Genomic DNA, 119,155 nt, shown 5'->3' with positions numbered 1-119,155 from the left:
TCACGCAGAAGAGACTTAATTTAGACACAAAACATGAGAGAACGGCAATAACACGACAACACTACACAAACATGGCATAGAATAATTCACACAGTACAACTACATAAATTGATGAAGGGGGACTTAAACCAAGTAATGCACATAATCAAGTACACAATTAATCAACACATGCATAGACATCACATTAACAGATAACGATACCGGAGTCGCAGAGACTCATGGGAAGTAGCGCCGTTGTCACGTAGGGCAACGCCCCCTCTCGTGGCTGCCACTCTGGGTTCCCTCGTGTCTGTGTTCCGTGCCTGTTTACCCTGCCCCGCTCGTTGTCTCTGAGATTCCCTGATTGTCCGCCACGCCCCTGTCATAATCGTCCCCACCTGTTCCTAGTTTAGTTCAGTGTCCTGTATTTCCCCAGTCTGGTTGTCGGTTGTTTTGGATGTCTGACCGTTTATGTGTTTCTCAGTTTCGTGTTGCCCTGCTGTCGTTTGTTGCTTTCCGTGTCGTTATGCCCCTGTACCTGTCCAACCTTGATGGCTCTCCTGTTATGACCCCTGCCTGCCACTACGATGACGATTGTGGAATGCCCTGCAATAAATCTCGCTCTTCTCAGCGATTGTGTCCGTCTCCTCGCTCCGTGGCGCGAGCCACGTTACAGCCGTCCCCCATTGGACCGACGCTTCAATATAAAAATATATATAACATTAATAGTTAAAATGAGCCATAAACTCCGAACCGTCAGAACACACATTTCAACGCTACGGTTATAGTTAAACTATGATCGGACAGGAATGCCAGACACATGTTCTAGCACTATATGAACCGATAAGAATATATTACGCGTTAACTAAATAAGTTACATGCACTGAAAGCTGACGTTGCAAATACTCATTTGAAGAAACACTGATTTCAAAACTCATGCATTTGGGCTGCAGCGGGGTGATAACGAAAGGTTCTTCAAACAATATGCACAACCAGAACAACTCTTCATGCACACTGTGCAGTGGTCCGATTCAAACAGGCCCCACCCCTACCAATCATAAACTTAACATATTCAGTTATCTTTACTTAACATGATCATTGCAATGCCTATTTCAGCTCAATAATGATAACAACTAGTTTTATTTAGTAATGGCAATATTTTTTATGAAACATGAAATAATAATTAATGATTACTAAAATAATTTATTAAAACCTAATCCGGGTTTACAGTGTAGATACAGTGATACAGATACAGTGCATATTTAATAGTGGATTGAAAATGAGATGGATCTGGAACGCCTTAACTCTTTATGTATGTTATAAATATAAAAATAAATCACAGTCAAGAACATTTTACTTTTTACTCACTTTTATAACATGAAAATCACATATTTAACATGTCAAAACTTAAATTAAAACATGCATCAATGTTGTCTTGTAATATTTCCTTGAAATTAATTCCAGAAGATTCTATTACTTTGTCTCATTAAGATTAATCAATATTACTTTCTTTTTACAGTTTGTTTAGTTAAAATTATTATCTAAGAATTGTTAAAAAACAGATTTATAATGTATTTAATTTATACAGATTTTTCTTGTTAAATCACATGACATTTTTAAATAAACAGTTTGTTCTGGTAATTGTAATACACTTTCCCTGTCATTTTAAAATACAGGAAAAAACTGTAAAATTTATTGGGAAAAACCTGTAAAAAAACTGTTTTTTTTACAGTGTTGCTTAAAAGGTGTCCCTCGAGAAGTGAAACGAAGAGTTGGAATGATGCCAAGAGATCGCAATTAAGTTCGAATTTATCTAACTTCTAGGAGATCTTCGTTATAAATTACTTCTCGAGAAAGTGTTTTATTTAGTCTGTGTCTTCGTCAAACTTACTTTGTTTTCATTGTTTTAAAGTCAAGCTCATCTTCCTTTCTTAGTTAAATTCGAGTTATTTCTATTTGGCCGATAGAAATTAACTTTAGTTCAACTTCGAAGTCCATCTCATCAAGTGAACTGCTACCCTTCAGCCACGACTGTGACGTCATCGCCATGTCTTAGCGATTCGAGCCGTCTTGAAAGACAGACTCAGCTGACCCAGCCACTTCAGGAGTGAACGAACATTGAACGCGCGTCGGTCGACACGCCTTCCTTCCCCCGGACACACGCACGGACGTGCCGGGCTACGTCACAGTAAGACCCAGAGTTCACGTGCTGTTTTGGGGTTGCCAGTTCGTCTGTTAGCGAACAATTATATCTCTACCTCCCAGAGTCCGATTTAGCAATAGTTGTTACTATAGTAATCTATGCCCGGATCTTCTCTTCATACTATCCTACTTTCTATTCTTTGGTGTTTACCATTAGGTATCTGGTTTGATTAGTAGATTCACGTATAGGTTTAGTTTCACTTTGAGCCATATCATCCCACATGTTATCCTTTATATCAATTGTCATATTAACCATTTAATAAATTTTGATATTTGTTCATTAATCTGGTCATGGTGGTAAATACATATTTTGATTGATGGTATTAGGTCACTGCGCGGAATCAGAACTTAACCCTTTGTTAATGAGACTGAGTAAACCATATTCCACCTATCTCCGTTATCACAATACTGGTTCCTGAGCAATCAGGATGGTGCCCCGTTCATAATCCATAAACTAACATATGTATCCGCTACATACATTGGTGCTGCCCGTGTGAGGGTTTCGTTGTCATATCTAGCTATTGGTCAGAAATGTACTGCTACCGTTATTAATTATTGCCATAATCCCGTGTCTTTACTGGTTGAATTTGAGCAAATGACTTGTGTTTTATGTTAAATGTTCCACGTCGTGTTTATGTCAGTGAAGCTTCCTGTAAATTAGCTGCAGCGCACTTGCCCTGGTGCAAATTTTGTACGTACGCGAGGCAGGGAGTTCCAGTCGCGGTTACCGATTGTAAATTCTTGTCTCGGCCATAAGCTGAGTTTACGCGAGTTCCGTAAATTCTGTCTGAAGTGGCCAAGCTCGATATTTCGGGGACAAGGTTCGGCCCTAGCCTGACAACGGACGAACCCTGGAAATACGAGTTAAAGGCGAGAGATTCTTCTTCGCGTTTATCCGAAGTTAATATCTTGTCTTGTCGGACAACTTGAGAGAGCTGCGAATTCCAGCATCTTAAGCCAAAGCCCGAGAGCCACAAATTGCAATTTAATCCTTTCAGGTGGCGCTTAGGCGCACGGTAAATTGTGTATTTGTGAATGCCACAGCGCGGTCGTTGCTCAACGATGAACCCATGGCAAATTAAATATTTATGAGTCTTAATTAACCTTTGAACAAGTAGTTGATATTGTGATAAAATTTTTAACATTGATTGTAATTGTGGAAACGCAGCGGTGCTCTTGCTGTTTTTCTCCTAAGTGCTGAACTAACGAAAAGATTGAACTAAACTATAGCATCTCTAGACGTGGTCGTCTGAGATCAGTGTACATCCTTCTGAGGTTAAGTTAAACTGAACGCAAACTGAAGCAGCGCCGAGACCCGTTTGAGTAGGCGGTGCTAAAATACGTCACCTCCGACGTAACTTGTTCCCTAGCGGAAAGGGGAACCTGTTAGCTGAACTAGCTAGCTGGCCTGCTAAGGCTAGCCTACTGTGTTGCGAAAGTAAACACTTTGTCTCCCTCGCGTGGAAAGCCACACATTGTTGCTAAGTATAATTGTTTAGCGCTCCCCAGTAGGAAGGAAACAATAGCTAAACTGGTTAGCTTTGGAAAGCTAGTCCTTGCCTTTTGAAACGTAGCGTTGTGTCTCCATCGTGCGGCTGCACATGGAATGTCAATGCAAGTGTTGAAACAGAAATTGCTTTAAAGATTTAAATGCCACATGCTGTTTATGTACCTAGTTAAAGCATTATAGTGTATTATACTGTACCATAAAGCCATTGTATAGAAGTGATTAATATTGAGTTATTAATGTTATTGTTGCTTAGATCCACTTGTACCAATTAGTAATAAATTGACTAAAGTTAATCAACCCCACAATCCTAGACTAAAGACAGCTCAACAGTTCTTGTTTTATAGTATTAATTAAGTGAAATTTTAATTTTAATTTTAATTGGAACTTACATTAAATCCCATATAACCAAATACTTCCCACTTATCTAGTCTTTTAAATAATTTTCTTTTTGTATACACATTATGTCTTATTTGTTGTTTTGATTCTTTTACTTTTCTAAGTAATTACTGAAACAATCATTTAAATCACATTTAACCATACCTTTATAATTCCCTATTTAGCCTTATATACATATATACCTACACATATAATCTATCAATTTATTCTTATTACTTCTATTTACTCAACGTTCCCTATTCTAGTCATACGTGTTGATTTAAAAGGTGTATATACCACATATGTTGATTGAGGGAAACAGGCAGAATACAGATTAGCGACTAGATCATTAGCCGCATCACTACAAACCTGTAACCCAAACAATAAATACCATCACATAATTCAAATAGGGAATAACCACCAGCCTAGCACATATCTTTCACTGTGGAGGTTCACAGTGGTTGCCACTGAGCCCCACACGTAGGTGTGGTTCTTGGGTGATCGTAGCCCTTGGTTGGCAGACAACAGTCCTGATACTATAGGGGATCCCACTGTAGAGAAGCTCACCTGTGAGAGCCACTGCACCTGGAACTTGTCAATTCTGAGTGTGACCCAAGAGCCCTGAACATCACGTTCAGCCGGCCTGGCTCTGACACCCAGTAGTTGATACAGTAAACGTGGGTCCTTGGTAATCCAGTGTGAGTCCTCTGACTGTGGGGGTGAACACCCTGGAGTGATATCCAGCCAGAGTTATTGCACCTGCCGCTAATCCAGACTGAATAGGGCAATCACTGTGAGCAGTGAACCCCCCTGAAACTCAGTTTGACACTATAGCGTGGGTCTTTAATTGAGGTGTGAGTATTTCCTCCTGAAGTTCCACAGTGAACCTCTGGATTTACTCCAAACCCGTGTTATCGCACCCATTGCTAGTCAGATCTGAGTGAGGCGTATACTTGCACAAGTAACCCCTCCTTCAGGTATTCAGCTCTGACGCAGTAGCGTGATCTTTAACTGTGGTAACGGGTCCTCCGCCTGGGGTTCCACCAACCTAGAGTTACTCATTGCTGGAGTTTTGCCGAACAGGAGACCGTTCACTGAAGTTCACGGCGGCGTGACGGTGTTCGGAGCAACCGCTCTAGCGCTCACTACAGTGAAAGAACTTAATACACAAACACATAAACTGCCATTAACACATACACATATCTGTTTTCTTTTATTTGTTTTGTTATTTACATACGGGTCAGACCACTACCCACATACGCTAGAAAATCTTGCAATAACTACCTTCAAACACCATCAGATCTAGCTGACCCAAGTCAAAACTCTAGCAGATAAAACCTAACTCACACACCATGAGTAAGTCAGGTCAGGCAAGCGCCCCAAAGAGAGACGACACCATGAGAGATGTAGAAGTCACCTTGCAGGAACTAACCAAAGACATAGTCCCTGGCTACTTAGAGGAAGCTCAACAAGCTGAACCCACTAGACTAACTGACCTCATGACTGACTGCATAGCATCACACATAACTAAACAACTCAAGGGTCGAGAGCTCACCGAGGTCATAAGCAAGATAGCCCTCTTGACCATCACACAGTTGAAAGCCGCTTATGATGAAAGAGACCAATGGCAGAAGAAGTTCAGTAATGCCATCCAAGTAAGCCGCCAAATAGAAGAAGAAAACACCCAATTAAGAAGAGAGATTGTTGAAGCCACCGAACTAAGAAACCAGATTCGAGAAGAAACTAATCTTGAAAGACAAGAACTCATGTCTGAATTGTCAAAGGCAAAGTATGACCTAGTAGTATCGCAACAAAATCAGCGCAAGTTAGAGGTCGAGTTCGCAGAGGCCAAAACTGAAACATGGAGTCCATCCTCACGAAGGGAACCCCCAGAGAGGAATCCTAATGCTCACAGACAAGATAAGCATCATATCCTGAACCCTGAACAGAACAGAAGGCCCGGGGGGGAGAATCCTTACTCGGAAAGACAGGGGCCCATGTCCAGCCACCAAGGTAGCCCAACAGGACACGCTGGCCTACCAGCCATGCATACTTTCATCCCAGGGCACCCATCACTTCCGCCAAGCAGATCCGCCCACTCAGGCCTAGCGAGCCATAGGTCTTCTTTAGAAGGACAGTCACCGGGAGGCTACCCACCTCTAGGACCCTCAGATAGGGATCTAGACAAAATAGCACGTAACATCACACGTTTCGAACCAAGGCCCAACTGTGTTAATGATGTCAGCATGTACTTAAAAGACATTGAGTACTATCTGAGAAAATTTCCACGCGCCACTGTAGACGACAAGGTGTACCTCATAAAAGTGACATCCAGCAGGGAGGTCAGTAGTTTCATTGAACGCCAGCCCCTCCAGATAAGGGCCGACTACAACCTGCTCTGGCGGGCACTAGAAGACGAATTCTCTAACCACCTACATCAGACGGGACTAACAGCCGCCATTGCAGTGAAACAGCAAAGGCAGGAGTCACCCCAAGAATATTACTCCCGCCTCCGTCAAGCCTATTTCGGGTCTCGCAATGAACCTGGAATGGAGGAAGACATGAACTTCAAAACATTGTTCGTCCAAAACCTCCACCCCAACACTAGCCACGTGCTAGGAGTAACGGCCTGCCCTCAAACGCTATCTAGCCGACAGCTCCGTGATCTAGCTGTAAAGGGTTTCGCCAAACACGCCCAAATGTCCAATCGGCGGTCCGAACCTCCGAATGTCTGGAGCCTGGAATCCCAGCCCCCACCGTTAGAGCTCGAAGGGGCCCCAGGACGGGCACTCTCAGGTTCGACCCCTGCTCCTGAGGCTAGGGGACGCCCTCGATCACGAACACCCGATGAAGGACGCAGACACTCTCAATCCCGATGGAGGGAACGAAACAGAGACCGGTCCAACTCAGCCACCAGACGAAGTTCCTCCAGAGAGCGTCAGGTCACGTTCTCAGACCCTCCGAACGGAGAGCAGACTCACCGCAATTACAGAGGGAACAATACACTCCCACACATGAAGTCGTACTCCTACAACAGGCCGCCATACGATAGTCAACAAGACGAATCCGAAGAAAGACATCGTAAGTCGTATTATAAAAGAGAACCCCAGCCTAGAGAAAAGGCCACTGACAATGCCAACCCCCTTGGAAACATGAGCCAAGAAGATCTAGAGTTCATCAAACGAATAGTGGGAACCCTTCAAGCCACTAAAGCCCCGAAAGTTGACCTCCTCTCAGTCACATCTCTGAATGAAGGAAATCCCCGACTACAAGCTCCCGAACAACACCAGAGCACAGAACAGGAACTCTCCAGAACGTTCAGTGAACCCGAGATCGTGCCCTATCGTCCACCAACTCCGTATAGGGGGGGGAAAGACACCGATACAAGCCCCCAAGGAGAGTTGAACTGCACCCCTCATAGTGCAGTATTAGTAGTGCAAGTAGACCCAAGAGAAAGACTGAACCAGGAGGACCCCTCCATCATTCGAGGTGAACCTCCATTCCAACAGTTCCTAGGACACCTCAGTGAGAAAGGAGTCGCACGCAAATTCTACCTGTCAACTAGGCTGGAAAATAGATTGATTCAAGAAGCCCTCCTAGACACTGCGTCTGACATCACCTTAATGTCAACCGCCCTGTTCCATCAGATTAGAGCCATCGCCAGGAAGGCTAACAAAGAAATACAACTTCACAGATACCCCTTAAACGTCCAACCCTACTCACACACAAGCATAGCGTTGGATAAAATGGCCTTAATCCACCTGGCCATTGGCCCAATGAACCTGGTTCACCCAGTTCACATTTCTCCCCTAGAGGCCATTCCCTTTCTCATCGGCAAAGATCTCCTTAACCGATTCGAACCACTAATTGACTTCAAACAGTTAAAGATCTGGGCACAAGTCCGGGAACCATTACCGGCCTCCTTAACCGGTCCCCCATCAACGTGCCACACGTTTGAAATTCAAGCCACCCTACCTGATCACATGTGGAGGCCACAAAGTCTGACAGACATAGAAGTTACCATACCGAGTCCTGACATGCCACTACCTGCCTGGCCCCCCAGCAAGTGCCTCGAGGATCGAGACACCTTCCTGTGCGCCATAAATCCGACCACAGGAAAGGAAGAACACTCCCCACAGATTGTCAATGGGGTAGAATTAGAGGGGTCCGCTGTCAGCAATGCTGTCCTAGCTCTATGGGCTGACAAGTCAGCCATTAGCCAAGACCTTTTAGACAAGTTAAGACAAGGCAATCCAAACCTACGAGTGGTCGAGAGATCGGGACGCTTCCCCCTTGATCCCACACCCACTGGGACCATCGCCTCCCTGGGCATCTGTGCTCTCAAATTGCGTTGGAACCAGAGAGAGCTAACACACTTCTTCTTAGTCATTCCCAACTTGCCCCACTCAGTCTACATTGGGGGCGACATCCTGGTTCGACTAGACGTGCATGTAGACACACTCAATGATATCCTCTGGTCTCTAACTAAAGCTCAGAGTGATTGGAGCTGTCCAGAAGACGACCGCCTGAGATCAGGACAAACCATTCCAGAAGCATGCCAAGTATCTAACGACACCACGGTCACCGTACCAGCCCTAACAACCAATGTGCCCCTAGGACTAGTCATAAGGCCAGGCCAACACCTAGACCACACCTATGCGCTCTTCCAACCTTCTCCACGGTTCTTTGAACTAGGCCTTACGGTTGAAGCTACCCCATTGGTAGAACTGAGAGCTAGAACGGCCTACCTGTTTATTCAAAACAATGGCACTCAGGACATAACAATCCCAGGGTCAAGCCCACTAGGTTGGCTAATCAGCACAAAATTTCATGACTTTGAACTAAGAATTCCAGTAATAGGCCCACTTCCTCCACCACTACTATCCACGTATCCAGGAGAGGAAGTCATCTACACCAAACCCTCAAAAGCCATCGCTTTGTTCTCTGCCCTGAATCTCGGCAATGAAGCCCTCTGCCGAATGGACCTGGAAAAAGACAATCAAATCACCCTGCACACCGTCCATTCCCTCTCTGCCAATCCTGCCACTAAACCAGAACCAGAGACATCATCGGCAGGAGATGCAGGGGGGTCTCTCGAACATCCGCTTACTCTGAAGCAAGAACCAGATGCAGAGTTCTCAGCCCAAATAGAACAAATCCTAGCAGAAGCAGAGGCCTTGCAAACTGCAGAAGAAAAAGGACAGCTGAGAGACCTCTTGTTTAAATACCAAGCTTCCTTCGCAAAGGACTCCTTGGACTGTGGCCTAACCACCATTCACTCAATACGCATACCAACCACTCCAGGTGCGCCCCCAACCTTCGTACGGCAATACAAAATCCCACTAGCATCCTACGAACCAGTACAAGAAATCATAGACAGTTTGTTAGACAAGGGAATCATCAGACCATGCAACAGCACTTATTCTGCCCCCCTTTGGCCTGTCATGAAACCAAATGGCAAATGGCGGCTCACAATCGACTACAGGAAACTCAACCAGCAGGTCCCACTGTCCAGATGGCCGATGACTCAACTCGAACAAGAACTTCCCAAAGTCAGAGACGCCAAATATTTCTCCACCATCGATGTAGCCTCCGGATTTTGGACCATACCAGTGCAGGCAGAAGACCAACACAAGCTGGCTTTCACGTTCTCAGGTAAACAATATACCTTCACGCGATGCCCCTTTGGCTACGCCAACTCCCCAGCTGAGTTTAACATCTTCCTGAACAAGGCATGCCCTGACGCACGTGAACGTGGAACTCTCATTTATGTAGACGACATCTTGATGAGGAATCACACCTTGGAAGCCCATCTGGAAGAGATCGACCACATCCTAGGACAACTTACGGCCGCCGGAGCCAAAATCTCGCTCTCTAAGTGCCAGTGGGGCAAAACCAAGGTCAATTACGTCGGCCTCCTCGTCGGTACGGATGGTGTAGAACCCCAGGTTGGCCGTACACAAGGAGTGGCCAACATCAAAGCTCCTACCAACGTCTCTGAGCTCCGCAGCTTCCTGGGGGTGTGCAACTATTCGCGTCAGTTCATTGAACACTACGCAGACCTGGCTAGACCATTGTATGACCTACTAAAAAAGGACACACCATTCATTTGGGACAACTCCCAAGAACAGGCCATGCAGGCCCTGAAGACCAAACTATGTACCGCCCCTTGTCTCGCATACCCTGACACCACACGAGAGTTTCATTTAGAAATAGGATTCTCTGACCACTGTCTGAGCGCTGGCCTGTACCAACTACACGACCAAGACCGACGGGTAGTAGCTTATGCGAGCAAAACCCTGTCAGCCCCAGAGCTCAAGTACACTGACTGCGAAAAAGCACTACTAGCTACAGTGTGGGCAGTGAAACACTTCGCGAACTACCTAGGTGGACAGAAGGTGATCATCGAGACTCAACACCAACCGGTAGTCTTCCTCAACAGCCAGCGAATCAGAGAGGGCGTGGTCACAAACGCTCGAGTTGCAGCCTGGCTGATGGCGTTACAAAGTTTCGACCTGGAAGTCAGATATGCCCAGAACAAAAAGACACCTTTGGGCATGGAACTGGCCAACTGCCGAAGATGTGAGACAGACAACCCAGCCTATGACACCCCAATCCAAGACCAAACATCCATGACACCTGCCAATCACCGATTCTTCGATACCAACATCTGCAATGGCCTGACAACTGCCTATGTAGATGGCTGCTCGTTCCACCATGAAAAAACCCAGCTACACGCAGGGGTGGGAATAGTATGGGTCAACAACAAACCACTGGAACCACAAAAATTCCAACTAGGCGCTCAGTCGTCGCAATACGCTGAAATAGCCAGCATCCTCATCACATTGCAACAAGCAATAGAACACGGGATCGACACGTTGGTCATCTGCACAGACTCCAACTATGCCCGACTTAGCTTCACATGCCACTTCACAACATGGAAAGCCAATGGTTTTATAACCTCCAACAAAAAACCAATCAAACACCAGGATCTCTTTGTGGCCTGTGCAAACTTAGTGGAGGCACATGACATGATAGTCTACTGGAAAAAGGTGAAAGGCCATTCAAGAATCCCTGGGGAGGACAAGACCCTTAATGACCAGGCCGACAGGCTGGCCAAACAGGGAGCACTAAATGGCACTCCATGGACATTCGATGCCACCGACTTCCCTCCCTCACCCAACCCATCGGTGATGGTACTTACAAGATCACAAACCAACGGAGACCCAAGAAACACCCCGACACAAGCCGTGTCTGCATCAGTTCAACCTGAGCTTTCTGATGCGGATCTCCTCACCTTACAGGCCCAGGATCCAGCCATCCACAAGATGGCTCTGTACCTGTCCGACCCCCTTAAAAACGACATCTCCGATTCAGACTGCAAAACTGTCCCTGACCTTAAAAACCTGTTCAATGCTCAAACTTCTCTCCGCCTAATCAAGGGTCTGCTAGTGTATGTCTCCAAGGATCTCACTTCACCTGCGTTCGTGGTTCCTCGGAGCCACAGGGGGGTGATGCTGACCCATGTCCATGACTCTCCAAGTGCAGGCCATAAAGGAGTTAAGGCCACACATAAAGCATTGCAACAGGTCGCTTACTGGCCCGGCATGATAAAAGATGTGAAAAACTACATCAAAGGCTGCCTAGTGTGCTGCCAGTTCCAGCCCTCAGGTCTGACCCACAGAGCCCCACTGCAAAAACGAGGAATAACCTTTCCTTGGTCAGACCTCCAAATTGATTGGGTGGGACCGCTCACTAAATCCACTCGAGGAAATAAGTATTTCCTCACAGTCACCTGCGCATTCACCAAGTGGGTGGAATGCCTACCTGCCCCAAATGACACGGCTCTCACCACGGCGTACCTACTGATGAATCACGTTATCTCAAGATTCGGACTACCTAGCCGAGTCAACTCTGATCGAGGTACACACTTCACCGCCGAGGTGATGCAACAGTTGTGGGAACTGCTAGGTGTGAAGGCAAACTTCCACATCAGCTATCATCCCCAAGCGTCTGGTCAGGTAGAGAGGGCCAATCGAACAGTGGTCAACATGCTGAAGAAATACGTGTCTTCCAACCACCGGGACTGGGACATCAAACTGCCCCTGGTGCTCATGGCTATACGAGCAACCCCTAGTGACTCAACAGGAGTTTCACCATTTGAGCTAATGACTGGTAGGCAGATGACCCTTCCCCTACATTTATTGTACCAACCAGGAGAGGCTAGCATAGCTACTGCCTACACCACTGATCAATACATGACTGACCTTCACAAACATCTCAAGACAACATTCGCTTTTGCACAACAACACCTAGGGAAGAGCGCAAAAGGACGTAAAGCTTACTATGACATAAAAGCGTCCCGCCATGAGTTCCAAGTGGGGGACAAGGTGTGGTACTACGTTTTCGTCCCACCTACAGGCAGGGCCCGACAGAGCACAGGGAAACTAGCTCGAAAGTTCTGTTCACGTTGGACAGGGCCCTACATTATCACTGACAAGCTCTCCCCAGTGGTCTACCAAATCAAGGTACCTCAGAGAAGTGAGAGTCCAACCTTTAAGTGGGTTCACCGCAACCAAATCAAAGCCTATGAGTCCATTACCAGAGAGCAGGCAAACCCGAAAGAGTAGTCCGGGCCCGCTAGATTAGAGTAGAGCTATCTACACTTTTTCACCCACACTCTACTCTGCTCATTTCTTCTTCTCCTTTTTCTTCCACCCATAATGTGTGTTAACCAAAACCATCTTGGTACCCTAGACACCTAGTGGGGGTGATGTCCCTGGCAGTGGCCAGGGGAAAGACAAGTTAGATAAGGATCTAGTTGTCATAGAATTACCCTTGTAGTGCATGATGAAGATAATGTCATCTGAGTTATCCAAACCTTTCAACTATAGGATTTCCTTAACTTTCTCTTCCCTTCGCAAGGCAACCCCAATGAAGCATGTGAATGTTGGTGTCATGTTATGCTCTACATCCTTCAGCTCTCTCCATCTTGTGGTCTGATGTCCCTTTGTCATCGACACCATACCAAGTGGGGGATATGTAACGGAGACAGCCAAAGACATTGCAAAATCACAAAGTGGATTATTTTCACCTTGGAAGGCAAGAGACTAACCCAGCCACAGCTCTTTAAGTGTATGTAAACATAAACACTGGTCCTTCGCTCGGTAACAATCACCAAGGAATCCCTACTCCTAATGGCTCTCCTCTCCAAAAAGCTTAGGAAGACTTAACTTATCTGATCGTCTGAGAGTAAAACAAAGACCTTTAATATGCTCTGGCCAGGATCAACCCTTCTCAGGAGAGCACAGAGCACAAAGAGCAGGAAAGGTCTACACTCATAAACTTAAATCACAGGCCTATCTGATTCTCCAAGGTTTGACCCCATTTTATAACACCTTGAATTCTTGTGTTAAGACCCAGAACTAAAGGTGCAATATTTTAGAAATCCTTGTAACTCCAAATCTGAACTGTACACGGAATTGGAATTCAGCTTACAGGAACCAGCTCAGCGGATGCAGTCTAGAGACACCAAACATGACTATCTTTCACCCAAGGGAAGGACAATTATGCATGGAACCAATATCCAGCTTCCCAGCCTTCAGGCACCAGGACAGAGTACCTCTGAATTGAACATTATGTGATCTGTGGTTGATATAAAGAAACCAATCGTGATCTTTCATGTATTAAGCATTACGTAATGTTATCAGAATCTCTGTGGTTATATAATCACACCACATTGATGCATATCCATGTATTACTATAATTTCAGTAGTTAGATACACCTATCTTTGTAGCTTTGAATTGTATCGTGAAAGCATGTATGCGTATACATATTCTTGTGTGTTCTGCTGTTTAGATATGCATGCTCATTAAGTTTTGTGTGTTAAGGTCATAGAGACCTACATATTCTCATATCCATGTGCTACATTGTTTGAGATCTCTCAATACACTTGTAGTCCAGTGTAATGTCTAATTGAGATTTATATATCTATCTGAGTATCAAAATGTAATGTGTTATAGTAAGCATATACATATACATATATTAAGTTGTGTCACTTACCAAATGTAACCATGTTCATATGTGCTTTTGTGACCTCATATTTATACCTGTCTGTGCATTATGTGTCATTCAGTGTCCAGAAGTGGAAATTAAGAATGGCTCAAGGTATAGGCTGGTAGAGTCAAATTAATACTTATTTAGGCAAAGCATACAAATCAATTTATTTGGGAATCAGAGAATTCCAATTGTCTTGAAATTGTAATAGTCTGCTTTTGTCTACCATTAACTAAATCTCTGAGAGACGGGCAGGGTCACAAACCCCCCTTCTCTCCCTTCTCCCCTTTCTCTCCTTTCTCGGATTACCTCCTGTCCGGGCAGAGATTATGCATATTCAGGAATCAGAGTCCAATGATCACCAGAATAGCAACTCATGGGGAACTACAGTCACGCCCCTAAATGTTGCTTAAAAGGTGTCCCTCGAGAAGTGAAACGAAGAGTTGGAATGATGCCAAGAGATCGCAATTAAGTTCGAATTTATCTAACTTCTAGGAGATCTTCGTTATAAATTACTTCTCGAGAAAGTGTTTTATTTAGTCTGTGTCTTCGTCAAACTTACTTTGTTTTCATTGTTTTAAAGTCAAGCTCATCTTCCTTTCTTAGTTAAATTCGAGTTATTTCTATTTGGCCGATAGAAATTAACTTTAGTTCAACTTCGAAGTCCATCTCATCAAGTGAACTGCTACCCTTCAGCCACGACTGTGACGTCATCGCCATGTCTTAGCGATTCGAGCCGTCTTGAAAGACAGACTCAGCTGACCCAGCCACTTCAGGAGTGAACGAACATTGAACGCGCGTCGGTCGACACGCCTTCCTTCCCCCGGACACACGCACGGACGTGCCGGGCTACGTCACAGTAAGACCCAGAGTTCACGTGCTGTTTTGGGGTTGCCAGTTCGTCTGTTAGCGAACAATTATATCTCTACCTCCCAGAGTCCGATTTAGCAATAGTTGTTACTATAGTAATCTATGCCCGGATCTTCTCTTCATACTATCCTACTTTCTATTCTTTGGTGTTTACCATTAGGTATCTGGTTTGATAAGTAGATTCACGTATAGGTTTAGTTTCACTTTGAGCCATATCATCCCACATGTTATCCTTTATATCAATTGTCATATTAACCATTTAATAAATTTTGATATTTGTTCATTAATCTGGTCATGGTGGTAAATACATATTTTGATTGATGGTATTAGGTCACTGCGCGGAATCAGAACTTAACCCTTTGTTAATGAGACTGAGTAAACCATATTCCACCTATCTCCGTTATCACAATACTGGTTCCTGAGCAATCAGGATGGTGCCCCGTTCATAATCCATAAACTAACATATGTATCCGCTACAGGGTTATAGTAAAAGAATGTAGATTCAATGCTGCATTATGTATCTTGTCTCTCGCAGCCCTAGACCCAACTATTATCAATTCTGTTTTATCGGCATTTAGTGCTAGAAAGTTACATGCCATCCAATGTTTTATCTCTTCTACACATTTCTCAATCTTACTGTTTGCGCCTAAATCATCGGGTTTTGCCGATAAATATAGCTGAGTGTCGTCTGCGTAGGAATGGACGCTCGCGCTCGCGGCGTATTTGAACCTTCTGGTCCATGATGGCGATGCCACACTGAAGAACAATTCAAAGTACACCTTACATTTTGAATAAGATCTTTCAGAAGACAAAAAATATGTACCACCACATATACTTATCAACGTACCTTCATGTAGTTGTAGCTAACACTTGCTACACAGCCAGGGTGTATTCGCCAGGTGTACTCGCCGCATGCAACACATGCGTTGATGCTGTGGAGAACAATTCAAAGTACATCTTACATTTTGAATAAGATCTTTCAGAAGACAAAAAATATGTACCATCACATATACTTATCAACGTACCTTCATGTAGTTGTAGCTAACACTTGCTACACCGCCAGGGACCCTCGTTCTTACATTTGCGGCAGGTGTACTTGCCGCATTCAACACACACGTTGATGCTGTGGTTGCGGTTGCAGTGTGACTGCACCTGACACGTGGTCGTCTTTCCAGGTGAAGGCGAAGGACGTGGCGTTTTCTTCAACTCCTTTTCCTGTAGATGACGATGACGAAGTTCCCCAGCAAGAGCATATAGAAAAACTCTCCTACTCTCTGTGGACCCCGTGCATGCCGTGTACAAAACATGCGCGTTCATCGCTGCCAGGTCAAGTATGTTATAAAACACTGCAACGGGCCACCGGCGTGTTCCTGCGCGCACTGTGTATGAACGCACCTTCTGATCCATGATGTCAACGGCACACTGCAAAGAACAATTACAAAGAAGTACATGTTATATTTTGAACGAATTCATTCATGTATAAATTAATTCTGCAATGCCAACACATATGCATACCTTCATCTGGTTGTAGTCCGTCACGGTGTTTGGCTTCTTTTTTCTGTCGTCGGCAATCCTCACGTGCGTGTGCATAGTGCTGAGAACGCAGACGACTTTATTAGCCTTGGGGGCATACACCGTCAGCAGCGCATCATGTGATCTGTACACCTCTGTTGAAAACTTGTCACGTCCCTTGGTGTTTTTGGCTTCCGTGGGAATTTCCCGTTGAATCTTATTTATTGTCCCAAGCAGAGTTGTGTTGGCCTCCAGTAACTTTTCAGCCAGTGAAAGAGATGTGAAGAAATTGTCCGTGGCTACAGTTCTTCCCTTGCCCAGGTATGGCTTCATGAGTTTCATAACCACATTCTTGGACACTCTTTCACCCTTGGGACGATCGGGGTCCTTTCCCAGATATGGAATGGCGTTGCACATGAACTTGGTCTTCAAGTCAGAAGCAACCCAAAACTTAATTCCAAATTTGTCCGGCTTTGATGCAATGTACTGTGTGAACGGACAGCGAACCTTGGTAGGAAACAGCTGCTCGTCGACTGTAAGATCTTGACCGGGGGTGTAAGACAGGTTGCAATTCTTCACAAATCGCTGCCAGATGTCTGAGATGGCAGCAAACTTGTCGCTCTTCGCACGCTCCGCACGGGTGTCCTTGTTATCAAACCGCAGGTAGCGCATAATTTCCTGGTACCGGTCCCGCGGCATTGTCTCCTTGATCGAAGGCACAGTGAACATTGCTGACCAACACTCCGTCATGGCTCCAACAGGAGAGAGGACTGCTCGTAGAAAAAGGATGGCTACGAACGCCAGCAATTCACTGACCGAAAAACTCCAGGTGCGGTCTGTTCTGCGGGCTTCATGGACTGTGCAATCGGTGATGAGTCGCAGCATCTCCATGTCGAGCAAACACAGAAAACTCTGCAGCCTATTTGTGATCCTACGCTGTAAAAAAATAAAATAACGCAAGGTTAATTACACGTACGAAATATCAAACACAAGCATAAACACTGCAAAGAATATTACGTTACTACGCTGTATGAGTAAAAATAAATAAATGACGCAAGGTTAATTACACGTACGAAATATCAGTCAAACACAAGCATAAACACTGCAAAAATATTTTACGTTACTACGCTGTATGAGTAAAAATAAATAAATGACGCAAGGTTAATTACATGTACGAAATATCAGTCAAACACAAGCATAAACACTGCAAAAATATTTTACGTTACTATACCTTTGCATGTTCTGTAGGCCCAGCCGGCTCAACGAATGATGAATTGGGCAAACGGCTGACATGAGAGCGTGTGATGTCAACCTTCTCCCACACAGTACCGTCTTTTGCCCGTACGGCCTGTGTAGAAGCGCTTGGTCCAGGTGTGGTGTCGGCCTGTGTAGCGCTTGGTCCAGGTGTGGTGTCAGCCTGTGTACGATTCCTCTTTCTTGGAGGGCTCTTCTTTACCTCATCCGATGAAAAGTTTGTGTCTTCATCCGATGAATCGCTGGTAAAACTACAGCAAGAAAGTTCCTCTCCCCCATCGGACTCGCAGCAGTCCACGTTTGTAAGGATGGTCGCAAGTTCTTTAGCAGTGTACCTCCTCTGGTGTGCCATAGTGTTTTCCGTCGTCTCCACACAGAATAGTAAGGAAAATGTAAGTCACCAGCATTTGTGTTTCTGCTTTTATCATGACTCTGAAGAACACACCCACAGCAGCTCACACAAATGTAAAGCTGGGACGCTTCATACATGACGCCGATACCACGCTAATGACATACATACATGGGACCCGTGATAATGGTTCAAATATGTAAATGTGTTGCGCTATTGAATTGTGGCACTATTCCTGCTTCTATCATGACTGAAGAACACACCCACAGACAGCAGCTCATACTAACTGAACATACCCCTAACTGAAAAGAAAAATCTATCTATCTATCTATCTATCTATCTATCTATCTATCTATCTACGTATATATCTATCTATCTATCTATCTATCTATCTACGTATATCTATCTATCGAAGTGCATACACAAGAAATTTTGGGACGCTTCATAACGACAATACCACGCTAATGATAATGTGTTTCACGGGAACAATATGGACCCGTGATAATGGTTCAGCGATGTAAATGTGTGGCGCTATTGAAGTGCATACACAAGAAAATCTGGGACGCTTCATAGCGACAATACTACGCTAATGATAATGTTTTTCATGGGAACAAAATGGACCCGTGATAATGGTTCAGCGATGTAAATGTGTGGCGCTATTGAAGTGCATACACAAGAAAATCTGGGACGCTTCATAACGACAATACCATGCTAATGATAATGTGTTTCACGGGAACAATATGGACTCGTGATAATGGTTCAGCGATATAAATGTGTGACGCTATTGAAGTGCATACACAAGAAAATCTGGGACGCTTCATAACGACAATACCACGCTAATGATAATGTGTTTCACGGGAACAATATGGACCCGTGATAATGGTTCATAATAATGACTGAAGAACACACCCACAGACAGCAGCTCATACTAACTGAGCATACCCCTAACTGAAAAGAAAAATCTATCTACCTATCTATATATATATATATATATATATATATATATATATCTAATTCAAGCGCACGCAGCAGCAGACGTAGAGTAGAGACGACTGTTACTCTAACAACAGCTTGAGGCTAATGTTATATTGGAAATCCCATGGCATTGCTAGCGGAAATTAGCATTATGATTGCGGTGCTATCTAATTCTAGACAGAATATACCCAATAAAGACAGTGAGAGGATCAAACAAATACATGTGCTATACTTTATTGACAGATATACAACAAATTTAGCAGTATATAATATATTTACAGAGGATATTAGTAGCAGTAGTAGACTGCAGTAGTAGACTTGCTCTGTGAATTAACATAATAAAGGGCAAGGCCGGAGTGGGTCACTTTTTCAGCCCGGGAGATTCATGTCCAAATTCGGCCCAAAATTATTTTTCCCTCCCAATCGGCCCAAACTACAGACTGACATGAGTCGGCCCATCGGGAATCCTCCCGAATCTCCCGATTAGCCACTCCGGCTCTGATAAAGGGTGATGTTTGTTCTTGCTAATTGCTGGTAAGACAGAGGGGAAGGAGGGGTGATGTCCTGACAGTCTTGAATTTTCAGGAGCTCTAGTGTTAATTAAGTTTTTTTTTTTTAAGCAGTTTTCACAGTCAGTTGAAATGAGTAGATCAGAAAGTTGTTTAACTTTTGATATTTATTGCACATCCACAGACCAGTGCAGGATAAAATCCTTTAAAATCCCAAATCTTTGAGAAAAAAAAAAGCAAAAGTAAACAGTTACACTATATAAAGTGTATTTACATCCATCAAATTAAATGAAATTCTCTCAACCTGAGACAACTGATTTGTTCACAACAGAAGTAAACTTAACAATAAAACCTCTATTCTTAATTAAATAAATCAAATACCCAGTCTGGTAGACATTCAGGAACTTCAAGTATTTTCTTAAATAATGTTTATATTGCCTTGAATTTGCTAAACTTTCTTCGGCTTGCACCTGACGCCATTTCGGCCTCTTCTCCGTTTGTGTCGTGTCACTCGCGTGCTTCGGCGCGCGTGTAAAAACACTGGCTCTGATTGGCTATCATAACGTTGCGTTAGCCAATCGCTTATAGGTGTTACACCGAGAACTGTGACCTATCGAGATCTGTTACTCCTCACTAGCCTGGGCAGCGGTCCGCTCGCATTAGTATATCAATATATAGTAACGCACCACTTTTAATGACCAGTAACGTAAACGCCGTTGTAACGACAGGAAAAGTAACTAATTATATTATCCCATTACTGACAAAATGACGACGTTACCTAACGCCGTTATTTTTAACGGCGTTATTCGCAACACTGCTGATTAATAATCTGTAATAAATCTTTATTGTTTATGTTGTGACGTGGGAGTGAAGTGTAGAAGAGGACACACTTGCTGAGAAGAGCATTTTATATAAGGGGTTTCACATTTAACATTAACTTAACTACGTTAATATAATAGAAGACACACGGAGAGCACGATCATGAGGCATGACTGTACTAAACTAGACGACACCAGAAACCACTACAGCGACACAACACGGATGACTAAAGCGAACATACCAGAGAACGAGTACAGATAAACACGAAAACACTCAAACTCACCCATACACACACCACATACTCTCACACAGAACGCATACTCTTTAACGATAATGTCGAGTTTAGATTAGTGGTAGACAATGAGTGGCAGGAGCTGCTCGGTGGTTGATGGCTGATGCTGCAAAGTGTTACGTGAACTGTGGATTTTGGGGAGGTTGTTTTCTCTTTCGGTTAATTTTGGTTTAACAGGTGGATTGCCTCGTTACGGGTGGATTCTGTCGGCCAATCGAAGATCGTGATTTGGATGAAGGGACGGATATTCGGCTTCATAATCTGCATGACGGAGTTGCTGGAAGTTGCCGGGAGGCGACGCGAGCATTTCCCAGTCAACATGTCCATGCGGGCCCCACATGGGTTTGAAATGGGCTGGCACATGGGCCCTTTTTGGGCAACCCAGCTGGGGCCCACAAAGATTTGTCCATCGGCTCCACATGGGCCCCATGTGTGTTAGCCCATGTGGGCCAATATTGGGGTCAATGTGGGCCTCAGGTGGGCCCCGTATGAGCATTGATTCACTGGCCCTACATGGGCCCCATGTGTGTTAGCCCATGTGGGCCAATATTGGGGTCAATGTGGGCCTCAGGTGGGCCCCGTATGAGCAATGATTCGCTGGCCCTACATGGGCCCCTTGTTTGTGTGGGATTTGCCCATTAGGGGCCCATGGGCAAATCTTTATAGGCCCCATATGGGTTATGCAAAGGGGGCCCAAATATCAGCCCATCACTCACTAGAATGTCAGCTTGCATCACACATTTGGAGCACAATTACTATAATGCTAACTTGTGTCATCCAATGTGCCAACTTGTGTCATCCAATCAACATGCAATTTATTTGTTTGTGTGCCAGAGAAATATCCAGTTCTACCATCATTTGCTTGAGCTGAGGTATAAAATCGTGTACTATGTAAAAATGTCTGTTTTGTAAATGGTATTTAAAAGTCCGTTTTTAAAATATTAGGCTGTTTTAAAAATCAGGCCCACGTGGGTCCCAACTATAACCCAACTGGGGCCGGGATTTATAACCCCAATGGGGCCCACAAATGTAACTCAACTGGGGCCCGAATAGAACCCTTAAAAAAGCCCACTCTAAGCCCATGCCCAGATAAAACCCATACTGCCCAGTTAAATCCCATGTGGGGCCCATGTGGACATGTTGGCTGGGTTACTGCCTTTACAGTTGTGTGTGTGACTTTTGAGAAACTGTAGCTTATGATTCTCATGTGAGAGGTGAGGGTTTGTGCGATGGCTTTTGTCATGAATTGTCATGAATAGCGTTGTGAAAATCGCCACCATGGAGTAAGAACGTAGTAGCATGTGCACACTTATATAGACACCAATGCAGGTACGCTTTATAAGAAACACCAGTATAGAGGCGGGCACCGTGTATGTATATTCGTTTGAGATTAGAGTTGTAGATGCATTTTCTTTATTTATGTTAGTAAGGTGTGAGTCTTGCTTTGTTAACTTAGTGTAGTATATTTTGTTTGTTTCTTTTCTTTGGTGCCGTCTACTGCTCCTTTCCTTGGTTGGTTTATGGTTAATCGTGTATTTTTGTACGTACGTGTCTGTTCAGTGTTTTGCTGCGTAGAAAAGGCTCTTCTACCCATTACCACTCTGCAGTAAAGAGTTTTCTTACGTATCCGTCTGGTTTTCGCATTCTTCTTTAATTGTATCTTGTCCACTACGCACATGCTACTACCCCACACCCCAGACCTAGACCCATGACATAGTGGGGTCGTAACAGCGGCTGACAATCTAGACTAACAATAGAAACCAATACAAAGCGAAATATACTACAAATTGCACAAATACTAAATGCGATGCCACTCGCTCGCAGAGGTTTAAATGACGCTGATGGCGTGTAGGAACATTCACTGATAACCATACATCTATAATAATAAACCCTTTAAATTTACAATGCTGTCGTTAACGGTCTACCACTGTAGATTCGCGTACCCTCCTATAATCTTAATTCGACGTTATTGCTAAACAGTATTCTGAACTAGTAATATAGAGCTGTCTAGCTGGATGTCGGCTAGTATTTCACTCAACATAATTTTCAAACAAAAGTTATGAACCATCTTCATTCCAACAAATGGTGATTCGGAACTCGTCGGGATGATTTTAAGCGAGTGGCTGATACGCAGAGTCTTTAGATGTCTGTCAGCAGAGGTATGGAGTCAAAATAGGGTCTTTAATGGTGACGAAAAAAAAATAATATCGCAAATATAAGATTAGCATTTTGCATTTTACGTTCCTAATTTGTTTCTGCAATACTTTCCCTCTTTTGCGTTTCTTTCTTTTCTTTGCACTTCACATTTTATGTTGCTGCTTTTTTTTGCAATACTTTCTCCCTTTTGCGTTTCTTTCTTTTGTTTGCGCGTCACTGCTTTTCTTTGCGTCTCGCATTTTACGTTCATAATTTTTTTTTGCGCTTCTCTCTTTTCTTTGCTTCGATTTTACCCTCTGTGTTGGGGCGGGGAAAGAGGCGTGGCCAAGAGCGAAAGGCGTGCTGTGAACGTTCCGCGTCATCAGTTGAACCGTCACACAGCGCGGGAATTGAGAAGGGTAATGCTGCAGGCCGGAGCCCCGGTGGGCGTGGGTAAAGGGCGTATCATGTGTCAATCATTTTCGAATGCAGCCAATCAGATACTAGACTTTCGTTGTCAATCAATTTTTATTAAGCCAATTATCAGCCAGAGTTAGCTGTCAATCATTTTTTAATGCAGCCAATCATCTTAACAGATCTGCCAAAAGAAGGCGGAACCTGCACGGAGAAGCTCTTTAAACAGAAGTATATGCCGCTCTTACACAAAAGTAGCTGAATAAAAACATTAGAAGAGCCATGACTTTAGACATTTTTAAATCAAAGTTTAAAATACTTCTCACTTATTTTTCTGGAACGGCACTTTAATGTTTTTTCCTTTATTGCACGTATTGCATCATTTGTACATCATATATATGTGGCGAGTGTAAATTGGTAGCGGAGGGGAGGTGTAAATGGACACAAATTATGTATTATATCGCGATCGATCGCCATGTATAAGCGCCTCCGCCGAGCAGAGCGTTGAGGAGCGATTTCGATTGGAGGATCGTGCTCTATTTTTTATATTAATTTTTTTGCCGATGCTGGTCCAGCGTGTCGCGTGCCACTGATTATGCCTCGGCGTGCCAACGGTGGCCCGCGTGCCATAGGTTGCCGACCCCTGCTGTAGAGCCTTTGAATATTATAACCATTGTCGAAATTAAGCTCAGCAAGTAAAGTAAAAGAAGGACGCGATCACACAGTCTCATTGAAAATGTAGGAGTTAATGAATAAAGTGCACCAACGCAAAACCCGTGACATAATCCAAATAAAGTTTGAAGACTAGTATTGTTTTGATATAATCAAATGACGATGGAGTGTTGGAGTTATCGGACAGAGTTGATCAAATCAGAGTTAATCCAACTCAATGACTCCCGCAAAGATGTAATTAAACTCTGCCCACGAATTTCTCTTGGCGAAAGATGTACACGGTGAGCATACAATAGCTAGCTCTCCATAATTGAGGATTAAAAGCAATGCCTGATTATATCAAAACAATACTAGTCTTCAAACTTTATTTGGATTATGTCACGGGTTTTGCGTTGGTGCACTTTATTCATTAACTCCTACATTTTCAATGAGACTGTGTGATCGTGTTCTTCTTTTACTTGCGCTACATTACTGGTCACATCTGAGCTTAATTTCGACAATGGTTTTAATATTCAAAGGATCTACAGCAGGGGTCGGCAACCTATGGCACGCGGGCCACCGTTGGCACGCCGAGGCATAATCAGTGGCACGCGACACGCTGGACCAGCATCAGTTAAAAATTAATAATAAAAAATAGAGCACGATCCTCCAATCGAAATCGCTCCTCAACACTCTGCTCGGCGGAGGCGTTTATACTTTACGATCGATCGCGATATAATACTTAATTTGTGTCCATTTACACCTCCCCTCCGCTAACAATTTACACTCCACATATATGTATGATGTAAATGATGCAATACGTGCAATAAAGGGAAAAAAACATTAAAGTGCCGTTCCAGAATAACAAGTGAGAAGTATTTTAAACTTTGATTTAAAAATGTCTAAAGTCATGGCTCTTCTAATGTTTTTATTCAGCTACTTTTGTGTAAGAGCGGCATATACTTCTGTTTAAAGAGCTTCTCCGTGCAGTTTCCGCCTTCTTTTGGCAGATCTGTTAAGATGATTGGCTGCATTAAAAAATGATTGACAGCTAACTCTGGCTGATAATTGGCTTAATAAAAATTGATTGACAACGAAAGTCTAGTATCTGATTGGCTGCATTCGAAAATGATTGACACATGATACGCCCTTTACCCACGCCCACCGGGGCTCCGGGCTGCAGCATTACATATATGCGGGAATTTGGTTACTGACATCATGGCAGACGGTCGCCCAGCTGGACCACAGGTATATGCACTTTATAGATTGATGGTAATAATAGACTTTTATAGACATATTATCTAATTCGGTAGCTAGATTTGTTTTCATTTACTAAATTGTGCAGTGTGATCAGGGCTGTGAGAATAGTAGGCTAGCTAGCTAACATGGAAAACATGGATACCAGTTGCACTATATAGCCAAATGGTTCCCACAGCGTTCACCGCTGTATCCCAAACCGTATTTCTTTAAACATATTATCTTGGTAAACGGTAAAGTAAGCTAATGAACTCCAGTAAGTTAATTACAAGCTAACTTCAGTTAGTTTGAGCAATGGACTGGTCTGGTGGTAACTGCTTTTACGTCTTCAAGAAATGTTAAATGAAGACTTTTAATTTATGAACCATAATTTAGGCTGTGCATGTGGAGGTAGTTCATTGTTAGTCATGGAGCTACTTGGGTTAACCTTCCTTTGTATAATACACTCTTAACGGCCACTTTATATTTAGCAGAAAGAGTGTCCTGATGCCACTACGGCCACTCAGACTCTTATAAATTTTCTGACCCAAAGCCTAAGTCAACATGGAGGTCAGGTCCAGCAACCAAGACAGCCCCTCCCACCCCCTCCTCCTTCTCCTCCTCCTCCTCCTCAACCATGCCTAGCACAGGATATGGCCAGGTTAACAATTACTTTTGCTGATTTAATTGTATGCTTATACTTATGAACAGTTTCTTGTATATCTGTAACATTGTTTGTTGCTTGCAGGTCATTTCCTGGTTTCTTTAAAGGGGCAGCACAAAAAAGGAAATTTGGTAGACCACTTGTCCAAGCTAAGCCACAAAAAAAAATTGGAAGCCATTTGTTGTTAATGTATTCCTCCTTAACAAGAGCACTGACACTTCACCCTCACCTGCTGAGGAATTGGAGTTACTCCAAGTTGGTTTGGGAAAGCACACAATTTCAATTTCTGCAGAGTTGACACATTCTGAAGTAAGTTAAGACTTGTTAAATCTGTTTTTTTAATATTGTTTGTGTATGTGTGTGTCATTTAACGTCTGACATAAAAAGCTGCAGTATATACTTTCCTAGCTGTTAGTACTGTCCTCATAAACATGAAACACTGCTGTATACGAGTTTTCACCAGTTATCTTTTCTCTTACATTAGGCAGTTTAGATTACGTTATTAAGTTTCAGGTCCCCTAAAATGCTCAGACCATTTAAATTCCCTGTAACTCTTTGTTCTTCTCTTTACTTTCTGTAGTTATGCAGCTTTCTTGAGGCAGAATTTCCCAAAATGAAGTCACTAACTGGAGGGTGGCTACTGTATAAGGCACCAGGTGCAGTGTCATGCTGAGCTAGACAGGCAAAAATCATGTCAAAGCATAGACATGTGCAGTCACTTTAATATATATATATATATATATATATATATATATATATATATATATATATATATATATTAGAGAGAGAGAGAGAGAGCTTCTTTTTTTGAGCTACAACCAGGAAACTTTACAGTATGGTAGAACCTATAGCCGAGGAGTGTGCTTGTGTGCACACTACACCATAGACACATTGCACCCTCCACACACACTGCACACTTCACAATATTTACACACCACACTTCACACCACACACCAAACCTCCACACTTTACTACACCACACACTACACAAATACTGCACACACCATGCCACTCACGCCAGTCATCAATGCATACCTACCACACGTACTTTGACAAGTCTACTTAGTTTGTTTGCAAACTTTCCCTTTTTAGTTTTGTTTTATTATTTTGATGTGATCTTGCTTTTATTTAACATGTGTTTTTGAATGTGGCAATTATTTGTTCCAACTATTGCTGTACTTTATTATTGTATTGTCAGGAGGCAATGGAAGACGAAAACTTGCTGTTGTACCACCAGATTCTGAGGGCTACACTGCAAGCCTTATCAAGACGGTGACTTCAACTGGAAAAACGGCAGTCTACATAGTTCCTCTGCAAGATGAACTTTCTCTTGATCCACTGCCATTCTCTGCAGAAGAATTTGAAAAGATGCCTAAGGCTGAGTGTCATCAGTGCATATCCACTATGCCACTACAGGTGCTGTATTTGCATGTCAAATCCTGTGGTGGTGCAATCTCAACAGAAGATGAAGAGGTATGTAATTTCATGGTAGAACGTTTCATTTAAAGAGAAGTTTTCATTGTAAAAACATTGTTTTATGCAGAATATATGCACTCACTCCTTTATATTAGGTTCACCTACCTGTGGTCTGCTTTCATAGTCTTTTAGCAGGTGTGTCTATCATAGGTGCACTTTGTAGTCTTACAGTTGCATTATCTATTACCTAGTTCATTAATCATCAGGACATAGAAGAACAGTTTTGCTTCTTTCTCTAAAGACCATGTAAGGGTCCTGACCATTGAGGAACAGGGTAAGAAAGTATGCAGAAAAACTGATTGAATACAGTCTGTAATTGTAGAACTACAACGTTGACCTAAATGGTACGTTAGACAGTGAGTGTAGATACAAGGTAGGTTGTCAGTAATTCTGGCCAGTGATTGTGTATGTCCTGTTGTCTTTAAAATGTTCTGTTACCTTATTACTGTAGGTATTGTACTTTGTAACATTTTTTTTAAAGATGTCTGTGACTGACAATGATGATGATGGTGATATCACCAAAGAAACCAACGCTTCATCTTCCTCTAAACACTGTGAGGTGATGTAGACATTTGCTTCCAGTTTGGTCAACTACATTATTTTTATTTATGACATCTAAATGTTAAATATTGTTTGTCAAGAGTTGCCTGTCAGTAAGAAGTGCAAGATCAATCATTCATTCAATTTCTTAACTGCTTCATCCTAGTCAGGGAGTGCAAGATCAACCAAATCTAATGTGCCATGATTGCAAGCAGTGTTATTTCATCATATTTTGTTTCGATAGCTTGTTTTCTTTTGCTGTTTACAGGATGAGGCACAGTGTCCTATTTGTTTGAACGTATATCCACAGAAGGACCTGCTTGTGCATGCAAGTTTATGTGGAGACAAGTATGTGGTGTTAACATTTGTTAATGTATAACTTGTCAAAGCATCACAATCAACAATTTTTTACAAGCCATTCAGGCTGACCATGAATTTCACAGAGTTTAAATAGCTGTCAGTTGTGATGGGCTAAGGCGTACAGGGCAGGGGGTCTCAAATCTATAGCTGAGAACCTCTGGCTTAATCAGTGTCATTATGAATTGTTCATACATGTAACGACGGTGGTAGGGACGCACACACACCGCGTTAGAGAGAGCGAGGGAGAGGTGGAACCAAGTGCCACAAAAACAAAACAGAACTAAAAGGAGTGCCTGAATAACCGCGGACTACTCAACGCGTAAAAGAAACAAAGCGAAAACAAGGACGTCAGGGGAAGTAGCTGACAAATAGCAAAAAGGCTATATAAACAAAAAACCCTTCCCAAACAAACGGCAATGGGATAGGAATGTAACAGGTTGAGGAAAACTTGAGGGAGGTCAGTAGCGACGCAGGAGAGAACTCGAAAAAGACAGAGAATATAGATACGAGAGAGAGATGACGAGATACCTAAAGAGGCACACGCTGTAACAGAGAAAGAGAGAGGCTGAGAGCGTAACGGCATAACCAAAACGAATCAGCAATGATCTGTCTCCAAACGCTTCCTTATGAAGCCATGGCAACAGATCATTGCTGATTGCGCTGCCGGAGTCTAGGACTGGCTCGGGTGCCCCTAGCGGACGTAGATGGCACGGCATCCGAGCCAGCCCTGACAGAGCCCCCCCCTCTAGGCCCGAGACCCCGCGGGCCCAGAGCGACAGCCCTGTCACGACGGAAGTCACGAATGAGAGAGCGGTCGACAACCCGAGAGGCGGGGACCCAGGACCGTTCCTCGGGCCCGTAACCCGCCCAGTCAACTAGGTACTGGTCCCGACCACGGACACGACGGTGATCCAACAACCGAGAAACGGTGTACACCGGACCGCCGTCAACCATGCGGGGAGGCGGCGGGGCCGGAGCACGGGGCATATGACACAAAACTGGGCGGAGACGCGAGACGTGGAACACCGGATGAACTCTCATGGAAGGAGGGAGCAGCAGCCGGTAAGAGACGGGATTGATCCGCCTGTCCACCTTGAACGGACCCAAGAACCGAGGGGCCAGCTTCCTGGTTCCGCCACGGACCGGCAGGTCCTTGGCGGAAAGCCAGACCCGCTGCCCGGGGCGGAAAGACAAAGCCGGAAGACGGTGCTTGTCAGCATTGCGACGGTAACCGGCCGAGGCCGACAGAAGGGCCCTACGGGCCTTACTCCACGCCAACCGGCACCGCCGCACCAAGGCACGAGCACCCGGAACCGCCACCTCGTCCTCCTGGTCAGCAAACATAGGAGGGGCGTAGCCGTAAAGACACTCAAAAGGTGACATCCCGAGGGCGGAGTGCCATAGGGTGTTGTGGGCGTATTCGGCCCATAGGAGCTGGTCAGACCAGGAGGAGGGGTTGGAGGACGCCAGGCACCTGAGAGTCTGCTCCAGGTCCTGATTGGTCCTCTCGGTCTGACCGTTGGTCTGAGGATGGAAACCCGAGGACAGACTGGCCTTGGCGTTAAGCAGACCCAGAAAAGCCCCCCAAAACCGGCTGGTGAACTGCGGCCCACGATCGGAAACCACGTCGACGGGGAACCCAAAATGCCTGACAATGTGATGCAGGAAGAGCGATGCGGTCTCTTTGGCAGACGGGAGCTTGGGTAGGGCTACGAACTTAGCCACCTTGGAGAACCTGTCCACGATGACTAATATGGTAGTATTGCCACGTGAGGGTGGCAACCCCGTAACGAAGTCCAAAGAGGCGTGAGTCCAGGGCCTGGATGGAATAGGCAGGGGGCGAAGAAGACCCGAGGGCTTGGAGTGGGTCGTTTTATTCTGAACGCACGTGACACAGGTCGACACGAAGTCGCTAACGTCCTTATCGATCCCCGGCCACCAAAACCGTCTACGGATAAGTTCCGCCGTACGACGAGACCCAGGGTGCGCAGCAAAGGGCGAGTTGTGACCCCAGTCCATGACCTTCTTTCGCAGGTTAGGGTGGACAAAGAGACGACCCGATGGCTCACCACCTGGGCCAGGGTCGGCCGCTAACGCCCGTTTAACGGCGGTCTCGACCTCCCATTGAATGGGCGCAACAATTTTGGAAATGGGAATGACCGTACCGGGCTCGGTGGAGTCGGGGGGTGTCTCCCATTGACGAGAGAGAGCATCGGGCTTAACGTTTTTAGTCCCTGGGCGATAGGAGAGGGTGAACTCGAAGCGCCCAAAGAAAAGTGACCACCTGGCCTGACGGGGATTGAGCCTTTTGGCTTGCTGGAGGTAGGCCAAGTTCTTGTGGTCGGTCCATACAAGAAACGGGTGTTTGGCCCCCTCCAGCCAATGCCGCCATTCTTCCAGGGCTAGCTTAACGGCCAAGAGTTCCTTATCACCCACATCGTAGTTACGCTCGGCAGGAGACATACGATGTGAGTAATAAGCACAAGGGTGGAGCTTAAGCGGCGTACCTGTTCTCTGGGACAGGACGGCCCCAACCCCGTAGTCAGACGCATCGACTTCCACCACAAACGGTAGGTCGGGGTTAGGCATGCACAGCACAGGTGCCGAGGTAAACCGCTCCTTGAGTTTATCAAAAGCCTCCTGGGCCGCAGGAGACCAGACAAAGGGACCTGGGGTTTTTTTAGTAAGCGCAATGAGGGGACCAGCCAGAGTGCTGTAGTTCTTTATAAAGCGACGGTAGAAATTAGCGAACCCCAAGAACCGTTGGACCAAACGAAGTGACGTGGGAGTGGGCCATTCAGCGACCGCTCGGACTTTAGCAGGGTCCATGGCAAGAGTGTTTTGGGCTATTCTGTAGCCCAGAAAGGCTACTTCCTGGACGTGGAAAAGGGATTTTTCCAATTTAACGAACAGGTGGTTCTCCAACAGAAGTTGGAGAACCCTCCTGACGTGTTTGACGTGCTCCGACCGCGAACGGCTATAAATGAGGATGTCGTCAAGGTACACGAAGGCGTACCGGTCGAGAGCCTCACGCAAAACCTCATTGATAAGTCTCTGGAAGACAGCCGGAGCGTTCATCAGACCAAACGGCATCACAAGGTACTCGTAGTGACCCGATGGTGTGATGAAGGCCGTCTTCCACTCATCCCCCTCTCTGACCCTTACAAGATTGTAGGCACTCCGAAGGTCTAGTTTAGAGAAGATGGTGGCTTGTTGGAGTGCCTCAAAGGCCGTTGACATAAGCGGCAGGGGGTGACGGTCTTTGACTGTGATCTTATTGAGACCCCTGTAATCAATGCACGGCCTCAACCCACCATCTTTCTTGCCGACAAAGAAAAAACCAGCACCGGCTGGAGACGTGGAGGGCCGTATGAACCCAGCGGCTAACGCCTCCTGGATGTACGTCTCCATGGCTCTTCGCTCGGGGGCGGCCAAAGAGAAGAGACGACCCCTAGGAGGACTAGACCCGGGAAGTAGGTCAATGGCGATGTCGTAAGACCTGTGAGGCGGAAGAAAACTGGCCTTCTTTTTGCTGAACACCGCCTGGAGGTCGTAGTAATCAGCAGGTACGGAGGACAGGTCAACGGTCTCGGCCGACTTTTCAGCAGACGAAGCACGGAGGCTCTTACGACATGTGTGTTTGCACATAGCACCCCAAGACCCGATACTGCGCGAGAGCCAGTCTATGTCAGGGTTGTGTCGTTGGAGCCATGGAAACCCTAGTATGAGCGGCATGTGTGGGGCGCTGATGACGTATAGGGTGATTAACTCAAAGTGCTCCCCGACGTGCATCTCCAGCGGTATAGTTTGGTGGTCGATACCGCCGGAGGTGAGGGCGCGGCCGTCCACCGCGGCGACAGCGAGGGGTTTGTCAAGGCGAACCAGAGGGATTTGTAGTTCCTGAGCTAAAGAGCTGTCGATAAAACTAGCCGCGGCACCAGAATCAACAAAAGCCATAAGGCGCTTTTCCTGTGATTTATGCCACGATAACGAAACGTGGATGGACAGACCGGTAGTGGGAGGACTTGTATTACGACCCGCCAGAGCCTTCCCGTCTACTGGTGGGTCGTGTCTTTTCCCTGCAGCTCGGGGCATTTGGTACGTTGGTGTCCCCCGCCCCCGCAGTACAGACACCGCCCCTCCTGTAAACGCGCCTGTCTTTCCTGCCGTGACAGGCGTGTATGACCGAGCTGCATGGGTTGCGGCTCACTACTGGGATTAAAGGTTTCATCGGGCTGCACGACGTCAGGCATACGGGGTGTTTCGCGATGGTAATGCTTCTTGGTGTTTTTGCGCTCGCGTTGGCGGTTATCGAGCCGTACCGTCAGGCTGATCAGTGTTTCTAGATCAGACGGAGGGTCACGGAGAGCTAGTTCGTCCTTCAACTCCTCCGTTAGCCCTTCCTGAAACACGGACATGAGGGAGCCCGAACCCCAACCGCTTTCAGCCGCCAACGTGCGAAACTCTATGGAGTACTCTGCTACGGACCGCTTTCCCTGCTTGAGACGCAGAAGCCGCTGACCGACAACCCCGCCCGACGAGGGATGGTAGAAGGCTCCTTTCATGGCACGGGAGAAGCTATCGTAAGTAGCACATACTTCGCTCTGTTTTTCCCATACGGGGGTTGCCCAAGCCAGGGCTTTATCAGTGAGTAGGGCTATTACGTATGCTATCTTCGCGCGCTCGGTAGGGAAGCATAGTGGTTGTTGTTCGAACACAAGCGAACACTGTAGTAAAAAACCCCTACACCCTTCGGGATCTCCTGAATAGCGAGCCGGGGCGGGGAGAGCAGGCTCGAGGTGCCGTGGAGCTGCTGCGGGTTCGGCTGGGCTTGCGGGAGGCGGATCCCGATGAGCGGGAGACGGGTTACTTAAAGCCCGTAGGGCAGTGGTCACGTTGTTGAGCTGATCCATGATCTGGCGGAGGACCTGGTCATGGCTGCCTAACAACTGACCCTGCTGGGAGAGGGCTGCCCTTAGTTCTGCTGCTTCGTTAGGAGCGGCTGGTTCCATGTTAATGGCTGATTCGTTCTGTAACGACGGTGGTAGGGACGCACACACACCGCGTTAGAGAGAGCGAGGGAGAGGTGGAACCAAGTGCCACAAAAACAAAACAGAACTAAAAGGAGTGCCTGAATAACTGCGGACTACTCAACGCGTAAAAGAAACAAAGCGAAAACAAGGACGTCAGGGGAAGTAGCTGACAAATAGCAAAAAGGCTATATAAACAAAAAACCCTTCCCAAACAAACGGCAATGGGATAGGAATGTAACAGGTTGAGGAAAACTTGAGGGAGGTCAGTAGCGACGCAGGAGAGAACTCGAAAAAGACAGAGAATATAGATACGAGAGAGAGATGACGAGATACCTAAAGAGGCACACGCTGTAACAGAGAAAGAGAGAGGCTGAGAGCGTAACGGCATAACCAAAACGAATCAGCAATGATCTGTCTCCAAACGCTTCCTTATGAAGCCATGGCAACAGATCATTGCTGATTGCGCTGCCGGAGTCTAGGACTGGCTCGGGTGCCCCTAGCGGACGTAGATGGCACGGCATCCGAGCCAGCCCTGACAATACACGGGTTAATAAAAGTTATTCCAAAATGGAACTGGAATGTTTGAAGAACGCTTAGACACCGAAACCCTGGTTTGATTAAAATCGGTTTTTACTGTTCTAAATGGCAAGGTTGTCATGTTTTCATCTGAATGTTTACATGAAATAAAAATGTTTTGGTAAAATTGTCAAAACTGGTACTCTCTAAAATCTCCAGATACTTCAATGTTAACTAGGTAATTTTCATTTTTATATAGTTGCAAATCTGATGGCATGTTTGTATAAAAAAATGGGGAATTATTAACTTTATCCTTCCTACTAGAAATAAACTTTAAAAAATGCCTAAGCATTTACAGACTGATTAGGCAAGTTGCATAGTTTTACTGTTTTTTGTGTCAAATTTAACTGTACATAAAAACAAAATTTAGTACTGCCAAGTAAATGTCTCGCCCATACTGCTGAGAAGGTGTAGTTGGCTGTATGGCTGTTTCAAGATCAGCCATTCGCTCTTCTGTAAGTGGACATTCAACTGGTGGAACGATAATTCCCTCTGGGAATGTGTTGTAGTCAGCATCAAGGCCCTGCATATTCTTAAGGTGGGGGAGATGGAGAGTTTTGTCATAAAAAAACAATACATTTGTTATTCAAAGAATTAGTTATTCAAAGAACTATAAACTTGACTAATACCTCCATGTTTTCTGGAGGAGTCACAGGACTGCTAAGGAGTCCCAGCTCCCACATCTGGTTTGGGGACAAATTCCCCTCTGTGCGGACCGGATGGTTATTCCAACCATTCGTAAAGGCATCAAGGCTGGCTTGGAGTCGTGGCAGGAAAACATACTGAGCACAGAACAAGTGCAAGCTGTTGGATGGATCCAGTAAGCCTTCCTCTTCTAGGCTGTGTAAAACATCATAGAAGATGTTTGTGACTGCCATCCAGATATCACGCCACAGACGTTCTATTCTAGAAAACAGGAAGAAAATTGGAGACATAACACTTATTTAACACATTTCAAATGGACTAATATTTTATTAAAAATATTTGCGCAAGACCAACTTATCAAATTTTGGACTAATATTAAACTAATGATTTAAATGTAAAATTGCTCCTTTACCTCCCAACATACAGAGCACACTGAAAGAGGTTCACTGAGAACATTTTGGTGCTTACCTTTGGTTATGCACGCTTTTGCCAGACATGTAACTTCCCCTACCACAGCCACGGATGGAGAACATGCACCTGGCAATCTCCACATTTTCTACACCTTGGTCCCCTCTGACCCTAAATGTAAGAAATAAAAACACAAAACAGAATTGGGCAGAGTAAAGTTGGTATAGTCAATGCTGTTATATTTGAACAAATATGTTTTTAAATAGAGGAATGAAAGTTCTGTTATTGCATTGTCCTTAAAAAATAAAGTCTCATTATTTTTATTTGTGAATAAAACTTGCCTTAATGGAAAGCCATTTCTCTCTACTGACTGCAGGAAGAAACCAAGAGCAGTGGATGCCTTGTTGTTTGTTGCAGCACCTAGGTACATGACCTGAAATACATTTAGAATACACGTTAGTAGGTCTGGCACTATTATTACATAACAGAATGATATACATTTTGTTAACTAACTACAAGTTCACCTTTCTTGAGTAGCCATCAATGCCACCAAAGATCACAAAGCCATACCTAAAAAACAGCAAGCATTTAACTATTACTGAACATATGTATTTCAGCAGCTACTAATAATGGGTAAATTGTGTGGTCTAGTTTTTAACCCCAGTCCTGCAGACATACTGTCCTCTGGTTTCACCTGCCCAAACACACCTGATCCAGCTCATCAGGTAATTATCAAGCTATTCATGAGCTGAATCACGTGTGCTGGGCAGTCCTAGGGACGTGGTTTACTAATCGATCCTCAGGGATCAACTGGGGGGCCCTGAGGACCTTCCCAAACCCGATCCTAGAGTACCCACCTTGCCCTCCTACTAGCCAATGTGGGTATCTTAAAGCAGGAAAACACTAAAATGTTAATGTTAAGGTACTCCAGGACCAGAACCGGGTGTATGTGGTTATTTCCCAACCACCACTTTGCACATTTTAGCGTTTCCCTCTTTGACACTCCGTAAGGTGTTGTTCATGAGCTGAGCCCAGTTTCCAAATAGCATCTTATTGTTACCATTATCTAAAACGAGCTTCTCGGACACCCATCCCAGATTAGTGAACCAGGAGTGTAGGAAGCAAGGAAAACAATAACATTTGCAGAGCAGGTGGTCAAGATTAAGAACACTTAACTAGGTAATAAACTAAAAATAATTCATACCTGATAAGCTTGTGATTTGTGTCGACATGGACGAGATGGAGAGGGCCACGGACGGAGTATGTCCTTCTTACAATGCACCTCAACTGGGTCATTCTTAACAGAACTCCAGTTGGGTCCACATGCAGGGAATCCCACACCCTTGTCCACTGCACACGATGGCCCAGTGCTTGCAGTCTTCCCTTCATCATTCTGTAACCTAAATTTGGACTTTCAAGTTTCACTGATCTGACAAGGTTGTCCAACTCATCATCGGAAATCTTGCTGTACGTAAGTCTTACAGAAATTCTGTAGTCATGGAGTTTGCGTTTCACTGTCTTTGTTGAGACACAGAGAAGCTGGGCAATGCAAGGTATTGACAGATGCATATTTACTAATCTCTGAAGATGATCTCTGGAGATGATAAACTTTGGGCGTCCCTTTTCTCCATATTCCATGCCAACAGAAATTGATGGAGTACTACTTTCTGCAACATGCATCTCCACAATATCTTTCAAAGTTATGAGTGCACAAAGAACTTCTTCAGGTAGCAAAATCTGGTCAGACGCAGAGGTGATAAAGAGAAGTTCATGGTTGCACACAAACTGTAAATAGTCTAAATCTAGTGGTTGTCGATCTACCAAGCCTTTGCATAAGAATTCTTCCCAGTATGACTGGATCAGAAGCATTAGGCACAGAGACCTAAAGAGAGAGAGTGGCCATTAGTTGTCCAGTTATCTATTTATATTGTGTAGCTACATAAGACTAAGATTGACTATTTTAGATCACTATTCATCCATTTAGAATTTGCATTTACTTCAGACATATCGAAAACCATATTGGTGAACAACACAGTCACAGCACAATACAGTAATATGACTTATTCAACAAACTGAATTAGAATTAAAATTAAGTTAGAATGTGGTATGTGTATGTGTTTTCAACTCCAGTCCTTTGGACCTACAAGCTTGCAGTTTTAACTATTCCCTGCCACAACACACCTGATCCAGCTCATAAAAGGTTAGATAATTACCTCATCAGCTGGATCAGGTATCTTGGGACACTAAATAGCTGTAACTGTGCAGGGCAGTAGGTCATCAGGATTGGAGCTGAAAACTACTGGTCTACTGAATCAGGCCAGTGGTTCCCAATCATGGTCCTGGAGTACTCCCGTCTTGCACGTTGGTGTTTTGTCAGCACCCGAACTAATTAGATGGTCGTGAAGCCTTTACTGTGTTCAAGTGCGTGTGTGTGTGTGATGCAGAAGGAGACACCAGAACGTACAGATTTACCACAGGACCAGTGGTAGGGCATTTCCACTTTCTACCTAGACATGGTTCGACACAGAAGGCTTACAACTTGTCCTCAGTAGTTCCCTCAGCTTCCATAATTATGTGTACTCAAAACCATCTGGATGGGAGATCTTAATAATAATAATAATCATATGGGCGGGAACCATTGGCTATATAGTGCAACTGGTATCCATGTTTTCCATGTTAGCTAGCTAGCCTACTATTCTCACAGCCCTGATCACACTGCACAATTTAGTAAATGAAAACAAATCTAGCTACCGAATTAGATAATATGTCTATAAAAGTCTATTATTACCATCAATCTATAAAGTGCATATACCTGTGGTCCAGCTGGGCGACCGTCTGCCATGATGTCAGTAACCAAATTTCCGCGCTGTGTGACGGTTCAACTGATGACGCGGAACGTTCACAGCACGCCTTTCGCTCTTGGCCACGCCTCTTTCCCCGCCCCAACACAGAGGGTAAAACCGAAGCAAAGAAAAGAGAGAAGCGCAAAAAAAAATTATGAACGTAAAATGCGAGACGCAAAGAAAAGCAGTGACGCGCAAACAAAAGAAAGAAACGCAAAAGAAAGAAAGTATTGCAAAAAAAAAGCAGCAACATAAAATGTGAAGCGCAAAGAAAAGAAAGAAACGCAAAAGAGGGAAAGTATTGCAGAAACAAATTAGGAACGTAAAATGCAAAATGCTAATCTTATATTTGCGATATTATTTTTTTTTTGTCACCATTAAAGACCCTATTTTGACTCCATACAGAGGCAGGCGGCATTTCTGGACAACGGAGACCACAGTCACGCAGCACTGGCCACACTAAGTGCCACGATTATGTGGCAGCTGCCACAAGGTGCCATTTCTGGGTGGCACAGTGGTCACTTTCGTGCTGCTTACATGCTACTTACACGCCAAACAGGGACCGCACTCTTACAGGAACTTTAGCAGAAAGACGCGCCTCCCAATGACCTCTGATATGTTTTGTGATTGGCCAGATGCAGTTCGATTAGCTCCGAGTTTGTTTGCTCATCCTAAGTATCCCGGATGCATTCCCGAACCGCTTTTCAACCCGAACCTGAATTTCGACCTGAACCTGAATTTTGACCCGAACCTGAATTTCGACCCGAACCTGAATTGCGACCCGAACCTGAATTTCGACCTGAACCTGAATTTTAACTAGAATTTTTGCATACCTGAAAGGATTTTACATACTGTTTTTTCAAGTTATAATGATTTCAGGTTCAGGTTCTGGTGACACTAAAAAAAGTTCCATACAAATCCCACTCCAAGCGATCTTCAAAAGTTGGCAACCCTGCCAACATGTATTTCCATGTGAATGTAAACATTAAGGTGAACGGTAATGTTAGTTAATGTTAACATTCCTGTTAATCATCCTGAATGATCCTGGGTCAGTTTCACTTTCTGCACATTCTGATGATTTGCCTCTTCAGTAGAAGCAAATAACCTACAGGAACCACTAGAGGGCGCCAAAAACATTACACACAAGTATGGCAACTCAAAAGCCCAATACCGCTGAAGTATCTCCCACCATTTTTATTTTCCCCTTCTGGAAAATGTCCCCTTTGTTTTTATGTACAGATCAAATGATAACAATTCTGTTTAATACAGTGCAATAGTGATAACAATGATTGGGGTTAGAAGATAGAATATAGAAAAGAGGGGAAAAGAAAAGAGGGGGAGAGAAAATAAAAAGGGAAAACACAGAAGGGCGGGGAAAAAAACAACCACCTTAAATGACCACTGCAAAGGAGAGCAAAATGTGTACCCAAGACATATAGCAAAAATGACTGTGATGTATGTGTGTGTGTGAGTTTATGTAAGTGCAACATAGGATAAATGTACAGAATGTACTTACCAGCAAGGGTAAAAAGCTGCGACAACATTCCCCCAGAGGACAGAAGTAGGCAGAGAAAGACCCGAGAATCCCACCCGCCCTCGGCCCCTCCAGGAGCAGTGGAGTTCCAGGGTCGCACTTCCCAGTGACCCCTGCATGCTGGGAAGCATTTGCAGGTGGGGGAGACCCCGGACAACCCCCCAACCAAGGTGCGCAGGCCCAGGGGAACCAGAGGAAACAGAGCCCCCCCCCCCAGGATCCCCCCCACCATGAGCCAGTAGCAAGGCGCCAGCGCCACATGCCCCGAGAGCCACCCATCACCCGGTAGGGCCACCCACCCGCCGAGGAGCCCCGAGCCGCCCCGGAGTACAACTGCCCAGGGGAGCGGGCCAACCGCCACGCCGGAGCCCTGGAGGGGAGAAGTAACCACAGGGGAGCAGCTGGGAGAGGATCGGGCATGACTAGCCCCCGACCCAGAACCAGCTGTCCTCACACATACACTCAAACTCATATATACATTCACCCCCATATATACACCCCTACATACATACACACACCCCCTTATATATATGTATACACCTACACACATCCATATACACATACATACACGCACACACACACACACACATCCTCATATAGACCCTTACACACACATACACCTACACACACATGTGCATCCACACAAACATACACTCCCACACACATTCACCCACACCCATATACGGACATATATACACTCACAAATGTAATTACACACACACCCATATATACACCCCCCACCCAACACGTACTCATTCACCCACATATACAAACAGAGACAAGGACAAAAACACACATTCATCCAAACTAACACACTCTCTGTGGCGGGGGCAAATGGCTGGTCTATTCAGGTTTGGCAGCAGCCCCAGGACGCCCCCAGCCCAGCCCCGCGCTAGCGACCCAGCCCCGCCCCAGCAGGGAGCAGTAAACGGGTGAAGGAAGGCCTTCCCACCCCTCCATCCCCAGTGCTGTGTAGGTGTTGGTGTATATGCATGTGTGGTAGTGTGTGATACTATGGTGCAGTTAAAATTGAGGGGACAGGTGTTGGGACCAACGTGGACAAAGCCCCGGACCACTGGTCAGTGTTTGTCCACACCTCAAAAGCCCTCAATATATAAAGTGCAGTAAAAACTGAGGGACAGACGGGTGCGGGTGAGTACGGGTGTATGAGTACTGTGTGTGTGTTTGTATGTGTGGGGGGTGAAGGGGGGTGGGGGTGGGTGTTTATGCATAGGTCCAGAGGAAATGGTCCTCAGAGAGTAGCCGGTTTGGACATCCACATTCACCTAAACACATATTCACCCACACACATGTATACACCCACACACATATACACCCACACACATTCATCCCATATGCACAACACAGTCATGTACGCACCCACAACCATACCAATCACACAATAATCAAACGACAACAGACATCAACAGTATTGAAGATAAGCTGGTCTGAGTCTGAAACCCAGCGCCCCCAGCCCACCACCCAGGCACTCCAGAGCCCCAGGGCCCAGACCCAATACCCAGACGCAAGGAAGAACGACCCACCCCACCTAGCAGCGTGCCCGCAGCGGCACAGGTCACCCCCGCACGGGCAGGGCCCCAGGCACCCCGGGGCCCGATCCCAGGCACCAATCATGATCAAGTGCAGAATGTTCATTTAGAAAATAGCTATAAATAGTTAGAAAATTTAAACCAGGTAAAAACCTTTAAATCAGTATGTGAACTAAACGACTGCAGTGAACTGAAGAGACAGCGCCCTCTACAGTTGAGAGTGGGAATCACGTGGTACTGATACATTGGATGAAAATATGTTAAAAAGTGACTTTATAGGAGTAGAAAATATAACAGAACATTTATGAGTGTATATGGGTTATCTTGCAAATATGTTGGCAATTATAATTAGATAAAAAATATTTAGTCTATAAGTTTAGTCTAAGTTTTTTTTGTCACACTAAAATCCTGTGTTCATGACATAAGTGATTAAAAAATCAATAACAGAGTAGCAGAAAAGGGTTTAATGAGTTGAAGCTGTAAACACTGTAAACAAGAATGATAGAGAGAATGATAAAATGATAAAGAGAAGGATAGAGAATGTGGAAAGAGAGACTGTGAAAGAGATTTGGACAGAGAGAAGGGGACAGATACTTGGATAGAGAACTTAGAAAATGTCCAACTTTGTTTGAAACATTTAATGAGTCATATTTATTCTCTTTAGAGAGTCTTAGAAAACTGTAAGTAACTTGGTACACATCACATTACTTTCTTTGAAAACACACAGGGTATGGATCTTTAGTTCCAGGACTGACTGTGGCAAAATATTATTGATTATTTGTATTATTCATTGTGAAAGTGTATAGATGAGTCTCTTTGTCTACATTATAGAAGGACAGAGTGTGATCGTTGAGGTCTAAGAGCAGTCCAAGAGTGGGACAGTGTTCTTGATTAGGTATCAGAGTGTTACGGTCAGTGTTGGCATAAATGCCGTAACGTTCCTCATAACAGAGAGCTCTGAGCACGTCTTCTGAGGTCGGCTTTTGAGTCACGCCCACACACCATGATCTTTTACAGTTTCCTTGTTGGTCCAGTACTACTTCCCAGTACTGCAGTCTTGAGGAGAGCTCTTCCTTACTGAGAACATGAAGAAAAGGTTTAGATAGCGACTCTACGGTCAGATGTCCAGAGTAAATGGCCGTCCTGTCATATGCAGATGATACTGAACACCGTCTGGATCGAAAGTGAGATTCACTGTGAAAAGAAGATGCATCAATATCCTGAAAAGACTGTAATGAGATATGAGGTATTTGAAAGCTTAGAGTGAGATTGTTTACCTGTAGATTTTTTATACATTTCCCACTTGGGTTTTTTTTCTTCATCAGACGCTGGCGGTGCAGATGACTGTGAACTCTGACCTGTATGTTTAGGACCTTATCAGACACGGTTCTCTTTCAGACATGCCAGCTGTAATGGAGCAAGGTTTCTATCCTGGTTTTAAGACTAATAATAAAAACCTGTCGCACTAGCCCTGAACAATAAAGAGACCAGATTACCAAAGACCAGCGTTCTCTCTGTGGTCGTCTCTGGAGTCGTCTCTGGAACAAAGACAATGTTAGACCAATGAAAGTGTTCTCTTGTTCTCTTAGACGTGTGAACTGAAGTGAGAATTCACAGTGACTTCATTACCTTTACCACAATCCACAGAGTCCAGATCTCCCTGTGACTTACTGGTCATGTCTCTCACAAAATACAAGCACTTCCTGCATTATCCACAAGGAAGTGACTGGTGTGATTTACTGTTCTGACCATGTTATTGTGTGCTTGTTTTACTGTAGTGTAGACCACACACAAACATCTACATTATCATGAAGGCAACTAACATACAGTAAATCACTCGTAGATAGGTTCTTCTTAGTGCTGTCCTGTAATTTTGAAATGCTGCAAGTGAAAGGTTACCTGTAAGGGGGAGTGTTTCTTCTGGGATGGAGTCATTGGAAATTGCTGTATAATAAATAATATATATAATTTATATATATTATATATATATATATATATATATATATATATATATATATATATATATATATATATATATATATATATATATATATTATAATAGTATAATAATAATAAATTGCTGTATATATATATATATATATATATATATATATATATGTAGCGCCCCCTAGTTAATAAGTGCCAAACTACGCCACCCCTTAATTAGTGCTTTTTTACTTAGAGTAAGGGGAACTCTAAAGAAAGTAGACAAACGTCGGTGATGCAAAAATACAGTCTTTATTGAAGACAATAGACTCTGTCAGTTTAATTTAAATAAAACAAAAACAATCTAAGAGGTGTTGACGCTACCTGTTTGTGGTTTGGAGACTGAGTAAAGACAGCCAATTGACAATACCACTCGTGAATAATCTCTAAAATTCAGCCACACACTGCAAATGTTTTCCAAATCACACTCTAAAGTGAACACAGCCAAAAAACCATATGAAACCTCTGGTTTAGGCATACTAAAACATTTTCAGGTGTTTATAAAGCTTTAGAGAATGCACGGTGGCTAATTGTACCTGGTAACCGATCATTCGTAAGTCAGTAGAAGACAGAATGGATGTGGCGTGTCACCAACAGACTAAAATAAACAAAGGAGCTTTACTCCGTATGTCTGAAAGGGTGCGACTAAAGCTCGAGCATGATTACCAAACTCGCATACCTCGTACTCTGTACACACACCGGCTCTATGACCTGCGGCCACTCCACCTGAACACGCCTATCCTCGCGTCCCCACACTAATTAAAACCAAACCATGTTTAGTTGCTTCATCAGTCATCTTGTGCAAAAGTATAATATGCAACTTAATCCTACCTTCGGACTCGCTGTTACAGACACGCTTCTTCTAGACGCCGCCACCTGCATGCGCTTTAGCCACCACGCTATCCTCTAGGACCCCACAGGTGTACCTATATATGCCTACCTGTAAATGGCTCACCCAATGCAGGTGCTACTCTACTCTAGGACGTCATCCTTCATGTGCGCACCAAAACAAAGAAAGCGTCGCCTTGGCTATGCTGGCTACATATATATATATATATATATATATATATATATATATATATATATATTAGGCCTGTGTTGAAAAAATCGATTTTCCGATTCAGAATCGATTCGCATATGATGATCTGATTATCGATTCGTACGTCCAAAGATCGATTTTTTAGTGAACTTTTACCCCCGCCTCGTCACTGAATTCACGCTGGCATGCTCGGTCTAACTAACTGCAAAACAACATGGCGACGGACAGTGACGGTAACGACGATAGTCAAATCGGCAATCTAAAAACAGAAGGACAGTTTATCCAGTGTCAGTGACTATTTACATTTAGTCCATGTCACTGACAGTTTACCCAGTGTTTTTACAGTTTAAAAAAAGTTTAAAAAGTTAAAGTTAAACATGCTCTTGTAACGTTGGGCGCAAGGCGATGGACGAGACAGAATCCTTTGTACTTTCCAAATCGTTACGTTTATTACATTTACCGAAGCGCAGACAGCGCACATAAAACACGTTTACATAGAACATGTGTGACTCAAACAACGACGAGCACAGGACGCTGCGCGAACACACATTAAATGGACAAACCACACAAACCCCACGTGATGACGAGACGAGCCACAGGTGAGGATTATCACAAGACGCACCCGCACCCACGGAGATACACAGACGAGTAGACGCAGACAACGTTAACACACGCCCAACAGGGAGGGGTCGGGGACCGTAACGTGACAGTTCTGTTATTATATTCTCACTTTAAAGAAAAATACACGTTTACATTTTATACTTTCAGTTTATTAAGTGTGAGCACTTTAAAAATAAAAATGCATTTGGTAGCAACAGCTTTTGGGTGACTTCTTAATTATTTCAATCATAATAATAATGCACTGGTTAGTGTCCCAGTAGGAGTCCACTGTTGCAGATATAGACACCTCAAAGATGTCCTCTGTTTATTGTCCTGGATTACCTTTCTTGAAGGTAGATTTATGATTACCCTTTTCACCAGTCTTCCAGCCATCAGTAACTACCAACTACCAGTAACTATTTGCTGATTAATATTGATATAATACTAGTTTTAACATGTTGCTTCTGTACATAGTCAGGAAACAGCTCAAATAAATACATTTTTAATAACACTAAACCCCGAATTGGATCGAATCGGATCGAATCGATTAAATCGGATTAAATCGAAATAAATCGATTCTTAATGTTCAGAATCGGAATCGGATCGATTATTGGAATTTGAATCGATACCCAGCCCTAATATATATATATATATATATATATATATATATATATATATATATATATATATATATATATATATATATATTTACCTGCCATTTTAGCGTTTTTCCGAGAAGAGCAGTGTGGTAGTAAATCTGTTTAAAGAAAAATTTTATTGATATTGTCATTGTTGCCATGGTGCGTTGAAGCCTGTGTCCAATACTTACTCCTACAATATGAAGGAGTGATTCTCTGTGGTTTTTAGTACCTTGAATTACTAAAACCAGAAGAACCACCAGTGTAATGATGACAATTAATGAAAGAGTCAGAGATGAGATGAAGGCCTTCCTCCAGAACCCTACACACACATCAGCACAGATCACATGGGATCTGTCTAGTACGCTTCAAAACGTACTAGAATAAACAGCAAAACATTTACATCTGTAATCTTAATACATTTTGCTTTAAGCAAGCAGCATAGATCAGATTTAGAGATAAACACAGAAGCCAAAGCACAAAATCAGAGTTTGGTTCGCAAACATCTTAAGTGTCACGTTACAGCCCTGGACCACTCCCCTTGGGGTGTGTTTAAGTAGTCCGTGTCCATGTATGTATAAGTGGGGGTGTGGCTGGTGTGTGTTCACTCGTGTAATTAGTCTAATGTGTTTCACGCGGTGCTTGTTAGCTAGTGTATAAAGCGTGTGTGTAATGTCTTGTGCTCGTCTTTGTCAGAGTCATACACTTATACAGTATGTGTCTATGTTCCATGTGTGCAGAGCCACTGCCATGGGGTGCTGAGGTTCCCCTTGTCGCACCTCGGAGAGAAGAGAGTGAGTGGTGGCAGGCATACCCGGAGGCGCGCCCCCCGGTGACGCCCAGAGAGACTACTCGCATGCCCACCGAGAGGACTGCAGGGGCATCAGTGAGTAGCTCGCCAAGTAGCGCCGCACATGGTGGAGGGTCTGCAGCAAGGGCAGGAGGAAGACCGCCCACTGCAGCGCCTACAGCCCAGGGAGGGTTTTCTCCCCTGGCAGCCCTCCTGCAAGCACAAAGCCTGTTTCCAAGTTTACCTGTGCCTGTGTTTGTGTCTGTCCCAGTGTTTCTCCCTAATCCCCTTTTCCCTTTTGTGCCCATGTTAATAAATGTGCCCGTCTATATTTTGGTATATTATTTGTCTCCGGACCCATCCATTGGTGTGGGTCCAGGGACATTATAGCTTTGTTGACACCCCGGGATGGGTAGTGCCCTTGGTGGGGGGGCTCTGTCACATTACAGCCCCGGACCGCTCCCCTTGAGGGTGTGTTTACATAGTCCGTGTCCATGTATGTACATGTGGGGGTGTGGTTGTGTGTGTGTTCACCCATCTCATTAGTCTAACGTGTTTCACGCGGTGCTTGTTAGCTAGTGTATAAAGCGTGTGTGTGTGTAACATCTTGTGCTCGTCTTTGTCAGTCAAATCAAATCAAATCAAATAAATTTGTATAGCGCTTTTCACAACATATGTTGTCACAAAGCACTTTACCAAATCCCTAATGAGCAAGCCAAAGGCGACAGTGGCAAGGAAAAACTCCCTAGATGGTGGGAAATAGGAAGAAACCTTGGGAGGACCAAGACTCAAAAGGGAACCCATCCTCCATTGGGCGGCCCGTTAACACACAAATTACACAAAAACAAATTATACAGACTAATACACAAGTTACAAATAAATCACACAATCAGGCTAAGTATAAGGTAACTAGAATGAAAGTTCTGGGTGTTGATATTGTCAATGTAAATGTCTTATGATGAACGCCAGGTTTTCATTCCGTGTCGGAGCAATGATACTGGAATTGTAGGCTCCAACTGGAGTGTTACTCCCCAAGTGAACCTCGGAGAAGAAAGATATGTGATGTGGTAAATATGTAACAGATTATTCAAAGGCCAAACTAAACAGATAAGTCTTTAGTTGAGTTCTAAACATTGAGACTGTGTCTGAGTCCCGAATAAAGGCAGGAAGATTATTCCACAGTTGTGGAGCTTTAAAAGAAAAGGCTCTTCCACCTGCTGTGATCTTTTTGATCCTGAGAACAGTTAATAAGCCTGCATCCTGTGAACGTGCTGGATTGTAATGATCAATAAGTTCACTAAGATACTCTGGAGCAGGGGCGATTTTAGGATCTGGTCTTTAGGGGTGCCCAGCCCCCAGTGCTCACAGAGGCACATTTTTTCTCACCAATTGAGGCGAACTAGTACATTTATACATTTTGGAGCCGTATTAGTTTTGCTTTGATTTGTGTTTTCCCCTACAACATTCAATCTTAAATCAAGTACAAATCATTGTGTTTTTAGCATGTAAACTGAAAAATTTTATTAACTTGAACGGTTAGTTTTTTTGTGCTTGTTTTGAGTTCAAATGACTTAAAATAGGGTAAAATTCTAGATAAGACTGATTAAGTTCATTATACTTAAAATAAGCAAAATAATCCTAAAACTTGCAATGCCTAGTAAGTCAAAAATTCTTATCAGAGAAAAAAAGATTTATTGCCTTAAAATGACTTAATTAAAAGCCCGGTGCTTTTGCGATTATGGCTCATGCTTCCACATCATCTATTTGCTCTGAGTGTATCAAACTATCTCAGAGGGTTGCAGAACTTCAGGAAAGAATCCATACCTTACACTCTATAAGGGAAGAGGAAGAATATCTGGACTCGCGGACAAAACCATCCCTGTGACTGGCAAAGAAAGAGATGTTTCTCTCCATTGTCGCTGGGATGTGCTGGGGGCAAAGCCTGCTCATCTTGGCCTCAACTCCTAATCCCGTTAACAACAACAATGATAAGGGCTGGACTCTTGTTCGGGGGAAGGAACGTAACAGAAACCAGCACAGCAGCGGTGGCAAGCAGCAATCTTCAGAACAGAACATTCTTCTCGATAACAGATATGAAGCTCTTGCCTCAACAGAAGTAGCAGAAACTGAGCAGTCTCATCACAACATACTGCCTCCCTCTCCAGGACATCAAGGACATCAAGCACACCCCAATCAGCATCAGAGATCCGACTCCAGTCGGGCTGCTAAGCATGCAAATAACTCTGGCCATCTGCCGACCAACCACCAGGCTGCAAACTGTGTTAGCCAGCAGCATGCTAACAAGCATGCTAAGAGTCGTCCCAACCACCAGCTTGCAATTCGTGCCAATCGACAGCTATCTAATAAGCATGCTAATAGGGTTAGCCATCGGGATGCTAACCATGTTGGCCATCGGGGTGGTAACCATGTTGGCCATCGGGGTGGTAACCATGCTGGCCATTGGGTGGTAACCATGCTGGCCATCGGGGTGGTAACCATGCTGGCCATCGGGATGCTAACCATGTTAGCCGCCGAGGCATTAATGGTGAAAGAAGACGAGGAACACCGCCACAGCCCAATACGCTGCTAATTGGGGACTCAGTCATCAGAGATGTATGGAGCAACAGTATTTCGTCTAGTGGTTTTTCCAGCTTAGAGTACCTTGTGTTCAGGACTATCTATTCTACCTTGGAGATTCCAAGCAACTACATAGCACTTTTGTAAATCGCTCTGGATAAGAGCGTCTGCTAAATGCCATAAATGTAAATGTAAATGTATTAAGGCCTTTTGCTTTCCTCGTGTTACTGTCTGTGAAGTGATACCCATGATTCCACACATATTGCATGACCATCCAGCTACGGAAAGACTGATTGTACATGTCGGCTCTAGCGATGTTTACAAACAACAGTCTGAGATTCTGAAACAGGATTTTAACCATCTGCTTGACATTCTGGAGTTTTCCCGGTGTGAAGTGTTCATTTCTGGACCGATACCAACTGCACGTCGAGGCAGTGGTCACTTTACCAGACTGCTGGCTCTAAACAGCTGGCTCACTACAGCCTGTGCTCATTGGAAGATAAACTTCATTGACAATTTCAACATCTTTTGGAGGCGTTCTGAGCTTTTTAAACCTGATCAGCTTCACCCTAACAGGGCTGGGACTCAAATGCTTGTGGATAATCTAATGTATGGAATCACTCAAATGCGGAATCTGCACCCAACCGCCAGCAGTAACGTCAGTAATGTCAGTAAAAGGAGCCCACCATCTCCTGTCAGAGAATCTGTCCACAGTCTCAGAGGTAAACTCCAGGATATTGAAGAGGTTCTGCAACACTACAGTCTGCAGTCTTGTAGGAACTCACCTACTTCTCCTGCACACTCAGTGATTTCTCAGGTCTGACACACTGGAACCCATGCTCCTAGTCAGTGCTACATTCCAGTTATTTTAAATAGCCGGTGGCATGGCTCACAGAATCGAAATAAAAATGTAGTCAGAAGAAAACATAAGGGCACAAAACATTGTGCAACAAACAAACAAAATTTGATCCCAGTGAAATGCACAAGTGATGTAGGCGATGCTGATCAAACACACCAAGTCTTCAAAGTCTCCTTACTAAATGTCCGCTCACTCACAAACAAGTCTTTTGTAATACTTCACAACGTACAAAAGTTAAATATGGGGTCCCGCAAGGCTCCATTCTAGGACCACTATTATTTACATTATATATGCTACCATTGGGCACAGTTATAAACAAACATGGTGTCAATTTTCACTGCTATGCAGATGACACTCAACTTTACATATCAGCCAAACCTGATGACAAACTCAGTTTAAGAAAAAGGCCTGTGTAAAAGATATTAAATGCTGGATGTCTCTAAACTTCCTCCAACTTAATGAGGACAAAACAGAAGTTCTGCTTCTGGGCCCTAAGGCCTCAAAACAGAAAATTCCAGATCTAATGCTTAATCTCGCAGGCTACCCCATTACACCTGGCACAGTAGCCAAAAACCTAGGCGTCATACTCGACTCTGACCTATCATTTGATAAATACATAGATAATACTACTAGGATAGCTTTTCTACATCTCCGTAACATTGCTAAATTAAGAAATGCATTATCACAGGATGATGCGGAAAAATTGGTGCACGCCTTTGTTAGCTCTAGATTAGACTACTGCAATGCACTACTGTCAGGATGTTCAAATAGGAATCTAAATAAACTTCAAATAATTCAAAATGCCACAGCCAGGGTTCTGACCAGAACTAGAAAATTTCAGCATATCAGTCCAGTCCTATCAGCCCTGCATTGGCTCCCAGTTAAATTCCGTATTGACTTTAAAATTCTTTTATTAACTTATAAAGCATTGCACGGGCTTGCTCCTGAGTACCTTCAGGAACTTATTTCCTATTACGAACCCCCACGCCCACTAAGATCACAGGGTGCTGGTCTTTTATTAGTTCCAAAAATTAATAAGGTAACAGCAGGGGGAAGAGCCTTTTCTTGTAAGGCCCCCCAGCTTTGGAATAATCTTCCTAAATGCGTCCGGGACTCCGACACAGTCACAATCTTTAAGTCTAGGTTGAAAACCCACTTATTTAGCGTTTGATAATTAATATCCCCCCTTAGATAAAAGTACAGATCCAGGGGTTCATAGATGAAGGGTTTTATGGTAGACTGGGGCGCTGGTGCTGTCGTCCTGTCACTGCTCGTGGTCACTCAAGTTTGTTGACAGTGCAGTGGACGGATGCCATTGTCTCAGAATGCCCCCAAGCCTATGTTACCTTCTGGTTCTGCCTTTTTAGCTAGGCTGTAATAATTTAACTAAATGCCGGAGTTGCTGCCACACTCCGGAAATGTTTATAATTTTACCTGTCCTGTATATGTCCTCATACAGAGCTAATTTTCCCTGTTTCATTTCTCCACATGGCTGCCCGCCTGCTTGAGGAATAATGAGATGAGGAGACCAGCGATCCATCCTGAGCCAGCCACCTCCTGCCTAACCGGATGCATACATCATGATTGACATTATTACATATTTTTCCTTTTCTTTCTCTTCTTTCTGTCTAAATTGTTGTTGTTGTTGTCATGGTGACCGGTGTCGGCCAGAGGAGGATGGGTTCCCCCCCTGAGTCTTGGTTCCTCTCAAGGTTTCTTCCTCATGCAAAAAAAAACTAGGGAGTTTTTCCTTGCCACTGTCGCCTTTGGCTTGCTCACTGGGGGCTAGGACTCGGACACTCGTAAAGGTGCTTTGTGACAACAACTGTTGTAAAAAGCGCTATATAAATAAAATTTGATTGATTGATTGATTGATTTGATAATAGCTAAATTAATTGAAGATTACTGTCTGGACTTTCTTTTTCTAACAGAGACTTGGCTTGATAGCAATGGAGCAATAGTGCTAAATGAGGCTTTGCCTCCCGACTTTAACTATTTGAATGTCTCCAGGGTAAATAAGAGAGGTGGTGGTGTTGCATGTTTTTACCATAAAGCATTCCGCTGTAAGCAGATCTCATTGGGGGAACATCCTACGTTTGAATATCTGGCAGTACAACTCAACAGTACTTATTCAGTTCTTTTGGTTGTTGTCTATCATCCTCCCAGACTACATGCAGATTTTCTTGAGGATTTTGAGGAAATGCTTTCAAGGATTTTGGTTGATTTTGATTATGTTTTAATTGCTGGGGATTTTAATATTCACATGGATATATCCACAAATCCAATCACTTCAGAATTCATGAGGATGCTTAACTCTTTCGATCTCATACAGCATGTATCAGGCCCAACTCATAAGCATGGCCACATTTTGATCATTTCTAAACGTATAGAGGTTAATAATACTGAAATTACTGATGTTGCAATCTCTGACCATTTTGGTGTATTTTTCAATATGTCATTATCTACTAGAACACTCAGTGAAAAGCGTACAATAACCAAGCGTTATCTCAGTGCTGGCAGTGCCGTGGCCTTCACAGACATGATACAGTCCCTCCCTCCCCTCTCAGAAAATGGGAATGAGCTAGTTGAATCATTCGCACACAGAGTTAGGAACTGTATTGATGCTGTGGCACCAAAGGTAACTAAAATAATCTCTGGTAAAATTAAGATGCCCTGGAGAAACATTCCATCTATTGTAAAATTTAGGCAAGATTGTAGGCAGGTTGAGAGACGTTGGCGAAAGTCAAAATTGCAAGTACATTTTGATATTTATAAAACAACATTGAAGAATTACAACAGTGAAGTGAAATCAGCAAGGAAAAACTATTTCTCTACCTTAATAAATTCATCCAATAATAACTCAGCTGTCTTGTTCAGAAGCATAGATCTGCTAGTAAACCCCACCTCCTGTAGCTTCCCTGAGACTGTTTCAGTTGAAAAATGTGAGGAGTTTGCTATATTTTTTAGGGACAAGATTACTAGTATAAGGCAGAACATAGCAACAAGCACTAATAGACCATCAACCCTTACATCAGTTACTCAGCCTAACCTAATATGTCTTATTTCCAAGAAGTTGACATGGTAACACTACTTGATGTGATCTCATCACTAAAATCCTCTACTTGTGAACTGGACCCTTTACCAACAAGCTTTTTCAAGCAGGTTCTGAGCTCATTAGCAAATGAAGTTCTAATGATTGTTAATCAGTCTCTGCAATTGGGTGAATTCCCTAAAATTTTTAAAACTGCAATGGTTAAACCACTATTAAAGAACAGAAATCTTGATCCCACAATTCTTAATAATTATCGACCTATATCTAACCTTTCCTTTCTTAGCAAAATAATTGAAAAAGTAGTGTCAATCCAGTTGAATGACTATGTCAAAGTAAATCAAATAAATGACACTTTTCAATCTGGTTTCAGAGCTCTCCACAGCACTGAAACAGCCCTAGTTAAGGTAGTAAATGACTTGAGATTGAATAAGGATGCAGGCAAACTCTCAGTCCTTTTTCTGCTAGATTTAAGCGCCGCTTTTGACACCGTTGATCATGAAATACTTCTTGATCGACTACAGAGCTGGGTAGGCCTTAGTGGCTTAGTCTTAGACTGGTTTAGATCATAACTAACTGGGCGTGATTACTATGTAGCATTAGGTACCTCTTCCTGCACACGTCAAAAAATTACTTGTGGCGTCCCCCAAGAATCAATTCTTGGGCCGTTACTATTCAACCTATATATGCTTCCGGTACCACACATCATTAAAAAACATGGTATTAGTTATCATCAATATGCAGATGACACTCAACTGTATATCTCGCTAGTACCTAAAGCCCTAAAATCAATTTGCTTACTGTTTGACTGCATAGATGATATACAGACATGGATGTCTGACAATTTTCTACAGTTAAATAAATAGAAGTCAGAGGTTCTTGTTCTTGGCAGTGATTCACAGAGGAATGATGTCCACACTTATTTAATCATATGAATCTGAATGCCAGACAATGTGTTAAGAACCTGGGCGTCACCTTTGATAATGAGCTCAACTTCAAATCACACATCATGACTACATGCAAGACAGCTTACTTTCACCTTCGAAACATCACTAAGGTACGAGATATGCTCTCTCCTGCTGACAGTGAAAAACTTGTCCATGCATTTATCACATCAAGGCTAGATTATTGTAATGCTGTTCTATCTGCTCTTCCAAAGAGCTCTATTTCGCACCTACAGCGAGTTCAGAACGCGGTTGCAAGGGTTCTAACCCGCAGGAGAAAGAGAGATCATATTACACCTGCACTCCACTGGTTACCTGTCAGCTTTAGAATATATTTTAAGGTTCTAGTGATGGTTTTTAAATGTCTTCATGGTCTTGCCCCTCTTTACCTCAGTGAAATGATGGTTAGATATGTTCCAGTCAGGTCTCTCAGGTCTTCAAACAGTAATCTACTGGTGATTCCTAAAAGCCGACTAAAGATTGGCGAGGGTGCTTTTAGCCACTATGGCCCAAAGCTCTGGAATTCTCTTCCTGAAGAGCTCAGAGGCATTTCATCCCTGCATAGTTTTAAGAACAGTCTCAAAACATTCCTGTTTAGATCCGCTTTTAGTTAAGAAATTCTCAATCTTATTTACTTTATTACATTATGTTGTCTATTATTTTCTAAATCCAATTATCTTAATAGTTTTATCTTATTTACTTTACTTCTTATTATCTTATTTACTTTACCTTTTTTACTTTTTATGTTATTTTAATATTTTTATCTTTAATTTCTTTTAACATTTTCCTTTTGTCTTTTTGTCTTATCTCCTTTTAATGTTTATTTTATTTATACTGTAAAGCACTTTGAGTTGCATGTATGTATGAAAGGTGCTATACAAATAAAGATTATTATTATTATTATTATTATTATTATTTTACTTGTTAAGATATATATTTTTTTGCAGTGAAGAAACATACCTTCTCACCCCAGCTCAGGTGCTGGCTGCCTTGCAGATCCAGAAATGTAGAATGTGAACAGCTAGCTTACGACCAGAACAAAATGCCAAGCTGTAGACAATTCTAGCAGCAAGTAGTCGCGTGAATGTGCCATATCAGAAGAGATATAGTTGATAAGTGAACTGGTCACAAGCCTCGTTTTGAAGCAGGGTTGCCAGATTGGCCAGTCGAACCAAAGTATTGCGCAGGTGCAGAGCAAGTTTTTTGCATAATATAATATTTAAAAAATGTGTTGAGCCAGGGGGTGCTGAGCAACCTCACGGTGGTGCTCTAGCACCACCAAAATACCCTAGCCTCGCCCCTGCTCTGGAGCTAAGCCATGCAGTGTTTTATATGTTAATAAAAGTATTTTATAGTCAATATGGAATCTAACTGGCAGCCAATGTAGTGACGATAGTACGGGACTAATGTGATCAAATTTTTTAGTTTTCGTTAAAACTCGCGCTGCTGCGTTCTGAACAAGCTGGAGTTTGTTTATCGATTTACCAGAACATCCAGCTAGAAGACTATTGCAATAATCTAGGCGAAAGGATATGAATGCATGGATTAGCTTTTTCGCATCACTTGTCTTTAATATATTTCTAATTTTAGCAATGTTGCGTAAGTGAAAGAACGCTACCCTAGTTATATTATTAATTTGTGTATCGAACGAGAGATCTGGGTCTATTGTGACACCTAAGTTCTTTACCTCTGCGCTGGGGGTTATAGTAAAAGAATGTAGATTCAATGCTACATTACATAGCATTGTCTCTCGCTGCTCTAGACCCAACTATTATTAGCTCTGTTTTATCTGGATTTAGTGCTAGAAAGTTACATGCCATCCAATGTTTTATCTCTTCTACACACTTTTCGATTTTACTGTTTACACCTAAATCATCGGGTTTAGCCGATAAATATAGTTGGTGTCGTCTGCGTAGGAGTGGAAACTGATGTTGTGCTTATGCATAATCTCGCCTAAGGGTAACATGTAAAGTGTAAATAGAAGTGGTCCTAAGACTGTCCCTTGTGGGACACCATATCTAACCTGAACAGATTTAGATGTTTTATTATTAACACTTACACATTGGAAGCGATCGTTCAGATATGATCTAAACCAGGAGAGTGCAACTCCTTTAATACCTACTGTGTTTTCTAGTCGATCCAGCAAAATGTTGTGGTCTACAGTATCAAAAGCTGCGCTAAGATCTAACAGTATAAGGAACGAGATGAGCCCATTATCTGACGATATCAGTAAATCATTCACTACCCTGAGTAAAGCTGTTTCAGTGCTGTGGTTCGGTCTAAATCCTGATTGGAACTTTTCATGAATACTATTTGATTGGAGATAATGGTTTAAGAGGTTATTGTTTCCCATACTGATTTTGTGAATGTAGAAAAAAATATTAAAATATAATGAAAGCATTCCTTTTTGTAAAATGGTTTCTATTTCAAGTCGTTACAATTGTATGCAATTTGTACATGATTATTGAATTCGTCAGCATTTCTAACGTAAGGAAACATGTTCTTAGATTTGAAAACTAAAAACACAGAAATGCTGTTCTAGAACACAAATGAATCGGAAGAAGAAATACCAGCACACAACATGACATATTGAGCAGTGGGCATATAGGTGAACGGATTTAAAGGGGCAGTTTCAGAGGCTTATTGAAGGCCTTATTGATGGTGGACCAGAGAAATAACAAATGAATCATAAAGAACAGGTCGCTCCCTAAGAGAGAAACCTGATTTTAGCCTGACCCTACATAATTTTATACCTCAAATCTAAGTTACTTAGTAACGCGTTACTCTAATCGTACCACTTTTTTCGATAACGAGTAATATAACGCGCTACTATTTCCAGTCCAGTAATCAGATTAAAGTTACTTATCCAAATAACTGCGTTACTATTTTTATTTTCCCTAGTAAAAATATATATTTTTGCTTTCTTCTTGGCTCAGTTCTACTTTTGTGTCTGACCGTAACGCTCGACTCCGCACGCTGCGCGCAACCCTGTGAGAGCGCGAGCACGTTTTACCAGTCATTTTTTTTGCGGCCAGGTTACATGATTCAGGAGGTGAAATTGAGAGGAATAGAATACCTTCTTGGCTCAGTTCTACTTTTGCGTCTGACCGTAGCGCTCGACTCCGCATGCTGCGCGCCACCCTGTGAGAGCGCGAGCACGTTTTACCAGTCATTTTTTTGCAGTGTCCTCCCGTAACGATATGTGGTAGTATAAAGAAACACCCCTCAAAAACAGGGGAAGGGACATTTACCTGATGAATTTTACTGTTGCTTTGTGTTCCACGTTTGAAAAGTGCTGGAATTTTGACTAACGTCGCCTACTTTAAAATACTTGAAATTGTAATGGTATTTCGTTTCACAAGCCGTCTGACTGAACAGTTCGCTTGTATTACGTTTACAAATAAATTTACAAATAATACCGCGCAGCTACACAAACGTAATGTCAGGAGATACAGTAGCGACTACTACTCCTCACGGCGAGTCTTAGCCCTTTAAGTGACACTGGGGGGGCGGAGCCTGCGCGTGCCAGGGGTGCGTTATCAATAAAGTTTTCCTCCTCTGGATTTTTGGATTAAGCAGTTTCTGCCTCGGTTACCGAACCTGCTTCAATACATTGTTACTGTTAAAAATGCACTTCCAATAAAGTGAGTATTGGAAAAATAGATTTTGCTGCTGAATGTAACTACTAAAGTAACTTGTAATCTAATGTAGTTACTTTTAAAATCAAGTAATCAGTAACGTAACTAAGTTACTTTTAAAAGGAGTAATCAGTAATCGGATTACTTTTTCAAGGTAACTTAGCCGGAGATAGGTGGAATATGGTTTAATCAGTCTCATTAACAAAGGGTTAAGTTCTGATTCCGCGCAGTGACCTAATACCATCAATCAAAATATGTATTTACCACCGTGACCAGATTAATGAACAAATATCAAAATTTATTAAATGGTTAATATGACAATTGAAATAAAGGATAACATGTGGGATGATTTGGCTCAAAGTGAAACTAAACCTATACATGAATCTACTAATCAAACCAGATACATAATGGTAAACACCAAAGAATAGAAAGTAGGATAGTATGAAGAGAAGATCCGGGCATAGATTACTATAGTAACAACTATTGCTAAATCGGACTCTGGGAGGTAGAGATATAATTGTTCGCTAACAGACGAACTGGCAACCCCAAACAGCACGTGAACTCTGGGTCTTACTGTGACGCCGGCACGTCCGTGCGTGAGTCCGGGAGAGGAAGGCGTGTCGACCGACGCGCGTTCAATGTTCGTTCACTCCTGAGGTGGCTGGGTCAGCTGAGTCTGTCTTTCAAGACGGCTCCAATCGCTAAGACCTGGCGATGATGTCACAGTCGTGGCTGGAGGGTAGCAGTTCACTTGATGAGATGGACTTCGAAGTTAAACTAAAGTTAATTTCTATCGGCCAAACAGAAATAACTCTAATTTAACTAAGAAAGGAAGATGAGCTTGACTTTAAAACAATGAAAACAAAAGTAAGTTTGACGGACACAGACTAAATAAAACACTTTCTCGAGAAATAAATTATAACGAAGATCTCCTAGAAGTTGGATAAAGTTCTAACTTAATTGCGGTCTCTTGGCATCACTCCAACTCTTCTTTTCACTTCTCGAGGGAGACCTTTTAAGCAACATTTAGGGGCGTGACTGTAGTTCCCCATGAGCTGCTATTCTGGTGATCATTGGACTCTGATTCCTGAATATGCATAATCTCTGCCCGGACAGGAGGTAATCCGAGAAAGGAGAGAGAGGGGAGAAGGGAGAGAAGGGGGGTTTGTGACCCTGCCCGTCTCTCAGAGATTTAGTTAATGGGAGACAAAAGCAGACTATTACAATTTCAAGACAATTGGAATTCTCTTATTCCTAAATAAATTGATTTGTATGCTCTGCCTAAATAAGTATTAATTTGACTCTACCAGCCTATACCTTGAGCCATTCTTAATTTCCACTTCTGGACACTGAATGACACATAATGCACAGACAGGTATAAATATGAGGTCACAAAAGCAAATATGAACATGGTTACATTTGGTAAGTGACAACTTAATACATGTATATGTACACTGTAAAAAAAATTCCTAATTTTATGGAAAATAACTGTAAATATTTAATGTATTTTAACATATTTTCCAATTGTATGCAAAACTTATTACAAAAAAATTACAGACATTATTTGTAATTTGACAAAATGTCTTTTATTTTAAGTATAATGACAATAATTACAAGTTACATGCTTTTCTCGTTTTTTATGGAAATAATACAGTATTATTTATACGGTATTTTTCTGCTTTCTTAAATTATATACAGATTCATGTATAATTACAGCAATTATCTGCAATTAAACATTCGGTTGATTATATAAAGGTTTATGTCTGTAAGAACTAAAAAGTTTTTTTCTCTGTCATTTTAATCAAAATCTTATGTCTTTTGGCACTGCTGGTTTAAACATGATTTTCAATGTCAGAAATGAATGTGGTTTCCATAGTATTAGCTTACATGTATCAATACTCGTATTTTGATTGTTAGGCATCCTCGTAATTTAGATGATACATTGATGTTCAGGAGAAAAATGTACACAGAACAAAATATATAGGTTTGGACATATTAATTTGCCACATAACGTGATGGTAATTGATTTGACGAAAAAGAAAATAATTTCTGCAATTGAAAATGCTCATTTTTATGATGCCTTCAGAATGAAGAGTGACTTCCTAATAGGGGTGGGCGGATCGATATTTATATCGATAGTATCGATACAAAGGTGAGGATCGGTATCGGATCGATACCACGGCGAAAATATAGATTCTTTTGCTGCAGTTTAGAGGTCTGCGCGGGACTGCTTTTTTAATCCCGCTCCCGCTTGTTTTAATCCCACTCCCGCCAAAAAATCGCTTGTTTTAATCCCGCTCCCGCCGGCACCGGCTTGTTTTAGTCCCGCTCCCGCCCGCACCGGCCAAAAAATCGCTTGTTTTAATCCCGCACCCGCCCGCCACATACACATTTCTGTCGCCCCCGCCCGCAATCCTAATATGAATTGAATTAATTAGATTTAATACTTGAAATATTCTTATATATTTATTAAAACAGCAATATAGCGATGGATCGCGCTGTCCCATTTCTTACCACAGTCCAAACACATGCCATCAGGTGACGTACACCAACACTTTCTGATATCAATCACAACAAGCCGATTTCCCTCTCCATTAATTACAATGGAATATGACTTCCATACATCAGACTTTCCTGTAGTTGGCTTAATTGTGGTGTATTCGCCTGTTTTAATTGAATTTTCCACAGCTGAAACTGGTTGACCGTCTACAGCAGGGGTCGGCAATCTATGGCACGCGTGCCACCATTGGCACGAGGCATAATCACTGGCACGCGACACGCTGGACCAGCATCAGCAAAAATATATATAATTTAATATAAATTATTATATTAATGGATTATAATTTCAAGTAAAAAGTATCGCCCCCCCAAACAGTTTGGAAGTATCGGTATCGGTATCGGCGATACTGACAAGTATCGTATCGATACCAAAATTCCGAGTATCGCCCACCCCTACTTCCTAATGTCAGTTCAGACATTAGATTTTTACATTGGCATATCTAAAGTATGTAACTGTAGTAATGGCTGTAGGAGATTTCTGTTGATTGTTCCATCCTGTAACACACTGAGAGACAGATGAACTGATATACTGGTAGACGTACATTGTAATGGAACAGGCTTTTAAACTTAAAAATGTGTGTGCCTATAATTACACACTGGAATAAAAACACAAGTTGAACAACCACTTACAGTTGTGATCAAATTTATTCAACCCCCACTGAAATAAAGTGTTTTGGCCAGTTTGACATTGATTTTGATAATTTCAGTCATCTTATTTACAATTATATCAAAGAGGCACTTATAAATTAGACAAACATAACATAATATTTATGATGGAATAACCACAAATGTCTTTACTGTGCTCACATCATTATCAGTTTTATTCAACCCCCTAGTGACATTATTTTTTAGTACTTAGTACAACATCCTTTTCCAGTTATGACAGCTTTCAAGCGTGAAGCATAGCTTGACACAAGTGTCTTGCAGCGACCTATGGGTATCTTAGCCCATTCTTCATGGGCAAAAGCCTCCAGTTCAGTCACATTCTTAGGCTTGCGCACTGCAACTGCCTTCTTTAGGTCCCACCAGAGGTTCTCAATTGGATTTAAGTCTGGTGATTGCGATGGCCACTCTAGAATGTTCCAGCCTTTCATGTTCAACCATGCTCTAGTGGACTTGGATGTGTGCTTCGGATCATTGTCCTGTTGGAAGGTCCAACGTCTCCCAAGCCGCAGGTTTGTGACTGACTCCATCACATTTTCCTCCAAGATCTCCTGGTACTGAAGGGAATTCATGGTACCCTGCACACGTTGAAGCTTTCCTGTACCATTAGAAGCAAAACAGCCCCAAAGCATAATTGACCCCCCGCCATGCTTCACAGTAGGCAAGGTGTTCTTTTGTTCATAAGCCTGGTTCTTCCTTCTCCAAACATAGCGCTGGTCCATTGTCCCAAACAGTTCTAATTTAGTTTCATCTGACCACAGTACACTGTTCCAAAACCTTTGTGGCTTGTCCACATGACTTTTGGCATACTGCAGTCGACTTTTCTTGTTCTTTGGAGTCAGCAAGGGGGTGCGTCTGGGCGTTCTGGCATGGAGGTCTTCGTTATGCAGTGCGCGCCTTATTGTCTGAGCTGAAACTTCAGTGCCCACATCTGACAGGTCTTTTTTCAGTTCCTTAGCAGTCACGCGGGGATTTTTCTCCACATTACGCTTCAGGTAGCGCACAGCAGTCGCGGTCAGGATCTTCTTTCTGCCACGACCAGGTAACGTTTCCACTGTGCCCTTTAACTTGAACTTGCGAATGATACTTCCGATAGTGTCTCTTGGAATATTTAACAACTTCGCAATCTTTTTATATCCATTGCCATTCTTGTGAAGAGCAATAACCTCTTCTCTTGTCTTCTGGGACCATTCTCTTGTCTTCACCATGCTTGGAAACACACCAGTAGATGTCTAGAAGGAGCTGAGTATCACAGTCCTTTTAAATCTGCCTAATTGGTGCTTATCATGCTTGATTGCTGCTCGTTGACATCCACAGATGTTTTCAATACCTGATGGAAAACACTGGAATGAACCTCTGTTCTTAGGAGTGGTAGTCGTAAAGGGGTTGAATAATTGTGTCAATGAAGAAATCACAAAAAGGCCATTTAATACTTTATGACAAAAAAATTTGATGCTATCTTAGTTGCATTTAGTTCTTTAACAAGTCCTTGTAAGATTTCATTATGAACACAATTACAAATGTGCACTGAATTCCATAAAACCCTTCGCAGCATTGGGGGTTGAATAAATTTGATCACAACTGTAAATATAAATGTTATCTCTAGGCTAGGGGCATAAATGTGATTTGAGCTCAACATATTGCTTTTAACCATAATTGGTTAATCTGACTGTCATTCAGGAAACTGGCCAATGACAACTGTTCGCGCCTCTCAGGTCATGTTTGAAAATTTCAGCGAGTGTGCTGATGGTGGATATTACGGTCGGTCAGCCTACGAGCTGTGGTAGCTAGCTAGCTACCTGGATTATTTTACATCTGCCTGCCAAATTATTATTTTGAGCGGATTATCGTTGGATGATTCTACAAAATAAGATGGAAACGGGGCACAGAGGAAGAAAATTTAAGTGAAGCATTATTGGTGACATCAGGTAAGAAAAGGTCCTTACTTTATGTAAGCCAACGTTAGCTAGTTAACTAGCTAGTTAGCCCAGTTTAAAAACACATTTCACTTGAATGTTTCATTTGATAAAGATGAAAACAATAAAATATTAATATCTAATATTTTCCGATGCTTTAAAATACTTTAATTCGGTCACTGTTAAATACATAATGGGTTAAATAATGCTCTATGCGGTAATCAAGTCTTTGTTATAAGGTTCATTGAACATAACTAAATCTAGCGACAGCTAGTTACTCAAATTCGGTCTCGGTCTCATTTTGAATTGGTTTTAATGTGAGGTGAACCTTGAAATAGTTGAGCATTTTTCTGAGGTAACGTTAAGTCTAATTTGCTAGGAACGTCGCCGACTATTCTATCGCTAACGATTAATATTTACATTAAATGATGTACAAATCAATGTGCTTAACAGTTCAGCTTTCTCCATATGCCACTGATGTCGCATGTTGTAGTTGACGTAATTTCTACATTTTTAGCACTCTGGATCTAGATTTTGAGCGGCAGACATTAATGGGGTTTAAAAAATCCGCCTCCATCACGTTCTGCGAGGCTGAATATTGTACCGTCCGCCAATGGGCAGCATCGAGGGGTGGAGTCTTCAGGCCTCCCAGCAGGCCCCGCGGTGAGTTCCCCCTGTTTCCCTGGATGTGTGTTGTATGTGTGTTAGTGTTCCCCCTCCCTTTCCCCCTTAGAATCCGTGTATTTGGCACTTGTTTATGCTTTTAGGGTGTTGCTTATAAAATAACAGTTTGCTAACATTGGTGTCATGACTCATTCTGGTCCTTCTGACTCGACACCGTTACAATATGTAATGAATATGAATAGACTTAAAACTGCAGCATTTTTTTGTTGAAACCTTTCCAGATTAATGGAGAAAATCCTATGCAATTAAAATTCTTGTTGCTGCTGGACCACTTCTCAGTTAAGCTAATGCAGATCTGCACTGAAGAAAGAAAGGGTGAAGGAGACCAGGTATGGTTTGTGTAAAAAATTAAAACACCATTATTGGGATCATTGTGAAGATTTTGTCCATTGCATTTTAACCCTTAGGGAATAAATATGCTTTCTCATATGTTAAATATGTAAAGCAAAAAAATAATATGCACCAAGTTTGGCCTACATTTTGTTTACTGTACAGAGCTAGAGCGCAACACAGCCCAGAGCAGGAGCGCTACACAGCCCAGAGCTAGAGCGCATCACAGCCCAGAGCAGGAGCGCCACACAGCCCAGAGCAGGAGCGCAACACAGCCCAGAGCAGGAGCGCAACACAGCCCAGAGCAGGAGCGCCACAGCCCAGATCAGGAGCACTAGCTCACAGTACAAATCAATCTGGCCATTATGTTGAGGTGAGTGACTCTCCCTGCTGCACCACTACACTGGATCTTCAGGATCTGCCACCTCCTGAATCCCTCTTCACTGTTTATGTGTTTTCCAAGATTAAGTGCTATCATTGTCATGATTCAACATAACAGAAGTCTGATCCCTTTTTTAAATGGCTTTGCAGTTTTCATTCTTGCATGAAAACTGATGTCCAGATGTATAAGCTTAACAAAGCTCTGTAGGTTTTCAAAGGGACTCTGATAAGGTGAACGTATCACATTTTTGTCTCTTTGAAATAGAGCTTTGTTAACCTGCACACTTGTACCCCTAGACATCAATGGTTTTCCAAGGATGAACTTGAGTAGTAATTTCAATATCAATAAATTTTCTACCTGCAAAGATTCAGAATCTAACCAAGTAAATGATGATTTAAAGACTTATCATTTATACCAAATCATGGTATAAATGGTTTCAGCTCATAAGAACTATAATATTTGTAATGTTATTGGCACAAAATTAACAGCAGCTAACTTTGGATTTTGTCTGCAACTTTTTAACAGGCAGACTTCAGCTTTTCACTTCTGAGAGGCCAATGACCAGATCCTGCAGATTTCTTCTCTGCAACATATGGAGAATACAACCCTTTCTTTCACAGGAAGCTACCCAGGTGCTTGTACAGTCTCTCATCATCTCAAAGCTGGACTACTGCAACTGCTTACTTATGGATCTTTCTCTATGGGTCATCAGACCTCTACAACTGATCCAGAATGCAGCAGCACAACTGGTCTTCAATCTCCCCAAGTTCACGTGTCACTCCAGTGCTGCATTCTCTTTACTGCCTTCCAGTAGCTGCATACATCAGATCTAAAACCTCGATGCTTGCCTGCAAAGCCAAAAATGGACCAACCCCTCCCTACATGATGGCCATGGTCAAAGCCCCATCCAAACCTTGAGTACTTTGAACCTCAAGTACGGCTTGGCTTAAAACGCCATGCTTAAAGTCTCACGGAAAACAAACTTCAAGACCTGTCCTGGCGCCGAGATAGTGGAATGAGCTTCCATTGACTGTCCAGACTGCAGAGTCCTTAGCAGTCTTCAAATGACTGAAGACTCGTCTGTAGAACAGACAAAATCTCTAGCACTTTTCATAGTTGTTTCCGTTGTATGATATAGTACCTATGTGAGTTTGCATTTCTTGTAGGTATCCATTTTAATTTCTGTAGTTTAGCAATATTCAGCCTATGTTTTTGTGTACTTCTAGGTATTTGCATTGATTTCTGTAGTTTAGTAGTATTCTGGTTCGAGGGTATCTTGAATTCTGACCTATCTATGTACTATTTAGAATTCTGTGAACAGATGGCAAAGCACTTTGTAAGGCGCTCTGGATAAGAGCGTCTGCTAAATGCCCTACATGTAAATGAGAAGGAGTGTATCTTTCATGTCACATCAGTGTTATGTGTTTGTAGTTGTGTTCAGGCTACTGATATTCAGGCATGAAAATCTGTCACCTTTCGGCGAAATTCGCCGTTTTGAAGTCGAAAAGGGTGACCTATGTGAATCGTGTAGATCCGAGGAGTTTTTTTTTTGGGGGGGGTCGGGGGTCAGGAGATTATATGTATATATTTTAATTATCATACTGACTTAATAAGCAAACAGAGCACTTCCGAAATCGGCAATTCCAGCAGTTTCCGCCCAGAACCTTCATGGAGGCCAAATAGCGTTCAATCATACGAACGTTCTTCATTCATGTTATTCATTTACTGCTAAGCAGGACGAGAAGCAGGACCTAGTGCTACACCGCGGACAAGTCAGAAGAGCGTACATTTACCACTACATTTACCAGATCGTACATTTACCACTACATTTACCAGATCGTACATTTCCCAGTGGATTTAATTGGGTTATTAATGGTTTCAATCGTTTTCATATTTTGCGGTAAAACAAAGTTACTGCCGTTAGCTACAGCGTTGCACACTGTCAGAAATAGCCACAAGCTCTTGTGATAAATAGGTAGATGGGCATACTAAGTTCGCGTCAACCCCGTGTAGTTAACGGCGACATAAAATGAGAAACAAGATTTTTTTTCTAGTGTGTCTGTAGTTGTAACTGGTGAATCCAGGGACGTGTGAGGATAACATTCGCGCCAGGGCTGAAAAGGTTGAAGATGAAGTTGTAAACGCTTGTCGTTTGAGTCTACCCTGTGCTTTAGCCCATGTTAGAAAATAAAAACACGTGAACCGTGGTATTTTTACACTCATTTTCGCCGCTAATGTATTTATTGGTTCATTAAGACGTAATGGTTTTGACTGAGTCATCTGGAATGGCGAAAGCGGACTCTCGCATTTACGGATCGGGCTCGTACATTGAATCCATTGACAAGACAGTCAAAAATTTTTTTTAATGGATTTTACTATATTTTACGGAGCCCGTAAGGTGACATCATGTAAAAAATAATAACGCGTGGCCACGACTTATTAACGCGTGGGAACGAGATACTAATTTCGCCTTTCACACGCAGCAACAAAGTTTATTTTTCCCAGGGATGTTCGCGAACTGACTGCCCAATGAAAGTAAACCTGGCTTTATATAAAGTAATACTTAATTATCTTGTTCGCACGCGTTAATTATCTCGTTTGCACGCATTAGTAAGTCGTGGCCACGCGTTATTATATTTTTTACATGATGTCACCTTACGGGCTCCGTAATATTTGGCATCACCTGTCGCTGTATCCCCGTACACCAGCAGCCACCCCCCCCCCCCACCCCCCCGTCGCCGTATCCCCATGACGTCACATGCCCCGCCCCCCGGTCTTCTCACCTTTTTAACCCCTGTCCCATTTTCATGCCTGGATATTGGTGATAGAGAAAGACACTGAGTACAGTCCTGGGGATTTAAATGATTAAAAGTGATGATAGAGGACATTGAGGTGCTCAACATTGGTATAATATACTTTTTCATTTGTATAAAATAACTTTGCAGTTTGCATTCCACATTTGAGTTTGTCCTGGAAGTCACGATGAATATGGACAGGAAAAATCTGTAAAATTACGGTACTTCTCTGCAGAACTTTTTGTGCTGTCACTTTATTGAAAGTGCTTAATTGTACTAATTCAGGGAAAAGTTGTAAAATAAAGGTATTTCTCTGCAAAACTATTAGTGCTGTCACTTTATTGAAAGTGCTTAATTGTAATAATTCAGGGAAAAGTTGTAAAATAAAGGTATTTTTCTACAAAACTTTTAGTACTGTCACTTTATTGAAAGTGCTTAATTGTAATAATTCAGGGAAAAGTTGTAAAATAATGATATTTCTCTGCAAAAATATTAGTGCTGTCACTTTATTAAAAGTGCTAAATCATAATAATCCAGGAAAAATCTGTAAAATAACAGCATTTCTCTGCAGAATGTTTAATGAATTTTTCTGTAAATTTATTGTTTTTCCACTTAATTTAAATCAGGGTTTTTAACTTTAAAATTAAAGTTTTTGTTTGGCAGCCGCTGCTGCCAGTCGTTTACCATTTTTTTACGATTTTTTTTTTACAGTGTATATGCTTACTATAGCACATTACATTTTGATACTCAGATAGATATATAAATCTTAATTAGACATTACACTGGACTACAAGTGTATTGATAGATCTCAAACAATGTAGCACATGGATATGAGAATATGTAGGTCTCTATTCAATTCAATTCAATTCAATTCAATTTATTTATAAAGCACATTTAAAACCGCAGCGGACCAAAGTGCTGTACAGCAGATTAGCAGATAAAATACAAGCAAAATACAATACAGATTAAACAAGTTAAAAGAGATTGAATAGTAAAAAGAATAGAAAAATAAAACATTATTAGGTTAGTTAACATTATAGGCCAAAGAAAAAAGGTAGGTTTTAAGGTGGGCTTTGAATTTGCTTATTCCTGTTATACTCCTAATATCCAGGGGTAACAAATTCCACAGTCTGGGAGCAGCAACAGAAAAGGCCCGGTCCCCTTTCTGTCTCAGACGAGACTGTGGAACATTCAAAAAGGTTTACCAGTAGACCGAAGTGACCTTTGGGGCTGGTAAGGGAGCAACGCGTCGCTTAAATACACCGGTGCCATGCCATGGAGGGCTTTAAAAACAAAGAGCAAAACTTTAAAATGTACCCTATATTTAATGGGAAGCCAATGTAGCGAGGCCAGGACAGGTGTAATATGTTCCCGTTTTTTTGTACCTGTGAGTAATCTGGCAGCAGCATTTTGGACAAGCTGCAAACGGGCCAAAGAAGACTGACAGACTCCCATATATAGAGTTACAATAATCGAGGCGTGAAGTGATGAAAGCATGTATGACTATCTCAAGGTCCTTAAATGATAAAATAGATTTCAGCTTTGCGATGTGTCTTAACTGATAAAAGCTGCTCTTTACAACTGAGTTTATTTGTTTATCAAATTTTAGAGCATGGTCAAAGATAAAACCTAAATTTTTCGCATCATACGATGTGTTGGGAAAAAGATGCTTCAAATCTTCACTAATAGTTTGGGAGCTTGAAATCGGACCAAATATGACCGCCTCGGACTTTCCTTCATTAAGCTGAAGGAAGTTATTAGTAAACCACTGCCTGACTTCCTTCATGCATTCAGATAGCCTATACAAAGAATGATTATCCCCTGGTTTAAGGGGAAGATAAAGCTGTGTATCATCTGCATAGCAATGGTACGAAATTCCAAATTTCTGAAAAATTTTTCCTAGGGGTGCCAGATATAGTGAAAAAAGTACAGGACCCAGGATTGAGCCCTGTGGAAGACCGTAAGTGACAGTAGCATGTGATGAAGACCATTTACCCAGCTGTACCGTGTAAGATCTGTCTTTCAGATAAGAGGAAAACCAATCTAGAGCTTTCCCCTGTATCCCAGCGAAGGTGTTAAGACGCTTTAAAAGAATGTGATGATCAACTGTATCAAATGCAGCAGTGAGGTCCAGCATTACTAAGATGACACAGTGATTATTATCAAGAGTAATAAATCATTTGTTAGTTTAAGCAATGCTGACTCTGTACTGTGATAGGCCCTAAAGCCCGACTGGAATTTGTCCAACATATTATTTTCAGCTAAATGTGATGACAGCTGGAGGTAGACTACCTTCTCTAAAACTTTAGATAAAAATGACAATTTGGAAATGGGTCTGTAGTTAGAGAGGGTGGTTGGATCTAAGTTTGACTTCTTGATGAGAGCGTGAACTATGGCATGTTTAAAACACAAGGGGACATGCCCATTTATGAGACTGCAGTTGATAATGGAGAGAACACTGGGGCCAACAGTGTCCCAAACACTCTTAAGAAGGCGTGATGGAATAATATCCAATGAGCAATTTGTAGGCTTCATATGAGTTATAGTATCCGTTAGAGAGGACAGAGACACAGAATCAAACTGAGTCAGAAAAGTAGAACAGGCCATGAGCTCAGCAGACTCAAAACCTACTGTGCAGATGGATGATCTGATGGACTCAATTTTATCAACAAAAAAGCGGAGAAATTTTTCACACAATTCAGGAGAATCTTCGATATGGCTATTCTCATTTGGACATAAAATTGTATTGATTGTATTAAAAAGGACTTTAGGGTTATGAGAGTGACTAGAGATCAAATCTGAAAAGTATTTGGCTCTAGACATTTTTACAGAGAGCTGAAACTTTACCAGTGAAGCTTTTAATATTTCATAAGAGATCTGGAGTTTATCTTTCTTCCACTTTCGCTCAGCTTTCCTGCACTCCTGCCTAAGAGAGCGTGTTTCAGAATTAAGCCAAGGTTGGGTTTTAGCATTGGGTCTTTTAACTCTAAATGGAGCAATAGAGTTCAAGATGTCAGTGCAAGTGGAATTAAAGAGATTTAATAGATCTTCCAGATTTGTGCTTTGTAGGGAGAGGTCAGTAATATTGCAAAAGGGAGATTCCATGTAAGCGTCTGAGAACAGTTGAGCAGTAGCAGCATTCATAGTGCGGGTATAAGAGCTGCTTAAATGTTGTGTAGATGGTGTAGACAATAATACTGACTCAAACAAGACAGGTCTATGATCTGAGAGACAGATATCCTGAATCTCCACATTATAAACTGAAAAACCAGAGGACAACACCAGGTCGAGAACATGGCCCTGTTGATGAGTGGGATTTTTAACTGACTGAATGAGATTAAAAGAGTCTATTATATTTTGAAATTCTGTAGCCATTGGTTTTGAAGGGCAGCAAAGATGAATATTAAAATCACCAAGAATTAAAAGAGAGTCAGCACTAGGAACAATAAAAGATAGAAAATCTGAAAATTCTTGTATAAAATGAGTGTTATGTTTAGGAGGTCGGTAGACAAGAGCACAGAGCAGTGGTGTTGGTAAAACCAGTTTAAACAACTGAACCTCAAAACTAGTAAACTTTTCTACTGTCATTAACCGGCAATTAAAATGACTTTTAAAAAAGCACGCCAGACCCCCACCTCTTCGACCCTCCCGAGGGGTATTAAAGAATGAAAAATCGGTAGGGGTCAGTTCAGAAAGGGGGGCAGAGTCCCCAGGTGTGAGCCAAGTTTCAGTTACAAACAAGAAGTCCAAATTTCGTGACGTTATAAAGTCATTTAGAATGAAAGTCTTGTTTGTGAGCGATCGGGCATTAATAAGAGCCATCTTAGCTGAGATGAGTTTTCCACTTTGTACCTGGGGCTGAAACTTCAGTGGACGTAGGTTTTGAGGATTGATTCCGCCATTGCGGACATGCACTCTCGCTGGAAGCCGACGAGGAGTGGGCGTACCGGCAGGAACAAGCTGAAGGAGGTCGGTGTATCTAAACTCCGGGGATCGCCGCAAGATGAAACGGCCACCTTCGGAATTCATGTCCAGGAGCGTGCTGTTGATGTTGACCGCAGCGAAATTCCTGGAAGATCTCCTAGTCCTCACCTGGACTCCTCCTCGCTTGCCGCGTTTCCTACGACGCCTCCTTCCATTGTTATTGCAGCGGCAAATCCCGGCAGGTAGAGGCAGATAACACCACAGGTTAAGAGGAAGGTTTCTACTGGATTTTAGATTGTCCACCTCCATAACAGTGGACCGTATTTTTAGAAGCGACTCCCGGTCATAAGAGATGGTGGAAAGGGAAAAATGTAAAATAGATACAATAAATAGAATAAAATATAAAGTAAAAATACGGGTGCGACGAGCAGCCGAGAAACACACTGGCGCCATCTTGGTACACCACCACCTATTGTTGGGAATTTTCTTCTCCGACCCAGACGGGCCTCAACACCGCCCAGATGAACCGACTGGTTTTTGACTGAGTGGTCCAAGCAAAGTCTTGACAACAAAAGTTCTTTTAAAATGATTTATATAGAATATTAATGAATGCAATATAATAGAAGTATACGTGGTACAAACTCTTCAGTGCACTGGTGCTAGTTGCCTAGGAATCTACCTAACCCAAGTGGATCTCAGCAGTGTCCAAGCGAAAAGCCTCTCGTGCTGGGCGATGTCCTTTCTTTCATACTCTCTGTCCATAAGTTTCGATTTGTTAAGTTTCGATAACTCCCCAATCCTGGCTGCTCTCCATGGAAAATCACCTGCTCCTCTTCTCCCAGTCTGTGTGCCTGGTTATCTAAAAACTGCTTGCTACACATCCTGCACTGAATAGGCCCCTTCTGTTCTCCTCAAGGCCACTGAGGCCTCCTTACTACTGCTTTCCCACAGTCTTCCTGAAAAACACTAAATTGACACATCAAGTTATTAGCCTTTAATTTTCTTTTTTCCAACATTCCCCCTTTTAGACCAAAACATTGGTCTAACTCTAGTCTAATACTAAAATCTATCTAGCCCAGTGCACTTATTAAAAGAAAGACAATCATAAAAATCCCTAAATGTGTATACATTCATAGTGTGACTATGTCAGTTAGTACAACGTCTATGTGTTCTTTTATGTGATTGGTGGGTTCTGGATCACTCCCCAGTCGTGGGCCGAGACCTTTCAGACTATTTGGAGATGCCCCCCTTCATCTCCCACGGTCTCGTGACTTGACGTTGTCCACGAGACCCAGGTCCCGCCTGGTGGGAGATCACCTCGACCCGTTCTATTAATGTGCCCATGTGTCATGCATATTACTTTTAAGCTAGTGAATCAGCTTTCATGTGCTGTTGGTTGTGCTCTAATGTGTGGTGCGTCTTCATTCTTCATCAGTCGCTGACGCTGCCAATACCTACAAAGCAAGCATAATTAATCAAAAACAACAAGTTTTTCACACAGAATCGTCTTCTTCAGATGATATGTCATCATCATCCTCCGCCATCAGTGGCATAGTGTATGGTGGTGGGTTCTTTGCGTCCCCCTTCTCAATCGCGGCTGTGATCAACCTTTGGGTGAGAGATCTGATACATGGTATACAACAACATCCACAAATAACAACAATTGCAATGAACACTGCTACTGACATAAACAAGGACATAATTAGTGCCTTCCATTTCCCAAATACCTTCGTGAACCACTCCTCCATGGGGTTACTGATACCTGAGGCCTCCTGCATCTCCTTAGATAAAGCCTTCAGTCCGTCCAGAGCTCTGGTCACCGATCCGTCCGGTGCGGTGTTATTGGGAATGAAGGTACAACAGTTGTCGCCAAACATAAAACATACACCCCCTTTTTCCGCCAGGAGCATATCTAGAGCCATTCTGTTTTGTACGGCCATCAGTGAGGTAGCTCTCAGTTGTTCGCTCAGCCCCTCTATTGCGTCTCTCGTTAGGTTGGTTAATCTCAGTACATTGTAATGGACAAAGTTGATCCTATCTACATTCTTGTTCGGTGTTACTGGAAACAAGGCTGATATAATTGGAATGTTCTCAAAGCCTGTAGCTATTTGATCAACTAGCTTGTATTCATTGGGAACCCCCCCGAGGCACTGCTATGGAGTCAATGTATGTTGGTGACCCTATGGACAAATCAAAGGCATTACGCTTCTTTCTCCCTTGGGCTTTAGCAGGCTGCGGTGTGATTTCCCTCAGCCCTATCATTGTTATTGGTGTGATTAGTCTAACCATAGCACAGATTCCTTTAGCTTTTCCTGGTATTAATGCCAACAGAGTGTGTCCTCCGCAGTACCACCAGATCCCTGCCCGGGCTACTCTCCCTATCCCCGGGACCTTCGTTGTGGCGTTACACCAATCTGGTTCAATTTCTCCCACACTCATGAGTGCGTCTTTCTCGGTCAAGTTAAAACATTGGTATTGCCCTGTAAGTTTCACTGGCACGAAAGGAGCGTTACCTCCTTCCAAATTTTTGACATACGGAAAAATACTGTCCAGGCTGGAACAATTTGGGGTCGTAATACTTCTCACCTTAGTTAAATTCAACATACACTGATATCCTACTGGATCTGTTTCAGGATTCAGTGGGGCTGGTGAGGTCATTAACGCGGGTCGGGCCGCTGCACAGGCCACACAACCTTCTAACCCATTTTCTCTACTGTTTTGTTCTAGCCATGACAACCACAAATTCGAGCCGCTGTAACCGGTTGCTAATTCTATTAACACTAGAAGCGCCGCGCCTCATTTACATACTTATACCTAGAAGCGCGGAGGGCCGGTCATCTGACCGATTTCACCACCTCCTACTAGCGCCGTGTTGTTTTCACCTACTTAAAGCGCGCCTCGGGCGGTCAAAAGACCGCTGAGTCTTTACACAGGGGAGCTGGTACTGACACATAATTAACGCTAGATGGCGTTTTGCACAAAAGGAAGAATGAGCCGCCCAAACAAAATATTCGTAATGGTGACATTTGCACGTAACGTCAATATGTTAACAAATTAATGTGACTAAACCTTTTAGAATCAGTGCCATGTGACCTTGTTCTCAGTAGCTTTCCCATTGTCAGTTTTGTTTAGTTTCATATTGCATTTCCTGGTTTGTGCGAAAACGTAAATGCAAAATATAGTTTCAGTTTTGTTTCTTGGTTAGTGTAATAGTTTGCTTGGTTAGTGTAATAGTTTGCTTATTTGTCTGTGTGTTATTCTGTTGGCATATATGTCACTATATTATTATGTTCGTTCGCCACACCACTAACCCACTGGCCCGCACCCCCACTGTGAAGCGTTCACGTCTTTTGTCTTGCTAATGAAACAGACTGCGCTGCAGCCTTCCACCCCCACATCCACAAAAAGCTTGTTCGATACTCAGAGTAGCAAAGTGAAGCCCGTAGACCGAGCTAAAGCAAGTTTGTTTGTATACTCAATGTTACGCCATTTCAAGTTTTAATGTCTAAAAGTTGTGTATGTTAGTGAATTGTAGGCTATGGTGAACATAACAAATCTACAAATAAATGTCTATAATGTTTTGTGTTAGACAAAGAACAAAAAGCATAAATAGGCAAAATAATTACAAAAATATCATTATAAAAGGTAGGCTATGTACCTTTGCGTAACAAAACGCAAAATTATTAAAATGATACGGATGGCTTCACGAATATAGTTGCCTCTGTCCTCTCTAATGTTCACTTTTTTATCTTGCCGTATTGTGTTGCCGTTTCAAATGAGGTGTTTGATCGGTGAATAGCCGATGTGTGATCCCACGTCCTAACGACCGTGTTATCACCGAGCGTTATCACCATTCGGTGATTTACATGTATCGTATATTGCATAAGTTTCGTTCCCCACCTCAAATTAAGTTCCATTTATGTAGTGAATTGTGAACTTGAGAATAAACCTCCGCCGCTGTGGTTAATGTTCATGCACTGTTTGAACAATATTTATTAATTACAGCCAGGTTTTGGAGGTTGTAGAACACAGCTACAGGCCAACAACGGGTGCATCCCGTCTCTCTTTAGCGTATATTGCATAAGTTTCGTTCACCACCTCAAATTAAGTTCCATTTATGTAGTGAATTGTGAACTTGAGAATAAACCTCCACCGCTGTGGTTAATGTTCATGCACTGTTTGAACAATATTTATTAATTACGCTGTTCAAACGCCCAAACCGAGGAGTCACGCAAACTATGTTGCTGTTCAAACGCCAAAACCGAGCTTTCAAGCAAACTGTGTTGCTGTTCGATCGCCCAAGCAGAGTTTTCACTCAAACTGTGTAGCCGCGTCCCGACGAATTTATAGCTCACGTTGCCTCATGAATGCTATTGTGAATAAAGTGTTCATAACAGCACCGCCCATGCCATCATCTCAGTTTCGCTCGCAAAGGTATGCATTTACATACGTAACTTGCATTCTGCTTAATTCTTTTGTAATGCCAGTGTGTCAAAAGCAGCCATACATAATGTATGTATCTAACAGCTAGCCCTGGCGAAGAGGGATTATACCCGAGAGATCATTTCTTTGAGATATTGACTTGATAAGTAGGCTAATTACCATTCGCAGAATTCCTGCAAACTACTAAAGCATTTATTAGGCAAAGCAAGACGCTCTCACGGTTTGAAAACCATTGATGTAAACTTATATATAGTATATATTAAATAATATTAATAAATAAAGTATATATTTTAAGACTTTGGAAAGTGAAACACTTTCACTTTCGTTCAACGGACGAATTCCGTTTTGTCTTTACACAATAATCAGTTTGAACTTTGAATAATTTAGTTTTGAAAACTATTGATCTTTATTTAGTTATACTAAATATTAAATGACATACGAATCTTTGTGACACCCGCTGGCAGAAAAGAGAATCACAGTCTTGAAGTGTAGGCGACGACGACAATATTACAGAGATACGAGCGAAATCGATTGAAACTAGCATGTGCAGGGTTTCTTTTAACAATGTAAAAATACTAGTTTATTAAAAGGACAATTCTGGGAAAAGTCATGAAAGGAGGGTTCTGAAATTGGATCCAGTGCAAAGATATTATTATTTTTTGTGCTGCTGCGGTCAAGTGACCGGTGCTCGGCGCTTCTAGGTATAATTAGGTCGACCAGAGGCGGCGCTTCTAGTAGACGTCACAGCGGTCAAATGACCGGAGCTTTGGCGCTTCTAGTGTTAACTGCTGGGACGATAATTTAGTGAAATCTGTGGTTAGAGTGAACTTGTCTGCTGAATCCTCCACCTCTGTATTTCTGCCTCAGGTTTCGCTGGGCTGAGTGGCTTGGGTTTGGCTAAATAGCTGAGTTTAATTATTCCCCATATGTCACGTCCTGATTGCTCCACCCCCAGGGTGAAGTACAACGGTCTGTTATTACCCCATATCTGCCCATTCCATTTGACAGAAAAAGTTACTGGATTTTGGGACACGTGATAGTCTCGCTGAAATGACACATCGACCCACCATTTGCTCAAAGAGGTTGTGGACGGGTTACCTTTCTTATCTCCTAATGTCGGTTTCCATCTCACCGAGTACTTTATCACTGACCCCCAACCAGGACACCAGTCTGCACTATTGAAACTCCCCCTTCCTTGACAGCCCGCATTAACTTGTTTGGTCCAACATATGTACAAATCACATCCTCTGTATGAGGCATTGGCTCCCCCGCAGTCCACTACCTCACATAAGTCAAAAGTCCAGCTCGAGGCTGTACCATCTCTATAACTCAATTCCACACCTCCGTATGTCCGTACACACCGGTCCTTGGACTGTCCTACTGGCCTGGTTCCAGCTTCTCTTTGTTTTCTTACTTTAAAGTCTATTTTCTCTGGTTTGGTCGCGTTTACTAGCGGGTTAGGGCTGTGGATCTCATCGGGCCTCACCTCTTTGCAGACAGTGTGATTGTCGTCCCACTGACACAAAGTTACGTTCACGTTATTGCGTTGTTTCTGATTTCCTACACTAAATATTACCACCGCTCCTATTATCACCGCGGCTAGAAATGTTCCCCCCCATAGCCAAGTCCATGTTCTCAAAGTTAATCTCCCTACTCTAACGTATTATTGGTACTGAGCCTCATCTGGACGTCCCACACGTCCCGACAACATGTCTCTTATTTCCCACAGTTCCATCCTAGGATGGAAGATGGTGCACCACCACCTTGGTACCGGTTGGTTTAAGTAAAGTTTTAATGATTGGTTTCACAGTCCTCCAGTCTAATCTGTCTAGTCCACAACCCAGCTTCGGTATGGCTAGAGTGTTAATGTTCAATGATATTAACAATGTGGCCAGGTGTTGTATGCTTGAAATCAGATCTCCTAATTCTGGCTTCTCCCTGTAATATCTTTTGGTCACTAAATGGAATATGATGTGTGTCTGTGTGGTTTGTGTGGCACACTTGCCTATGGGCACCTTGGCTATACCTGTAGTGCCAAACGCTTGTCTGATCTGCAGAGCCACTCCAGCTCCCAGGTTTAGGTCCGCGCTCACACAGTGTGCTATAGCCTCACAGTCAGTCTCCAACAGGTCTCCTTCACCTTCCTCCCACCAGTCCTCGGCTGTGATGTATTCTCTGTAAAAAGCTACACTGGGGTCGGTACTTACCACCAACTCCTTCCCTGGGGCTTCTCCTGTCTCCTCCAGGTGTGTCTTGATCTCTCCTGTGGTTCTTGTTGGTTCTTTTGCTGCAACACAGTGTGAAATGTGGTACCAAGTCTTACCTTAGTCTTTCCTCACTTTCACTGAGTGCTCGTTGGCACCTTTGACCTTCCACGGGCCTGTCCACCGTGGCTCGTTCCACTTCCTCTTGTGCACCTTGATCCTTACCCAATCCCCTGGCTTCACCTTCACCTTCGGTGATTCCAGGTCTTCTTCTCCTTTTTCCTGTTGAACAGACTTATTGATTTCACAAAGCAATTTGGTTAATTCTCTCATGTACTCTGACATCTCCTGTTCCTGGATTTCTAAAGCTGGTCCCTCAATCCTCGGTCGAGGGCACCCTGGCATGGGTCGTGCTGTCATGAGCTGGTGTGGTGAGAGATTGTATTCTCCCGTAGGGGTCGCTCTCATGGACATCAACACTAGTGGCAGCGCCTGAACCCAGTCCATGTCTCCTGCTGCGCACACTTTGGCCAGTTTAGTCTTAATGGTCTGGTTGGCTCTTTCCACCAACCCCTGTGACTGTGGGTGGTAGACAGTGCCAAACTTGTGGGTTAGGCCCAGCTTTTGTTCTACTTCTGCCAAGTGTTTGTTATCAAAGTGGGACCCATTGTCACTCCTAATCACTTTTGGTAGGCCGTACCTGGGAATCAACTCATTTTGCAACCATTTTATGACTGATTTTGAATCTTCCTTTTTGGTGGGTATAGCTTCTACCCACTTGGTGAATCTGTCTACCATGACCAACAGGTACCTGTACCCCCTTACCCTGTTGTCCTCTTACCTTTATCACTGCCACTTCTTTGGGTAACATGATAGCTTCACTCAACTCATGTACTGCTCTCAAATGTTTGATTGGCTGTCCTGTGGCATTAGTGTACCCATTATCCATCCACCTGACTAGTTCATGGTGGATGACCCCGTGCATGTATGCTGAATCTGTGTAAATGTTCACAATCTGACCTGACGCGTGTTCCAGTGCTCTAGTGAGTGCGACCATTTCTGCCAGCTGAGCTGAAGCTGGTTGTGGAACCACTCCTGATTCCACCTCCTCCCACTCTTCCCCACATGCTTGTACCACAGCGTAAGAGGCCTTCAGTTCGTTACCTTGTCTCCAACAACTCCCATCTGAACAGAGTTCCCATGCTCCTGGTTTAGTAATTCTGACCTTGTGCAGTTCTGGTCTGAGCTGAATGTATCTCTCTGTGGCGTCAGCGCAGTCATGTGGTGTCGCATCTTTGGCTACTTCAATGTTATCAGTCAGATTCACAAGTTTTGATGCAGTGTTGTACGTAATGTGTGGCTGTGTGAGTATGGCTTTTATCTTGTTCTGTTGTGCTCTTGACAAAGAAAAGGCTTGTGAGTTTATGAACGCCATTACTCCGTGATTGGTGCTGACTATTAGTGGGTGACACATTACCAAGTGTGCTGTCTTCTCTATCGCTGTGGTGAGTCCTGCCATGTATGTTGTGCATGGTCCTGTTCCTATCACTGGTTGATCTAATTTGGAACTGTGAAAAAATAAAATGTTCCTTCCTTCACTCTCCCCCTTCTGAAAGAGACAAGCATGAACATGATTGTCTCTTACAGAAACATTTAAATGAAAAGGTTGTGTGTAATCTGGTGCTGCTAATTCAGTAGCGCTAGCAAGTGCTTGTTTCAGAGTTATAAAATCCCTCTCTGCCTCAACCGTCCAGTCAAGTTCCACCTTCCCGTTACTCAGACCTTTTGACACTGCGAGTTTTCTGAGGCTGTGAGCTAAATCACTGTAGTTAGGTATGTAGTTGCGGCAGTAGCCTGTCAGGCCTAAAAATGACATCATTTGGGACACTGTAGTGGGCTTTGGAAATGACAGTATTGACTGTCTCTGATTTGGAGTCAGGGTGTGACCTTTGTGTGAGATGTTTCTCCCCAGAAAGGTGACCATCGGCCTGGCCACCTGGAGTTTTGACTTGTTCACTTTGTAACCTAATTCAGCTAACAATGTTAGAATGGTTATGGTGTCTCTAAGGCACTTATCAGGTGAAGTACTAGCTATTAACAAATCGTCCACGAACTGTATTAGTACGGTGTTAGAGTCAATCAAATCATTGTCAGTTAATCTAGACAGATCTTTCAACAGACATTGATTGAAGATGCCTGGTGAGTCTTTGTAGCCTTGAGGTAGCCTGTTGTATGTGTACTGTTGACCTTTAAAGGTAAACGCAAAAATGTCTTTCACATTCTCATCAATTGGTATAGAAAAGAAAGCATTAGCTAAATCTATGCATGAAAAGCTGCAGTGTTCAGTCGTCAGGTTCTGCAAAGATCGATAGGGGTCAGGTACTGGTATGTTCTCAGTTACAGTGACATCATTAATGCGCCTCAAATCATGCACCATACGATACTCATCTTTTCCAGGTTTTTTAACAGGTAGTATGGGCGTGTTCCACGGTGACGTCGTGGGTTTCAGAACTCCAACTTTGATTAAATCTGCAATGGTGTCTGTAATACCTGCCATGGCTTCTGGCTTGATTCGGTACTGTGGCTGATGAACGACTGTTTCTCCTGGCTTTAACCTAATAGGAGCCATGTGGTGTGATGCACATCCTACATCTACCTTTGTCGTGGTCCACAAGTTGGCTGGGACCGTCTCTAGTTGTTCTTTGGCCTGGGCATGATCCAACAGTGCTCTGCCGTGTGTGGCTGTCAGGGGCTGGTTACAGAAGTACGCCAAGTCACTGGTGTCACATGCGACTCTCCAGTACTTACCATCCGACGTACCCTCTACCCCTGGCAGACAGGTTGGGCGAAACTGTTCCTTCATGGCAGTGGCCAGCATGGGGCCCAGCTCACGAGGTTCATGTCCAGCCGAGACCAACAGCGAGACATGTGGTAGTGAATCCTGCTGGTCCGGGTTTCTCCAGTACGTCATCTGTTCTCCTGTTAACACAACTAGTGCAGCCACACCTTCAGGTCCAAAAATCATTGATTCACAAATTATATTTTGTAATTGACCTTCAATGTTATTCCACAGCTGCCGTAAACCCCATCCTCCCCTCTGATGTAATTAAAAGTGCAGTGTGTGCTGTCTATTGGTGGGGTCATACTCTGAAGTGACAGGAACCATGGTTTCCATAAATTAAACGTGTAAAGCAAATTTTTAGCAGTTGCTTGTTCCTCAGGATGTTGTAATGTGGCCCAGTAAATGTGAGCTGGGCCGTCTGCTGCTTGTTGATTAAGTATTCTGAGGCGCTCATCATGGTTGGTGACAGAGACAGCTAATTTACCTTCACTCGGTGTGCATTCAATAATAGCTGAAAATTGACACAACAAATCTCTACCTAACAAATTAATTGGGCACTTCTGAAAATAAAAATGTGTGCTCGACCTGTGGGCCTGAGCCCACTGACACCTTTAAGGGCACAGTCAGTGGCTGCAGTGTAGTTTTTCCCAGAAATCCAGTAGTGGATAGTGACATCTTCGACAAGTAGCTTTTCCACTTCCTGTCTGTTAAGACTGACGTGGTGGCTCCCGTGTCGACTAAAAACTCTTTGCACCTATCTAAGTACGACATCGGGTCTTCATCTTCTTTAGGTTTAACTCCTGATAAGGCTGCCGTGTCAAACGTGTCCTGATTCTGCAATCTCAGCTGTCCCCACAAATCACTTCTTATTCTACCGAACGGAGCCTCATCGGCCAGATGCTCTGTTCCAGCCGCCTTCTCGGCTGTAGACAACATACTCAAAACTCCCATGGCTTTAAACAATGTTCTTATGTCTCCCAAACACAACATGTCCCCAGCCGTGTACTGTTCAAATTTAGACAAGAAATACTGAACGCCCTTTTTAGGATTGGGTAATTTATCTATCATGGTGTGCAAATCTCTGTGTGTCCACGGCGCATATGTGTGTGCGAAACTGCTCCCTGGTACCGCCATTATCGGATAATGACCACCAGGGGTCGACGTGTTCTTGGCTTTTGATCGCGTGACCACACCGTGCCTGTCATAGTAGGCGGGCACTCTCACCCATTCCTCGGATTCAGTCAGGTTACATTCATCTCCCACCTCGCTCTCCTCTGAAGAGGGAGTTTTCACTCGTCTGTTCGCCCCACCCTCGTCATTCTCCGCTTCCCATTCTAAATTTTCACCAGTCACAATCAATGTATCTCTACAGTCAGGTGCGCCTCTATTTCTCCTTTTATCATCCGCAGCGCATTTCTTTTGCTGTCTCGCACGCTCTTTTTCCAACTTAGCCTCTTCCTGCCTGATGGCTTTCTCCACGTCACAGACCACTTTCTCTGCTCTGTTCAACGTCTGTTCAAACCGGGTGGGGGCACTCAGACTCAAACTCTCAGCCATTCGCTGTTCAATTCTTTGCAATGCATCACTTATCTCTGTTTCTCCAGTTTTCTCACGCGCAGTCTTCGAACCTCGCTAGTCTACTCTCTATTTTGTCCATAGCCACATCACTGACAACCTCCATTACCACTTGTCTCCCCTCATCACATTCACGCTCTCTCACTGATTTTAGACGTGCAGAAGCCCCGTCCACATCAACGTCACTCATTTCACTCACAGACACAGGCGCCATCAGCGCTGCACGCGGACATTGAGGAGCACTGGGTTCACACGCTTTTTCTGCATAGGGAGGGTGCACAGGGAGTTCTGTCTTTTTGGTTTCAACTCGTTCTTTATCATTAATCTTCTGACAAATTTTCCGAAATGTTCTCACATACGACAAATAAGTTTCAGTTTCTTCCAGCTGGATTTTACGCTTTTGCTTAGTTAGGGCTCCGCTAGCCTCTAATCTTTTTTTCTCTTTATTAACCTGTGTGACCCAATGCTTCTCGATCTGCTCCCAATCAACCTGAGACACACCACGGTCGTCCGGGTCTGGCCACAACCCTTCGGATCGCATCTTTTCAAAAAATTTTTTCACATACATCACCGTGTCAGACCTCATTCTCGGCACAGCACGTTTCTCCATAGTATCAACCAAATAATCCTCCAAACCCTTAATATTATCCATGATATAACTCCGGTTTTTAAACTACTTCCAAATTACTTTTGCTTCGATTCGATTCAGTAAATTTTAAAACTTTTTCGTTGTACTCACTAACACTTTAATACCCCCAAATTAATTCAGTAAACTTTATCACTTTATCGTCGTGTTCGCAAGCGCTTTAATTCGCCAGCGCGCACCCCAAGGGCAGACAGACACAAGTTAATATCTCCACACTCCAAACAACTCCAGCTCAACACAGCTCGCGCGAGTTTCACTTCCAGCACTTAAATCGTACGTTTACGGAGCGTCATAAACCAAATTATAATTTCATGCATGAAAATATATAATAATTTTTGTTTTACACTTTAACCTCTTATGAAATGTTTCTCTTGTGCTTGTGTACACAATGATGAACGTCTTTCTTGGGGGCTCATGCAATTTACTCAGGGTTTCAAATGTCCTCTCATAAGAGGCTCATGGATTTATGGGCGTGGGTTTGTAAGTCCCCCAATGAAAGGCTCTCAAGTTTTATTATAGCACGTATGCTCAAACAATTTATACAGGTCTTTATTCAACATAAAACCACACGGTACATGAAAACCAACCCAACACTGCAATTTTGCAAACACGCATACACAGATACAGCTGTAGTTTCACCAATCACGCACGCAATTTCAACAAAACACACGGGGGCCCCCCAAAACCGGCTGAGCGCGTCCTCCGGAATTTCTTTGAATAATCTATTATTCTTGGAATCCCAGGCTACCTACTCATTCATTTAACCGTGACCGAGCGCATTCTCCACCGTTCTTTTTTTTTTTTTTTTTTTTTAGAACAATAGTTCCCTTTTTTTTTTTTTGAACGTGGGCTACCTACTCGTCACCTGAGCGTGTCCTCCACCATTCTTTTTTTAGAACCAAAGTTCTTTTTAAGAACGTGGGCTACCTGCTCTTTCTCTGGGCACGTCCTCCACCGTTCTCTTTTAGAACCAAGGTTCTTTTTAGAACGTGGGCTGCCTACTTTCTCTGAGCGCGTCCTCCACCGTTCTCTTTTAGAACCGATGGGCTACCTGCTCTTTAACCGTTTACTGCAGTTACAAGGTGTCCTCCTCACGACTTTATGAGTCGTAGGGCAATCCTCCTGTCTATATATCGAGTTTGTAACACGTATACAATTTCAATACTAAATTTACAGAGTATTTCGCCTCGACCATTTAGTGACTGAACTTTAATTTAGCCTATGACGTAGTAACATCAGTCAATAGGAGAGAATGGCTCCTTACCTTTTTTCAGACCGCGCGGTTTAGTTCAGTCACCTCACGGACGGATTGACCTCCTCTCTTGTCCTAATTGCAGAATTCGACTCCAGCCAAAAACCATCCTCTGCTACCAATTTGTTGGGAATTTTCTTCTCCGACCCAGACGGGCCCCAACACCGCCCCGATGAACCGACTGGTTTTTGACTGAGTGGTCCAAGCAAAGTCTTGACAACAAAAGTTCTTTTAAAATGATTTATATAGAATATAATTAATGCAATATAATAGAAGTATACGTGGTACAAACTCTTCAGTGCACTGGTGCTAGTTGCCTAGGAATCTACCTAACCCAAGTGGATCTCAGCAGTGTCCAAGCGAAAAGCCTCTCGTGCTGGGCGATGTCCTTTCTTTCATACTCTCTGTCCATAAGTTTCGATTTGTTAAGTTTCGATAACTCCCCAATCCTGGCTGCTCTCCATGGAAATTCACCTGCTCCTCTTCTCCCAGCCTGTGTGCCTGGTTATCTAAAAACTGCTTGCTACACATCCTGCACTGAATAGGCCCCTTCTGTTCTCCTCAAGGCCACTGAGGCCTCCTTACTCCTGCTTTCCCACAGTCTTCCTGAAAAACACTAGATTGACACATCAAGTTATTAGCCTTTAATTTTCTTTTTTCCAACACTATGACCTTAACACACAGAACTTAATGAGCATGCATATCTAAACAGCAGAACACACAAGAATATGTATATGCATGCATGCTTTCACGATACAATTCAAAGCTACAAAGATAGGTGTATCTAACTACTGAAATTATAGTAATACATGGATATGCATCAATGTGGTGTGATTATATAACCACAGAGATTCTGATAACATTACTTAATGCTTAATACATGAAAGATCACGATTGGTTTCTTTATATCAACCACAGATCACATAATGTTCAATTCAGAGGTACTCTGTCCTGGTGCCTGAAGGCTGGGAAGCTGGATATTGGTTCCATGCATAATTGTCCTTCCCTTGGGTGAAAGATAGTCATGTTTGGTGTCTCTAGACTGCATCCGCCGAGCTGGTTCCTGTAAGCTGAATTCCAATTCTGTGTACAGTTCAGATTTGGAGTTACAAGGATTTCTAAAATATTGCACCTTTAGTTCTGGGTCTTAACACAAGAATTCAAGGTGTTATAAAATGAGGTCAAACCTTGGAGAATCAGATAGGCCTGTGATTTAAGTTTATGAGTGTAGACCTTTACTGCTCTCTGCCCTCCTGAGAAGGGTTGATCCTGGCTAGAGCATATTAAAGGTCTTTGTTTTACTCTCAGACAATCAGATTCCTAAGTTAAGATTCCTAAGCTTTTTGGAGAGGAGAGCCATTAGGAGTAGGGATTCCTTGGTGATTGTTACCGAGCGAAGGACCAGTGTTTATGTTTACATACACTTAAAGAGCTGTGGATGGGTTAGTCTCTTGCCTTCCAAGGTGAAAGTAATCCACTTTGTGATTTTGCAATGTCTTTGGCTGTCTCCGTTACAACTGCGTCGAGTTCGTCATCTGTGAGAAATCAGCCACCCTTGAGACAGAAAGAAGCAAAATACTAAAAATTCTTCTCATTCGGAAAATTGTGATTTTAATACAAGATAATGTAGACATAACGTGGTTATATTTCATAAACGTACCGCACGTCATTTTCCTCCATTGTTCGCACTGACACACCGAATATTTTTGCAATTGCTGTTACAGTTAATCCAAGGCTGAGATAGCGGATTATACCGCTGAGTGGGACAGGTATTTTCAAACGTCCTCTTCCTGGTTGGACTGCTGGAGCACGGAGTTGTTCGAGAATGTTTCTCAGTGCATTTTTCGAAATTTCGGAAAAGTCTTCGCCGCTTAGTGTGTGAACATGGCCCATGTTCTCTAAAATCCACTCCACTCTGAAAAGCACGTAGTCTTCTGTAACTGTACCAGCCTCAATTTGTCCAATTAGAGTGTTTATTTCTTCTTTTATTCTGTCGTGAAAAGACATTTCTGCTGCTTTCAAATCCAGCTACGAGCGATTGCTTCTGACTGGAGTCTAAGCCCCGCCCTAGATTCAGGCGAGCGTTCCTATTGGACAGTGATTAGATTTCATTCTGGCACAAATACAGCTTCGCAGAGACACACAGTGGAATACAATGACGTTCAGTCGATTGCATTTCAAGGTGGCTTCTGGCAAGACTTCAGCATTGGAGCATTGGAGCACACTGGAGCTTTTACTTTTCATTGTGGCATGTTTTCATCACATCAGTGTTTAAATCAATCTCGTGATCATTACATTTAAAGGAAACATTTATGTCTGAAATACCGTACAGTGAAAAGCAATACCTCGGTGCCGTGATTACATTTCGAGCTGTATTATATTCAATTCTGGCACAATTTTTTGGTTTTGAATGGCAATTCTTGTGTATTGTTTTTCAATAAAGAGATAAAGTGCATTGAAACGTAATGTAATAGTGCTTTTGCATTTCATTGTGGCACATATTCTGCATGTTTGTATGGAAAAGCAATGCATTTTGTAGATTGCATTTCCATTTTTGCCTAGTAGCGATTACATTTCGAATTGGCACGGAATCTTTTCCATACTGGTGAAGTTGAAAACGAAAAAGAAAAGTGGAAAATGAAAATGAAAAGTGGAAAATGAAAAAGAAAACTACCAGCAGGTAGCGCCAATCCTCCTTTTTTATTTTAATTTTATTTTTGTCACATATGACCCGTGCTCGAGTGAAACAATAAATTGCAAATTAAGTGATTTCATTTTATTTTTAATTTTGTCATAATATTTTCACACATGTATGGAAAAAGAAATGGCAAAACGGTATTTTCATTTTAGTGTTTTCACTTCAGTTTTAATATTGGCAGGATCTACCTCCCATAGATTGGCAGGATCTACCTCCCACGGGGCTGATGTACATAACTGTATCCAGGAGGAGCTGCTTCATTAAAACGTACATATTCGTTTACTCTAGCCCATGTCTCTGTTAAACAGAGTGCATTTAGTCTGTTATCTGAGATTATTTCGCTTGCTTTTGATGCAAGCGATCTAATGTTTAGAAGTCCTAGCCTTAGCTTAATATTGCTGCTCACTTCATGTTGATTATTTAATTTAATTTTAATTAGATTTTTAAAACATATCGCCCTGTTATTCCTATACCTATTATTCCTATTCACGCTATTTTCCATGACAACGCTGGGCAGGGCCATTTTGGTTGACTTTGTGTTGGAACTTCCGGTGCTACGGATACGCTGATACCCAGCCCCGTCGACAGGGGGGGACAACCGGGTCTGTTGTCCCGGGCCCCAGGGCCAGGGGGGCCCATCAAAGAGCCCAGCAATTTATTTTTTATTTAAAGTCTATAATTTTTAAATAATCTTGAAATCTTTCATTAATATAAAATAATTCTGTACTCAAAATAAACTCAATGGCTAAAATATATATGTTTTTTAAACTATCTGCATATTTTCCATTAAGTGCATACACCCCCACATCCCACTGGAAAATGGTTTGATCCAGCACCGACCGTAACCGGCTGGTACCCCCACAACAGCGGGAAATACAGTGGTGGATAGTTAAAGTAAATACAGAAATCTGGAGCGCAGAAAAGAAAGGAAAACATTTACCTGACGAATTTTAATGTTGCATTGTGTTCCAGGTTTGAAAAGTGCTGGAATTTAGGCTAAAGTACTTGAAAATGCTTGAAAGTAACTACTTCGTTTCACAACAAATAGCTGTCTGACTGAACAGTTCTCGTGAAGACGTTAAGATTGGGCGTTTTGAAAATAAACAATCATTAAATAATGTGATAAAAAGCGAATTATTTCGAGTATATGTATAAATATTTAACTTAATTAAGTTTAACGTGCTGGAAAATATTGAAATGGACCTTTAAAGTGAAGTACAAGTGCTTTAATTCCACATTATAAAGGTGTATGAACCCTGCGAACATGACTGTTCATTGCGCTGAAGCGCGTAGCGCGCGAAGTTACAAAAGTCAAGAGGTGCAAGAAGAATTGTCAAATGACGAAATTCAAATGGGGGGGGGGGGGCACATTAAACTTTCTTGTCCCGGGCCCTAGCAAGACTGTCAACGGGCCTGCTGATACCGATTACAAGCAAAACGACAAAAACACAAAATGACTAGCATAATATGTTCAGTTAGAGCAGAGGTGGCCAACCCGTCAGAGACCAAGAGCCACAAGAGGGGGCATGGCGAGTGTAAATTATTAGCGGGGGGATGTAAAATGGACACAAATTAAGTATTAAGTAAAAAAACAAGCACAAACTTCGATATAAACATAAGTCGTGATATGCTTCAGGACTTTGTCACGTTTGGAGCACACTACGAGCTCTGTTATGTACACAACAGTTGTTTTCTAGGTAAAAAGTGGATAAACTCCGTTATCAACACTCGTTACAATGCCACTGACCTGCGCTCACTTTTAGGAAGAAAATAACAGACAGTGTCAGTAGTTTTTAAACCTCCCTCAGTCGTGTGCGGTGCCTTTGCTGAACCTCGTATGTGGTTTATTCCAAACGTGTGACAGAAGAACCGCGTCTCACCAACAAGACTCAAATCACAATCACAATATCACAGATACTTCATATCGCTAGTCTCCAGTTTTCTACTACGCCGGTTTTAAAAGTATTAGCGGCTCGCTGGGCTTGTAAACAAACCGCGCAGCATGAAGATGTAGCAGTGCTTGACCAATAGTGTTACGAACACAGCTCGAAAAGATCTGAGTGTTGTGGGGCACCTTATATCCACCGCCTTCCAAAGAAGAGGACCTACGTCTAAGGCTGAAGGCGCTAAATTTAAAACATCCACCCAAACGTCCATACTGCTCTTATCATTTTGTGGAGGGGAAACCAACACCAGATCATCCTTATCCTGAGAAATGGCTCGGTTATGAAGTTCCGATGAAGCAAACGCGTTGGGTGCTTGTGAGGCTATCAGATAAGTAACTATTTTATCAATGGCCACATCTTTTCCTTGCATTCATTTTGTAAATTTAAGTAATTAAGTAAAGAAGTAAATAGACAAGAATGCCTATTTTATGAAAAAAATCATTCAAATGTAGTAGTGTACACTAATGCAAAAATAGCTGACCGGAAGTTCTAACACAAAGGCGGAAGAAACACACACTTGAAAGTGGGTGTGGCGAAATACGGTGAATACCTGCCACGGTTAACAGACACAGTCTCAATGGTTTGGTAGGTAGGGAAGCAAGTTATACTTAACGAATGGCCGTTGGAAACCGTTTTTTTTTTTCATTTTTGGGTGATGTTGTCCTTAACTGTCTGTCTGTTGTCAGTTGTATGTATCGGCACCATTATTTTGTTGTTTTTGTTGTTTTGTTGTGTTAGCGCTTGCTAACAACTGTCCGGTCGCTGCTACTCTGTTGCCGTTAGAAACGCAGAGCCGTTGCTCTGCCTTACCGGTGCGCCGCTGAAGTTCCGCTCAGTTTCGGCTGCAGTTTAAAATAAACTCTCGGTTTTGTTCTTGGAAGATGCTCTGATGTTTCTTCTATCCTTTTATCACCTCGATAGATTATATTACAAATTTCTCTAGGTGAAAATCTTCTCTCGTACGTTCTCCTCCACAGCGCGGGGTCTTGCACCCTCACACGCCGTGAGTCGATTTCACTTCATCCCTCACTCTCTTGCCCCCTCACTCTCAGTCATATATGTGTCTATGTTCCATGTGCATTGTCTACGCATAAAATAAATGTTACGCGTGTATCTTCGCTTTTAAGCCGTCTCGTTTGTCCACGCGCATTCAGCATCACATTAAGTAATTATTTTAAATGGTCAATAATTCATTTAAATTCATGTTATTTATATTATACTAAATTAATAATGAATTTTAAAAGTCTAATTACAATTTACGATTTTACAATTTAATAATTACAAATGTAATTTTACCACAGAATATGTAAACACTATTTTTTTTTTTTTTTTTTCTTGAATGGTACCGTTGTTTCCTGGTTTAAGTGGCACCACTCTGATCTCCTTCATCTCCTGCTCAGATAAACCCACAGAACAGGAGATCCAGTCTGACCCAGAGGGAGAGAAAAGAACCCAGGAACTCACACTCACCAACCCTTCAGAGTCTTAATGTGTGTGTGTGTGTGAGAGAGAGAGAGAGAGAGAGAGGATGAAAATGGACATTATTTAGAATACATCACTCTATAATCTTACAAAAAAGTTTTACACAGAGACAGACAGAATACTTTGAAAACTGCACTTAAATTATTCATCATTGTGTGGTATTTAGCCGCAGTCAATAACTAACTAGTGAAATAGCAAGTATAAGTATACAGCGTGAGACTGGGAGACTCTCTCTGTCACATTGAGGACCCCGGCCCCTCCCTTTTGGGCGTGTGTTTACGTCGTCTACGTCTCCTAGTCTGCTTCTGTGGATCTTGTTGTGATTTGGGGTTTTTTGCTTAGCAATTAACACATGCTTTGTTTATTCTTTTAACATTATTCTTTTAACATAATGCAATATTCTTTTAACATCATACAGAAATAAAATGTAACCACTGTTTAATGTAGAAGTAAAATGTGACCATTGTCTAAGATGTGTCCGAGCGGTGAACCCTGGGGGGAGGATGTTGAGCAAACCACACTGTAGAGTGAGATCTAAAAAGCAGAAGGCGTAGGCCTGATTGTGCCGACGTTGAGGAAATATGAATTTACAGCATCTTCATGAATGGTGGCCTCTTTCCGACCTATCAGTCCATAGACAGGAACCATATGTCCATGTTGGGATTGCAGAGAAGAAAGAGAAGTATTGTATGCTTGAAGAACAACACCATGTAAGGTATAGAAGAAGATCTAAGCAGGATTGACTTCCTGCTTTCCTCCTGTACAGACGCTTTTCTGTCAGCTCTGCTTGTCCTTTCATTTATTTGAGTTATATCTACAAGTTCAAGTTATTTTTACAAGTTAAAAGGATCCATTACTCGTTACTTCACTTGGTAAGCTTTTTTACATTCATCTATAAAGGATTATTTAGCATTTTTTACATTCCGACAGTCCGACACTGCGAGTGAACTGTTTTTTGCGCCTCATCCTTGTGAGTGGTTTTGTGCACTGTTTTATCAGCAGCTGATACTGTTTTCAGCTGTGAAATACCTGCCAGAACTTATTGGGTGTTATTTTTGCACTTTGGATTTTTAACTTGGATATTTGAGCCTTGTGCCCGGTGCTTTTGCGATTATGCCTCATGCTTCCACATCATCTATTTGCTCTGAGTGTATCAAACTGTCTCAGAGGGTTGCAGAACTTCAGGAAAGAATCCATACCTTACATTCTATAAGGGAGGAGGAAGAATATCTGGACTCGATTCTTGCCACACAAACCGCTGACAAAACCGTCCCTGTGACTGGCAAAGAAAGAGACGTTTCTCTCCATTGTCGCTGGGATGTACTGGGGGCAAAGCCTAAGCTCATCTTGGCCTCAACTCCTAATCCTGTTAACAACAACAATGATAAGGGCTGGACTCTTGTTCGGGGGAAGGAACGTAGCAGAAACCAGCACAGCAGCGGCGGCAAGCAGCAATCTTCAGAACAGAACATTCTTCTCGATAACAGATATGAAGCTCTTGCCTCAACTGAAGTAGCAGAAACTGAGCAGTCTCATCACAACGTACTGCCTCCCTCTCCAGGACATCAAGGACATCAAACGCACCCCAATCAGCATCAGAGATCCGACTCCAGTCTGGCTGCTAAGCTTGCAAATAACTCTGGCCATTCGCGGACCAACCACCAGGCTGCCAACTGTGTTAGCCAGCAGCATGCTAACAAGCATGCTAAGAGGGTTAGCCATCGGGATGCTAACCATGTTGGCCATCGGGGTGGTAACCATGTTGGCCATCGGGGTGGTAACCATGTTGGCCATCGGGGTGGTAACCATGCTGGCCATCGGGGTGGTAACCATGCTGGCCATCGGGGTGGTAACCATGCTGGCCATCGGGGTGGTAACCATGTTGGCCATCGGGGTGGTAACCATGTTAGCCGCCGAGGCATTAACGGTGAAAGAAGACGAGGAACACCGCCACAGCCCAAAACGCTGCTAATCGGGGACTCAGTCATCAGAGATGTATGGAGCAACAGTATTAAGGCCTTTTGCTTTCCTCGTGTTACTGTCTGTGAAGTGATACCCATGATTCCACACATATTGCATGACCATCCAGCTACGGAAAGACTGATTGTACATGTCGGCTCTAGCGATGTTTACAAACAACAGTCTGAGATACTGAAACAGGATTTTAACCATCTGCTCGACATTCTGGAGTTTTCCCGGTGTGAAGTGTTCATTTCTGGACCGATACCAACTGCACGTCGAGGCAGTGGTCACTTTACCAGACTGCTGGCTCTAAACAGCTGGCTCACTACAGCCTGTGCACATCGGAAGGTAAACTTCATTGACAATTTCAACATTTTTTGGAGGCGTCCTGAGCTTTTTAAACCTGATCAGCTTCACCCTAACAGGGCTGGGACTCAAATGCTTGTGGACAATCTAATGTATGGAATCACTCACATGCGGAATCTGCACCCAACCGCCAGCAGTAACGTCAGTAATGTCAGTCAAAGGAGCCCACCATCTCCTGTCAGAGAATCTGTCCACAGTCTCAGAGGTAAACTCCTGGAGATTGAAGAGGTTCTGCAACACTACAGTCTGCTGTCTTGCAGGAACTCACCCACTTCTCCTGCACACTCAGTGAATTCTCAGGTCTGACACACTGGAACCCATGCTCCTAGTCAGTGCTACATTCCAGTTATTTTAAATAGCCGGTGGCATGGCTCTCAGAATCGAAATAAAAATGTAATCAGAAGAAAACATAAGGGTACAAAACATTGTAACAAACAAAATTTGATCCCAGTGAAATGCACAAGTGATGTAAGCGATGCTGATCAAACACATCAAGTCTTCAAAGTCTCCTTACTAAATGTCCGCTCACTCACAAACAAGTCTTTTATAATAGCTAAATTAATTGAAGATTACTGTCTGGACTTTCTTTTTCTAACAGAGACTTGGCTTGATAGCAATGGAGCAATAGTGCTAAATGAAGCTTCACCTCCCGACTTTAACTATTTTAATGTCTCCAGAGTAAATAAGAGAGGTGGTGGTGTTGCATGTTTTTACCATAAAGCATTCCGATGTAAGCAGATCTCATTAGGGGAACATCCTACGTTTGAATATCTGGCAGTACAACTCAACAGTACTTATTCAGTTCTTTTGATTGTTATCTATCATCCTCCCAGACTACATGCAGATTTTCTTGAAGATTTTGAAGAAATGCTTTCAAGGATTTTAATTGATTTTGATTATGTTTTAATTGCTGGGGATTTTAATATTCACATGGATATATCCACAAATCCAATCACTTCAGAATTCATGAGGATGCTTAACTCTTTTGATCTCATACAGCATGTATCAGGCCCAACTCATAAGCATGGCCACATTTTAGATTTGGTCATTTCTAAACGTATAGAGGTTAATAATACTGAAATTACTGATGTTGCAATCTCTGACCATTTTGGTGTATTTTTCAACATGTCATTATCTACTAGAACACTCAGTGAAAAGCGCACAATAACCAAGCGTTATCTCAGTACTGGCAGTGCCGTGGCCTTCACAGACATGATACAGTCCTTCCCTCCCCTCTCAGAAAATGGGAATGAGCTAGTTGAAACATTCACACACAGAGTTAGGAACTGTATTGATGCTGTGGCACCAAAGGTAACTAAAATAATCTCTGGTAAAATTAAGATGCCCTGGAGAAACACTCCATCTATTGTAAAATTTAGGCAAGATTGTAGGCAGGCTGAGAGACGTTGGCGAAAGTCAAAATTGCAAGTACATTTTGATATTTATAAAACAACATTGCAGAATTACAACAGTGAAGTGAAATCAGCAAGGAAAAACTATTTCTCTACCTTAATCAATTCATCCAATAATAACTCAGCTGTCTTGTTCAGAAGCATAGATCAGCTAGTAAACCCCACCTCCTGTGGCTTCCCTGAGACTGTTTCAGTTGAAAAATGTGAGGAGTTTGCTATATTTTTTAGGGACAAGATTACTAGTATAAGGCAGAACATAGCAACAAGCACTAATAGACCATCAACCCTTATATCAGTTACTCAGCCTAACTTTAATATGTCTTATTTCCAAGAAGTTGACATGGTAACACTACTTGATGTGATTTCATCACTAAAATCCTCTACTTGTGAACTGGACCCTTTACCAACAAGCTTTTTCAAGCAGGTTCTGAGCTCATTAGCAAATGAAGTTCTAACGGTTGTTAATCAGTCTCTGCAATTGGGTGAATTCCCTAAAATTTTTAAAACTGCAATGGTTAAACCACTATTAAAGAATAGAAATCTTGATCCCACAATTCTTAATAATTATCGACCTATATCTAACCTTTCCTTTCTTAGCAAAATCATTGAAAAAGTAGTGTCAATCCAGTTGAATGACTATGTCAAAGTAAATCAAATAAATGACACTTTTCAATCTGGTTTCAGAGCTCTCCACAGCACTGAAACAGCCCTAGTTAAGGTAGTAAATGACTTGAGATTGAATAAGGATGCAGGCAAACTCTCAGTCCTTTTTCTGCTAGATTTAAGCGCCGCTTTTGACACCGTTGATCATGAAATACTTCTTGATCGACTACAGAGCTGGGTAGGCCTTAGTGGCTTAGTCTTAGACTGGTTTAGATCGTACCTAACTGGGCGTGATTACTATGTAGCATTAGGTACCTCTTCCTCCACACGTCAAAAAATAACTTGTGGTGTCCCCCAAGGATCAATTCTTGGGCCGTTACTATTCAACCTATATATGCTTCCATTACCACACATCATTAATAAACATGGTATTAGTTATCATCAATATGCAGATGACACTCAACTTTATATTTCGCTAGAACCTAAAGCCCTAAAATCAATTTGCTCACTGTTTGACTGCATAGATGATATACAGACATGGATGTCTGACAATTTTCTGCAGTTAAATAAACAGAAGACAGAGGTTCTTGTTCTAGGCAGTGATTCACAAAGGAATGATGTCCAGACTTATTTAAATCAAATGAATCTGAAAGCCAGACAATGTGTTAAGAACCTGGGCGTCACCTTTGATAATGAGCTCAGCTTCAAATCACACATCATGACTACATGCAAGACAGCTTACTTTCATCTTCGAAACATCACTAAGGTCCGAGATATGCTCTCTCCTGCTGACAGTGAAAAACTTGTCCATGCATTTATCACATCAAGGCTAGATTATTGTAACGCTGTTCTATCTGCTCTTCCAAAGAGCTCTATTTCGCACCTACAGCGAGTTCAGAACGCGGCTGCAAGGGTTCTGACCCGCAGGAGAAAGAGAGATCATATTACACCTGCACTCCACTCACTGCACTGGTTACCTGTCAGCTTTAGAATAGATTTTAAGGTTCTAGTCATGGTTTTTAAATGTCTTCATGGTCTTGCCCCTCTTTACCTAAGTGAAATGATGGTTAGATATGTTCCAGTCAGGTCTCTCAGGTCTTCAAACAGTAATCTACTGGTGATTCCTAAAAGCCGATTAAAGATTGGCGAGGGTGCTTTTAGCCACTATGGCCCAAAGCTCTGGAATTCTCTTCCTGAAGAGCTCAGAGGCATTTCATCCCTGCATAGTTTTAAGAGCAGTCTCAAAACATTCCTGTTTAGATCCGCTTTTAGTTAAAACTATTAAGATAGTTTCTTATCTTATTTACTTTACTTTTTATTATCTTATTTACTTCACTTTTAACTTTTTATGTTATTTTAATATTTTTATCTTTAATTTCTTTTAACATTTTCTTCTGTCTTTTTGTCTTTGTCTTATCTCCTTTTAATGTTTCTTTTATTTATACTGTAAAGCACTTTGAGTTACATGTATGTATGAAAGGTGCTATACAAATAAAGATTATTATTATTATTATTATTATTAAGCGTTTGGGGGCGGAGAAATCATATATAAAGACGGCATGCTCAAACACTTGTTGGGTCTCTGATGTAAATGTTAGAATGTGAGATCCCCAGAGATATCTCTGTTTTAATAAAGGCCTTTTTTGTTATATTGCTATAATTTTGGTATGGTGGTTCCTGCTATCTCCTTCCCATCAAACGAACACGCTGGGCTAAGGTGGTAGGTAGAAGTTTACAGCCCTCAACAGTTGGTGACCTTCCGACGTGATGGGAAGAGATAGATTTTTGGAACACGTCTTCTAAAATACCGTTAGTTCGTCTGAGCCGGCTCAATTAAAGGTAAAGCAGAATACCTGTTACAACTAAATTTCTGCACATTTGTATAATACCAAATTGTGATGAACTAATGGTGTTTGGTCGATGCTAAATTAAATAGCAATTTTTAAAAAAATTTTATTATCTTTTTTGGTTTGGTTTAAAAGGTAAAATATATGGTTTAAAAGGAAAAAGGTTTTCAGTCCCTAAAAGGAATATATAGGGTTGGAGTCCCTATGAAAACAGGGTTGGAGTCCCTAATGGCCTAATAAGTGTTTCTTTGTTTCCTGGGGTGTGGCAAACCCTCCCGTTTGCCTGACGAGGCGACGGTAAGACCGAGCGGCGTTCTCGAGTCAGCTGGGTCACAGGCGTCCCGGGGACTTGAGGTACCCCCAAAATCGCCTGGTTTCGGACCAAGAACCTGAATTGATTGAGGGTGGTAAACCTTACGGTGTCAACAGAGCCCTCAATCTATTAAAGTAAGGTTGAAGACGACTGCAGGCGAGTATCAGTTTTTTTATCAACAACAATGGCTGGTGAGGAAATGCGAAATGTATGCAAAAGTTTGATGTAAAATGGTTGGTTTATGGTGTTGGTTTCTGTGAGTGGAAAACTTTATAGGAACAAATGACTGTGACTTGTAAAGTAATTCATACAACTAATGTTATGAGACATTAAAAGTATGAGGTGACCAAGACAGGCAGGCGACGACCGTGTGTCTTTAGGTGACATCATTGACCATAAATCATCACAGTCTCTCTGCAAATTAGAACAACTGAAAGAGCAACATGAGAATGTAGGAAGACTGAAGCGAGCGCAGTTAAACCGTAAAATAATCAATTGTGAAAGAGAACTAGCATTGCAATGCAAAATATAAGTTTGTTGGCTTGGGCTATCGGGGAACAGGCCAGGAAGATAGCAGACAGTCAGAAAAATGTGCCACCTTATGATCAAGGCCCGGTAATGCCCACAGCTTCCTCACAGGAGAGTGCCACCAAAACTCAGGGAGAGGTAAAAGGAATCTATTCAGTGGTTAATGTAGAAACAAGAACAGTCCAAATAGTTAAAATCCCCAATAAAGAGTGTAAAAAACCCATGTCCCAAATAGTTAAAACCCCCAACAAAGAGTGTAAAAAACCCCATGCAAATTCAGTCATTTGACAAGATGAGAGCAAGCAGGGGGGGGAGAACTGTGACCAATGAGGAAGTGAATCTGAGCACTCTGGAGAGACTGACAGAGAGGAAGTGGTGAACAACATTAGAACACGGTGCACACAGAAGACAGGCAGGCGAGCAGAGGTTAAATAAATAAATAAATAAATATAAAATAAAATAAAAAACGTGCTAATCCCGCTAAAGGAGTTAAACTAGGAAAGACCAAGAAGGGAGTTAAGGGACCAAGAAAAAGGGAAATAGACAATAAAAGTAAGTCAGGTCGTGCGGTAAGGATTAACTGCAAATGAATAGGGACTGGGTGGAGATAGTTATAGATGGCGCACACACCGGGATAAGCGAAGTGAGTAAGTGACGTAGACATGCCAGAGTGAAACGGTGATGTATTTGGCAAGTTAAACTAGATAAGTTTTGATAAGATATTGGCTTTGGGAGACGTTAGAGGTGTGGTAGCACGTTGATGCACTGTCATACATTCATTGTATAGTTCTGCCCTCATTTGCCATCTCAGCTGTTTCTAGTTTATATCTCATTATTGTCTGGGATTTAGTTCCTGGTTTTATATGTTCTGATCGTGGGCTATTGTGTTTGTGATCTTGTGTTTTTTCCCTCTGTTACTCTCGTCAGTTGGGTCATAAGTTTGTTTAGGTAAATGTTTAAAAGTTTTGCTGGTATTGGATTTTTACTGGTTCATCTAGCCTCCTTGTCCTTAGTTTGTTTTGGTGTCTGGTTATTAATGAAAGTATGATAGATGTTCATGCATTATTAGTGTTTGAATCTGCCTGTCTAGCAGTTTTGTCTTCGGTTTAGGTTACTGACATGTTCCCTTGCTACACATGTTTTTAGCAGTCTGGTTTAGTTAATAAGGTTCTGTTTTGTTTCTGTATCGCTAGTTGCTTTAGTTCCTATGGTGTTTTCCCTGTGCCCTGTGTTATGTTAACATTCCCTTACATATAAATTTCTCTTCCTTGCAAAGTCACGGTGGACCTTCATATTCTTAGTGTTAAAGTGCACTGTAAAACCCAACAAGTTCACTAAACTCAAAAGTTTTGCTGTAACCGATTACCTAAGAAATGTTACGTTCATGTAATATAATTTTTAAGTACAGTTAACTTAAAAAAAAAAAAAAAAAAAAAAAACTTTAGATAAAATATATAAGTTTAGGAAAATATTAATTTTTAAGATATATATATTTAAGTACTGTATACTACAATACTTTTAGTAATAATGATATAATTAATAGAATTTCCTCCAACTTAACTTTTTTTTCATTTTTGTGGCATCTGGCAGACGCTCTTATCCAGGGCGACTTACATTTTATCTCAAGTGAGCAATTGAAGGTTAGGGGTCTTGCTCAGGGACACCTCAGTCATGGCTTCAGGTCTGGGAATCTAAACTTAAAACATAACAAAAAGTTAAGACAGTGCAAAACCTTAACGCTGGGTTTACAGTGTAGTTTTCACGCACCAGCCGCACTGTCCACCATGTTTGTTCAAAAATCACAGTATGTTAATTAGATGGTTTTAACCAATAGGCATGCAGGAGCGCATTGTGTCAGACGCTCGGCAAATATTAAATGAAAAACAATGAGTTTAGTGATTGTCTTCACTTGAAAATGTTGAGCTTATTGAGATTAAAACTTGAATATCATTGTATGAACTTTAACGTTTTAAGCTGTTTGAACTGTTTTGCAGTTTTGCTTACAAATAGAATAATTTTAATGAGTTCACCACACTGTCAGGGAATACAGTGTGAAGATAGCCTACTGTTTAAGTTAAGTGCTTTTCAGTATGCAGCAAGCACAACTCACCTGCTACATGAAGTACCCCTCACTAGACATAATGGAACATTAAGGTGAGGCCCTCTGTTAAATGGCCAGTACATGCAGCATCCGCCATTTGTAAAGTCACATGGTTGGATAAGTCAACTCCCACAAATTATCAGAGCCAAGCAGCATACATCCGGGTGTCCCAATGCTCACACCTTAACTGGTTTAGAAAAGGGTGTACGCAGGCAGTGTACGCGTACAGGGGCCCGCCCCAGACTCCTCAATATGTTCTCTATCTGCAACAGGGGTGGGAGTACCCACCAATGAGATTTAACTCAAGTTTAACAGGGAGGGGTCGGGCAAGGGGCAACGGTGGTCAGGGTTGTCCTGGCAACTGTGGTTGTGGCATGTCGGGTGGATGTTTCCTTGTGGGCAGGAGTGTTACTGGTCGAGGGAGTGTCCTCAGAACGCCGTTGGACAAGGGAGGTCCAGAAGTCCGTATGTACCAGCACCAAACCAAAGCTGCGGCAGACCCCATGCTGTCCCTCACTGTCTGTACTCAAAAGGTTGTCATTTCTGGTTGAAACAAAGGAGCAACTCATTCAGCAATCAACTGTGTTTTACCTGATGCTGATTCTGGGACCAAAGCCTGCATAAAGCTGTTCCAATGACTGTGCAATGTGGCCAGCAGCCCATTAACCACAACTTCCTCATATCAGAGACTGCACGTGATAACGTCTGCAAAAGAGACATTTTTTAAACTAGGAGCTACTGTGTTATGTAGCCCTCTAGGACTGGTGATCTCCACGGAATGGCCTCCCACAGTTCACATCTTCTGGAGTCAGACTCCTGCACTGCGAGAGGCGTCCACTCTGTGTTCATGGCCTGGGAGCTGTGGATCACTCTGAGCCTTGCGTCCTGCCACCCGACCCACTGCATGTTACTTTGTTTTATGACCAATAGGGGATCCAGATTATGGGGAGGAATTTGAGGAAGAGCTACAAGATAAGGTATGGGAGATTGCAACCAGGGGCATATGGGTGGAGCCTGAGGGTGTGGTGGTCCCTGTGGGGCTGACACCTGCTTAGCGACGCTGGTATGATTAGGAGAGCCACTATAGCTAAGAATTGGGTAATAACTAATATTCCATGTGTGAGCTATGCTAAGTCTTGTAATACTTGATTTATTAAAACAATGTCATTTGTCAAAGTTATTCTAATGTGATATGTTGAGCAGGTTCCAGGAGAGAGAATGCTGCGATCATCTTGACCATAATTTAATTTTAGATCAGATAACAGCTTCTCTGTGGTCAGAGGGACCTCATGACGTTGGCCTCATCTCACAGCCACCAGCTGCGTTTGAGACACAGGCAGATTACTCTAGATGTTTCTGAAACACCCTCTTGTGGTTCAGAAAAAAGGGGGGGACAGGAAGGTGCTGATTTATTACATCAACTTGTTTAAATAAATAAAACAGCACACATAGTCACAAGACATTCATTATATATTCTAACCAGTCACAGCGTCATGGCTTTTGTAAAATTACAAATGTTCACACTACAGAAGGTTTTGTATTTTAAAACTTAATGTTTTCACTTGAAGGAATTAATATGGCATGGTATGTTACAGGTCCGGCACATGAGTGTGTAACTGAGGTGGCATATGCAGCTAAATGGAACCAATTCCTGGGGTAGAGAACATGTGGACAGATTCAGGAGTCGAGATGGTGGTGTTGAATCAGGATTTGTGGTGGTAATGGAAGCTCAGGGAGATGCAGACGAGTTCTGGGTAGCACATTCAGGTAAAACTGGGTAGTACAATCAGCACAGAGGGCTGAGCTTTTGGCTGTTATTGCAGCACTAAGGTGGGTGGAAGGCAAGAAAGTTAACATCTGTACACACTCTGCGTACGTGGTAGGAGTGGTTCATGTAGAACTCTGTACAAAGAGAGCAGGTTACACCACTTCAGGAGGTAAATTCATTAAATGATAAGAAGATTTAAAAGGTGTTGTTACTATTGGTAAGAGTTGCTATCATTAAATGTTCAAGTTATCAAAAGGGGGCAATTTAATACAGAGTTAATGCAGCTGCGGACGTGGCCGCTAAAAAAAGGCAGGATATGTTACAGGAGCCCATCAGATGGTTTGCAGGGCAGAGGACAGTGGTCTCCTCTGCCATAGGATTCAGAGCTACGTTAACTACAGGAAAAATGTTGTGGTTCAATAAAGGTGGTAAATGGGGTACGGAGGTTTGGAAAGGACCTAATGTGAGACCGATTTTACCAAGTCAATTGATTAATTCAGTGTTGTCTGAAGCACACGAGGTAGCAAAAATGAAGGACAATGTGTTACTGGTCACATCCACACTTAACTGACTTAATAGCAGACTGGACTGAAAATGTGAATATCTGTAATGCACATAACTTGTGTTTTAAGACCAGGTCTAAGCAAGTTTCCTGGGCAATAGGAGCCAGGAGAGGAGATCCAGACTGACTACACTGACATGTTAATACCAGTACGGGGACTAAGGTATTTGTTAGTGACTGTGGATAAATTCTTATGTTGGGTAGAAGCATTTCCTACCAGGCCAGAGGACTCCAAGTTGGTCTGCAAAATGTTGATAAAATTACTGGATACTGCACCATTGTATAATAAATTAAGTGTACTCAGATAATGGGATGCACTTCACTACCTAGGAGCTAAAATTTGTGGAACAAAATTTGGGTTTGAGACACAAATATGGGTTGGTTTATCATTCTCAATCTCAGGGTAAATTGGAAAGGATAAATGGTAACAAAGGATAAAGGAAAAGATATGTGCACAAATGTATGTGTTTGTATTGTTGGCCAGAAGATCTTCAGTGAATTTTGTTACAGGATTCACTCCGTATGAACTCATATGACAGTGAGAAGTTTTCGGGGGCCCCCCAACGCGCTTGCGACATCCCACAGGAAAACCACAAGGTTGTACAAATAATGGTAAAATGCACTAAAAAGCTGTCTGTGAAGCTTATTCTGTCCAGGTGGAAGGAGGAGTCAGAATCAACGCCATGAGCAGATCCACCAGTCACCAAGTCATTGAGAAGACATCACACGCCATCCAATTGAAGGGCAAAGAAGAAATGTGGTATCACTTCAGCCAGTGCCGACCATCAGAACCATTGAGCGCGCAGAGATACGGAGCTCTCAAACAACGAGTTAAAATAACACTAGAGCTGGGGCACGTTAAAGGCCTAGTTTAACATTGTTTATTTGACTTTGTTTATTGTTATTTGTTTTTTGTTTGTTTGTGCATTATTATTAAAGTTGGCACTAATGTGATGATTACTATGTAACAGAATGTTAACGGGCCGCCCAGTGGAGGATGGGTTCCCTTTTGAGTCTTGGACCTCCCAAGGTTTCTTCCTATTCCCCACCATCATAGGGAGTTTTTCCTTGCCACTGTCGCCTTTGGCTTGCTCACTAGGGATCTGGACCCGTATGATTGTTAACCTTGTAAATCCTGTAAAGCGATTTGTGACAACATGTGTTGTGAAAAGCACTATACAAATAAATTTGATTTGATTTTGATTTGAATGTGAAGCCATAAAATGTTTGTCTCACCAGGACATTCAGGGGACTGCCCCCTGTGTATGTGGGTCCATGGTGGGTCAAGGCCTTTATTATCTTAATAGTAACTGTAAAATTGTTGTTGTATTCCATGCGTAAGAAACTTAGTGTGATGGTTTATCAGCACGGTGATTGAACAGAGGAATACTCAGGGACAAGCAGCTATGACGTCACTGTTGTATCATGGGGAGTCAGATGAGAGGGTAACATTGGGAGATATTTTGTGATCTCTGTTTTCTCAGAGATCAAGAGAGGGTCTGTTGTGATTTGGGGTTTTTTGCTTAGCAATTAACACATGCTTTGTTTATTCTTTTAACATTATTCTTTTAACATAATGCAATATTCTTTTAACATCATACAGAAATAAAATGTAACCACTGTTTAATGTAGAAGTAAAATGTGACCATTGTCTAAGATGTGTCCGAGCGGTGAACCCTGGGGGGAGGATGTTGAGCAAACCACACTGTAGAGTGAGATCTAAAAAGCAGAAGGCGTAGGCCTGATTGTGCCGACGTTGAGGAAATATGAATTTACAGCATCTTCATGAATGGTGGCCTCTTTCCGGCCTATCAGTCCATAGACAGGAACCATATGTCCATGTTGAGATTGCAGAGAAGAAAGAGAAGTATTGTATGCTTGAAGAACAACACCATGTAAGGTATAGAAGAAGATCTAAGCGTTTGGGGGCGGAGAAATCATATATAAAGACGGCATGCTCAAACACTTGTTGGGTCTCTGATGTAAATGTTAGAATGTGAGATCCCCAGAGATATCTCTGTTTTAATAAAGGCCTTTTTTGTTATTGCTATAATTTTGGTATGGTGGTTCCTGCTATCTCCTTCCCATCAAACGAACACGCTGGGCTAAGGTGGTAGGTAGAAGTTTACAGCCCTCAACAATCTCCGTGGGTGCGGTTGTGTCTTGTGCTGATTCGTCTCACCTGTGGCTCGTCTCATCATCACGTGGGGTTTATGTGGTTTGTCTACTTAATGTGCGTTCGCGCAGTGTCCTGTGCTCGTCGTTGTCTGAGTCTATTTGTGAGAACACGTACTTCATGTTCTGCGTGCGCTATCAGCGCTGTTTTTGTTGTATAATAAACGTGACGTTGGAAGAGAAAGCAACCTGTCTCGCCTGTCGCCTCGCCCCAGCGTCACACTCTCATTATTCTGGCTCCATCTCTGTGGTGATGCTTCAACTTCATTTTAGTCTCACATTATCTATCAGGTGCCATTTCGTTTCAATCTCACAATTAACAGCCAAGTAGACATCATAACAAAAGTCCTACGTAGCAAAAACATTTCCAAATAAAAGTCAAAACTATATATTTATTTGGCTTGCATGATATTACAAAGCATTTTATTTAACAAATACACATTTAATGCAATGGTTTGTAAAATTCAGGTAAAATACATGAAAATATTTAAATATTTGAATATTGCTCAACCTCTGGCAGCCACAGAGCACTATGGGACTTTAATGAAAGATTTTAACATAACTGTTTGACACTTTTTAGAGTTGCCATGCGACTGGACCCCAGGAACTCCAATCCCCAGCATGGACAAGATTACTGGCTCCTATCCTCCTCCCTTCAGAATGGGACTGGTACAACCTCTCAGTGTATTTCTTAACAGACCAGGAGAGAGCCAAGAAGTCTCCGGCCCTAGATGTGGTGCTTTCGCCACTGCAGGGCTGTTCGACTGCCCCCTGCTGGTCAGAAGAGGAACCGGAGCAGCCCTGGTGCTCCCCTGAGACCTCCTTCAGTGTTCCTTACTGCCAGGAGGTGTCGGTGAACTCGGAGGAGGGCAGTGTGGAGAGAGGGAAGTTCTTTCCCCCATGGGAGTTTGAAATGGGGGATCCCGCCCTCACCTCCATTTGTGTGTTTGTTATTGCCTGTGTGTTCGAATATGTTATTCGGGTGACCTGTTCCATGTCTCATTAATGTTATGTGTTGCACTTGTGTCTGGTTTATGTTTAGGTATTTAGGTGTGCGTGTTTTCAATGTACCAGAGCACCTAACATTCTGTGTTTAAACATTCTGTGCTCTGTGTTTTACAGTGTTTCCATGTTTACCATGTTAACCTCTGTGAATATGTAAATATGGAACTTATACACAGCTTGTATAAATATGTTAATTAGTGGTAAAAAATTAGGATCTCTCTCTGTAGCTATGACCATGAATCAACCGTCTTATATATGTGTTAATTATAAACCTGTTTTGTAGTGTTCAGCACTGTTCAGTTCTCTTCCTCCTCTATCTCTCCAGGTGAGTTTGGCCTTTGGTGACCATCCATCTGACACACAGGTGACATTCACCTGATCTCCAGCATCAGCCAATGAGAGGAGAGGATGAGAGCCAATCACTACAGGACAGAGGAGAGGATAAGAGCCAATCACTACAGGACAGGGGAGAGGATAAGAGCCAATCACTACAGGACAGGGGAGAGGATAAGGGTGGGGGAGGGGTTGATCATGACCTCACATTCAACAAATGAACAATGTTTAAAATATGATGTGTATGGGTCAAGATACACATGTAAGTGAAATATTTGGTATAAAATTACATAAAGTGTAATAAATATTTGGAATGTTAGACAATTTCTAAATTTAATAACAGATTTCTTACCTGTAATATTCAAGCTTATACTGGCCTCATCGTACCACTGAATACTCTCAACCAAGCACACATTCTCCTCTGTCTTCTACTCTGAGGTTCTCCAGAAGGAGAGAGACGTTCCCCTTCTCCAGTTCTCCTACCAGACACTCTGTTCCTGTACTGAACATCTCCAGTGTTCTCCTGGACCCTTAGATCCTTGTAGAGCAGAACCGGGTTGTTGTATTGATTGGGTCGGTACCAGCGTACTTCATAGCTCTTACAGTCCACTGAAGGTGAGATTGTACATGACAGGAGAACAGAGGATCCTAACCGTGCTGATATGAACCCATCAGGAACCAGCACAGAGAATATGTCTGTCTGACAATCTGAAAAAGAACGTTTCTGATCTGATTTCATATTCAATCCAAAAGTGTTACCCAAGATGTAAATCACAGAATCAGACATCTGATGATGGTTAAGAGGTTTACCTGCACAACTCAGGAGATTAACCATAAACAAGAAAAACAGCATCACTGTCAATAGAAAATATTATCAGTTAGTGTTTATTAGGTTTCTATTCAACGGATTGTCACATGTGACTCCTCCCTCCCTCGTATTTAATCTATTCAGTTTTCCCCTTTGGTTTGGTCCCGCCTATGTTTTCAGTCTCAGCTGCTCCTTGTTTCCCTGTTTGATTACATTTAGAATTTATCTTCTGTGTGAGTAAGGTTGTGTCAATTTTGTGTAATTGTAGAGCCTGTTACATTAGTTCTGTCCCACGCCTCGCACATATCTTGTGCGCAGATTCTCCTTGTGTCTGGTCGGTAAACACTGAGTGATTCACCTTGGGTGTTTTCGCACCCAGTGATCTCCCATCTTCTAGCTCCTAGTTAGTTATTCTTAATGTGTACTCTTCCCTGGTCTTAGACTATATCTTGTGGGTTCAAAGATTGTTCTTGTTTAATTCATAGTTCATAGAGTGTTCAGTGTATGTTTCTGTGCTTTGGTTGTCCTTTGTATGTTTCCTTTATTTAAATTGATTCCGGTTGTTCACAAGTTTACTGTGTGTTTTCTTTTTTGGTCATTAATCGTATTAATCAGTATTGAGTTCTCCCTACCAAGTGTCTTTTGATATTTACATTGGTTGTGTTGGTTCCAGAGATGCTCACAAGTCATTTTTTGCAAGTCCAAGTCAAGTCCCAAGTATTTGAGTGACACTGTAGTCGCAAATCACTGCATAGTTGTAATGGTCTGTTATGACACTTCTGATGTGTAATGGCTTAAACTGGTAAATGAAGTAATACAATTTTTTTTAAGTGCACACACACACACAAATGTTTTCCAGATAAATTTTATATCCGTATTTTTCTCCAAAAAGTATTTTTCTTACAAAACTGACATTTTTCTGGATACAATATTTTCTTCTTTCAGTAGAACATCTGCTATATTTTGTTCTAAAAGATAAAGGAGGGCTGTGAAATACAAAAAATCTAAATCTTTCTAACAATCTGTCACGTTGTGGGGGGGCCCCCTACCGGTCGCCCCCGGTTACAGCGGCAGCGGTCCTGTTTTTGGTCACGTGATGTTCGTCCCTCAGCTGGGCGGGACCCGTGATCCGTCTCACCTGAGGGTCGTTTGTTCGTCTATATATGTCTTGTCTTTGTACCAGTTGACTGCTGGTTATTATTTCCTTCATTTGGAACAATGCACGGGTTTTTGGTTTGCACACTTTCTATTAAACCATCCTCTTTCCCTGAGACTTGGCGTGATCACTTCCTTTTTGAGTTGCTCACCCTGCCCGTCACAGAATAACCAGCCACCTTTCGGAAGCCGCCAGTCTCCTTTGCTTTCTCCTTCGTTCGTGGTCATGTCTCGTGGTAAGTGTTTGTCTACATGCTGTGTGTTTGTCGTGTATTGTCTGAGAGAGTGTTGAGTCTGTCCCCACTCGTCCCGCCGTGTTTAAATGTTTGTGTTTAAACCCGTAAGTCACACGGCGGTGACTAGAGCTGGGGACCGGTAGACTCCGCTCTCGCCCAGCGAAACTACCGGTGCCTCACATTGCGCACGTCCGTTGTCCATTATCGTCTGTATGTGTGTGTGTGTGTATGTACGTTGTAGTGTTTTGTTTTAATAACGACGCGGACGTGAGCGAGTGTGTGAGTGTGCCGTGGTGTGTGTGTTTCGCTGGTGGTGTTCGTGTGTGTATGTAGTCGGGTCCACCGGTGCGTGCCGCACGCTAGACCGCGTTAGACGCGAGGATCTCTCGGTGCCTTTTGCCTCGCTCACCCGATATCCCGTGGTGACGGGGGTGAGCGACTGCGCCCGAGAGACGCGTCGCTGTGGGCGTGATGCGCAAGCCGCTCGCGTATAGCTCTCTCTCTCTCCAAAGATCTGCGGATCCCGTTGGGAGAATGGTGAGAGAGAGAGAGCTGGAGTGGGCGCGTCGCGCACCGCAGAGCGCGCGCATCGGTGGGTCCTGTCCGTTTGTTTGTGTTCTGTCTTTGCGTGTTCGTTTTGTCCTAGAGTGTAGCGTGCTTTGTTTTATGTAATTCCTCTCTTGCACCCCTCTTCACTGTGTGTGGGGAGGGGCCCATTTGAGGTCCCGGGCATCCTGGGTGCGTGTATGTTGTATGTTGTGTCTGTGTTTTTTGTTTTGTTGTTCCCCGGAGGGGCCCCCCCTAAATATGTTTTTGGGGGGGAGCTATGGGGTTCCTGAGCCACGGCATGTGGCTCAGAAGGCACTGCTCCATTGGGAGACCTGTCCTGTTGGGAGGGACCCCTGAGCAGGTAGGAGCCCCTGTACCCCTTTAAGGAGGCAGAGGATGCCTGGGGTGTTAGCGGCAGGGTGTCTCCTCAGGCTAAGAAGGGGTCTCCTCCCCCCTGGGTAAAGGGGGTTTAACAGGCAGGGCAGTGCGCGTTATGTGTTGTGTGTCGTCTGTGTGCGTGTGTGTGTGTGATGTGTTGCAGGTCGCTCCTGGTGGTGGACTGCGGTACTCCCAGACCTAGTGGGGTCTCCAGGAGGAGACCCTCTCCTTCGAGCTCGGGGTGACCAGCGTGTCCCTGTTGCGGATTGCCAGGGCCCTGGTCTCTGGCGCTCCTGGGTTGGGTGGAGGAGTCCACCTTGAGATGAGGGGCCCCGGGAGGGGTTCACTCCCCAGGAGTCTGGGGTGACCCCTAGCGAAAAGGGCAGGGGTCAGCTCCGAGCAAGGAGGTAGGTTCGGGAGGTGTTTGTGGAAGCCGTGGCCGCACCCCAGTGTGGCGGCCTGCACACATCCACACCTGTGACGTGTGTTGGGCCATGTGCTCCCGGTCCGCTCACAGCGGTGGGGCTTAAGCGGCCTAAGGCCGGTTAGGGCGCGAGGGCCCTGTGACGGACCGGGGCGTGGTTATCGTCTTGTTGACGGCCCAGTCGGTCCAGGGTCCCGCCCAGGAGGCGAGCTAACCTATGTGTTTTATGTTTTCAGCTCCAGGACTGCAGGGAACGGGTCCCTGCCTTGTCTGCGTCCTGTGATGAGGAGCTTATGTGTTTTGTGTTTTGTGTTTCAGCTCAGGACGGCAGGGAACGGGTCCCTGTCTTGTCCCCGCCCTCCCGCCCCTTTGTTGTGTTTTGTGTGCTGCCGCTGTAAGCCGCACATCCGGAGGGGAGTGCGGCTTTGGTGGGGGGGGTCTGTCACGTTGTGGGGGTGCCCCCTACCGGTCGCCCCCGGTTACAGCGGCAGCGGTCCTGTTTTTGGTCACGTGATGTTCGTCCCTCAGGTGGGCGGGACCCGTGATCCGTCTCACCTGAGGGTCATTTGTTCGTCTATATATGTCTTGTCTTTGTACCAGTTGACTGCTGGTTATTATTTCCTTCATTTGGAACAATGCACGGGTTTTTGGTTTGCACACTTTCTATTAAACCATCCTCTTTCCCTGAGACTTGGCGTGATCGCTTCCTTTTTGAGTTGCTCACCCTGCCCGTCACACAATCATATTTTTAACTATATATGAAAGGTCTGCATATAAAGAAAATAGCAACCAAATTAGCGATTATAAAATAAACATTTTAAACAGAATTCAAATTTTACAATAATAATGATTCTGACATAAAAAGCCCTGCAGCAACAACTTTTTGTCTCCTAATGAACTGGATGAAACACAATCTATTTGAACTTAAAGGTGTCTTTCAGTGTCCAACACATGGAAAATGTTTATGATCAGGATTAATAGGGTACTTGCACTTAGCCTGGCTCGGTGAGGGCGCATTATGAGGCCTCCATGACTGAACACCCTCTCTACTGGTGCACTGGTAGTTTTTGTACCCAAAACTTACTATGAATGGTGGAACAGAAGCAAGCGTCCTCACCAGCGCCACCATGATCTTGCGGCGCGCGCATTTGTGTCACGTAAAGCGGTTGCGACCGTGCGAGTGAAAAGCATACAGACAGGCAGAGAAGAGATTGTCAAATGAAACACAAAAGAACATTACAAATAAAAGATTGTTCACGAGTCTCAAATCACGAGTCCAAGTCGAATTGCATGTCTTTTGAATGCAAGTCTAAGTCGAGTCTGAAGTCACTGTATATGTGACTTAAGTGCGACTCGAGTCCCCATATCTAGTTGGTTCAGTTCATATGTGCATCTGTTTCCTTAAAGCTAGTCTGGCTAATGTTGTTAGTCGTGTTAATCCCTGAATCCTACCGGTATATTGTCTAGGACAGGGGTGCCCACAATTTTCAGCTTGCGAGCTACTTATAAGATGACCCAGTCAGAAAGATCTACCGGGGTGGCGGCGAACGTAATTTGTTGAGCGGGGGGGGGGGGGGGTGGCGAACGTGATTTGTTGAGTGGATTGCAGATTGGCTACCGTGAATGTCAATCAAAATACAACCGTCAGTGCGATGTGCGATTCATCTACTACTATTTTATGTGACGCGATCTACGCACATTCCTTCGCGATCGACCGACACTTCCTTCGCGATCGACCGGTCGATCGCGATCGACATAATGAGCACCCCTGGTCTAGGAGTTTATCTGTTCGGTTCCTTCCTTTGTTGTTTTGCTAATAGCATAGTCTGTTCTTTGTCCGTGGTGTTTAATTTCTATACATGCCTTCATTCTTGTGTTTCAGCTCTAGGTAATGTCGTTTGAGTTGTTTGTACGTTGTATTTTGTAGTTTGGTTTTCATGTATGTTATACCTTGGTTGTTTGTCCTTCTCTGTTTAGTAAATGTATTCAATCTTAGTTGGTCTCCATAGTCATTGAGTAGTCACTAGGAGTGAGTCTTGAGAATGCCTCGTAGGGCGTGGACCTGTCGCGTGGGGGCGGTGAGCTTAGACGAGGATTCCCGCCATTCTAGAGCTAAACTCAACTCGCTAACGCATTTGCCTCCGCCACCTAGCTGAGAAACGTTACATCAGGGTTGCCAACTCTCACGCATTGAGCGTGAGACACACGCATTTGACCGTCTTCACGCGGTCTCACGCCACACTTCCGATATCTCACGCCGAAAAAAAATCTAGTTTATTTACCTCTGATCCATATCTATGATTCAATGAGTTACTAGTTCGCTCTGGCGCCAACCACTGGCGATCGATAGATTGCGATATAATACTTAATTTGTGTCCATTTTACACCCCGCCCGGTAACAATTTACGTTCTCACTCCAAGTGATCTTGAAAAGTTGGCAACCCTGTTACATAGATATTGCTTTCGCTTTTTAAAATGGTCTAGAGCAGGGGTGCACACAGAGTTGCCAGGTTCGCGGTTTTCACGCCAAATTGGGCTTGTTTGAAAATCCTGCCGCGGGTAAAAAATTCTGGGGTCGCGGGGTGTGGTTTTTTGGGCTACTTTTGAGTTGGGCCACTTTGGGAGTTATAAATCAACACAAAGAATCGATCGCGATATATTTAATTTATCTCCATTTTAAACACTCTCCATTTTAAACAATTTTAAGCGGGATATTTTTGTAGGACCTGGCAACCCTGGGTGCACAACATACGGCCAGGTCCGTTGCAGCCCGCCGGCTGATAAATTATTTGACCTGCCTTCTGGCTTCGTGCCTGAATTTGAACGACAAACCAGAACCAACAGTGTTGTTTTTTGGGCTACTTTTTAGTTGGGCTACTGCAGGAGTAAGTAAACATTAACAATCAATCGCAACATAATACACAATTTGTATCCGTTTTACACTACTCCCCCACCCCCATCCCCCCCCCCCCCCCCCCCCCACGCTAATCAGTTTAAACTCGTGCCCTTCAAGCAGCTTTACATTTATTTTTGGCCCGGCTCCTCCTTCAAGTTGTGCATCCCTGGTCTAGAGTAATCTAGCATACTAATCTCAATAATACAGATCTTTGAATTTGTTCCCACCATGTAATTAGCACAATAAACGATTCTTATATCTGTGCTCATGGTCAAGGTGACTACAACACACTTCACTCACCTGTGTACATGGTTGTCTACACCTCAGTGCCCTTTATATCGAAACAGAAATGAAGAAAAAACACTGTTCACTAGAGACTTAAGGTTAAGTCACTGCTGAAGATGTATTTCCATGTTTGGTTTTGAGTTTTTATATTTGTCTAAGGAAGGTTGACGGTGTGTAAAATACTGTCATCAGATACGCTGGTTACAGATTAATCCCAGTGAAGGAGATCACCAGAGATCACCAGTGAATACTCCAGTTTGAATGGTCAATAAGGAAGTCATATAACGTTGTTAATATTATACATGGTGGACCAGTAGTGTATAACGCTGTGTATAATGACAATAAAGGCTTTCTATTCTATTCTAGACAAGGTACAGGGTCCATCTGTTAGTATCTGCAGTTCTCTCGTTCGCCACCAGAGGTCCACCTCTCCAGAGTTCTAGGGTTGCCATGGTTTTCTACATCAGCTGTTCCTCATCACTCATGAACCATTCCCTTCCTGGTTCATACCTACTTTGTGAAGTACTGGCTGCATCTCAATTCAGGGGCTGCAGCCTACGTAGACCGCGTAGACCGCAGCACACGGTGGCCATACACTTCGAAGGCCGGGTAGGCTGCATCTCACGGCTGTTAAATGAGACAGTCTATGTGTCGGACGTGTACGTTGATGGCTAGTCGCCCACCCACGGACCATGTGCTCCGGTCAGAGAACAGCTGCAACTTCAGGTGATAACTTATTGAAAGGTTTATTTATTTCCAGGCATTACAGCGTGTGCGTGTGTGTGTGTGTGTGTGTGTGTGTGTGTGTGTGTGGTCTCTGCAAATTGAACATGTGCAGAAAAGGAGGAATTAGGAACTGTATAAACCAAATTCTACAATATACTAAATTATGCAGAATATACAGTAGTAATATCAAAATACACATTAAGTTACATTAACAATATATACATACTGACATAATTGCACTGAAATAACATTAATGTGTTCACGGAAACCAAATTACTGCAAATGGCAGAAGCGGGATTCACTGCCGTAAAGTCTAGAAAGACGACCGTTCACGTGAACAACTCGTGGCGCAATAGACATGGCAGCGTAACATTTGGGAGCTAAATAATGTTTCAAAATAACCCTAGAACAGTGGAAATAACACCGCAGATCGAAAATACTGCTAATACAATCCCAAACCCACCTATTTATGTGTCTTTAAACCAAGGGATGAGCATTTAGCAAAGCATTTAGAAACGAGAATTTCCCGTTGAAATGTAGCTCGCGGTAAAATGAGCTTGCGGTAAAACCAAAGTTACACTGTTATGCTGTTTAGTCCGGTAACCAACACGAGCGGATGAAATACGACATAATTTCAAGTAGAAATGACGTACTTACATTATCATCAACCCACACGTGCACACAAAGAACATTCAATTTCAACAACGCGCTGGAGCAATACAGCAAGTGTCCGCTAGCAAAGCACACTGAAAGTTAGTCATGAAAGTACGCAAATGCGTGGTGCGTCACAGCTGACGTCACAACGCTGACTCCAGCAGGGAGTTTTCCACAGCCGCCCCCGGATTCGTAGAGCGAATACGTAGAAAAGGAAAGGCTCTGCTGGATTAGCATGCGCTGGGTTTACTATCGTCCGGCATCTCCGGCAGCTCGACCAGCTTGGCGACAGGACGGGTGTAGAGATTGCCCTTGATGTCCACCTCTGCAGCATGGACTTTACCGTCATCACTGAGGATGATACGGGTGATGCGCCCAATGGGCCACAGTGCTCTCGGGAGCTGTGGGTCGAGTACCGGTGCCTACTGCTAAGTCTGGTGTAACAGTTCTCCACTTCTGGCGGGGCTGTAGACTAGGCAGATACTTGCGGATGAACTGACCCCAGAAGTGGTCGGCAAGCACCTGGCTGTGTCGCCATCTGCGTCGTCCCAGCAGGTCACTGGAGCCGTAGACTGCCTGGGGCAGTGAAGCATCTCGCCGCCCCATGAGGAGAAGATTAGGGGTGATCGGGTCAAGATCGGCCAAGTCAGAGGATGCGTAGCCGAGGGGCTTAGAATTAAGGATTCCCTCGATTTCTATGAGCACAGTCATTAGGACTTCCTCTGGGAGGACTTGGTCCTTCAGGACAGTCTGGAGGGAGGCCTTCACTGATCTAATCTCCCTCTCCCACGCTCCCCCAAAATGTGGAGCGAGAGGGGGGTTGAATCTGAACAGGATGCAATGTTTGGCCAACTGTTCCTTGAGCGATGGCTCAAGTGCTTCAAACGCTTGCTGGAGCTCCTTCTCGCCACTACGGAAATTGGTGCCTCTGTCGCAGAGTATCTCATAGGGCTTGCCCCTGCGCGCTATGAAGCGGCGGAGGGCAAGGAGAAAGGAGTCCGTGTCCATACTTGGCATCAGGTTGAGATGGACACAGCGGGATGTGAGACATTTTAAAATGATACCCCAACGTTTCTCTTGCCGCCGTCCTATCTTGACAATGTACGGGCCGAAGCAATCCACTCCGGTGGACCAGAATGGAGGCTTATTGAGTCGGAGGCGCGCCGCAGGTAGGTCAGCCATCTTGGGCGTCGTAGGCTTGCTTCGCCATCTGCGACACTCGACGCAGTGTCGCTGGTGCTTCCTGATGGCTTGACGACCTCTAAGGATCCAGTACGCTCTCCTGATTTCTGCGAAAACTCTCTCCGGACCGGCATGTAGGAGACGGTTGTCGTAGTCCTTCACCAGGAGTTGCGTGATGGGGTGGTCTGGTGCAAGGACAATTGGGTGAATTGAGTCTTTGGGTAGATCGACAGCTTTACGGAGGCGTCCTCCCACTCTGATGAGACCAAGAGTACAATCGTACTCCGGTGAGAGTGATATGAGGCGGCTACTCGGTCGGATAGGGCAGTCATGTTGCAGGGCGCCGAGTTCCTCAGGGAAGCTGTCAGCTTGCGCTCGCTTCAGGAGAGTTACTTCTGTGTCTATGCGAGCTGGAGCGGACATGGAGGTCGCTGCCGCCCCGTGTTGGGACTGGTAAGTGGCGTCTACCAGTTCAGACCAACTATTGTACTGTAGTGGATCGGGACAGGTTTCGGAGACTGCAAGCTGTCCGCAGAACGTGTATTTCCTGAGCTCTACTGTATCCCCCACTCTCTCCGCTAAATTCTCCGGCCAATGGCTAGGGGGTTCATACAGGAAAGCAGGTCCACTGTTCCAGCGGCTGGGTTGAGCTAGTTGATGAAGTGACTTCCCCCGAGTGATGTCATCCGCAGGGTTCTGGGCAGAGGGAACGTACCTCCAGTCACTGATATCGGTGTGTTCTTGGATTTCAGCTATGCGAGTTCCGACGAACACCTTGTACTGAGCCGAGTCAGACCGGATCCAACTAAGCACCGTGGTGGAGTCTGACCACATGATTGTGTACCTCAGGGTTAGGGTGAGCTCAGAGTGTAGCAGTTTGGCAAGTTGAGCTCCGGTCAGCGCAGCACTGAGCTCGAGACGGGGCATGGAGAGCTGCTTCCTTGGTGCAACCCGGGATCGGGCCATGACGAATGCCACATGTGGGTGTCCTTCTGCGTCTTCCATACGAAGGTAGGCAACGGATCCGTATGCCTTCTCGGAGGCGTCGCAGAACACATGAAGGTCGGAAGCGTCAGCGCTCATGTTGACAGGGCTCGTCCCACTGTTGTTCGTGCCTCCATAGGGCTTGGATCAGGATCTTGGCACGAGTGGTATAGGGGATAATATACCCTACTGGATCGTACTGAGATGCCAGAATTCGATACACGTTCCTCAGCGTGGGCTCAGAAGATACTGGTTGGCGGTACTTGTAGCCAAGCGTGTCCGTGGGACAGTGCCACCGTAGGCCTAGGGTGAATTCCTGAGGATCCGCTCTCTCGGCAGTTAGCCACAGTTCACTGCCTTCGGACCTTGCCTCTGATGGGAGATGAGCGATGACCTCTGGTCGATTGCTCGCCCACTGCCTCATGTCGAATCCACCAGCCGCGAGCAAGACTCTCATATCGTCAATCAGCCGTCTGGCCTGTGGTGGAGTGCGGAGAGACTGAAGGCAATTGTCTACGTAGAAGGCATTGTTGACCGAGTTCAAGACCTCTTCGTAGCTGGCACTGTTGGTCTTGACGTGCTGTTGCAATGCGTATATGGCACAGCACGGGCTGCAGGTAGTACCGAAGGGCAGAACACGCCATTCATAGATGTCTGGGCTGCGTTCCTTCTCCATGTCACGCCACAGGAAACGGAGGAGTGGTTGGTCTTCAGGGAGTAACCGGATCTGGTGGAACATCCCTCGGATGTCCCCACTGATGGCCACTGGATACTCTCTGAACCGAAGGAGCACGCCGAGCAGTGACGCTCCTAGGTTGGGTCCAGGGAGTAGGATGTCATTGAGGGCGGTCTGCTGGTACTTGAACGAACAATTGAACACCACCCTGGCCTTCCCATTGTGATGAACAATGTGGTGTGGAATGTACCAGGACTCCTCTGACTGGCTTGCTTCGTCACTGCTGATCTTGATAACATATCCAGCTCTCTCCAGCTTATGGATCTCCTCGTTGTAGACCTTAGCCAGATCTGGGTTGCTGGTTAAGCGTCGCTCAGTAGCACGTAGCAATGGCATCACCGCCGATGGAGGTGCGTGTAGTTTGGGAGCTACCAGCTTGCGGAGTAGAGGTGTGGCGTAGCGGGCTATGCCATTTACCGTGATGCGGACAGTTCGCTGGTCAAGTGTATTGACAGCTAGCTGATCTTGCTTGGAGCGTGTCGCCTCCTTCTCAGACCGGAACGGCAAGGTATCAACTTGCCAGAGCATCTCAACATGCCTGAGTAGGTCTCGATTAGGAGAGTGGAACGCTGCATGGAGACATGACGTCTCCTTGGAGGGGGTTTGTAGGAATTTGGTAGGTCCCTGTATGGTCCATCCCAGTAGGGTACACACCGCGACTGGACCGCCTTGAGGTCCACTCAGTACTGGACGTACAGGAGTGATCAGGTGTGGGTGATCGGAACCGATGAGGAGTGAAGGCTGGACTACGCTAAAGCCTCGCACTGGAACACCACGGAGGTAGTCAAACCTCTTCTTGAGCCTCTCTGCAGGGCAGGACTGCTCTGCAAGACTGAGCTCTTCTGCAGTGAAGGCATGATTGATGGCGTATTTCACCCGAGTGTCGTTCGGATTGCATACCTCAAATGACACTGATGCTCCATTAAGCTTCACCACATCTTGTCTGATGGTGCGGAGTGACAAAACTTCATCCTCCCTTTGCAGACCAAGATGCCTGGCAGCGGCAGGAAGAAGAATGGTTCTTTCAGACCCATCATCTAGTACGGCGTAAGTATCCAGTGTCTTGTCACCGCTGTGCAGCTGAATAGGAATAACCTTTACCATGACGCGCCCGGAGTGACTGGACTGGCTTACATACACCATGCTGGAGGATGCAATACTCGTGAAGGGGGTCTGGCAGGCTTTGGTTGCTACTTCGTGCAGGACAAGAAGGTGTTGCTCGTTGCAGGTGGAGCATGGCTTCTTCAAGGTGCAGCTCTCCGGCTTATGTCCACGCCCACATCGCCAGCATTTACCCTTCTCCTTGATCCAAGCTCCTTTCAAAGTCAAAGTCAAAGTCAAAGTCAAAGCGCTCCCGCTTCTTGGAGGCTTGACCGGGGTTGGAACTGACTGTAGAGGTGACAGAACTTTGTGGTGACTCCGAGCTTTCAGGTTGGTTAGTCACGTAGATAGTGGCAGACTTAGACTGCTGGGGCTTGGTAGTCTTGTTCTTGCATTCGGGCTGCGTGACTTCAGGTTTGGAGGCTTCAGTAGCACGTCTTGCCACCTGTATAGCTTGAGCCTTGCGTTCAAGCCAATGTGCAAAATCTGGAAGCGTGTATGTCTGATCACTGCCACTGCAGATGATCCCCTTGGATATGCAGTGCTCAGCAAACCGGTCTCTGTACGTGGCGGGTAGCTTACTCAGCAGTGTGTCCACGTGAGAGCCACATCTCAGCTCAGCTCGAGAGGGACCATCAATAGTGCTCAGCAGTCCCACTAAAGTGCTAACAGCAGATGAGAAGTCCTCTAAAGCCTGTGCGTCACCAGGCCTGATAGGGGGAGAGTTCAGGATAGCTTTCAGCTCTCCTTGGACAAGCTGGCGCGGTTGACCATAGCGCTGTTCGAGGGCATGCATGGCGCTACTATATGGTGTTGGATCGTTCACATACCTCTTGGCCACCTGATAGGCGTTGGGCAGTTTGAGAAGGTCAAGAAGTATTTGGTACTTGTAGTCCTCGGTTAAGTGTTTGTGTGGACTTAACACACTGTCTAGACCTTTCTTCATCATGATAAAGTCACTCTCCTTGCCAGTGCTGAACGGGATAAGCTTGGGCTTTGGAATGCCGTAGGAAGAAGCAATGGCCATTTCCAGGATGCCTGGAGCTGTTGGGCCCCGTGATGGGACAGGTTGCCCGTAGGGTGCTGGTGGTGGCATACGAAACATGCGAGTAGCTGGCGGGAGTGTTGTATAATAAGGGCAGTACCCTCCGGATGGGTAAACTTCAGGAGGATAGGCAGGGTACTGAGGGCACGACTGATATTGTGTTGATGGAGGAAGTGAATGCTGAGTAGGCCGAGGAATAGGATCGTGCGGTGGGACAGGAAGTGGATGGTTTACTGACTGTGCTGGCAGAGCCTGAGGCGTAATGGGCTGTGATGCAGGCCATGGTGGACATCCATCCTGTCGATGTGGGGTATGAAGTGCAGAGTTGAAGTGGGAGATCCATCCATCCTCCATGGGCACTTGTGCCGAGGCCTGGTGGACTGGCTGGGTGAGCATGGCTTGGTCTTGTGCACGTGGCTCTCCAGTCTGAGGCAGAAAGTCGGGCTGTTGTGACGGGGAACCACCCTGTGACACTGGCTGCTGAAGGGGTTCTTCCCTGTCTGCGGTAGTGTAGCGGGCGGGGGTGTGCACTGGTATTGACCGATGGCTGCCAGCAGGGCTGTCTAGGGTTAGCCTTGGCAAACTAGTGTACTGTGGAGGATAATGATGGTAACATGGAGGATAGGAGGGCTGATACGTTGGAGCACTTTGTGAATAGGGCAGGTGTTTGGCGCTGTCCATCACAAGCCGCAACTCCTGTAACTGTTTGGTAAGGTCGTTGCAGCGGGCTTCAATACGATGCAATTGCTCCTCTTTATCTGTCCTCTGCAAAGTTGGAACAGGCGTGATGAAGTCGGCAGGCACTAGCTGGTTAGTAGATTGACTCTCTGTAGCCTGATGAAGGTGTCGCTCAAAGGGAGGCAGCTGTTTGGCTGGGAAACCAAGTTCGTAGTCCCCAAGATGCCGTGGGAGCTGTCTCACTCTCTGGGGACGGGCTTGGACATCGTCCTCTCTGTCATCACCTTGGAAGGTCGCCATAGTGCCGTGGGCGGAGCTATCCGGCTCGAAGGACCACTTGTGTCGGACGTGTACGTTGATGGCTAGTCGCCCACCCACGGACCATGTGCTCCGGTCAGAGAACAGCTGCAACTTCAGGTGATAACTTATTGAAAGGTTTATTTATTTCCAGGCATTACAGCGTGTGCGTGTGTGTGTGTGTGTGTGTGGTCTCTGCAAATTGAGCATGTGCAGAAAAGGAGGAATTAGGAACTGTATAAACCAAATTCTACAATATACTAAATTATGCAGAATATACAGTAGTAATATCAAAATACACATTAAGTTACATTAACAATATATACATACTGACATAATTGCACTGAAATAACATTAATGTGTTCACGGAAACCAAATTACTGCAAATGGCAGAAGCGGGATTCACTGCCGTAAAGTCTAGAAAGACGACCGTTCACGTGAACAACTCGTGGCGCAATAGACATGGCAGCGTAACATTTGGGAGCTAAATAATGTTTCAAAATAACCCTAGAACAGTGGAAATAACACCGCAGATCGAAAATACTGCTAATACAATCCCAAACCCACCTATTTATGTGTCTTTAAACCAAGGGATGAGCATTTAGCAAAGCATTTAGAAACGAGAATTTCCCGTTGAAATGTAGCTCGCGGTAAAATGAGCTTGCGGTAAAACCAAAGTTACACTGTTATGCTGTTTAGTCCGGTAACCAACACGAGCGGATGAAATACGACATAATTTCAAGTAGAAATGACGTACTTACATTATCATCAACGCACACGTGCACACAAAGAACATTCAATTTCAACAACGCGCTG

General features: G+C 43.4%; 1 pseudogene; it reads right to left on the bottom strand.

Annotated features, from left to right (window-relative positions):
* Nucleotides 1-42,354: 42,354 nt before the first annotated feature.
* Nucleotides 42,355-104,944, bottom strand: LOC143488613 (butyrophilin-like protein 2; annotated as a pseudogene).
* Nucleotides 104,945-119,155: the final 14,211 nt, after the last annotated feature.

The sequence above is a fragment of the Brachyhypopomus gauderio genome, chromosome 1, assembly GCF_052324685.1.
Source record: "Brachyhypopomus gauderio isolate BG-103 chromosome 1, BGAUD_0.2, whole genome shotgun sequence".
NCBI lineage: Eukaryota > Metazoa > Chordata > Actinopteri > Gymnotiformes > Hypopomidae > Brachyhypopomus > Brachyhypopomus gauderio.
The sequence above is the reverse complement of the archived record's forward strand: the minus strand, read 5'-3'. Positions and strand labels throughout refer to the sequence as shown.